The sequence below is a fragment of the Cordyceps javanica genome, chromosome 6 (genome assembly GCF_051103115.1).
Source record: "Cordyceps javanica chromosome 6, complete sequence".
Lineage (NCBI taxonomy): Eukaryota > Fungi > Ascomycota > Sordariomycetes > Hypocreales > Cordycipitaceae > Cordyceps > Cordyceps javanica.
In genome coordinates, this window is record NC_139300.1 from 113,594 (window position 1) to 235,720 (window position 122,127).

Below are 122,127 nucleotides of genomic sequence, written 5' to 3' on the forward strand. Positions count from 1 at the left end.
ATTCCCAATTGGGCAGTGGAGCAATGCATGTCACTGGCTGCTCTGCTGTTGCTGCTCTACTTGCTTTTTGCGGTTGCGCGCTGACGCTCTCGCGCACCACAGTAAGGTAGCCTTGCGCACTGTCAGGTCAGTCTGTCACGGTACGTGTCAAAACGGTCTGCTCGGCTTGCTGGTGCTGGACCGTTTTCTGTACTTAGGTACTCGGACCATTTGTATTCCCCATAACCATTACAGCTTGCTTTGCAGTGTGAAACCAAGCAATGAACGAATCTACATGTAACTAGCCCAATGCAATCCATGCTATGCTAAATACAAAGCCAGCGTCAAGTCTTTTTTTTTTCTCCTTTGTTTGACGGAAACAGCCCCAATTTTTGCGTTATTCTCTCAGTCTATAGGTAAATGATGCATTAAATGGCCGGCATAATATCAGGTCAAAAAAAAACACAGGTATAAAGAAACAAATAGAATAAACAGGGGAGCGTGGAGGCGAGGTGAGGCGAGGTGAAGAGTGAAGAACGTCTAGTTGTCGACAGGTCCTCGCGCAGTGTCCATCTTCCTCAGTACTTCTTGCACGGTGTGAATGAGGTCCTTGCGACTCTGCCGCACATCTTGGTTTCCCTCCGTGTCGACCTCGTCGAGCTTGAGCAGGACATGCTGCAGCACCGTCTCAGACAGGCGCGTGTGTTCGTCGACGCGCTTACGCGGGTCGGCGGGCGGCTTGGCAATGTACTCGCTGCAGACTGGCAGCCATTTTGCGTTGAAGTCGGCGGCAATCTCGTCGATGCGTCTCTGGCCGGCGGCTCCAGGCACGGGTGACGGCGACTTGGCGCCGCCGTTGGAGGCGCTATCGTTGGGGCTGCTGGGCTGGTCGGCGTCGCCGGCGTTGCGCTTCTTGGCCGCTTTGCGTCTCTTGTTCTTCCTCTGGGACTTGGATTCGTTGACGACGACCGTCTCCTCGTCGGAATGGTCGGCGCGGTCGTTCCTGTCGGGCAGGACGGCCATGAGGGTACTGTTGTCTTTCACGCCATAGTCACGCACGGGCGCGAGAGGCTCCTTGAGCTGGCGGCCTCTGTAGATGAATCTGAGGGAGCGCAACTCGCGGTCCGACAAGCTCATTATGAGGCGAGCACGTTCGGCAATGTCACGGACCTGGAGCTTGCCATCGGCGATGGAGTGTCGAGGAAAGTGCAAGGGGTAATTGACGCCGCGGCTCTTGACGAGCAGGACGTCGGCGTCTGCGGCGGCGGGCGAGTGCTGGGGGCGGGCGCTCGCGGAGGAGCCGAGGCCGTGGTCATCGAGGTCTTGGGAGGTGATGTAGGCGTAGTCGTCTTCGGAGACGGTGGGCACACCGCCGGGCTGGGAGCTGTAGGGGCTCCGGGACCAGCCGTAGCGGGACATGGTGACGGGGACGGCGACGAGGGCGGCGGCGGCGGTGTAGACGAGGGACGGGTGGAGGCCGAGGGTGCTGGCAATGTAGTGGTTGGAGGAGTCGAGAGTGGCGGAGAGGGAGTCGAGGGTGCCGGTGATGTAGCTGCCGATGTTGTGCAGGGCACCGGAGGATGCCACGGCAGCGCGGGTAGAATCCACCTTGTCGTCGGGTGGTAAGGTGACCTATGGAAGGACACCTTGCCTGGAGTGGAGGGGTGCTTGTGGACGATGCGACGCGATGCGATGCGAAGCGAAGCGAAGACGGGGGCAAGAGGGATGCGCTGTGGTGTGTGTTGCGTCAAGCTGAGAATGGGACTTTTGCGACGAGCCGGATGGAGGACGGGACGGAGGGGAGAGCCAGCTGGGGTCTTGTCGGTGCCGGAACTGACAGCGTCGTACGACTTGTCGTGATGAGGTAGATGCGCCGCCCCCAGGTTGGCGAAGAGATGGCGCGGGGTTGGGCAGCAGTCGGTCAATGCAGATGGAGGAGATGTACTCTGTATGCCGGGCTGGTTGGCTGGTTGGTTGGCTACCAAGTTGGCCTAGTTGGCTGGAGCCTGGATGTAGGTTGGATCATCAGGGAGGCGCAGGGTAGCATGATTCTTTTTAGCGGGGCACAACGTGGATGCTACCCTGTAGGGGAATATGACTTTGGATCGGGTTGGATAGCCGGACGTGTGACGCATGATGGATCGATAGAAGGGTATCATGGAGTTATTTACGGATGTGATGGTAAGCAGCGCTTCTTTTTCGCCAGTGATGGTAGCTCTTGGACTGGTGCTTGGGCAATGTAACAGGAGCATCGTGTACTACCATCAAGCTCAGTACGCGCATTGCATGTGGGCAGCCAAGGTGCATGTGGGAACCGGAAATTTTCACCAGGTCCATGACAAGCGGTTTCCAACAAGCAAATTAGTCATTGGATTTGCTTTTTCTTTTCTTCTTTTCCTGTTTTGTTTCCCCTTCCTTTGTGGAAACAAATCGAATGAAGCTCTAGCATGACATATCCAACATGACTGACAAATCGCGGCAATCCCCGAGAAAGCTTCACCTAGCTGCGAACTAATTCCGCTTTGGAATCCGGCGGCCCTGGGGCGGCGCTGGAGACGCTCCACAGTGAACGAAGCCAGCAGTACCTACTGGGTTAGTACCTACCTATAATACAGCGGGTTGCCGCCTCTGCGAAACACCAGTCAGGTAACTACCGCCTCAACAAGACTGGCAAGAAATAAATCGACAAAAAAAAAGGAGAAAACAACACAGCAGAAGCCAATACGCGGAAAAAAAAAAAAAAGAGCTGCAATCTGCAATTGCATCATTCAAAAATCCACAGACCTATTTCGTCATTTACATTCGCACACACCCCTCCCCCCCAGGTCCTCGATTTCAAATCAATACCACCCTGCCCGCCAAATTCCCTCCCTCGTCTCCCATTTTGCTGCCAACGACTTGTGACTTGCGCCGCTTCCTGGTTGCATCACCACCACATTGATAAATGCACACCATCAACACCACCACCACCATCGCTGCCACTGCCGCCGCAACAGCCTTGTCATCGTCTCTACGCCGCCCCGCTCTCCCATCACCATCATCAATTGCTGCTGCAACAAGACTAGTAGTCCCTCCTCGCTTCCCCGCCACGACCAGACGACAAAGATTCCATTCGCTCGTCGTCCCCGCCGCGTCCGCCGCGAAGCTACTACTTATTCACTCGACATCCCGCCGTCCATCAACTCTCCCCTCCTCCCCCTCCTCCCAAATGAACCTCAACTTCTTCCGCAACCTCTTTTCGTCTCCCTCTCCGCAATCCGTCGCCATGGCCTCCCAGAAAGCCCAGAAGCTCATTGACGAGAACCCCGTCAGTAAGTCAGGACGACACCCACAAATTACCACTCGCTCGCCGCCACTGCTGCGGCTCATTGCCAGTCATCACCACCACCACCCACGTCATACCCCTCCCTATTCTACTGCGCCGCCCATGCATCTCCCTCCAGCCCCTGCCACTCCTCATCACACTTGAACCCAGATACCCGGTACCTTTTGCTAACCCATTTCCTCCTTCCAGTGGTCTTTTCCAAGTCCTACTGCCCTTACTGCAAGGCCACCAAGAGCCTTCTCAGCTCCCTCGACGCCGATTTCAAGGTGGTCGAGCTCGACGAAGAGGGTAAGCCGTCATGTCCACTGGCAAATACCATCGATTATACTGACTGCTGGTGCAAACAGCCGACGGCAGCGCCGTGCAGGACGCTCTCGAGGAAATCTCGGGCCAGCGCACCGTTCCCAACGTCTACATTGCCAAGAAGCACATTGGCGGCAACTCGGACGTCCAGAGCCTCAGCAGTTCCGGCAAGCTCAAGGCCCTCCTGACCGAGGCCGGCGCTCTCAAGGCGTAAGCGAAGAAAAAACACTCCTCTGAATATTTTCCCCGCCTTGTTTCCTTGTATATCCCCGTTGAAAAAAAAAACAAACACAAGACCTGGTCTGTAAAATCTGGAAACTGATTGGGCCTGGTTTTTTTCTTCCAGCGCAAGACTATAGAGTGACTTTTTACGGCCCTACGTTTAATAAAACACAATACAGCAAACTTGAAGAGACCCTCAAGTTGGCAGTTCTCACTTTCACACTATTGCTAAACTGCGTGTCGTGGTGCCTTTGCTCTGATCTTGGTCGTATCCGTTGCTCGAGTCCCATCACAAGCCATCAGCGACGGCAACGCGTCTCGATGCAACCCTCGTGCGAGCTACATGTAAACCACATGCAAATCAAAGACAAACCGCAAATCTCAATCCAATACAGTCTCAACACGAATAGTATCAAAATATCATTATTTTGCTGCAGAGTGGTTGGTTCACGTGCTACCCGTCGCCACCACGAGCTACTCGTCACCGCGAGCAGTTGTTGCCCATTGCTTCTTTTCATACGTCTTCTTCCTACCCAACTTAATATTACACGAATTGTTACACGCCTCGCACGTATACCATGCACGTGCGTGACACGCGCGTCTCCATCTCCGTCCCCGACCCCGTCTATACCACCTGCGTCGCGACCGTGCCCACGGGCCGCTCCACAAACTCCATGACGCCCTCGACAATGTTCCTGCGCGCCGGCTCCGACGCCACCTTGCTGCCGGCCAAGTAGTTGAGCCACAGCAGGCGGCTGAGCCTCGGGTCGTCGATGGTGCCGAGGAGCTCGCGCTCCGGAGGGGCCGCGGCGCCGCCGGGGCCGCCGGGGCCGCCGCCGCGGGCGTCGTACGTCACCGCCAGCGCGCCGCCCGCGTCGCGGCACAGCAGCATCTCCCTCTTCTTGGGCACCTGGCCGCGGTTGAAGAGGGCCTTGAAGCTTCTCATGGCGGCGCCAAACGCCTCGTCGCCGTAGGCGGCCTTGTCGAGCGAGGAGCGTGCCTGGACGGCGCGCACGAAGCCGTCGCGGAGGTGGTGGAAGTCGGTGTCGCGCACGGGCGCGATGCGAAGCACGCTGCGCAGGCCGCCACCGCCGCCGACGCCGCCGCCGCCGCCGCTACCGCCCTCGTCGCGCAGGAGCGCGTCCCACAGCGCCTCGCCCTCGACCGGGTCCAGCAGCCGCCGCCGCAGCGCGTCCTTTTCCGACGGGATCAGCGTCGTGGCCGCCGGGTTGACGCTCTTGACCAGGCGGTCCTGCAGCCGGGCAATGTCCTGCGTCGCCACGTACAGGCCCACGAGGTAGACGTTGATGCCGATAAAGGTCACGCTGCGCATGCCCAGCCCGACGAGCGTGTACTGCGTGCCCGTCGTCGGGTCGGTGATGACGGACGGCGCGAGGGGGCTCTGCTGCTGCTGCTGCTGCTCCTTGTTGCCGTGCCCGTCGTCGAGCGGCAGGCTGACGTCGAGGGTGCGCGGGAACAGCGGCACCGTGCTGTTGCCCGTCGGCACCACCTCGTTGCCGTCCTCGTCGTGGATGACGATTTTGCGCAGCTCGCCGGCCTCGGTCTTGAACTGCTCCGTCGGGATGTTGGGAGGCGCGTCAAACTTGACGGCGCCCGATGATGATGATGACGACGACGACGACGACTTCTTGCCTTCCTTGGCATTCTTCTCGTCAATGGCCTTTTTCAGCTTCCACGCCGTGTAGATGAAGGAAATGACACCCGCGACGGCGCCCGCGGTGAGAAACGCCATGCGGTTGCGCTCGTAGTCGCGACGCTGCGCATTGAGCCTGTTGAGGTCCAGCTCGTGCGTCAGCTTGGACGATGATGACGCGCGCGACGAGGAGATGGTGCGGCGGCCGGCGGCGGCGGCGGCGCCGAGGGCGGGCTGCTGAGTGGCCCGCCGGAGGGATCGGAGCGTCGCTCGACGCAGCATGGTCTGCGGTTGGGAGGAGGGGCGGTAGCAAGTCTTTTCGTGTGTACGGCAGAGTGAGAGGAAAGATGGCAATTTCAATCAGTCGCAGGAGAGTGCCAACTCTGCCAGCAAATGTAGACGCGCGGATTGCTGGCCTTGACGGGATTGGTGAGGCAAGTTTCTTACCATGTGGTGCGAGATCGACGTCATAAGAGTTGCTTCACGTGACTTTATGGCGGCCTTCAGAGCCAGGCCGCCGACCAGGGAGCTGGGGAAAGGGGTTGAGGTGTTGATTGCTGATGTTTGTAACGGGATATGGATTGGATTGAATTCTGAAGCATGAATTCAATGAGAATAAATTTAAACAGTGAGAAGAGAGGCAGTGCTTGTTTGTGCTGCGGTGCTGCACTAGTCTGAGAGATCCTGCCCGCCCAGACGCTTCAGAGGCTGTGGTTTGTACGGACTCGATGTCAATGATTGGAATCAAGGGCTTGGCGGATTAAACAAGCGTCTCGAGGTGAAGAATAGGAAGTCTTTGATGAGTTATTATCAAAAGTCTTTAATTGCATCATTGGCTTGCCTACCGCGCTGCCTGTCATGGCCTTTCCAAGACCCCCTGCATTGAATTTTTCTGTAAAGTACAGACTCGGATTATTTATAAGATGAATTCAGAGACTCTTATCAATAAAAAGTTGTTTTTTCTTAAATTTTTTTTCGAGTTGATATTTATGATAATCAGGCTATTCCCTATAACGAACATGTTGACTGGTAATAAGCTACAGATCTTGTTACTCGTGCTCAAAACATCTTCCAAAATAATTTAAAGGAATTTGTCTTTAGCGCCGTGGCAGACGTCATACGCAACCATGGTTTTTATCTCTCCGACTTGGTTCGCTGGGATTATTTATCCATCCCAAGCCGTTTTCTTTTTAGCGGCGTCTTGGCCGGGCAATGATGCCGTGGTCTTGGTTTGCTGTGAGCGCTGAGAATAGCCTCATCAGGCTACGGGAGCGGGACCGGTGCTCAGCCTGATTTTACGCTTACACGCGACCAATTGCCAGAATGAAATACAGTCTGGTTGTTAGTATTCTTTGTTTAAATGCATGTTTCGTCCCCAGAGAGTCCTTTGGCCATTTTTTTTCTGCATCTCAGCTCTCATTTGTTGATATTAAAAAGAAAATCAGGAAGAAACAAAGGCCTGTCTAGACAATTACACACAGACACACACACACACATGCACGACTACCAGCAATGAACAGCACATCCACCAATACCAACATGACCGGCATGGTCAAGGCCCCCGGCAACGACAGCCTCGGCGGCGGCTGCCTCGTGGACGCCCGGCTGCCGCGCGTCGAGGACCTCGTCCCCGACGGCCGCGACGTCTTCCTCGCCGGGCTCGACGCCGACGGGGCGTACAACGAGACGGCCTGGGCCCGGTGCTGCGCGCGCGGCGAGGTCTTTCTCGCCGGCTCCTGCTACCCGTACTGCGACATACCGGCCGACACGCTCCGAGGCGGCGGGGGCGGCAGCGGCGGGGGCGGCACGGACAAGGACAAGGACAGATCCAAGGACGACAAGGACCGCGTCGCCAGGGACATGAAGTCGTGCATCGGCAACATTCGCGTCTCGACCGTCTTTCTCGCCAACCACACATCGACGGCGGCGGCGACGGCGGCGGCGCAGTTGCCGACCGCGGGGCTGCCAAAGCTGTTGACGATTGGGATGGTGTTGGCGTACATGATGATGTGAAGTTACATTCTTTCGGTCAGATATTCTTTTCGGATAGCAAAAAAGCGAGGTAGCGGGCGTTGTACCCTTTCCCCCCTTTCTTCCAGGGGTCGTCACTGCATGGGGCTTGTCTTGTTACCAGTACTTTCGTCTCGCACCCAGTATGCAAGCCGTGTTGCATGGATGTGTGTGTATGTGATGTGTGTCTGTCGTGATGCGCTCCAATGATCCATCAGCGCTAATAACAAGACGGTCCTCCGGACATTTCCCCGCAAAAAAGTCTCTCAACTGCGGTTCACTAAACAGCAAGGCCCTGCCAGTATTCATACAACTCCGAGAATGAGTGTGGGGAATGAACTCGTCCCCCCCCGGACTGCTCTTGCGGTCGTCATTTGTTATTTGTTGGGAGCTCTGCAGCGGCATTATCGAGGCTGTCTAGAGTCTGAAGCAGAGCAGCTAGGATCAGGCGCAAAAGACGTGCGAATTTCATTTCTATTCTTCTGTTCTCTTTTCTTCTTGAAAAAAAAAATTGTATTTATTTGGTCACACTACTCCATATAATTATACCGATTGACCGTCCTGGCTCGAAAAGCGTAGTTGGAGCATTCATAGACAACGTCTCAACGAAACCATTGACAACTATTCTGACATGCATCCCCTTGCGATTCTCAGTTGCTTGACCATTCTACAACAGCTTTTTTCTTTCTTTTACAATGAGATGAATAATGGATACACGGTTGGCCCCATCCCCGCTCATCCTTGCTACTCCTTGCCTATCCTCATTGCCTCAGTGTAAACTCCACCAATGGCAGAATCCGAGCACAATACGGCCGAAAAAGCCACCGGCCGGCATACTAAAAAACCTGGCGGCAATTCCAAAACCTTTTTTCCCCACGCGGGGAAAAACCCGTGCGAGGAGGCGGAGGAGGATGGGGTCGGCAGAGGAGCTCCGATTAAAAAGTTGGAGTCCATCAAGTCGGTCCGGGATACCACCCACCACCAGCAGCTAACCAGGTAGACTAGCTGCAGCATGGTCGCATCATGAGCGTAGACTAACCGTCCAAGTCAAGTAGTAGGTAGGTCGCCAACCGGTGCAGAGTGATGATCGGACGAGGTTAAATATCTGCTGCAGCCCATATACCATTTCACAGAGACCTTGTTTTGTCTTTCATCCTCCTCTGCCTCTAGTCTCCTTTGGGGTGGTGAATCTAAGCCTCCCAATCGTACTGAGAGGACCTTTACTTGAACCAATACCACCACGATGCGCCCTCCATCTCTTTCCCACGGCCTCGTCGCTAGTCTAGGCCTTGTGGCGGCGGGCCTCTCTCCGGCCGTTTTGGCCGATACATCCAAAGTTCAAAGTATGTAGATTGGCCCTCTTTTTTTCGGGATAGCCAATATCTTTTTCTTTTTGTTCTTTTTGTTGTTGTTGTTGTTCTTCTTCTTCTAAATGGCAAACTGACCTTGATATCCAGCTATTGCCGTTGACGGCACCTCTTTCGCGCTCAACGGCCAGGGCGTGTCGTATCGGTTCCACGTCGACAACACGACGGGCGACCTCATCGGCGACCACTTTGGCGGCCTCGTCCCAGAAAACGGGCTGACGCAGCCCATCGGCCCCATCCAGGGCTGGGTCACGCTCGTCGGGCGCCAGCGGCGCGAGTTTCCCGACACGGGCCGGGGCGACTTCCGCGCGCCGGCGTACCAGATCCGGCAGGCGTCCGGAGGGGAGCAGGGCACCGCGACGACGGTGAGCGAGCTGCGGTACCGGTCGCACGAGATCATCGAGGGCGGCAAGCCCGCGCTCGGGGGCCTGCCGTCGACGTTTAGCGGCGACGCGGGAGACGTGTCGACGGTCGTGGTGCACATGTACGACGACCACAGCGCCGTCGCGGTGGACCTCGTGTACAGCATCTTTCCCGAGCACGATGCCGTGGTGCGCAGCGTCAACGTGACCAACAAGGGAAACGCCACCGTCACGCTCACCAAGCTGTCGAGCTTCAGCGTCGACCTGCCGTACGGCGACTACGACCTGGTCCATCTCAACGGGGACTGGTACCGCGAGGCTCACAAGGTGCGCCGCCGGGTGGAATACGGCTCGCAGGGGTATGGACGCACAACGCACACCGCACACCGCACATGACACGACGAGAACCACGGTCCACTGACGTGTAGCTATACAGATTCGCCAGCAACGCCGGCTACTCGTCTGCCCAGCACAACCCCTTCATGGCCCTCGTCGACCCGAGCACCACCGAGTCGCAGGGCCAGGCCTGGGGCTTCTCGCTCGTCTACACGGGCACGCACTCGTTCGAGGTCGAAAAGGGCTCCGAGGGCCTGACGCGGGCCCTGGTGGGCGTCAACCCGCTGTCCTTTGCCTGGCCGCTGGCGCCCGGCGAGACGTTCACGTCGCCCGAGGTCGTCGCCGTCTACTCGGACCAGGGACTGGGGGCCATGTCGCGCAAGTTCCACCGCCTCTACCGCAAGCACCTGATGAAGAGCAAGTTCGCGACCGAGACGCGGCCGGCGCTGCTCAACAGCTGGGAGGGCCTGTACTTTGACTACAACGAGACCACGATTGCGCGGCTGGCCCGGCAGACGGCCGAGCTGGGCGTCCGCATGTTCGTGCTCGACGACGGCTGGTTCGGCGACAGGTACCCGCGCGTGTCGGACGATGCCGGCCTGGGCGACTGGGTGCCGAACCCGGCGCGGTTCCCGTCGGGGTTCGACGAGCTCGTCAGCAACATCACGCGCCTCAAGTCGGGCAACTCGTCGCAGGACCTCAAGTTTGGTCTGTGGTTCGAGCCCGAGATGGTCAACCCCAATTCGACGCTGTACGCGGACCATCCGGACTGGGCCCTGCACGCCGGCAACTACCTGCGCACGCTGACGCGCAACCAGCTGGTGCTCAACCTGGCGCTTCCCGAGGTGCAGGACTACATTGTCGATGCCGTGTCCAGGATTCTCAAAAACGCCCCCATCAGTTACGTCAAGTGGGACAACAACCGCGGCATCCACGAGACGCCCCATCCGTATACCAATCACCAGTACATGCTAGGCGTTTACAAAGTGTACGACAGGCTGACGACTGCGTTTCCCGACGTCATCTGGGAAGGGTGCGCCTCGGGCGGCGCTCGCTTCGACCCGGGCATCCTCCAGTACTTCCCGCAGGTATGGACCTCTGACGACACGGACGCGGTAGAGCGCATCACGATCCAGACGGGCACATCCCTGGTATACCCGCCGTCCGCCATGGCCGCGCACGTTGCGGCGGTGCCCAACGGGCTCACGAAGCGGTCGACGTCGCTGACCTTCCGCGCGCACGTTGCCATGATGGCGGGCTCCTTCGGGTTCGAGCTGGACCCGGCGCACCTGGACGACGACGACCGCAGGATGATCCCGGACATTGTGGCGCTGCAGGAGAAGATCAACCCCATCGTCGTGCAGGGCGACATGTGGCGGCTCAACCTGCCCGACGAGTCCAACTGGCCGGCGACGCTCTTCATCTCCCAAGACGGCAAGCAGGCGGTGCTCTTTTACTTTCAGCTCAAGGCGCACTACAACGACCTGTTCCCGACGGTCAAGCTGCAAGGGCTGGACCCGCAGGGGAGCTACCGGGTGGATGGCAACATGACGCTGTCGGGGTCGACGCTGATGCGGTTCGGGCTGCAGTATACGTTTGACGGCGACTACCAGAGTCGGGTGGTCATGTTGGAGAAGCAGTAGGTGAGTTGATTTTGTGCCATGTCCTCATCCGGCTAGGCACAACAACAATGATATTCATATTCCAATGCAAGATTCGCTGCTAGAGTCACCAGATTTTGGCGATGCCGTCCCGTTTGCATAGCTGCCGACTGAACTTTGGAAAGAAGCGTGATACGGCGAGCGAGTGTAGTTGCATCAGCAGGATTATCATCGACGCGTTTCGGCAGTCGCTCTGGACTTGTTCTAGATTTGCCGGAGTTTCCGGTAGCTCAGCTTATTATCGGAGGGCCTTAGTGCTGTGCGGAACAACTCCTTTTACTCGTTGGCAATCCAATGTGTGCTGAGAACAAGCAAAGCCAGCACGCAATGTAGCCATAACTTGAACGTCTTTTGGATATCTTGACAAGCCTGCAAATGAAATAAAAAGAAGCCCATGAGTAAAACATGTATTCACCTTGCTACTGAGCCCCCCGTTCTCCTCGAGCGATTTGGGGAGTTTAGTCGTTCATGATAAAGGCGGGCAGCCAGCCAGCCAGTGGCGACATTGGCTGCTTTTAAAATGCGTCATGGGGCGAAAAAGGTACACCATGATGTTCCAGAATCTTCTTTCCATCTTTTCAGGAAGCAAAATTACTTACTGCGTCTGAAGAGGCAAGGGGCCGTAGACCTTGGCGCGCGGTGACAAGCCTAGAACCACAAATTAGACTGTCGTGGTCCAGATTATGCTTCGCCAACTCTGAAAACTTGCTTTATTTTTAGTATAGCATCATGAATGCAAATACAACAACACCTGCCTGTTCTTACAGCCTGGTGCTTTATTTAGGCTGAGCAGCCCAAAGCAATCCAATGGCCGTCCTTGACCCTTTATCAAAGACGCCCAAGTGTAGAACGCCGAAACCGCTTCGGTCAGCATCGACAGCCAGCACGAATAGAACATCGACTCATGGCCCTCGAGGCTATTCGAATACTGATGCTCCCTTTAACTTGGCTTATCCGCGTCTGGCTCGTCCGCGTCTGGTTCTATGTGGCTCTTGTCAACTGCCACGTGGTGTCGCCCTCGTGAAGTGCGAATAAAATGTCGCGTTGCTTGTAGTGTAGTCATGTCGTATAATCCGTAGTAAAAGATTTTTAACTTTTACAATATAAGATTAAATAAAGGCTATTTGTGGTATTTTACTCATGATTACCAGTAGATTAAAAAGCAAAGTACCTTGTTCGTTGGGCAAAAAAGCATGAATCACGTGGCCCAATGCGACTGTCGTGAACGATCAGTCAGATCAGACTCACCAGGACGAGGCACGAGGCGGCGACACAAGATCAGGGCTGCCAGGATCGGGACCAAAAAAAAAAGAAAAAAGGAAAAGAAGATTTGTGTCTCCTGGGCAAATTCAGGGATAAATGCCATTATTTTGTTTTCTTTCAGGCAACGTGGGCATGTCATGTCACCACATCTAAAAATAAAATTACGCTGGAGAGCACTGAATAGGTACCTCGCAATGACATGCAAGTCTCAGGCGGGTAGAGAAATGGTCAGCGCATCATTAGCGGGCAGTAGCGCCCTCCGACCGCCTGAGTACCTTCTGGCCGAGGCCTTAGCTACCAAAGGAGCAGACAGTCTAACTACAGTGGGGTGTAGGTACATGGCTACCAAATTCGCTACCTGACATCTGGGTTGCTGGGATCGTCGCCCGCCCGCTGCTTGCACTCACACCCGGCATCTACTAAGGTACTCAGTAGGTACTTACTCAGTAATCCGTCCCGAGCCAGTAACTCGTTGCCCTGCTTCCCTGCTGACTGCCCAAAACATCACCACCACACAAACACTCAACACACACATCATACATGGCCGGCCCGGTGCTACACGGGCTGCTTCCATCTTTTGCTTCCGACCGCTCGACTCTATAATCGCCTCTATTCCCTCATTTCTCGCATGCCTCAACCTCGCCCGCTCTCCCGATCCTGATCCGACTCTGTTACTGCCCAACCCGTGGGGCTCTTCTCTCCAAACCACCCCCCCCTCTCTCCAAACCGACCGTCTCTCGCCCAGTTGATCCCTAGTCGAACCCGGCCGTGGACCCTCATCGCTGTTTCATCGTCGACTGCCCACCCGACGTCGTCCTTCTCCTACCTCACTTCTGTCGGGGCGCCACGCCCGTCTGACGCCCGAACTGCAATCATCCCTTCGCCTCGAGTTCCCCTTTGCTCCCTCCGTCTTGCCCGCTTGCCCCGGAGCGCCTTCCCTCGTCGGTTCCGCTGGTCTAGCCGCCTGCTTCCGTCGCCGTCGCCGTCGCCATCATGCGTCCTGCCGTGGCACCGCCCCTCGAAACCGAGGCGTCCCGTTCGGCCGCCGCCTCGGATCAAGACGACTCTCGTTCATCATCCAGCGACTCGCCCGCTCCAGCCGACAACGAGGAGTCGGACTTTTTCCTCGGCGCCAACGACTCCCAGTCGTCCATCGGCGTCGTCAACTTCCAAGACATGCATGTCGAGGACCGCTGCTGGCCCCCCATCAGTCGCCTGCCCAACGAGATTCTCATAGCCATCTTCGCCAAGCTCGGCACACCCTCTGACCTCCGCAACTGCATGCTCGTCTCCAAGCGCTGGACCCGAAACGCCGTCGATCTGCTCTGGCACCGCCCTGCTTGCACCAGCTGGAAGAGCCACCAGAACATCTGCCAGACCCTCGAGTCTCCCAAGCCCTTCTTCAACTACCGCGACTTCATCAAGCGCCTCAACCTCGCCGCCCTCGCCGATAGGATAAGCGACGGTAGTGTCACCTCACTCTACGTCTGCACCAGGATCGAGCGCCTCACCCTCACCAACTGCCGCGGTCTCACCGATGCCGGCATCATTGGTCTCGTCGAGAACAACACCAACCTGCTTGCCCTCGACGTCTCAAACGACAAGAACATCACCGACCAGTCCATCTACACCATCGCCGAGCACTGCAAGCGCCTACAAGGCCTCAACATTTCCGGATGCGACAACGTCTCCAATGAGAGCATGGAGGTGCTCGCCAAAAGCTGCAAATACATCAAACGAGTATGCATCAAATCTCTCCACTCCACTCCTCTCCCCCCCACCCCTCGCCGTCGTTGCTAACTAGTCTTGCAGCTCAAACTCAACGACTGCACCCAGATTCGAGACGCTGCCGTCCTCGCTTTTGCCGAAAACTGCCCTAATATTCTCGAAATCGACCTCAACCAGTGCGGTCATGTCGGCAACGGCGCCGTCACTGCCCTCATGGCCCAGGGAACATGTCTGCGTGAATTACGCCTCGCCTTCTGCTCCCTGGTTGACGACTATGCCTTTTTGGCTCTCCCACCTACCCAGATGTTTGACCATTTGCGCATCCTGGACCTTACTTGCTGTACGCGACTGACCGACATTGGCGTCAAAAAGATCATCGACGTCGCTCCCCGTTTGCGAAATCTCGTCTTAGCCAAGTGCCGTCTTATCACCGATAGCTCGCTCAGCTACATCGCCAAGCTCGGCAAGAATCTCCACTACCTTCACCTCGGCCACTGCGCCAACATCACAGACGAAGGTGTCAAAACCCTCGTCACCCACTGCAACCGCATACGTTACATTGATCTCGGTTGCTGCACCAACCTTACGGATGAGTCGGTGAAGCGTCTTGCCGTTCTGCCCAAGTTGAAGCGAATCGGCCTCGTAAAGTGCAACTCGATAACAGACGAATCAATCTACACCCTGGCTGAGATCGCCACTCGTCCTCGCGTCAGGCGCGACGCTAATGGTCTATTTATTGGCGGGGAGTATTACAGCTCGAACCTGGAGCGCATCCATCTGAGCTATTGCGTCAACCTCACACTCAAGGCATGTAATTTTGTCACCTCGCCATCCAGCTTATCCTAACAAGATGCAGAGCATCCTCAAACTGCTAAACTCTTGCCCACGCCTATCGCACCTGAGTTTGACGGGCGTGCCCGCCTTCCAAGGAGACGAGTTCTTACCATTTTGCAGAGAAGCGCCGCCTGGTACGTCTTGCAGTCTTTGGCCACACGTGTTGTGCTGACATGATTAGAATTCACCAACCACCAACGTAACGTCTTCTGTGTCTTCTCCGGCAACCAAGTTTCAAGATTTCGCGACCATCTTAACACTGCACCCCAGTTTGAAGACTTGCGCGAGAGCCTTTTGCCTCGTCGCCCTCACCCCCGCACTCGCCAGGTATCCAACCAAATCCACCCCGTTACGGCAAGCGCATTACCGGCGACCTTTGAGGAGACTTACGACGATGAGATGGGCGATGACAATGATGATTTTGAGGGTATTTATCCCAACGATATGGCACAGAATGCCCAGCCGAACAATGGCTTTGTCGGCACTGGCTTCCAAGGTACCTTGCCCTCGATGGCTCACAGCTTGCCTACCTTGCCAGGCATAGACACGCTGCCTTGGGACCTGCCCAACGCATTAGCCGTGGACGGCACCGGATTCCATCCTGGTAGCTTTGCTGCACAACAGCACGCACAAGGGCACCAACCCCAGCAGCAAGGTAGCCTCGCTTCTCATCAATACACGCCAGGGTACCAAAACCAGCAAATGCCGCTGCCGACGCTGGCCTCGCTGATAGGAACTCAAGGGGCATATGGGCATGCCCCAATGAGCGCCTTTGGCGTCTCCCAAGCCAGCATGGCCGGCCCGGCGTCCACCGCTCCTGGGCAGGCCAGCACAGCCAGCGCAGCCAGCGCTACTGGGGCTAGCACAGCACAGATGCATCATGATACAGATGCTGATGAGCGAGAAAATATGACTGGTTAGATACTATAGCGCGCTCTCAGAGGCACCGACATCAGGCCCTTGCGACGCAGTAGATCCTCTCTGCAGCCTCATTCGGTTGAAGCGGTACAGGCAATGGCCAAGCAAACGCATCTGGCCAGGACCCCCAGAGCGGCCTTCAATTTTACGCTGCTGTGGCACTGGCTGCTTTTTCACTTCGCTGTTGGCTGCGTCACGCTATCACTCAGGGTATGTTTTTTGAACGGCGACAGCATGGGTTTGACGCGTAATGTTTCAATACGGCATCCTTACGACACCCGGAATACGGAGTTTTCATCTTATTTTCTCAAGGCAGACGGCTATGCATGACAGCGCAATGACAGCGTTACAAGGGACGTTTTGGAATTTGCATTTTTCTTTTCATTTTTTTTCTCACGTCGATTGAGCCTTGACGAAGTAAAGGGTCGCGGCTGATGTGGTCAAGGAAAAGCTGGTTCGTGGCAGGCCCTGATGATCCAGCTTTTCGGTCCATAACATGCTTTTCAGTCAGGACTGCATGACAGCCATTCTTATAGAGGCAATTGTATGGGAAAGGGGCAGCGCAAAGGAACACTGACGATATTGTAACCCACGGAATGAATACGTTTTACCTACAAACAGTATCCTGATAATGATCATGCCAGCCCTGTTTTTGTGACTTGACGAATGTTGTCTAGCTGCCATGTGTCTTGATTTGCTGCCGTGATTTCAGGGCGACCGACGGAGAACGCAGTCACGAGTACTGCTTTTCGTGTTGATAAGCTCGAGTATGAACAATATCGCCAGGAGCTGGTAAGCTAGACCAGCAGGTCCGCGTTGCATGCAGGCTCTTGAACATGACACTATAGCAGTGCGTGTCTCTTGTCTGATGTGGAAGCAATTTGAATACAAGCCTACGGATATGTCTCTCTCTCTCTCTCTCTCTCTCTCTCCCCGTGTGTCTTTCACTCTCACACACAGTGGCAAAGCCAAAGGCAAAATGGTATCTTCTATTAGTTCAATACATTGCGCATATTTTAAAGGAGAAAAAAAAAAGACAGAAGTGGTATTGCCGCGGCAGCAACGACCGCCCCCCTCAGACCACCGTCGCCACCTTTTCCGTGCTGCTCGACGCGGACCCGTCGCTCGCGAGGCCCAAGTCATTGAAGTTGCGCTTGAGCTCGACGTAGTCGTAGGCGAACTCGCCGAGCTGCGCGTCGTCGATGCCGACGTCCTCGTCGGCGGCGCTGACGCGCAGCGACAGGCCGGGCACGAGGTTCATGAGGAAGAGGATGACGCAGGACAGGCCAAAGGACCAGCCAAAGGCGGCGCAGGTGCCCGCCAGCTGGTTGCCGAGCTGCACCCAGTTGCCCTCGATCCAGCCGATGGCGGCGTGCTCGGTGCCGTCGAGGTTGGCAATGTACGAACTACGCCGGTGGCAGTTAGTTTTACGTGTCGGCGATGGATGGACGGAAAGCACATGGCACAGAAGCAGCCAGTTGAAAAGGAAGAAGGGGGAGGCGATTGATGAAATGGAAACTTACGCTCCAAAGATGCCCGTGAGAAGGTTGCCGACGATGCCGCCGACGCCGTGCACGGCGAAAATGTCCAGCGCGTCGTCGATGCCAATCAGAAACTTGAGCTTGGTGGCAAAGTTGCAGCAGACGGCGCCGACGACGCCAATCACGACGGCGGCCCACGTCGGCACGAAGCCCGCGGCCGGCGTGATGGCCACGAGGCCCGAGATGGCGCCGGAGCAGAAGCCGATGGTGCTCCACTTGCGCTCGAGGCGGTAGTCGAGCAGGACCCAGGTGACGCCGCCGCACGAGGCGGCCAGGTGCGAGACGTAGCAGGCCATGACGGCGCGGATGTTCATGGCGAGGGCGGACCCGCCGTTGAACCCGAACCAGCCGACCCAGAGGAAGACGGTGCCGAGGAGGACGTTGGTGACGCTGTGCGGGCGGTACGGCAGGCCCTGCGTGTGCGTGTAGCCGGCGCGCTTGCCGAGCATGAGGCTGTAGGCGAGCGCGCACGCGCCCGACGCGACGTGGACGGGGCCGCCGCCGGCAAAGTCGTACGAGGGCAGCGTCATGAGCCAGCCCTTTGCGTTCCACGTCCAGTACGCGATCGGGTCGTACACCACGGTCGACCAGACGAACATGAAGACGATAGCGGGGAGCATGCGACCGCGATCAGCAACGGCGCCGATGGCAAGGGCAGGTCTGCAAAAAAGAACTGTCAGCTTTCTCTCTCGGTCGCTCAAAAGGAAGCAGACGACGGAAGATTGCCGGGGGGGAACGCACGTTATGGCGGCAAACATGCCCTGGTAGAGGCAAAAGAGAATGTCGGGCGTCGCGTCGCCGCCGTTGGGCTGGGCGAGCGTCTTCATCAGGCCAAACTGCGACAGGTCGCCCAGGAAGGCGTTGCCGGTGCGGGAAAAGGTCAGCGAGTAGCCCCAGAAGAACCACTGGAAGCCAATGACGGCGACGGACAGCATGGACAGGAGGACGAGCTGCAGGGCCGACTTGCGCCGCGCGAGGCCGCTGTAGAAGAAGCCGACACCGGGAATCATGAGCAGCACCAGGACGGCGGAGATGACGATGAATGTCATGTGGCCGGTCTACAATCGTTAGGGCGTTACATGGAAAGGAGCGCTTGGGGGGGGGGGGGGGGAGGGGGGAGGAGGCAACATACGTCGTAGAAGACGTTGAGGTCCTGGACGTGACTAGAGTAGCCCGCATCGGCGGTCCCAGTCGTGCCGTTGTACTCGACAGTTGCGGTCATGGTGGCAATGAGCAGTCCACTACCTGTATTACTCGAGGGTTGTTTTGCGGATGAGAGAGTGACAAGGGCACAGGAAGCGGGGGAGCGGCAACAGATATATGATTTGATCTGGGATGGAATTCTGGGGGTACAGCGCATTACGCCAAGCACGCAACAACGAACATCATGTGCCGGATTCTCTAATACGTGCAAGAGTCCGCTCCTGGACAAGGAGTGATTACAGTCCGGCCTTTGCGCTATTGAATCTGTGCATATACATACAAAATCGATAACGACAAGCCTCACCTCGTCGTGGCGATAAGCAGCTGAAGAAGACGAGGCGTGCATGGCGCGCCGAGATAACGGAACGGCTGGAGCAGCGAAGCATGGGACACTGGGAGCCTCTTGGCAGGACAAAAAAAAAGGGGGAATAGCGTCCAGCTTGCTTATCAGCGTGTTGGTTTGCCGGGAGGGATCGGAAGCTGTGCGAGTGGCTGCCAAGCGTCCAACGAGCTTGGTCACTCGAACAAAGCCATTTCACTGCGCACATTGCGATATGGCATCAAGTTCCGAGTCGAGCCTGCTTGCATTCCACCCAAAAACATGATATTGCATCATGTCCGCCGCTTGGTTAACGCCGGCATCGTTGCGTTCAAGTTGCCCTTTTTTTGAATACTTGGAGTCTGATGGTGGCACCGAGAATAATAAGCTTCGAGCCTTGGCTGCGACATTTGCGACGGCCCGCGCGCGCACCCTTTGAACAGCCTCATCCCTCAGCCCAGTCACACATAGCTTATCTGAACTTGTGAATAACGAGAGAGTGATAGACACGCGCTACCAAAAAGACTGATAAAGAGTGCAAAACGATGGCGGGTGGAGCTTATCTCTTGGCTGGCCCGAACAGGGCTCACCAAAGCCTCGTCCTCGCCCTGGGTGGGACGCCACTTCAACACCAGAAACGCCACCAACGAGATAACGGAGTAGCGCTATCCATTGGCCGTACGCTTGAACGTGTTTCTTCCGAGGCAGCGATAGTTATTTTCCCAAGTCGTTATTTGTGTACAGAGAGGTTTGGAGAAAATCGGTTGCATGCACTGCCGTTGTCCGATGTCGCTCAGAATCCGGTGCTGCACCACAACCCGCTGCTCCCTGAGTACTCCGTATAGTGGCATTCGTTCCCGCCTTGCTCCGTTCCTAATGCGCTTGGGAATGATTCGGCCGCACTTGCCATCACTCCACCTGACCTTTCCACTCTGCTTCCAGCTCTTCCAGTAATGTCTTGACTTCCCACGGCACCTCCTCCTCCAGGACCCTCTGCTTGGCCGCAGAAATGGGATCCAGCACGTACCTGGCCACCGTTTCCGGGTCGCGCGCCTGGGGCCGATCGATGCCCACGGCGATCCTGACGAGGGGCGACTGCGGGTACTTGTCCTCGCGCAGGGCCTTCTTGACGCTCTTGATGCCGTTGTGGCCGCGCGGGCTGCGCTCCCACGGGACCAGCGCTGCCCGGCCCAGCGTCTTCTCCAGCTCGTCGTGCAGGATAACGAGGCTGAGGGACGCCGCATCGTGCTGCTTGAGCATTTCCTGCCACGCCTTGGCGACAAAGGGCCCGCTGACGTTCATGAACGTGGGCGACTGGACAAGAGTGTATTTAGGCCCCTGAGAGACGAGGCACGACAGCTTGCCGACTTTGCCGTTTTGGATGCCGGACTGGCGCAGGGTCTTGGTGAGTCCGCGCAGGGCAAAGTGGCCGGCCGAGTGTAGGCTAGAGTACTCGGGGAGGGGGTTGCCGAGGCTCACAACAAGGAACTTGGGATTGAACTTGGACATGCTGGACGATTCATTGACAATCGTCCTGTTTCCTTGCCGCCGACTGAGCGTGTCTCAAGCTCAGGCGTAGTCTAGTAAGAGTTCCAATAACGGGCCACCTCGGTTGTGCGTCACGATAGCACTGGCACTGGCCTCAACGCACTCCCCAACTCGATTGGCGCCCAAAAGTAGAATTTCTTTTGCCGATGAAATAAGCTCTCCTCTCATGTTGTATAAGGACAAACAAATCGTGTTACCTCACGCGGCGCGAACTGGCGCGGAGTCACGTGCACCGCGGCACCCAGTGACTGTGGCAGTGGCTCAGCTCTCTGACGTCGATGAGCCCCATTAAGGCTGCCAATTGTGGCTGCGCAACAATCAGTCGTAAACCTTGGTTAGGCATTCTCCTTCTTCCGCCATATCTCAACTTGTTGCGATTTTTTCCAACCGCACATCCTCGCCAAGACATACCATCCATACACCACGAACGAACAAGCTTCGCAAGTCTCGGCACAATGTCGTGGGCGGGTACGCGATATCTGCCGGGGTCAGCGAGATGAGGGGCTAATGGGCAGCAGGATTCAAGAAGAATGTCAACCGCGCGACGACGCAGGTGATGATGAAGACGGGTACGCCGAAAAATCGCCTTTGAAAGTGTATTTCTAATGAAGCGTAGGCCATGTTGAGAAAACAAATGATCGCGATTACGAGGTGGAAGAGAGGTGCGACTACGAAGCACGCCCCGCCTAGATACGTCGGCTAACTCGAGTAGACGCTTCAAAACCATGGAGGCCGCCTCGTTAAGACTACAGAAAGAATCCAAGGGTTATCTAGATTCGTTGAGAGGTATGTAACTTGTCTTTGAACCGCATGGAGATACTAACAAAGCCAGCCATGACGGCATCGCAAATGCGAATTGCCGAGACAATCGACGCCTTTTACGGCGACTCCGGAGCGAGCGACGGCGTCAGCCGCAGTTACAAGCAAGCCGTCGAGGACCTCGACGCCGAAACCATCAAAGCCCTCGACGGCCCATATCAGACGACCGTACTAGAGCCCATCTCGCGGTTCTGCGCGTATTTCCCCGACGTGAACGAGTGCATCAAGAAGCGCGCGCACAAGCTTCTGGACTACGACGCGCTGCGCGCCAAGGTCAAGCGGCTGGTCGACAAGCCCGACAAGGACGCGACCAAGCTGCCGCGGACCGAAAAGGAACTCGACATGGCCAAGCAGCTGTACGAGCAGCTCAACGAGCAGCTGAGCACGGAGCTGCCGCAGCTGATTGAGCTGCGCGTGCCGTACCTGGACCCGAGCTTTGAGGCGCTCGTCAAGATTCAGCTGCGCTTCTGCGCCGAGGCGTACTCGCGCATGGCGCAAGTCCAGCAGTATCTGGATGCCGACACGCGCGATCTGTACGCCGACGGCCAGCTGGATGCGAGGGTCGAGGAAGTGCTCAACGAGATCCGGGAGCTGAGCATAAGCGGGACGGTGTAATGAAATATCAAAAAACGATAGGGTAGCCTGGGGAGCCATGCATTATGATTTGCGGCGTACGAATGATTTATTGGTTTTTTTTTATATAGACGATAAACCTGCTGAGCCGATGAAGGTTAATGAACGCAAGGTCTAAACATGCACGTTTCCTGCCAGCAAGGTTGGATGAAAAGATTTCAAACAGGTGGCGATGAGCGTTCCTTGAATGAGGATTTGTATTTATAAATATCACAGTGCGCCATTCGCCATTTTTCCCAATGCAAAAGTCTCCCCACCGACTTGGGCTCCGGCCAGCCAACGTTTCCACCAATGTGTGCTTTTGTCGATGCAAGTCCTCGACAATATGCATGTCTCCCCCGCCATCTAATGCCCCGGGGCCACCGCTTGCCTCCCGAACAGCTCATTCATCGTCAGGGGCCTTCCGATGGCCTGCATGGCCGGGCCGGCCTCTTGGCGGTCGTCGTCGACGACGGGCCCCGCCGGGCGGACGACGCCCCAGCACTGCTGGATCATGGCGGCGTTGACGTGCCTCGTCTCCTCGCGGTCGTTGTGCATCCAGATGCCGAGGACGCGCTCCTCTTCCCCCCCCTCCCCGTCCTCCTCCCCCCGGGCGGCGGCGGCGCCGTCGACGACGCGCAGGATGACGAGCTCGCCGGCAATCTCAATGTGGCTGATGCGGGCGAGGTCGACAATGACGTTGCCGAGGCCGCGGCGGTTGAGGACAAAGACGCAGGCGCGCGGCGTGCTGGCGGGGTCGCCGGGCAGCGGGGCCTGGGTGCAGACGAAGAGGGTGCCCTCGACGCCCGACTTGACCCACGACTCGGCGGCGCCGTCAAAGGTGTAGACGACGGCGTTGGCGGCGATGCTGAGGATGCTGAAGATGGACGGCACGTAGCGCCGGAGCACCGAGAGGTTGATGTCGGTGTTGGTGCGCTGCGGCGGCGGCGGCGCGTACGCCTGCCGGGCGCCGCCGCCGGCCGCGAGCGCCGCGTCGGACTCGTAGTCGGACACGGCGGGGATGAGGTTGGAGGACTGGCGCTTGTGGCCGCGAGCCTTGCGCGGTGTCGGGCGGCTCATGATGTGTTTTGTTTGTGGTGGTATGCGATGGGAGTTCGGAGGAGGAAAGCAGAGGGAGGGAGGTGGGCTTGTGGAGGCCACGCAGCCTTTGGAGAGATGATGATGCCGACAATGACAAGTCTGTCGGCAATGTCGGCACAGATTGGCGCTCGGAAGAGTTCTGTCGTGGCACGAATGTTTGTCGTTGCAGTGCGGAGGGTCAATGCGCCCAAGTAAGATTGAAGCCTGATCTGGCAGCTGAACCGCTTTGGCTGGTGGAGCTTGGATGCGCGCCTGATCAAGGGTGGTTGGTGGGTGACGCATTTGCGCCTCCGCTGGGTACCTCTTGCTGGGTCATTATATCACAGCGCATCAGCACTCAGCAGCTTAGAGTATCACGCTCAAATTCTACCGGAGAAATTAGACCAAAATTTTCTTATCAGATGTTTTTATGAGATTTATCAAAGAACCTTATCAATAGCCATGTATAATATTAGCCACCCACTCACGCGCTACACCCACTTCTATGCTACCTTATCCTAGTAGATAATACTCTTTTTCAGCACCGAGATAGCCTTCAAAATCAACATGTCACGCTGACCTCGCATAACTCTACAGGTAGGAGTTTATTAATATGGGCAGGCACATGGAGATATATAGAAGTGTATAGCGCACTATAAATCCCACCTAATAATGTAGCTATACTACTACCTATATAGAGGTACTGCATAGGTATGTAGCTCACCTGCTTAGAATATAATTGTAAACTAATTATTCAATTATCAGTGAATAAGGAATCGCCGATATTTTACAACAGGCTATATACAGAAAAAAAGAATCTTGGTTCTTGATGCAAGAGTTTCACTTTCAGTCAGAGATAGTCCCAGACCGACCCGAAAACACGAGTTATATCACAAAGCATTCTACCACCACTTGATACTTTGCATACAAGCGATTCATATAGATAAAGCCCGAGATAACGAAATCCCGATTAAATTCCACGCTACCAGCCCTCAGTGTCTGGCCATTGCCACGTCCTTCGTCCACTTCGCCTCGGTTCTGCAGCATCAACCACCCGGTGCGCACTCAATTAGCACATCCTCGGCCCGTGCCGCACTGCCAGCCCTGCTTTCCTGAAGTTGAGCCATCTCCCTTCCATTCTGATAACACAGGGCCACCAGCCTTCGGCGCGCGCTGGCCGGCATCGTCTGCAGAACCACGCGCAGCGTGATGGGCTCGCCGGCCGAACGATGCACCTGCGCAAAGACCATTTTGCGCATCAACACGAAAAAGCACATCGACCCAGGAAACAGATCCGCAACAGTCGCCAGCGAGCCCACACACTGGACCTTGGTAGCAAAGGCGCGCAGCCGACTCAGCCCAGCAGCCGGCGCCCAGCCGCTGTGGCAGGCGCTCGGGTTGCCTCCGACCGCCTGCAGGCAGTGCGGCGCAATATACGCATACGTCGAGATGCGCGTCGACTCGCACAGAATCTCGGCCCACGCATTGGCGCCGCCGCTGCAGAGGATGGCGCTGTAAGCCAGGCGGTCCCCGGCGCTGGGCCACGCCACACGGAGCTTCATGTCGCTCTTCATGCCGGAGTGAAAGAGGGAGTCATACATCTCCTTCACCTTGTCTCTGAAAAAGGACAGATCCGGTGCCTCGAGACTCACATCGCCGTCACCCCTGAGAAGTTCCACAATGCGCGCGTCGAGCAAGCGCTGCCACGCCAATGCATCGGCTTCGGAACGGACCGACGAGGGTCCAAACGCGGGCAGCAGGTCGGCCACCATGTCCCGGAAACGAACGCGCCGGCAAATCCCCGTACAGTAGCTGACCTGCACCGCGGAACGGTAGTCGACCAAAGACATGACATCATCTTGTGCCGTGCCCTTTTCGACCTCTTTGTGAGATATCCCGGCGTTATGCTTGATGGACGCCTGCGCGGCCACACGGAAAATCCCTCCGATGCTTAGGGAAAGATTGTCAAAGACGAATTTGGAACTTTTCCCCTGAGTTCCTAGTGTTTGTAGACTTGCGTGCTCCCGAAGATCTTCATAACTGGACTGACAGTCATCATTGATGCGTACTGCGCCAATGAGCAACTTTCTTGTAGGGTCCATTGCGTTTCGTGAAACGTTTTCGAGGTCAGCAGTCTTGCTCCAGTGGTATTTTTTCCTATTTTCGTCTTCTGTGTAAAGTATACCGCCCCCGATCCGCATTGCAAAAGGCCATTGATCACTGGATGCGTAGAGCAGCTCTGCTGGACCCCATGTGTCGACGACATCTTCCACATCCGCATAAACGTCATATCTTGGCGAAGATGCGTCACCGACATCTAATGATTCGTTCAAGACTTGAAAACATATAGCTGGCTCACCCAGCATATCACCAATGCAGGTCAATGGCCTTGTCGTCATGCGAATCACACTTGCATCAGGCGTACCAGCACCACACAGTACAACCTGTCGAAGTGGCTTCGCTAGAAATGATGGAAGCAAATCGCCTTTGTGCGCCTGGGTATACGACAAGAACGCCAGGGAGAGAAATTGCGCAGCGAGCGAGCAGAAATGAAGACATTCCATTTTGCCCACGTGAGTTTCACTGTCGTCTAATCGCCCCAACTGACTACCCAAAAGCGGCTGCAGAGTTTGACGCAGCGGACTGTCTTCGCGAAACCACATGGAAGACTGCTCACTTTCCCAATGGTATGATGACCTAATTCGCTTCGATGCTCGAAGATGTATCAAGACACCCTCCAATTGTTCAAGAAGTTGCAATACGACAGGTATTTGGATTCGAAATACCTCGGTAGTTGGCAGGTCATCAACCAACTGTATACACAACACTGTATATGAATCGCAGCAGAGGCCAAGATGCTGCGCTTCTGCGACTGCCATACACAATCCTCCTAGGGCTTTGACAATGCGCCATAGAATTTCCTCCTCGCTGGTGGCCTCTGGGGAGTACAAGCTCGCGAAAGAAACACGGGCTACAGCGTCTTCTCCTCCTTCAAAGGCAACAAGCCCATTACAAGTTTCTTCGCTTTCCGAAACTGGCAAAAGGCCAGCAAGACCACAGAGTCTATGCAGCTTGGCAATTATCGCAACGTCGAAGGAAGTGGGCAAGTTGTTAATAGCAACTGACTTGATTGACGAGAAGGCTTGACGCTTCACCCAGAGTAGATGATGAACACATGAAGTACAGTGCTCATGAAGAAGGAGATTTGTTCTCGGCGGCAATTTACTGAACTTCATTTCGCCGTAGGACACCCATGGCGCGGAGTGATGTTCTTGTAGCAAAAGTTTTGTAACGTCCTTATCACTCACGCGCAGCTCTCGTAGCTCCTTGACCCAGGAATACTTTTCACTTGATAGTAAAGCGAATTCTTCCTCAGTGAAGCTTTGAGTGTCTGAACTGTGTTTTGTCGCCAAGGCTTTTCGGGCCTGCGGTGACAGGCCGCTAATTCGCTTAACGATTTTGGCGCTGGTATCGGACGAGAGAAGCTGCTCGACGAGACGATCCATGATTGCGTCTCCTTTCCTCAGCACAGTATCCTTGAGAAACTCTTCGTTATGTTCCCTGAACGAATTATCCAAGTCGGCTGCCAAGTCTGTGGCTATCCTATCACTGAGCGTGGCCGAAAAGGTCGGAAGCCGAAGCAGCCAGTAGAGCCATCCGAGGATGGCAGGCGCAAATAACCAACTTGCAGGCATCACTGCAGTCCTCGCACCGAGCAACTCGTACAGGAGAAGTATCAAATGATTGATTATGATTGACCTTACTAGATTGCCCAAAACGACTCGGCTACCTGTGCCAGTTTGCCGCGACATGGGCCCACGGATGAGCTGCGGAGCGTGCGGTAAGGCCAGCGACTCGGTAGTTGGCTGGGACAGACATTCCTCAAGAAACGCCTTTGCTCGCCCATAGTCTTTCTCTCCGCTCTTTGGAACAAGCCGCAAAATGTCATTCACTATCTCGCTGTCTTCCAACGAGCTCACATCCACAAGCTGCTCTGTCGTCAATGGGGTCTCCCCTGATGAGCGCAGCCGCTCCCGTGCATGAGAGCACAGCCGTGCCCGTTTCGAAGGCAACAGTAGCTCAAGCTCCAAGAAGTGAGCCGCCACGTCGGCTTTCCCTCGGCTGTACAACGCGTCAAAGTGGTGTTGGACTATTCTTTCCACAACTACTGTGTGAGCAGAGTCGAGAAACCGTCCCACGGGCACCTGCTGCTGGTTCGCATCACGCTGGCGCATAAACGCACGGAGGCGAGCCCAAAAGGCCACGGAAATGCTGCACGGATAAGACCCAATTTTACGCATCGTGACGGACCCGTCGGCATTACGAGTTCCCTCAACCTCTACCAGGTCAAGACATCTGCGAACGCCAAGGTGCAGAAAGTGCTCAGCAACTTCGCTTTTCACGTCCTCAATGAATTTTTGCTTGTGTTTGTCGAGATAATCGGCGATTTCCGCGCGTTCCAGCTCTGCCTGGCTGAATAATATGCTTTTAGAAGCTGCCGTCGCCAGCAGAGCATTGTACTTACATCGTGAGTGACGTCGCTGCGAGGTCCGGGCCACCGGCCCGGTGCAATATTCTAGTCATATTTTACAGATAGAATTCTTGATGATTCCCAATATTGTGGCGATGTTGAATTTGGTAAACTTCTGGTCTTTTGCGCGGGGTAGCATAGTTAATATATGGCTCGGCCAGAGGTAACGTGATTATATGCAAGACCCGCGCTTCACCTGTGGTTGGGCTGGCGCTTTCAGTCAGTCATGAAGAAGGGGTTGCATTTCGACCTAGCCTTTTTCGAACAAATGTCGAGACTTGGTCTTTCCAGCCAAGTTTAAAGTCTTGATCTATAGGTACGGGACGGACGTTTGAACATGGAGAGGATCTTGATGAAGTGACTTGTTGCTGTCGCCTTGTGCTTCTCAGGCTGCACCTGCCATACCAATCCTTTTTTTTTTTGAACAGAAAGACATACCTGCGTTGCTGCTGCTGGCGCTTGGGCTCTTCAGCACATTCTGTTTGCTCAGCTCATCACAAGCTATGGGTAGAACAGCCCGATTTATAGGTACTGAGCACCTATACGATGTTGCCGCACTCGCCTCCAAAGCACTGGCGATTCCGTTTGCCATGCAAGTTTTGACACCCCTTGATTCTTGAATGCAATGAAAGTATGAATCCCACTCTAATTACTCGAACAATGAGACGGTCGTTACTTGCCGTCTTAATTGTGCATCACATTGAAGCTGCGAGCAAGAGGCTCCTATTGGGATAAGCCTTGTTTATTGCGTGGAAAGAGAGCGCGACGCAGCTGAGCGGTATTGTAAAATTCACAGCTCGTCACGTGGGAAGAAGTTATCAAGAGCGATATCGTAGCAGAGGGCCACTGAAGAAGACTCTCCTGCTCAGTGATCAGTAGTTTTCTATTATCACGCCTCGGCGATACCACTGCGATACTCACAGACAATTCTCAACTATTGTGACCATCTTCCCTTGACCGTCTTTGTGCCAGACGCGTTGTTTGACAGGTATGAAGGGCTGGCAATCCCTATTAGAGACCAAAAAGGCCATAATAGATGTCGTCGACTAATGTAGCGCCAGCAGCACCCATCAAACCAGTGACTTACTCTCGCAAACAAAGCCACCAAGTTACAACTTGCAAAACAGTCCAACAAGTAATCATACTCATCTTCTTTATCAAGTTTCCTCTTCTCCAAAGTATGTGTTGACGGTGATAGTGGCGCCAGGAGACCCAAGAGATGATGGTAAGAGTACCATCTGAGTACTGCCAATGGGCACCGGGACTGACCGACCAGCATCGCAAGTAGACGCGGTGGAAGCAATTCCAGATGGATTCGACATAATCAAGAACTTTCCTCCCCGTAACGGGCTGCAGCAGCATCGGCTAGCCGCAAGCACACAATTCACTTGCAGTCGATGCGGGCAACTGAAGAAATCGAAACTTGTTGCGAGGAAGATGGGCAGGTGGAACCAGCTTTACTGCAATGGATGCTATGGATTTATACTATCTACTGCACCCTCGAGCAGTCAAGTTAATCCTACCTAGATAGCTAGGTCTGCTCTTATGGCGCACAAGTGCTCGTTCTACCTCGTGGCCTGTATGAATGCCGTCAAAGGTCCATCATCTGAGCAGGGCTAAATGGTTTGATTTGTCTTCTTTCAAAATACAGCAAGTAATAGGCTAGAAGTCTGCAAACTCCCCACACCACACATTGGCGATGTTAGAATGGATCTACAGAGGGACTTTCCGACCCGTTGAAAAGGTACATATGCCACAACCACTTTCTCGTGCAGATCTAGTGAGGCAACCCGTTATCTCGTATGGAATCAAAGGTAATTTATAGTTCAATAATCACCAATATCGTCTTGGATATTGATGAACTGGAATGTAGACATGTGCCACGCCCCCACCACTTACTTTCTGTTGTGGGTGCTTAGCACGTCCGCGCATCAAAGGTCCACGCACATCATACTTGCATGTAAAACACACTATAGTCCTCAGTGTTTATTTAGCCATGGCTTTTGCTATTATGGATTTTTCTAAATTTTAAAGAAGAGGGCTCTTTAATAGTTGCATCTACCATTGGCAACAACGTTGACTACCTACCTCTACGGCGCTATAGGTGAGCAACACGATATAAAACATGGTGTATAAAGAAGATATTTTTCTACATGGTAAACAAAGATTAACCGTCTTAGATTAAAGGTGTCATGCCAAAACTTTAATATATATAAATTCTTCGTCACTCGTCTGTGTCAGTATTAATTTCTTTAGGGTAGCGCTGTACCAACTGTCCATTTTGACTATACCCACTGTAGATGAATGAGGGGCCTTGTGAGTACTGAAGCCACACCAAATGCGGGCTGTCACGTCACTGTGGGGGGAGGGACACTTACCCAGGCACCACCACTGCCGAGCACCATGCTTCTTTCAACAAGCGCGCGTGCTACCTGATTTAACTTTGGCCAGTTTAAATAACCGCAGCATCATTGATCTGCTCATATCCTTATACAACTACACTGTACTTGCCACGCTCAGAGCCCCGTCATGATATAGCACGTCAGGCAACGCTCCATCGACCTCGATTTCCGCCGCCGCCGCCGATCGCAGCGCTCCTCCTGCAGCCACCGCACGATGCAGACGGCGCGCGACAGCTCCGTCCGCTCGGAGCCTCCCGAGGGCGGCGACGGGCCCCTCTCTACGCCGCAGTCTCTCGCGCACGCGCTCACCCGCCGACGATCCGAGTACATGGGCCAGCGCAAGCTGCGAGTCAAGATTGGCTCCTGGAACACGGCCGGCTGCCCTGGCACCGACAAGGACATCGGCAGCTGGTTCTTTGACGAAAGCCTCGCCAAGGACCTCTCCAAGCTGCGAGTGTCCTCCGAAGCCGGCGGACCGAAACATGACGATGCCATCATCGACCTCTACGTCCTCGGCCTCCAAGAGGTTGTCGACCTGAACACGACAAAGGAATACGTGAACCGCGTATACGCCGAGACTAACAACCAGATTGCAAAGTGGCGGTCCGCCGTGGAGGCTGCCATACCCGCGGGGTACGAATTCGTTTCCGCCGAGCAAATGGTTGGGCTGTTGACACTCGTCTACGCTTCGAGCCCTGTTGCCAGGCACATTTCCAACGTGAGCACCCAGCAAATCGGCACCGGTCTCCTGGGATATTTTGGAAATAAAGGCGCAGTGGCGACTCGGATCGTCGTTGGCGAAACTACGCGCATGGTCTTTGTCAACTCGCACCTGGCTAGTGGTGCAGGTTCGAGCTACCTTGATCGCCGCTGCTGGGACGTGGCGCAGATCGCCTCAAAGATGCAATTTGACCCGGTAGTGAATAATGGCGTTGTCGAAGATTTTAGTGATCGCTTTGGCGATGAAGATTTTACATTTTGGTTTGGCGACTTGAATTTCCGGCTCGGGAGCCTCCCTGGCGACGACATCCGAAGGATCCTGACGCTGCATACGCGTGGCGAATATGACCTCGGCAGCAGCAGGCCGCCAGAACCCCTTGATGGCGAGCCTGTCATTATCATGAAGGACGAGGAAAGCGACGAGGAAACAGCGACGGCTTCGTCCGCCACCCACAGCAGACAGCAAAGCTTTGATTCGGAAACATCGTTGCCCGACCCAGACGAGTTTCCTGAGGATCCCAGCCAGGATCCGGCCTCGCTGCAGGCAACACTAGATTCCTTACTGCCACACGATCAACTGCGCCAAGTGGTTGCTCGACGAAAAGCTTTTCACGATGGATGGAAAGAGGGCCCAATCACTTTTCTGCCAACATACAAATACGACGTCGGCAGCGTGGCGCTATTTGACTCGAGTGAAAAGCAACGAGCTCCCAGCTGGTGTGATCGCATACTGTACCGGACCCGAGAGTACAAGCAAGAATTTGAAAAGAAAGTCCTAGAGGAAGAAGCCTCCAAGAAAAAAGACGAAGAGATGAAGTCGCGCGGAATTGACGCAGACGAGGACGTGCTATTTAGCTATGACCCAGACGAGGACGGAGAGGAGCAGGAGCAAGAATTATCTACCGATACAGGCTATCGATATGACGAATATGACGAGAACGATGACCAGACGGAGCCCCAAAGCACAGGTGCCGACCGGGTTCAGCTGGAATTATACACTTCATATCAGCGAGTGCTTTCTTCCGACCACAAACCATTGTCATCCATTTTTACACTCACCTGCAACTGCGTGATTCCGGAAGAAAAGGCCAAGGTCCACGCCGAGGTTGCGCGCCAGCTTGATCGCGCAGAGAATGAGGGACGTCCTGTCGTTACTCTTGTTCTCGAAGGAGATGCCGCACAAGACGCCAACATTGTGGACATGGGGGGCCTCAGCTTTCTTGCCAAAAAGAGCAACTCCATCACCATTGCCAACACGGGCGGGGTACCAGCAAGCTTTTCTTTTATGGACAGACCGGCTGTGGATAACTCAGACGATGGCATCCAGTCACACGGCTGGCTCACAACATCCTTTGTCAAGTCGGACGCGAGCGCCGAGGCCGTTGGGCCAACCGTCATGCTCGAACCAGGGGAGACTGTAACGGCGATGCTGGACGGGCAGGTCTCGTCGATGCCATTCCTACGAGCTCTCAACGACGGGCATGCGTCGCTTGAAGAAGTGCTTGTTCTGCGGGTCGATAACGGGAGAGACCATTTCATCACGGTACGCGGCCAGTGGCTGCCAAGCTGTTTTGGGAGGTCGATTGACGAACTCATTCGCGTGCCCGAGGGCGGCATACGCAAATTTCTGGACGATGCGAATATTCATGGCGCCATACCCTACGACTCTGATGTCCATTGTTCGGCACCGCGGGAGCTGTTTAAGCTGACAGAGTCTATCCAGACACTGGCCGAGCGCTGCGCCGCCGACGCCAGCATGCTGGAGGACATGTCGCTACCCGGCGACGCTGGCTGGCCCTTTGAGGCCGGAGCATGTACACTGAGCAGCGACGAAAAGCAGGCGATGCAGTCGTGCGTCATTGCCGCGCTGGACACGGACGGCTCCATCGCCGGAGTGCTCCCTGTGGAGCTCCCGTCGTCTCACAAGCTCGAGCTCGTATCCTCGGTGCTGCTCCTGTTCCTGGCGTCCCTGACCGACGGCCTCGTCACCGCGCAGATGTGCGCGAGACTGTCGACCACGATACCGTCGCCGGCGGCGCTCCCGCAGAGCGCCTGGCCCGACACCAAGGTCAAGATGCTCGACGTGCTGTCCGCGGCGCCCAACCACAACATTGCCTTTGTCTTCCTGACGTCGACGCTGGCGCGGGTGGCGCGCGAGCTCATGCCCGCCACGGCCGAGTCCCGCGCCGAGGGCCTGCAGCGGCGGCTGAGCTTCCGCAAGGGCGGCGAGGCGGACGGGGCAGCCAAGCGGCGACGGGCGCGCGACCGACGCTACGCGGAGCTGCTAGCACCGTTGGCGTTTCGGAGCGGCAGCGGCGGGGCCGAGGCGGCGCGGGACAAGTCGGCGCGGGACAGAGAGCGCGCAATGCTGGAGCTGTTTTTGAGCCTAGAGATGCAGGACTAGGAGGGCCGCAGGGAGAGACAACGACGGCGGCAGCAGCGGAGGCAGCGGCGGACGAGGCTGGCGCGGAGGGCGAGGATGGTGTGGCGACGAGAGTGAGGGATGATGAGGCTTGGTATCATGGCGTTGACGGTGCCGATGGCGTACAGGAACAAGGTTACAAATGGGGTCCCTGATGCTACATGTATTTTTCTTTGCCGATACGATTCGTACGATTTAAATCTTTTATCATTATCTTGCTCTCTTGTCTCAACCTCTCCCACATCGCCACTGATCTTGTGTCGAGGTTGCCTCGTCTTTTGCCCAGAGCGTAGAAAAAAAGGAAGAAGGAAAAAAATCGCCAAAAAGTCTCATGGCCGGTGCGAAATTGTGATTGGTTGAAGCTTCTTTCTGTTAAACTTTTGGAGTAAGTATTTTTTTTGGCCGCTGCCAAATGCTCGCTCGGCGCGCGCGCCTTGAATTTAGAGTTTTGGTCGCATCAAACAGGCACACGCGACCGTTTGCTGTCAAGGCCAAACTCTAACTAACATGCCCCCCCCTTGGTAACTCAAGCTCTCACCTCGTATCGTCTCGAAACACTGAACCCACAACGAGAGTGAAGGAAGAAAAAAAAAGAACAAAATAAAATAAAATAAGAGAGAGACTCTCAAACAAACAAGCCCCTGGAGATGGGAAAAAAGGGCCATGATTACCAATGCCGAGTACGTCGTGTTTGCTGACTCGTCGAGTGGTCTGCAGAATAAACTAGGCACTAACTAGGATATGTCGTTGGAAACTTGGCATCAAAAAAAAGGGCGTCTTGGCCAACCGGCATAATGGGGGACCTATATGCCGGCTTGTATTGTAGGGCTTGGCGGGTTATCATGCAGCCAGGGGGCCTATATTCTAGAATGAGCTTATCTGTCAAGACTGAAGTAGAAGAAGAGGCTGATGTTCAGGAACAAATCCCTTTTTACCCTTTTTTTTTATATCTTGTTATTTTGTTTTGGTCTTTTCTTGAACCGTAGAGGGACATTGGAAAGTCGTTGTGAGTTGGGAGAGGCGGTAGGCGGGCAGAACATGGCTTCGAAACAGCGGCATCGCCAGGGGAATCCTGTAACCAACCTAAACCCTGCTGATGAGGAATTGACGGCTTCTTTCCGAGATGTGCCAAGATGCGCTTTTTCCCCTTCTTTCTGCATAGAAATCAATTTATTTATTTTTTTTTGGCGAAATTCGAGAGTGGCTGTGCTGTAGAAAACCGAACGAAACGCAAAAATAAAATGAATAAATCAATAAATCTTACCAAAGGCGTAGTACAAGGGGGAACAATTGATACACGGATTCATTATTCGTTCTATGCGTCTTGACACACACACACACCCCTTATTAGGCTGTGGTTTTCGAATACTGGGTGGAAGAAAAAGGTCCATGGACGTGGTTCCTGGCCTATTGGATGCAGCCCGAGGCCGGCTGTGTGTTTCCGGAGCAGAGCAGGCCCTCTGTAATCGCACAGGGCAGTTTTCCTTGAGTTTTTTTTGTGTGCGTTTTGACTCGAGCTTCTCTGATCAAACACACGTTTCCCCCAATGAGCCTCCTACTGTCATCATGTCGAGTTCCACGAGACCGCCGCCCCCCTTATTTTGCCACCAGTTTTGTACAAATTTACGGTATACAGAGGAGGGAGAGAGAGAGAGAGAGAGAGAGGTGTGGCGGTACGGAAATCTCAGTGAGTAGGGGGGCGGATCTGCCACGTCGAGGCTAGACCGCGTGGAGGCATCACGAGAAAGACAGGTGATGGGCTGGGTCAGTCGGTGAGCCAAGGTGGGCTGGCCGACGACATGCAGAGGAGGGTGTGATATTTGGACAGGCATGACGCTTCTCGCTGTGTATATTAGCCAGCAGGGGTGAGAGAGAGAGAAAAACATGTGAATAAAGTTTCGCGAGGCATTCAGGAACGGGGAAGGAAGTGTCGTTCAGGAATCATACCGAAGCACAGAGGAGTCTATGGGGCCCTCGGCAGACGGACAATAGTGCCTATTGCGGTCGAACCTACAATTTTCCTCCCAAGATGCATCACTCTGTGACACTGGACAAGATGCTGCGGAGAGAGAGAGAAGAAGAGAGCTGAAGCGTGCCTGTGTGTGTGTTGCTCAATGGTTACGTATAGTTAGTGGAAGGGGGGGATCGGACAAGGCGGGCGCTATTAGATGTGCCCATGTCTCGGAAAACCACAGGCAGCAAGTGGGAGTGGCACGGGGACCAAAGCGCAGAGCTCCATTTTCGAAAAAAAAAAGACGTGAGGAAGAAGCAAGTCTTGGACCGGCCATGCATGATGAAATAGAGATTGAATGATGCGATGACCGGGATGGTAAGCCTTGTGGGTATTGCGTCGCAATATTTCAGGAACGAGCATATATAATAATAGCAGGATATGAATTGTTGGGACATGCCAGCAGCTATGATGGCGGGTTCTGTCATAATGCAAGTGGAGAGAGAGAGAGAGAGAGAGAGAGAGAGAGAAGCTGGGTATACGTGGCAGCATGATGCTTGTTTTCTTCTCGTATGCAACAAAGAACAAGATGGAGTGCTACTCGCAGTCACAAAGTCAGCTCGGTCTACTTGAATCGCATACCAGCAACGATTCATGTCTAAGAATGATGGCACATGTATGGTGGTGTCTATCTGTAGACTGGGAGTAGTCTATGCTGATTTTGAGAGACTGTCACGACTGTCCATGTAAAGTTGTTTTGCAAGGACTGTGGGTAATGGGTAGAGAGAATTCCACTAGAATTAGCCAAGACTTGTCTATAGCAGAGCAGCGGGGGTTCAAGGGTTTGTACTGGTATTGCACTTTTGCATCAGCGTCATGACCCAGGGGCTTGTCTCAGTCAAGGGAGCACTTGCAACACTTTCTTTTTTCCTTTTTCTGGGGGGGTCAAGAGAAACAGGGCCACGCTAGGTTCAGCTGGACATGGACAATGGCCAAGCTGGCAGGAATGTAGACTTGTTCTTGATAGTACACATGAAACAAAAGAAGATGTGAAAGGAGGAAATTGGAAAAGAAGGGAAAAGAGGGCAAGATGAAATAGGAAAAAACAAAAAACGAAGAAAAAAAAAACGAAGAAAAAACAAAAACAAAAAAAGGTCAGTCTTTCAAATGTTTTTTCTTTAAAAAAGTAAACTCATGGCCTGCTACGACTTTTTAATTTCAAAGTGCCGATAACGTCAATGTCGACAGCGACGTGTTAGACATCTTGAGACTTGAGACAAGTTGGTGGGTGGTCAAGGTCAGCGGCGAGGGAGGAAGAGCATAGCACAAAGAGATTGGTCAAGTGCCCGCTAGCTACCTCACTAGGGGACTGGTAGGGAACTAATAGGGGACTCTGGGGACCAATAAGGGATCAGCAAGGTGGGAAATACAGATAATGCACAGATAATACTGGAGAGGATCGAGGATCCTGATGGAGCTGCCGGTGAATGGGTGATGGGGTTCGTACTAATAGGAGCGAGCGATGGAGCGCTAAAAAGCAACTGGACAAAAAGATGGGATTCGGGATGGAGATTTTGGGGGGGGGGGGAAAGGGTCAGGAGACGAGCCACCAACCGATGGTGGACTATAACTAGATGACTTTTCTGGTGTTTTCTTCTTTTTCTTTCTTTTTTCGCCACGAGCTATTCCCGTTCGCTCAATGGCCAGTGAGGGAGGCGAGGGATCGTGTGGTGCGACAGGCCGGTGCCATGGCGATGCAGTAGTGTCGGTGCAAGAGGTCAAGGCTGGTTAGGCCGGGCCAGGCCAGGCCAGGGAACAGGATGATGAGAGATGGTGGTGGTGGTGGTGGTGGTGGTGGTGACGATGATGAACAGGGCTTGGCTGTCAGCACTTGCGGCCAACTACTGGGAGGTGACGTTGCAGGAAATAAGGATGCAAGCAAAAGGCGGGCAAGCATAGTTGAAAAAGAGAGGGTGACTGGGAGGCAGGCGATGGTATTGTTATATTTTTGTAGAATAATTGTACATTTGACAGGACACTTGGAAGGATACGTATCGATATGGATCGATATTTGCAGATATTTGCAGTGGTTGCAGTGGTTGCAGAGTAATTGCCAGAATAATTGTCAGATATTTGGTAGCATAAATGTAGAATCATGGATTGGACATTTGCATGGGCGTTACAGCGACGAGTGCCGCGGCGAGTGGCAGGGTACAATGACACGTTAAAGTAGCAGCACAGGCAAATAGGCAGACAGGTACCCAGTAGCCGATCCGGGCATGTCCTTGTATGTACAGGCTGACAGGCGGGCGAGACATGTTTTGGGGCCTATTGGAAACATGCGAGACAGCGCTGAAGAAACGGTCGCAAGTTTGGACGGGCAGGACGGGCAAGGCGCGGGCATCCCGGTAGGTTGATCAGGGATGCCGAGGCCAAGGAGCATGCTCTTGTCAGCCACCAACGTCAGGCTGTGTGCTGTTGAAAGGGTGGGAGGGCGGTCATGAGTTTCCGGAAGAGGTGAAATGTGGTGATTCATTTACAGTGTTTGAGTGTGTGCATTAGTTGGCAAAGGTAGTGCTGGTAGTGAGGAGTGAGTGCATAGAGTCGTGTACTTGGTAGTGGGCTCGTGATGCACCCGTGTCCAGCAAAACGGGTGATTTTTTTTTATTCCTTTCTTTTTTTCGGGGCTGCTTCTCTTTGTAATATGATTTGATTTGGCAAACGGCCCCCCCCCTCCCTAGTAAAAAAACGTACTCCACAACTCGGTAGCGTGGGCTGACAATTATGGAGTCGCAAAAATTCCCCATTCATCCACTCACATTTCTCTGTTACTTTGGTAGTGGGGCGAGGGGGTGTGGGGAGGGGGGGGGGGGCGGACGACAGCCATTTTTTGTTTGAAGAAGAAGAGGAAGAAGAAAAGGAACCGAGAGGGGAAGGCTGAGAGGGAGAGGAGGAGAAGAAAAGATGCAGTTTTCTGAGCTTGGTAAAAAAAACAACAAAAAAAAAGAAAGCCGGTTTACTTGGAAAAAAGGCGGGAGGGTGACAGGTGGACAAGGGCCAAGGATGGAAAAGAAGAAGGGGGGAAAGGAGATTTTTTTTTCTTAAAAAAAAAGGCACGAGTTATTCCATACCTTGGCGACTTGGCTGCTTGGCTTTTGCCTGCTTGGCTGGCTGGCTGGCAAGCTGGCTGCTTCGGAAGGAAACCGGGGGATTTTTTGTTTTCCACTTTTTCTCTACGCCTTTTGTCCTTTTTCGTACAAGACCCAGATAATAAGCTAAACTCAATTGTCTCTTCTTTTTTTCTTCTTCTCCTTCTTTATCCCTCCTACCGCGTTTCCCATTTATGCTGGGCTGACAGTTCTTTTCCCCCCCAGTCACCCCCGTACTCAACTATTTTTGGGGCTTTGATTCTTTTTTCCTTTTCTTTCCGCTTCTACCAGTACTACTTACTTGCAGTTGGCGTAATTGTTGTTTTTTTCTTCCTTTTTTTTTCTAGAGCAACCTTTGTTTCCTAGTTATTGTACTTTATATCATTCTTGGTCGTGTTCACTTGTACTTGCTGTGCAATCGATATTGTATATTCACTCACATGTGCTATATATCCTGTCCTGCGTTCAATGGGTACTTTATGCGCCCATGCTTGATGCTTATGCCTGATGCCTCCATCTTTCTTTCGATACTTGCCATCTGGTCATGCCGCTTGTCTCGTGTGAGCCCCGTCGAACCATTCATCCTCCATGCCAACCATTTCCAAAACAAATTACCCGTGGCTACCGGTTTTCTTCTTCTCTTCTTTTTCTCTTCTTCTTCTCTTCTTTTTCTCTTCTTCTTCTTCCTCTTCTCCTTCTTCGTCTCCACCCCCTTTCATCACTGCCTCGTATCACTCTTTTACGACACATGCTTGTCCACCGCAGCCTCTGATCGCGTAGGCGACGCCGAACCAGGGGGCCACCCCCATGCTTGCCCCCTCTTTCCCCCCGGGGGGAGGGGCCAATCAGTACCAGTCAGCCAGTATGTCAACTAAAGCCAATATACTAGCTCATTGTCAAATGGTGCGTGATCCGTAATCTGTCCGTACCCAGTACTCGTTACTCGTTACTTGGCACGAGTGTCTGCCTTTTATTTCATTCGATGTATATGTGCTCTATACTATGTATATTATTTTCAAAAAAATCGAAATCAATCAATATTAAAAACCAAAAACAAAACCAACGCAGCCCCTGGTTCCCTGCTACCCGCTACCCGCTAACCGACGCCCTACTGGCTGCCACTGCTGCCCTGCCACTGCTGCCCTGCCTCGCATCAGAGAGTCATTAACCTGGTCGCCTTTGTTATGCATCCCATCATGGCATTTTCTATCTGTACTCCGTATAGAGTAACCCGTAGACTAACTAATACATATTTCCGACATTTCCTTGCCTCGTCGCAAGTCGTTCGTCATGTCCACGCAAATCATTCACTCACACACTCTCTCCTGAATTGTCTGCACCGCGCCACCTTTTCCTCTCTCTCCACACCTCAAGCCCAGCTTAGCCCGGCCAGAAAATAAGCGACCCAGTCCTTTTCTGTTCTTCTCTCTCTCTTCCCCTCCATCCATCTCTCCATCTCTCCATCTCTGCACTCTCTCTACACTCTCACACCTTTCTCCCCCCCCCCGCGTTTTTGGCCCAAAAAAACAGACATAGGCCCGAATAAAATCTGCAGAGCCACCCGCACTTGGTGTCCTCTTCTCCTCTCCAACAACCACCAAAGCCACCGAACCACCAACCACCAACCATTAACCCGGCCAAACCCAGCCAAACCCGCCCACCCGTCAATCCGCCAAAAAAACTTCCCCGTCTTCTTCTTCTCCCCGCAACCCCGGATAAACGCCTCAACGACCGACGGCCGCACTTGCTTCTCTCTCTCTCTCCTCTACCTCTTGCTTGATCCCTCACCAAACCCGCCATTATCCTGTCGTCCCAAATCTCATCCACGCCCGTCCGTTTTGCCTCGCTCCTCGCCCGCCACCCACCAACGAGGCTTGGCCCGCCTCACTTGGACTCACCTCACCTCACCTTGCCTCACACTCTTACCACCGCTCAGCCTCTTGCGGTACAAGGAAAAAAAAACACTTGCCCTTGACCGGCAAAATTGAACTCGTCTCCTTCACACCCACAACCACTACCACCACCACAACCACCACCACCACCAGAATCATGTCCTCACAGGCCGTCAAAAGAGCCTGCGATGCCTGTCATCGTCGCAAAGTAAAGTGCGACGGCATCAACCCTTGCCGCAACTGCTCCTCCGCCCAGCTCTCGTGCACCTACAACGCCATCCCTCAGAAAAAGGGCCCCAAGGGCTCCCGCGCAAAGGTCATCTCGGAGCTCCGCGAGACGCAGCGCCTCACCTCCCTCTCCGCCAAGGTTCAGAACCGCATGAACGGCATCGCCTGCCCCCAGCCCGCCAACCTCCTCGCCCCGACCCCCGGCATGGTCACCTCGGACCTCGTCAAGGACTGCGCCGCCTTCTTCTTCGACAACATGTACCCCCAGGCCCCCATCCTCGACCGCCGCCAGCTCGACCAGCAGATCCTCTACATGGAGCAGAACCGCGACGCCTACTGCCTCGTCACCGCCATGTGCGCCTTCGTCATGCTCCAACCCGGCATGTCCATGCCCCCGGGCGACCCCTACAACCTCGACATGGTCCCCGGTGCAAACATCATCTCCTCCCAGCTCCTCCTCGACGAGGCCCACAGAGTACGCAAGGGCTACGACCACCTCGACTCCGTCACCCTCAACGTCCTCGCCACAAACTTCTTCTTCTTCGCCTGCTATTACGCCCACGAGATGCACGACAAGGCCTGGTTCTACCTCCGCGAGGCCACCACCCTCATGGCCATGACCGCCATGGACGCCGACGACCACTACCTCCACTTTGACGCCCCCGAGTCCGCCCGCCGCCGCCGCCTCTACTGGCTCCTCTACGCCCACGAGCGCGCCTACGCCCTCACCCGCGCCCGTCCCCTCACCCTCAAGCCCACCCTCACCCTGCCCACCCTCGCCGACGACCCGACCGACCCTCTGGCCCATCACCTCCACCCTTTCATCCTACTCGCCAACCTCTACCGCCCCCTCGACGACGCCCTCGTCGCCGTCTGGACAAAGACCGCCGCCCACCTCTCCCCCCAGTACCTCGCCGGCCTGCAGAAGCAGCAAAACGACCTGCACCAGAGCTACGCCTGCCAGGACCCCAACTTTGCCGACCTCCGCACCAACCAGCAGTGGCTCAAAAACACCGTCTGGCAGCTCACCAGCGGCGGCTCCACCGGCACCCCCGGCGGCACCGGCAGCACCGCCAAGGACAACAATAACAACAACAACACCTTTTACAACGGCGACGTGGCCCGCAACCTGCTGCTCAGCCTAGCCTCGGGCTTTCCCAACCAGGGCGTCGACGTCGTCGGCACGGGCCTCATCGAGAAGCTCCTGGAAATCACCTTTTCCCTCACCGAGTTCCTCTCGGTCCAGCCCGCCTCGCGCGACCCCTTTGCCGTCGGGCCCCGCGAGCACCTCGACCAGATCCTGGCCTCGGTCGCCCTCGCCCGCGCCGGCGAGCACCGCTTCCTGCCGCTGCTCATGAGCAGGCTGTCCGACGTCCTGCCCCGCGCCGTCAGCCCCGTCCTGCAAAACGCCCCCGAAAACGTAAACATGGCCGCCGTCGACATCTTTGACGGCTTCGGCAACGCCGGCATGGCCCAGCCCCCGGCCCCGCCTCCCATGCCCCTCATGGACACGTCCGACTATGGCGAGAGCAAGTACGCCCTCGACCTGGCCGCCAGCCGTACCCCCGACTCCAACTCGCAGCAGCAGCAGCAGCACCACCATAACCATCACCACCAGCAGCACCACCACCACTCCCAGCACCATCCCAGCCACGCAACCCCCGGCCCCGGCTCCGGCTCCGACATGAGCGGCGGCTCCTTTGTTGCCTCGCCCGACATGATGTCGCCCGCCGGCATCGACTACTCGCACGCCGCCAACAGCCTGACCATCAACACCTTTGGCGTCAACCCCATGCAGGACATGGTCGTCAGCCCCTCCTCGGTCGGACCCTCCCCCGCCCACCAGCACATGCATGTCCGCCAGGGCATGCCTATGAACGGAATCGGACTACCTCGTCAGGGCGGCGGCGGCTTCATGCAGGCCGGCGACTATCAGTCCATACCCGCCGACCTCGACTTTAACACGCTGAGGTGATGGGAACACGACCCACACAACGACGACGAGATGTGCTCTCGGCCTCGAACAGCTACGTTGCCTGTCCTGTACTGTACCAATATCACTACCTTTTTTTTTCCCCACACACAGAGTCGGCAACACTGTGGCGTTTTATTTCTTCTTCTTTTTTCCTTTTTACAAGAGTTTGGACTATTGCAACAACTTGGAGTTTTTTCTCTTTTTCTTATATTCTTTTTTTTTCTAGCGGAGCGTGCCTGATTTGAGTTGCCAAGACATGAACATCTTTCTTTTTTTTTTTTCGTCTCTTCTTCTTTCTAGTTGCATCATTTTTTTTCTCTTCTCTTGGTACATGTTGCATATTTTCTTTTTCTTCTTCATTCAAGCACCGCCGTTAGCTTTGTCCACTGTAAATCCACATCTTTTGTCCAAAGCAAAGGCGATGGACACACACACACACACACGGACGGACACATACTTGGATAGACGACGGATGGCGAAAGGCGAAAGGCGAAAGGCGGGAACAAAAGGAGACGAGCATAGTTGGTAGATGATTCAAGACTGTTTTATTTTACATTATGATTATTGTCATTCTTATCATTATTATTATTATTCTTTGTTGATTTTTCTTCCTCGTGATTTCTCACTTGATGACTTGGATTTTGACATGACCAGACACTTTGCCATACTGCGACGAGTACGTTTCGCCAGCCTCTTACAATCTTCGCTGTCATGAATCATTTTATTTTCAATCATGCTCAAAAAGCTTGTCATTACGTCTGCATCATCATTACAACCCCAGTCCCTTGCTATATACAGCATCCTGCACAATCCACATTCAATCCAGTATTTCCTGCTTTTTCCCAGCAGGTTTTGGTATATCCAACGCACATTTCGCCTCTCTCTCTCTCTCTCACACACACACACCCTACCTCACCTCTTGCCCATCACCGCCGCCACCGCCAGCGTCTCGATCCGCCCCGCGTACAGGCTCATCATGTGCGCTACCGGATCGCCCCAAATCACACCCCGCAGCGCCGCCTCGTCGCACGTCACCGCCATCACGCCCTCGGCCAGGCGATCCTCGATTGTGCGCTCCTGGTCGCCGGACCCGGACCCGGACCCAGACCCGGAGCCCGGCGTCGCCATCGGGTCGCCGCTGCGCAGCACCACCACGCGGCCCGCGAGGCTCAGCGTGCACGCCGGCACCGGCCAGTGCACCTGCTTGTACCGTCGTCTTGGCAGCTTCGGTGGATTGTCATTCTTGTTGTTGCGCCCATCATCATCATCGTCATCATCGTGGTCGTCGTCGTCTTCTTCGCTCTCGGGCCGCCGCCGCCGCCGCCGCCGTCGCCTCCGCCACTGATCGGGGCTACGGCGCGGCGGCAGCGGCGGCGGCGGCGGCAGCTCCTCTCTCTCCGGGGCCGGCTTGGTCAGCAGGTCCAGCAGGCTCTTGACGTATGCCTTGTCGGCGCGCGCGACGGGGTCGCCCTCGTTGACAAAGGCGAGGAACAGGCACTTGCGCAGCCGGCGCGCGACGTCGCCGCCTCCGCCTCCACCACCGCCCGGTGCCGGCTTCTGCAGCGGCAGCAGGCTCACGGGCGGGGCGCCAAATGTGACGCAGTGGATGCGCTTGAAGCAGCCCGTCAGCACGTTGAGCTCGCTGCCGGTGCCCGGCGCCGTCGCCAGCATGTGCATGTACAGCAGCGCGGCGATGGCGCCGCCCGCCGAGTGGCCCGTGATGAGCAGGCTGTAGGAGGACGGGGCGGCGCGGCCGCGGCCGTCTCCGCCACCACCACCACCACCACCCCCGCCCCCCTCGTCCCTCTCGAGCAGCCGGCGCAGGCGCGCCGCCACGGGCCGCACCATGTTGCGCGCGACGGCCAGGAACCCCGCGTGGCACAGGTTGCCCGGGTCGTCGAGGAAGCCGTCCGGCGGGGAGGGGGCCGTCGACAGGTTGACGGCCCAGTCCATGAAGGAGGCGGTGCCGCGGACGGCCAGGACAATGGCCGAGGTGTGGTCCATGGGCACCGTCTTGATGCACATGGCCCGCGTGCCGGCGCGCCAGTCCGACGCCGAGTAGTACGTCGTCGTCGCTGCCGCGGCCGCGGCCGTTGACGCCTCCGCCTCGTCTTCCTCCCACGCGTCGGGCGAGGCATACACCCGCGACGAGTACTCCGCCGCGAGACACAGCAGCGGCCACGTCGGCATGTACAGCGCCAGTGGCGGCAGGTCCAGCGGGAGCTTCGAGTTGGCGTACATCTCCACCTTGGCGAAGCGGCTGCTGCTGCTCTTGCCCCTCTTGCTCTTGTATCCCGGGCCGTACAGCAGGTCGCGGTCCGACGTCTCTGGCCCAGGACCAGGCTCCGGCTCCGGCTCGTCCCCGCGGCTGAGCAAGAGTCCGGCTTCGGCGGCTGACACGGCCTCGCGATCGATGCGCGTCATGACATCGTCCAGTCGCGCCGAGACGTCGTCGTAGACGTCCCGAACGGCGCCGTCGGCGAGGTTCATGACCGAGTCGGCCCAGCGGCGGCCGTTGCCTAGGCGGACTGCATCCGATGGCGGCGGCGGGGAATGCTGCGGCCACGGCTGCTGGTGCTGGTGCTGGTGCTGCTGACGCTGATGCTGGTGCTGCTGGTGCTGCTGGTGCTGCTGATGCTGCTGATGCTGCTTGCCTTGCCACTGTGGGCAATGTTGGTGCTCACCCTGCCATCGCGGGGGGTGATGGTATGACGGCAGGACAGGCTGGGAGTAGCTTGCTTGGTGATTGCTGCAAGGACGATGGGGATAGGGCCGCGGGTACGCCTGCTGCTGGGGATAGGGCCGTGGATACGCCTGCTGGTGCGCCGCGGAGTAGTGCTGCAGTTGCTGTTGAGGCTGCGGTGGTGGTAGTGATGATGAGTGGTGCTGAGGTCGTGGTGGTGCCGGTCGGTGCGACGATGGCGCAGGCAAGGTGGCGATTGTGGTGTAGGCGGTTGGCGGGTCGAAAAAGTTGCACGACGGCGACGAGTCCTCCTTTTTCTTCTTGCCGCTGCTGAACCAGCCCATTGCGAAGTCTATAGGCCTAGCAGCAAATCTGGGACACGACTATTGATGTTGTGCGAGGGTTTGGGGGGGGGGGGAAAGGAATGCGCTGGCCCAAGGCTGACGGACACTGAAAAAGAGCCCACACATGACATCCGATCGGCTGGGGGAAGCATGTGGCTTGGCGTTCCTGACCACTCAATAAAGATTACGCCTCGAAATGGGGGCTTGTAAAATCCCGAATGTTTTAGTGGAAATGGGTGGTTTTTATTCCAATTTATTTTTAGAATGTTGCATTGATATATGACAACGACATGGGTTTGTCCATCATCTTGGCGTACTTGGCATAGCGGCCCACTGAACAAGGTTGACAGGAGGTAGAAATCGTTGCTTATTCGGAAGCCTATGGATGACCTGTGATGAGATGGTGATTGTGCAAAAAAAGGAGTGAAGCATCAAGACAATCATCTCTCCGAGACGGCAGCCTGGAGGTCCAAAGAACGGAAAGCTTCCGCAGCCAGCCCCCCCCTGGTTGCTTGCCCGCTACCCGAGATCTTGCCAAGGCGGAAGAGGACCTGCATAGGCTTTTGCCAGCGCGTCGAATGCGATGGTAACCGGGTGGCTGAATGTTGAACAGGCTGATGACGGAAGCAGGTCGGGCTGGAGTGCTCGAATGAGCACACTCGGACGGGATGCTAGGGGTTTGTTCATGGCAGGGCTGTCTTTGGTTTACGCTATGCTTGAGAGCTCAAAAGGTATACAGATGCACATGTAAAAGTTGCAAAAGTCAGGCTCTCATGTCTAGTAGCCGCTTCAAGTCTGTTTGAATCGTCGTCACATGGACAAATAATGAAAAAAAAACATCTACTATGAAAAGCCCTTTGTGTGCTGGTTCTGGCCATTCTAGTACAATATGCGCACATCTTCTCCTGTGCGCGACACCCCCGAAACGCCCGCCACCGCCACTTTAAATAACGCACAGAATAGATTGAAATAAAAGTGTAAATCAACAGCAGAGAATGAGCAACCCCAACGACTAGTTCTAGTACCTTGTAAGAGGGGGGCTCTCTTTGCTCGCAGGGTACGAAAACTTGGTCTCGACAAAGACCTTTTGCATGCCGTCCTGCTTCTTGTCAAAGACGTGATAGACCTTGTCGAGATCCTCTAGGCGCACGCGGTGCGAGACCATCTGCATGGGGTCCAGGGTGCCCTTTTCGATGGACTGGAGCAGGTCCTTCCAGTACAGGTGGACGGGCGCCTGGCCGTTGCCGATGAGGCGGATCCCGCGCTGCATGAGTGATCCAATGTTGAAGTGGTTCGTCTACTTTTTGATTAGTTTTTTTTCTTTTCTTTCTTTTCCCGGCACATTGCCATTGAGAGCACCAAAGAAACTCACATATCCGGCGTAGATGCCAGTGACGCCGCAGCGACCAAAGGACCGGACGCTCTCAATCATCTCGTTGACGAGCTCGCTCGTGTCCGTCTCCAGCCCGGCCGCCATCTCGAGCCAGTGCAGCCAGCCCTTGGAGTACTCCCCGGCCGCGCACTCGAGCGCCACGTCCGGGCCGCGGCCGTCGCCGCACAGCTCCTTGAGCCTGGCCACGACCGTGTTCTTCTTGCCGGCGAGGAGCCCGCCCGACGACAGCTTCTTGTAGTCGACCACCTCGAGCTTGTCGGCGGGGAACTTGGTCCGGATCAGCGACAGGCGCGGCTCCGTGTCGACAAAGACGACCTTTTTTGCCCCCTTTTCCAGAGCGAACACGCCGGCCATTTGGCCGATGGGGCCGGCGCCAAAGATGGCGACGTCGTCGTCCTTTTCCACGCCCGTGTCGACGACGCAATGGTACGAGGTGGCCAGCACGTCCGACAAGAACAATGCTGGTATCCGGTTTCAGCGTCAGCCAAAGATGCGAGTCTGCCGTTGGACCGGCTTCGGGATATGATGATGCCTACCTTTCTCGTCGGGAACATTCTCAGGAATCTCGAGCAGATTCACGTCCCCCATCGGCACGCGCACGTATTCGGCCTGCCCCCCCGCGAAGCCGCCCGTAAAGTGCGCGTACCCAAACATGCCCGCCGTCTGGCCGCCGTACATTGCCTTCTCGAGCGTGTTGGCGTTTGTCCTGGCGCACTGCGACGACAGCCTGCGCTCGCAGAACCAGCAGTCGCCGCACGCAATCTGGAACGAGGCCACGTAGCGCCTGCCCACCTCGACGTTGTGCACGCCGCGTCCCACCACGGCGGCCTCGCCGCAAAACTCGTGCCCGAGTATGTCGCCCTTCTTCATCTCGATGATGGCCCCGTGCAGCAGGTGCAGGTCCGAGCCGCAGACGGTGCTGCCCGTCACCTTGAGGATGACGTCGCGGTCCTCGACAAGCTTGGGCTTGGGGACGTCGACTTACACGAGAGAGAGCGGGCAAAACTGAGGTTAGCCCAAAAAAACATCTGGGGGGGAGTTTTTTTTTCTCGGACTTGTCATGGCTTACGTATTTCCACATGATTCTTTCCCATCCAGACCAGGGCTTTCATCGAATCGTCCTCGCGGCCAGAGGATGGGAACGTCGACACATCCTGCTGGGTAATGGCACTGTTGTCGTGACCCGCAATCTTCTCCGCAATGTTTGCTGCCTGAGCGAGGGCCATTTCGAGGTGTATTGATGGATAGAGTTGGCAGATTGAATATCAACCTTGGAAAAAATTGACAAGAGTAACGAGCCGTAGTTTTCAATCCGGAGCGACCAGCCCGGTTTTTATTCTTTCGCCACGGGCTGCCAGCTACGACACTGCTTGTGCCCTGACGAGATCATGACGCTTCCTACAGTACATGACGCTTACTGGTACATGACGTGTAATCAACAGCACCCAACTAACAGCGACTACTGGCAGTTGGACTAGAAACGCATCCCACATTTTTCACCGGCTAATGATGGGTCGTGCAATCTTGGATCCCAGTCCCACACCTTTGCCGTCGCAAATCGGAATGGCCAGTTTTAAGCCGATGAGTGGCACTGGTCTCTATTGGCGGGCGAAAACTCGAGTGTCTAGTAATAAGTATGTTTAAAAGGCTGTATTCCGGTCAATGATTGTGTTTAAACTTGTTTAAACTTGAAGAATCCGAGTGGCGACAATCGGGTTCATTCTAGAAACCAGGCCCATTATCGCGCTACCCTGTCCCCTTGGAGATCAACTTTCTACAGTAGACAAAAGCTTCATATATATAAATCTAAATCTTTCTTTCCGGTGCTCTAGACGCCAGATAATCTCCGATCTAGCATAAAAATCCGTGTAGAAGAGAGCTATACCGACACTTCATTCGATCCTACCAGAGCGACCGAAGGAAGCGTGGCCGAGATGGAATTTAGCTTGCCAACTATCCCATCTATTGCATCCTCATCCGCGTCTTGTCCTAGATATTTCGCAGACAGCTTTGGCCAAGTGCTGATAATGTCATCCAGCTCGCCCTCCTCGATGAGGAACCAAAACTTCTTCGCCGAAAGGTATCCAGCTCGAAGGATCGTGTAGAGCCGTAACTTGTCGACCGGCCTGCGCATCTGCAGCGCTTTGCGGATGTCGGCCGAGAATCTCTCCAGAACGCCGGCCAACTGCTCCTGGCGGATGCCTTCCAGGACGCCCAGAGGCCCGGGATGCCTCGCCGTCGCAGGGTTGGAATGATGGCCGAATTCGCCCAGCAGCTCGTCTAGCGATAGCGGCTCTTCACAAAAGGCGAAAAAAAGTGCCCTGGCATAGAAGCCTTCCTCAAGAGTCCACAGACGCTGCTTCCACGCAGAGTCTCGGATCTTGTCTAGAGCGTCGTGGACCGGCGCGACGCTTTCCGTCAGCAGCGACGGATCTACAACCAGGACCGCACCGGCCTGTCTGAATATCCTCCACAGGTTGGCCTCGGCGGCTTTTCGCGACGCTCTTTCCGTCGGGAGCGCGAGCGTATCGATCCAAAACGGCGCGGTTTCGCCGAGGCCGGACAGTCCGGCGACTCGGTCTACGTGACGCTGGAGGAGAGCCAGCTGGCAGTGTGGCAGGGCATTCGTGCGGTCATTGCCGAGGCCGCTCTTCCTGACATGACTTATCGCGATGAACTCTGTCCTAGACTCTGAGCGTGGAGGAGGAGGCGTCGCCTCGAGCGGTATTTCGATGCGCGTCAGCGTCGCTGGCTCGGTATCGGACCTGTAACTGAATACCGCAATGGCTTTACTCGAGTCGCTCTCGCTCTCGTGGGGATTTGAAACAGTTACTAGATGACAGCTGCACGTCGGGGTCGCATGCTGCGGCGCAAGGCAGTGGCTGCTCTTGCGCGGGTCTTTGGGATGAGGCGCTTCCGCGGAACTGTGAGCGATGCCGTCGCCTGGTGCAGAATTATGATCCATCTGATGCGGTATGGCAAGGCGCGCATCACAGCAACCGCTGATGCACAATGGACCGTTTTGAGACGATTTTTTGATTACCCTTGTAGGTATTGCATCTTGGCGCCACACGTAACGTGACTCAATCCGGCCAGCTTAGGAAAAGGGCGGTTTATTGAACGAACCATCCATTGCTGCCTGCTTCCTGCGACGTGGCCGTCAGGCTCGCTCGTTCGGAAGACAGCGTGCGCCACTATATATACATGTATATATATGACTACGGCTGAGTAGTGGAACAGAGACAAAAGCTACCAATGGCAACGAGACAACATTGATACGCATCAACCCTCCCAATATTCTCAGGAACAGAATCAAGACAAACAGCAATTTAAATAAACAGATAGAGAAGATGAGATAAGAAATCATTTCTATTACGGAGTATTAAAGAAGAACAAGAAAATAAAAGAAATACCCATGACTAAAAAGAAGATGTATGAATTTTGAAAGAAAGTGTACTAGAATATCGAGTGTACACTGTAACATGTGTGTCGGTTATTTTTCCTTCGACGTCTCTCCTAGAAGCAAAATAATTCTAGAGGCTTTGCCGTTGATTCCGATTTAGACGATTCTTTCTTGTGACGAGCCGGGTTGTATCCCTGTCGCAGCTGTCCGATTTCGTATTCGCCTCTGAAAATTATCCTTTAGCTGGGCGTTCTTCGTCCCTCAGATGTCGTGGGCTGAACCTGGAACGCTTGTTTCGCCTGCAGCGGTGCTGGAGATACATATTTCAACTGCGATTTGTGTTCGCGTTGCCACTGTTCTTCCTCTCGCCGTCGTTCTCGTTCTCTCTTGATTTCAAGAAATCCATTCTTCTGCCAAGCCTTCCAGCGAACCTCGATCAATAGCTCAGCGCGTTCTTCCCGAGACATTTGAAAGTACTGCCTTTTTTCCCTGAAGTCCTCCTTTGCTTTCTTTAGAGATTGCTTTTCCTCCGCGCTGAGCTGTTCTTCAAATGTCAGCATGCTGTCGTCCCAAAGTTTCCGATCTCTTATGCGTTCTGGACCTGTAAAGAATTCGCTGCGAAGCATGTACCCAGCTCCTGGAATAAGCTTTTCGAGGTCTATCAGAGCCTGCATGGCCTTATCATTTTGGACAGTCCATTCTGCAGACGCCGGCTCCAGGGGTATTCCGTGGTCCTCGGGCCTGCGAACACTGCTTCCCACGTACGCGGCGTATGCCATTCCGACGGCACCAACTGCGGCCAGGTTCCAGTTATCGGCAGTAGAGCCACCTATCACGAGCAGCAGCAGAACCCATAAGAACGAGAGGACTACCGTCCAAATACGATTCGCACGGGTGGGCCGGTAGCTGGCCTCGGCCATAGAGTCCAGATGTGGAAGATGGGATTTGCACTGATTAGCGCGTCCCGAGTCGAACGTATCGGGGAGGATAACGATGGCAATATTATGTCCATTGCCCTTTGTTAGGGCGAATATGTCCTTGCATTGTAGCGTCGAACCATGGGCGCCATACTTTTGATCTCTGCTCGACTGCAAGCCCGCAGTCAACAATGACAAGATGTTTCCGGCTACCGTGATCAACAAAACGTAAAAGTTTGGCTCTTTTCGATGCGGGGTTGGCATCATTGGTACCGCGGCAATGACCAGCTGCGTGAGAAGGGCGGCAGAGAATAGCAACCACTGTTGACGGCGCATCTTTGGCCTTACCCTCGGCTCGTCTGGCATCTTTGTCTCGTCTATCTGATAGGTTGCGATAAACAGCCCTGGCCTGTCTGTCGTGTCGGCGCTCGCAATCCTTCCGCGGGGATCGATGGATTGTTCAAGATCCCGCAGAAGCCGCGCGAGGACCCATGACTGCAAGGAGCGCCTATCGCCCGACCGAAGGTTGACCAAGACGCCGGGATAGTCTGGCGGGGCGAACGAGCCGTTGCGGGCAATGGCATTCGTCAGGAGAGTGAAGACGTACGATACCCATCCGTAGCTGAAAACGACGGGCACGAAGGAATCGTAACAGCCGGCCAGCTGCGCGACCGATTTCTGTACAACGTCCCCTCCCACCAGTAGTAAGATTGTAGTGATTTCTGCAGGATTCTGGAACTGCTTCAATAGCAAACCGGCAGTAAACTTGGCCGAGTAGCCGTTCGGGAAGGCGCCGTTCTCGAGAGCCCGTTTGTAGGAAAGTCGCGCGCTGGATAAGATGGTCGGCTCGAGGTACAGGTCTGTGACCCTCCAGGCCAGGGCGATGAGCACTCCTGCTACGCAAGTCGCTCGAAGCCACCGGAGAACAGCCATCGCCTTTGTCAGAGGTCGTAGAAGAGGGGATACGTTTTTATTGTGCTCCGCACTGATCAGAAACGATTTCAGTCAAGATGCTTCAACAAAAATAGATTGAAAGAGCCAACTCGAATAAAAAAGAGAAGAAAACTCCGATGATAGCAGTACTAGTAGTACTAGTAATAAAACACGCCGGAACCTCACCCTTCCAGAACTTACGTTGGAGTGCAACTCTATATGTATCGTAAGGATAGACGACTAGTTGACTTCCACACTATCGCTGCGATCCTGACGGGAGCGGGAGGCTGGCAGATCCCCCACGGATCCCCGTCAGGGGCTGCGGGACTCAGATGGTGGCTTTTCTATGCCAATAAAGTTGCTATGCTTGTCTTTTTTGGCATCTGGCTACTAGAAACAACGTAGGCGGGTGAAATGGCAGCGAATGAGAGCATCAAGCCACAGAGCCTTGTGTCTCACTTGGGCGCGTAGAAACGGTATAATGCTGCTCCGAAGCCATGGAACCCGACATCCTCGGGCGGGGTGAAAATCATGTAGTAGTTGCAGGGAAAGCTGAAATGTTTTCATCTGGGCAAGGCCTTGGTCAATGGCTATAAGTGTGCAGACTTTTCAGGTCATAGCACGTCGTGCAAGGGCCCTTCGAGTGTCATACGTACTTGGTTGTCGATTTATGAAGAGGGCTCTCGCCAACTGCTCAGCGATGAAGAAAGACCGCTTTGGTTTGGAAATGTACCCTTGACTACGAAGGCACATTTACTGTACTGGGAGGGTACTCGTCATACCTCGTATCCCAACCTTGAACTCTTCTTTCAAGCCAGCGTGCGAAGTTACAGACGCAACAATATACAAAGATGTGGAAAATTGATTACTGAAAATAATATATGAAATGCTAACAATACCATGAAACAAATAACAAGCTACCCAAAACAGAAAATGTAACATATTCCCCGTTTTCCATTTTTCTTTGCCCTTTCAACCAATTTCTAGTCACTCTTTTCAGTGCTGCTCATCTCAACCAACTCCGACAGGTGCTTTGCAAAGATGCGCGCGATATCCTTCAGCCCAGCTACGTCGCGCAACTTGGCATGACCGCCGATGCCAACAGCCACGTTGCCAGTGTCTGGGCTGATGCCCACATCTGCATATATCGCTTCGGTTGTAACTAGAGTCGTATCGAGTCCGTCCACGGCACTCTCCACAGACAAGGGCTCCACGGAAGCATAATCGGACGGCACACCCAGAGACCAAGGCTGCAGGATTGCATCGCTCTGCGACGTTTCGGAAGACTTGAGCAGGATTTCGTCGTTCCAGAGGATGTTGAGGTGAGTGTTGAAAAGACGCGAGCCGGCGGTGCTTTGCGTAGTCGCCGCCGCCGCCGCCGCCCAGCCCATCACATCCCGCAGACGGCTTTGCTCGTAGCCCGATCGAGAAAGCAGACGCTCTTGCATCTCCTGCAACTTTTCGCGCGCGCCGCCCGCTCCGCCTGATTTTGGCTGTGTGAGTACGTCCTCGGGCACGGAAATCGGCAGCATGTTGACAGTTGGACTGGCCAGCCGATCCATGCCATTCACCTCGGCCGATCTCCCGGCTGTGTAGTATCCAAATACTGGCGATGCAGTGGCACTGGTAATCTCCGATAGCATTCGTCCAAAGGCGACGATAATAAGGCAGTGCACGGTTACTCCGAATGTTCGAGCGGCAGACTCGAGTGCCAGTTTGCTGGTCTCGCCGCAATCGAAAAGAGCAAATGGCCGCCTTTGACGTGGTGCGTCCTCCTTGACGGCGGTCAGCGGCTCTACCACGGTAGGTTCACAACCTTGAAGAGCTTTCGTCCAGAATTGTTGTTCGTTCTTGGCTTGCAGATCCCTGTAGGTGAACTCGACAAATTTGGAAAACGACAAGGGCGCAGGCAACTCGTCTCGTGTATTGCCACGATAGAGATGTGTTAGCTCGTCAATGATGATGCCGACGCTCCAGGCATCGTAGACAGTGTGATGCAGCTTCATCAGAAGTGCATCACCACGGGACCCTCCACGAATAAGATAGAGGTGGACTGGAGGGTCGTACAACGACGACGGGCTCCGGTAGAGTCTTGAAATCTCCGACTTGACAAAGGTTTCCAAGTCCATGGATTCTGGCACCTGGAGCACCGTAAAGGCTCCCGTTTCCTGCACAGCGCTCGGCTTCAAAATGACCTGAACAGCTGTTGTGGACTGGACTTGAGCAAAGCAAGTTCGCAGTGAATCATTCGCTTGCATGAGGGACAGCCAAGCGCTCCGTAGACGATCTGCATCTAGCTCGCCCCTCGTTTTAAACACCCAAGTAGGCTCATACAATGTCTTTCCGGACTTCAGCCAGAGCGCCAGATGGAATTCTTGGCCAGCCAAGACAGGCAAGACGTCTTGTACGTCTTCGGGTCTCTTTCCCAGCTTGGAAAGGGCCTGCTCTCTGACCTCCGGGCCGACCAACGGAGCTTTGGCATCGGCATCCTTTGGCAAGTCCCGAGACGAGTCCTGCTTGGCTGCTTTGGCAAGGGCCACTTCGCAAAGCTTGCCCAGCTTGGCGTTGCGCAAAATGTCCATAGTTGTCAACGGAATTTGGGCCCTTCTGCACTGGCCAGCCACGCGAATGGCCACGATGGAGTCGACGCCGAGGGAATAAATGCTGGTTTGTGCGTCCATCTTCTCTGCCGAATTGTCTGTTGTTTCGGATAAGATTCTGACTAGAGATTCGAGGTAGCGTTCGGTTGCTTCCGAGTCATACGAAGCGGCCACTGCCGTTCCATTTGTGGTCGCTTGTCCCGGTGTCGGCAATTTGGCCAGCAGGCTGGGTGAAGCAATTGCGCGTTCCTCTGGGCGCTTTTCGATGCTCTGGTAACTGTCCACAAGTAATTGCACTACATGATCTGTGACCTCCTCTGAGTACTTGGAGTAGACCTGAAGCTGGAGACTATCGTCTCTTGTTTGGTGTACTTCAACGACCAGATCGTACTGAGAGGGTGGAAGGGCCTGCTTCTCTTGTTCTGACTGCTCAAGTAGTGTGGGCCATGTGGACTCCTCTGCATCTTCTCCTTTCCTGAAAACGAAAAGAACTTCAAAGAGCTGGTCATTGCTAGCATCGGTCTGCCTCCATAGCTGTTGGATATCGGATAGCGAAGCATGGAGATGATCTAGGGCATCATTCTGGAGCGCTTGCAGGTCGCGTAGAAGACCGCCGTTACTGAGCGAGTCTTCCGTCAAGCGAATCCGCAGGGGAACTGTGTTTAGCATCGGTCCCGCCACCTCATCCGCGCCGGGCAAGACAAACCTTGCGGCGTGAACTTGACCCAGGACTACATCCCTGGAGTTGGTGTGTGCGCAGATGGCTTTGCCAACAGCCAGTTGGCAGGCAGTTTGAACAGTCACCCCATCATCGGCACACCGTTGCTCTAGTAGAGACACGTTATTCGTCAACTGGGCAGTGCGAGAAATGACCGTGGCAGTACTACTGCTTGGCTCGGAAGCTGCCACGCCGTGGTAGCCCGCCAGGCTGTCGACCCAGAATGTTGCCGATTTCGACGCTGCAGTATGTATCGCGGTCGCGAACTCGTAAAAGGGCTTACGATCGGGCACGCTAGAGCCATGTAGGAGAGCCCAGAGGTCTTTGAAGATGAAGCCGATTGAAATACCGTCGTACGTCGCGTGGTGCAAAGAGACGACAAGGGCAGTCTGTTGCGGGCCATGAATCAAGGTCGCGCTAACGGGGGGTTTCTCGAATGATGCAATGTTTATAAATCTGGTTCGCGAGGCCAGGTCATCAATGGCTGCCTGTACAGACCCTGCAACTTCGAGCTCCGTCCAACTGGGAGTTGGGTTCTGATGCACTGCGCCGACAAGTTGGGAGCGTGGCGCGCTGGTCTCGTGGAAAGAAGTTCTCAGGATGTCGTGTTTTGAGACCAAATCACACCAGGCAGCCTTTGCCTTGGCCTTGCTTACTCCTTGTGGTAGCCCGACCACGTGGTGAAGCGAGTATAAGGACGCGTCCATCATAACCGTGGCTGTGACCATGCCTGCCTGGAGTGGCGTCAATGGGTATACGGCGATGACATCCTCGAGTAACTCTGATTTGGTGCCAGAAATCATGTCTTTAGACCAGTCTTGATGGGATGAGGACGTTGCAGACTTGTCTGCTACCTCCTTGTGGGCAAGGTCAGGGTTTTTGCTACCAATGTGTAGCGCGAGCTTGGCGATACTTGGGTTTCGGAGTACGTCAGCTCCGGAGACCTGGAACCCGTTCTGGCGCAGCATCTTTGAGAATCGAATGGTCGTAATGGAATCAATGTCGTACTTGATCAAGGGTGCGGTCCTGCTGATCTCGACAGGGGGACAATTCGAGAACTCGGCAACAATGTCTCGAAGCTGCTCCTCTATTGGCAACCACTGGTGACTGTCTTCCGGCTGTGTCTTGATGCCATTTGGCGAAACGTTTTCCGATACGTCGATAGCCTTGTCTTGGCCATGCAAGAGGTCAGATACGACGCTCTGCATTTCGTCAAGCAAATCATCCAATTCTTCGGTGGTAGCAAACATTGTCGAACTTGCCCTGAGCGTCAAACTGTCCGTAGCTGAGTTCGCCTCGCACTCAAGTGCAAGCTCAAAATCGAGGAACATCTCGCCTTCAACTTGCTGGAGAATTGTCGGCTCCTCGTCAGCTGTCTTTGCCGGAGACTCGTTCCTGGTAAAGGAAAACAAGCTGGAGAACAATGGGCCGGAAATTCCCAGCCAACGTTGCAAAGATCGCAAGGGCGTATACTGGTACTCCATGGATCCATATAGCTTGTCTTGGGATGTCTTGACCAATGCAGATAGAGTCTTTCCATCTGCTCCCAAGCAAAGCCGTTGGGGAATCGTCGAAATACAAGGTGCGGCCATTGACTCGATTCCCTCCACTTCAACTGATCGCCCAGAAAGAACTATTCCAAAGACCAAGTCGTCACGTTTTAGCTTTTGCGATAGCACGTAGCCGAATACGCCCTGATTCACGGCTGATAGGGTTGTGTTGCGTTCGGAGCACATGCCCTCCAGATTGGCGAGGCTTGTGCTAAAGGTCTTTGTCGCACTTCTCCTGGCATGTGAAGTCGTCGCATCCATACTATGACTATAGCCCTTGAACATATTTGTCCAGTGCTCCCTGACGTCACCATTAAGTTGCTGGGCGGCGATGTGCTTCAACAGTGGTAGAATAGGCCGTCTCTCTGGCAATTCCTGGCCCTTATAGGAGGTTTCGAAGTCTTGGAAAATCATTTTGATAGAAACCATGTCGTAAAGCGCATGATGGATCGATAGCATGAAAAGAGGTGACTTGTCTGTGGATTTGGCATCATTACAGACAGTTGTGGTGAATCTCAGTGGCGGTAGCCTGTCGATTTTGGATGCTATGTCGTTCGCTAATTCCTTTTTCAAAGAATTTAGCTGGGCCTCTGTCATATTGTGAGGTTCCGAAATATGTCGCCAATCAGGCGTGTAGTGCTCGTCTTCCAGAACAAGCTGGACGATGTCATTTCCCAACCTCATGAAGCAAGTTCGTAACAATTCATGCTTCTTGACTACTGCAGTCCATGCAGCCTTGACGCCTTCCAGCGATACCCCCGATCCCAGTTCAAATACCATGTGAGATATGTATTCCTTCTCGACTTCAGACTCATGTGTCATTGTATGTGCCACGAGGACTTCTTGTAGCGGCATGCAGGGCCGGACTGACTCAACGTGTGAGATGCCCTGAATCGATAGGAGCTTCTTGGCTCGTCTTTCAAGGTCCTCAAACTGCTCATCTATGGCCTGGGGATTACCAGATGCACCAGTCTGAGCAGGCTTGGCCTCGTAGCTCATGCGACAAAGGCTCTCAAGGCTCGGATTCTGCAACAGTCGAGCCACAGGTATGTTGTATCCTAGTCGTCTCAAAGTGAAGGAAAGTTTGACGGAGGAAACGCTGTCGAATCCAAGCTGGAACAGTGTGGTTTCTGGACCGATAGGACGGCCCTCGTCCGGTGCAATGACGCTTTCCACGACTGACAACAGGTTCTTCTCAGCCAAAGTCAAATCTCTCGATGACACCTTCGTCTCAGTCTCTGAGGCCGATGGTGTCTCCCCGAACAGCTCCTGAAGTGGAATCGTACGGAACAGATTCTCCAACGCTTTTGCATCTGTTTTTGCCGAAGTATCTCTGAGGGGGATCGTTGTCACTGGAATGATAAAGTCGGGTACCATGTACGCGGGGAGAGTCTGAGCGCAGGCTTCTTGCAGACTATTTTGCTGACTCTCTTTAATCCATCGAAGCTTCTCGTTTTTGGAACTGCCATGAGGTGCCAGGAAAGATACCAAAAACTGTTTCGAAGTCCCGGGATGCTTGAGAAGAAGTGTGGCGACCTCACTCTCCGTTGAAGATAGAGAGCGCACGACCTCGGACACTTCGCCGAGCTCCAACCTCTGGCCGCGGACCTTGACTTGTTCATCCTTGCGCCCGAGGAAAAGAATCGAGTTGTCCGCATCCATTCGCACAATGTCGCCCGTTCTATACATCTTCTTGCCATTGATCACGCAGAAACCTTTGGCGTCGGGTCGGTTCAAGTATCCGTTGGCCACCAGGCTGCCTTCGAAAACAAGCTCGCCCGCTACGCCCTTTTTGACGTGTGTATCTGATTCAGGGACTAGGACATGGGCAACGCTATCGCCCAAAGGATGCCCAATGCATTGCATGTTCGAGTCTGGCCAAATGCGCGCTGCGCTGCACCCGACAGTGACTTCTGTTGGTCCGTAGGCGTTGACCAAGGCTATGCGATCCGACGATGACCAGATTTGTTGCGTTTTCGAAGTCATCTTTTCTCCTCCGACAGCGAGGTATACAAGGTCAGAAACGTCTTCGGGGAGCAGGCCAGTTTGATCCAAAAGTGATGGCACAATTCCCACATGGGTAACTCGAAGTTCCTTCAATGTTCGCGGAAGGTCGTCGAGCATCGACAACCGTTCGCCTGTCACGGCACAGAGACCGAATCGCCAAGCTAGAAACATCTCGCCGATATGGACGTCAAACGCCCTGCTAGCAAGATTCAGGAACTTACCACTGCCTCCAAGTTTCAGAGTTTTGGGGCACACAGTACCGATGAACTCCCCCCAAGCACTGGCGAAGGAGCTCAGGTTTTGTCTACTTACTTGAACACCCTTGGGGACACCCGTGGACCCCGAAGTATAGAGTATGTAAGCATCCTGATCTGCTGGTGAGACATTCTGAATGTTTGCGGTGTCTCTAGTAGCCAGATCACCCAGAAAAGATGCGTCGTTTACATCAAGTAGGAGCGTGTCTGCTGGTAGGTCCACTCCGTCAAAAGTGCCCTCACATACGAACGCCAGAGCGGCTTTGCTGTCTTTGAGGAGGAACGCCTTTCGATCCGAGGGGAGTGACATTTCTATCGGAACATATGTGCATCCGGACTTCAGAATACCAATGATGACCGCGAACGCGATCAGAGAACGGTCCAAAGAGACACCGACAGCTCGCCCAGGAACATTGAAGCTCAAGATCAGATTTGCGACTTGGTTTGCGACTTGGTTAAAATGTTTGTAGGTCCAATTTTCTGTCAGAATACCACCATCTTCCATAAATTCTGTGGCAACTTCGACCGCTGTCCAATCCGGATGCTCTTCGGCCCATTTCTCGACATAGGATGTTGGCCTGACCTTGGGGGGGTATTTCTCCTGCACGTCTGAAGCGTAAACTGATAAAAGATTTGAAGGAAACTGTTCAGTAAGCTCAGAAAGCGTCGTTTCCGGCGCGCTTGTCTCGAAGGCGACTGCCAATGCGTCGAGGTGCTGTAGGAAGAGCCCTTGCAAGCTGGGAGTCATCATTGTCTCGTCGACAGATAAAGATAGAGTGATCGTGTCGTCTGCGTTCTCGAATACGTTGAGGGCAAACCCGTGGTCCACGACAGGGTCCAGAACATCCTTGATTTCTTCCCAAGGCGCTTTGTTGTCTCCATTGTTTTGGTTATGGGGGTGCAGGACGAATATAGCTGGGTACAGGGCCTCTTTTTGGCCTTTACCTAGAGTCTTTCGCACCTGAGTAGACTCGGGCGGCCCATGTCGAATGCCCTGCATAATCAGATTCTGCTGTATGAGAATTAAATCCTTCACGCTGCCGACAGGCCTGAATGGCACTGGGTATGTTGCCGATAGTGGTGCCATGGCATCCACGAGTCGTGAATTCAGGAGCCTCTCAGAGCGTACTTCTCCGAACAGTACGCTCTCAGACTCGCAGTAATCAGATAGCATACATCCAAAAGCGACACGGAAGAGTGGACTTAGGGAGGTCGCGCCTAGTTTCTGTGCTGACCGAGCGAGCCTGGAAGTCGGATGAGTCGCCTTCATCTCAATGGTTCGATGCCGAATTTGCGGGGGAGACGCTTCCGAGTTATCGACATCAGAGTCCTCGAAATCTTGCGATTTTGCAAGGGGGCTTAGACACGCGTGCCAAAAGCTTCTAGCAGCCACCTCATCAGTCCGAAGCATCAGCCTGCTAAATGCTTCCGAGACCTGACAGCGCTTTTCGGAGACTTGGCCCAGGGCGTATGCGCTCGAGATGTCGCTTATTAGATGGTGCATCATATCTCCGTCATACAAAGAATGATGGATAGTCAAGACCATCACCTTGCAACTCTGTTGCTCGAGAATATCCACCTGCCAAGAGGGCGAAGAAAGGATTTTGGCGTGTTGTGCAGCTGCAAATGCATCACGAATCGCTTGAATTGATTGTGTTAGATCATCATACTTGGCAGCTGATTCGACCCAGTTGATTGCAGCTTCTTCCTCCACTATCTGGAGAAACATTGGCGATGAATGCTTCGCTTGTGCCTGGCTTTGCTGCTCAACAAGTGCTGTAGGAAGAATGCTCAATCTTAAAATATCGTTGGACTTGCAGACGTCTTCCCAGGCTTTGCGGAGGCGTGCTGTGTCAATATCGGAGGAGAGAGTCCACGCAAAGCTACCCCAGTAGGCTGTCGGACTTCTGAGTGTCTCAATCAGCATTCCATCCTGGGAAACAGTCGTTGGTAGTGTATAGAATTGACTGGGAGCCTTGGCCAGGTGCTTCGAAACGAGTGGCCTCCAGACCTCCAAATGCGCACTGAAAAATGACTTCCAGTCTATGTCAGGTTGTTCGTCGCCAGACAAATGAGCTACCAAGTCATCAATAGTTGCGCTCTCTAGTACCTGAACTGCAGATACGTTGTGCCCGGCATTCTTCAATTTTGAGCTCAGTCTAATAGCGCCGATCGAGTCAACACCGATTTCGGCAAGCGTGGTCGTTTTGGTAAGAGAAGACGGGGTAATCTTGGCAACGGTCCGGATAATGTCGAATACGGCCTGGTGCTGGTTGTACCATTCGGGATCCATCTCAACATCTGTCTGCGATGTAGGTTCTGCGGACCACTCTGTGGCGAGGATAGCAGATAATTGCTTGCGGTTGACTTTGGCGGATTGATTACGAGGCAATGTCTTTAGAGGTATGAAAACATCCGGGATCATGTGTAGTGGGAGGTTGGTTCTGGCATGCGCCTTGACAGCTTGCGCTATGTTCTGGGCATCTTCGGTGACCAGTATGTAAGACTCGTCACCTTGTGAAGAGTCTTGCTGCCCGCAGTCAATAAAGCAAATAAGAGCGTCTCCTGTCGATCCGGGAAGTTGAGAAAGTACGACCTCAGCATGCACCACAGATTCGTGGCCCGCCGAGCAGACAGTCGAGATTTCTCCCATCTCGACGCGCATGCCCCGAATCTTGACCAAGTCATCTTTTCTTCCAACAAAGTCAAAGGTGCCATCAAGAAGTTGCCGAACATAATCTCCCGTATGATACACGCGGCACTTCATGTAGTCGTTCCATCTGAACTTGTCGTTGCCGTCTGCACTGTCCCAGTATCCTGGCGACAGCTGCACGCCCGACAGAACCAGCTCTCCAAGACCGTGCTTCATCACTGGATATCCATCCACCATGACAAATGCATCGACAGCTGGCAGTGCCGTTCCAATGTTTGCGCTCCGAGAATTGTGATGCAGATTGTTGATAGTGGCATTAATCGCCGTCTCTGCCGGCCCGTAGACATTGCAGAGAGACATGCGCGCCACCCACCTGTCGGCGAGGGCCTGGGGCAGTTTTTCGCCTCCCATCGTTACCACTCGCAGAGTTCTCAGGTCTTCTGGATTTAATGTACTTGCGAAGGTGGGTGTCATTGATGCATGAGTGGCTCCAACAGTATTGGCTAAAGCAGTGAACGAGCCTAGAAGAATCTCTCGCGAAGCAGACACAAGTGTTCCGCCGAGCTTCCAGGCTGCAAACAAGTCTCGTACAAATACATCGAACGTATAATTTGCAAACTGAAGATATCGAATGTCGGTGCCAGTCAGGTCTATGTTAGTATTGACGCGATCGATGAATGAGTCGATAGAGACACTGGCGGCCTTGTGTGAAATCGGAACTCCCTTGGGTGTACCCGTCGTGCCACTTGTGAAGATGACATACGCAATGTCTGACTCGGCTATCGGAGCTCCGCCTGAAACTGCAGAAGCCAAAGTCTCAGACGATTGCCCGTCGACATGTTTGCTGTTTTCGATCAGCTCCGCAATGTTGACCAGCTCGCAGGAGTCCTGGAGGGTACCGGCCAGCTGAGAGGTGGTTTTTTCGCTTGTCAAAACAATCTCGGTATTTGCCTTTTCGATGAGTAAACGCTGGCGCACAGTAGGATAGCTTGGATCGATGGGACACCATGAAGCGCCGGCCTTTAAGACACCCAATATGGCAATGTACAACTCTGGGCACTTCTCCATACAGATAGGAACAACGCATTTTCTGCCCTCTTCCTTCAAGCGACCCAGCAGAAACATTGCAACAATGTCAGACCTTTTCTCAAGTTCGGCGTACGTAAGTTGCACCTGAGGGCTGTCCGGATTCAAGTCGTTGTAAAAGAGGAGAGCAATCGCCGACGGCGATTTGCGGGCATTTTCGGCGACACACTCGTGCAGTAGCTGCCTTCCAAGATGTTCGTTGTTCTTTCTTTGTGGAGTAAGATCAATCTCATGCTGTGGGTGGCCAATGGTAGGGTCTAGGAAGATTTTTTCGGGGTTTGAGATGATGTTTTCTGTGACTTTCGCAAGATCCTGTAGCATAGAGCGAGCAGTGGCATCATCCAGCAGTGCGTACTGATAAGTTGCTCTGAATTCCAGCACACCAGAGGAGTGGGGATAGACCTCGATCATAACGGCTTGATCGTTTTGCATGCCTGGATGCTCGACTTTGTCGTACAAGGCTGCGCCTTTTCCAGTGTTGAGGTACATTTGGAGAGCAAGGGTCGTATCATATCGCGCTCCAGTAATGGGTGTGTGAAGGTACGAGAGGCCGGTAGCGTTCTGTTTGGTTCCTTCCAAGAGCACATCAATGTTTCTCTTCTTATTGTCGTCGCCCAGGGCAATCCGGACAGGATGCACGGTGAGAACTGGGGCAGAACAATTGGCTAGCTCGTCGGTGAACCGGTCCGAAACAACGTTACCAAATGCGACATCGCGTTCGCCTGTATATGTGAGGAGCACATAAGCCCAAGCTGCTTGAAAGACTGACAAGGGGGAAGCTTGCAAAGCCGCAGCTTGACGTGTCACAGTATCTAATAACAAGTCGGAGACGAAACTGAATCCGCCACAGCCGAGCTCGTCGCTCCCAGGAATCGTGCTTCGTAGCGATGGGAAGGCTGGTGAAGTAAGCCCGTCCAGATATGATCGCCAATAATCGGCCGCTTCCTTTCTATCATGAGAGAAATGTCGCGCTACAGCAGTGGTGATGCCAGTCCTTTCTATTGTCGGATGCTCGAGGTATTCTCTCTCCACGTCCTCCCACAGAACGGCTTCTGAGCCGCCATCGAAGATGGAGTGCAAAATGCTGAAGAGGACGATTGTTCGAGTTGGAGTCTGAATGACTGATAGGCGCCGAGGGGGTTCTTGTAGCGTAATGGCATTATTAGCATCTTCTTGAGCCTTTGTAATGGCATCTTGTACGTTGTTGTCGTTGTCCACAGTGTACGTGTACGGTTTAACCATAGCTGAAGCGTGGTCGCTTGCTAGAATGCATTGTGCAAATGGTGTTACATCATCATCGGCGGGAACAAAGACCGCTCGCATGATGTCGTAGCGCGATAAGACACGAACCCAAGAAGTAATAACATTCTCGGCGCTCAAGTCTGGCCGCACATGAAAAATTGTGTGCTGAATGTAGGCTTTCAGGCCGGGGATTGATGAGGCTCCATCCACATCAGCAGTGAGAAGGTAGGAAGCTAACGTCACGGCCTGAGATGTGGTTGCTGGTAGAATAGACTCGACATGTTGAGATTCAAGTCCCAAAGACTTGAGACACTGAGCCTTGTGTCTCGCCTCAAAGTCCTGAACGAGCTCTTCAACAATGTTGGAGTGATCTAATACTGTCGTGGGCTGTTCTAGTCTTTTCTCAGCCTTGGCATTGAGCTCACCGAGATTTCGGGATGTGAGTATGTCTGTGACTTGTAGTCCTTCGATGCCAGATTCTCGGAAGATTTGAAGAAGCCGTACGGAGCGTAGACTATCGATACCCAGCGACATGAGGGTAGCGCCAGCTACGATGCCGTCTTTTCCCAGCACAGAAACTCTTGAGACAGCGTCAATCACAACACTTGACAAGGGAGCGGCACCACTCTCCGCAATGGGTTCTTGCAAAGAATCATCAACAAGGAGTCTCAATCCCGACTCCTCTGGCGATGCGCAGAGTCTGTCGAGGGTCTTTCGATCCGTCTTATCGCTGGTTAGACGAGGTAGCCTACTCATGGTATAGTAACGTGATGGGCGCATATGGGGCTGCAAAGCATGCTGTGCTCTGTCTTTGCAACGTGCAAGTATGTCCCTGTCCTCCTGGGTACCATCAGGGCAGACAATGGCCACCAACTGCACCTGCTTCTGATCAGGGCCTCCGGTTTTCAGTGCCACTACGGCTACCTCGCTGATGAGTGGGTTTTTCAAGCCATTCTCGATCTCCCCAAGCTCAACTCGCCTGCCTAGAATCTTGACCTGGCCTGAGGATAGGCGCCCCAGGTATTCGACCTGCGGCGTACCATCCGGGCCCATGATGACTCTCCCCTTGTCGCCTGATCGATAGAGTTTGCCGAAAGGTTCAATATCCACAAAAGCGGCGGCTGTCTTTTCTGGACTCTTGAGATAGCCTATACTTAGATGCGGCCCGCCGATAGCAATCTCGCCTGCAAATCCCATGGGCACAGCTCTCGTTGCATCCGCCAAGTCGAGAATAACTACCGAGCATGTTGGTAGTGGTGGGCCGATGAGAGACACTCGGTACTTGGTTGACACATTTGGATCCATGGTGCAGAATATTGTGGTCTCAGTAGGGCCATAGCCGTTTACTGAATAAGTGGCCTGGCCTGATGTTGCGCGATCACCATCATAGGCAAAATTGGAGGCAATGTCTTCCCTCAGCATTTCACCACCGGTCCACACGGCGCGAAGCTGGGGGACTCTCTCGGGCCTCAGTAGCGAAGCCAGACTAGGTGTTGTCAGGGTGACGTTCGCGCCCAATTCCTCAATGACGGACTCTGCATCAGTCAACATCATGGTTCTATCGCACGAACACAAAGTACCGCCGACAGACAATGTTACAAAAATCTCCGTTACAGACATATCAAACGCCGGGGCCACCATCTGGAACCAACGAATATTGGACGGCCCAGATATGAATGAGTGCGGTGCAACCGCAATCTGAGCCGCGACCGCGCTAATTGCCGCATAATGGGTAATCTGTACGCCTTTTGGTTTTCCTGTCGAGCCGCTTGTGAATAGGATGTAGGCAACATCGCTATCGTATACCTCCACGGACGGCGCAGCATGTTGTATTGTGTCTTGGCAGCTTGAGTCAGTAATTGTCGCCACGTCAATGAAAGTAAATCCAGCGCAGTTTTCCAACGAGTTCTGGAATCTTTCCAAGGTCACAGCGGATCCGAGCACCAATTTAGAGCCGGTCACATCAGTCATATGCTGTAACAGCTCGGGAGGGCAGTCGGTGGGAACCGGGGCTACCACGCAGCGTGCTTTTAGAATGCCTAGCCAGGCAATATATAATTCTGCCGATGTGTCCAAAGCGACTATGATGGTTCTCCCATACTGGTCCGCATCAGCGCCGACCTTTTGCAGGATTTTTTGGGCCAGGATGGAAGACAGGTGATCCAGCTCTCTGTAGGTGAATTGAGTCCGCCCAGCGGGGCCCAAGAAGTCGACGGCTACCTTGTCAGGGTGCTCTCTCACCCTCGCCGAGAACGCGGTCTGAAGCAAATATGATTTGGATTGAGATAGTGAGCTTGATAGTCCAAGCTGACTCTCAAAGTCAGGGGGTGTCATCAATGGAGGGTGGTTGATGACAGATGTGCCCATGAAGGGCGAGGATTGCGTGTTTGCACTGCATACAAGTGCGGGGTTCTCGGGCCATTCCATCATTGATAGAAATGAAGAGGAGATGGCCTCCAAGAATGGTTCAGGCACGAGATCGAGAGAAAGGCGGAGTGAGTAGTTGGATTCGCTGGCAACGACAACAAAAGGCTTGCCAGCAAAGTATTGTGAGCCAGTGTCCTGGCCATCTTGAAGAAGAGCAATGCCAAAATCCGATTGACTCTCTTGTGAGGATGTAGTCAAGGCCAACTCGTTGGCCACGCGTGTGACTTCTATGCAGCCAGATTCCGGGAAGGCCTCGGTGTTGGGGGCGATGAAGTCGAAGGAGACTTCATCGTCACCAACAAGTCCCAATACGAAAGCGGCGAAAAGACGTAGTCTCTGATCCGCGGTCTGTAGTCGCGGATCCAGGCTTCCGCGGATTGTGTGGTAGGAAGTCTCATCGCCTCTGCTAGACCGTTCCCGCTCCGAGTGGCGGAACGGGTGCAAAGCAGCGAAGCGAGTGATGTTGGGCTGATGCATAGCTGTATGCCGACCTTTTGATTGAGGCTATCGAGGAGTTTTGGTGCTACGCTTCGGGCGGATACTGCCAAGTTACTGCAGAGATCTCGGGGCCTCTCTCTATTCATAATATCTATCAAGATCCCGCCCACTCGAAGGCTTCTCCCCAAAGACGAGCTAAAACAGCCTTGCTTTTGCCTCGCGTGCTGCGGCACATTGCCTCATTGCTCAATCTGGGTGGAGGCATGTCTGCCGTTAAGCAGGGTAGTAATGGCCAGTATGGGTACCGCGTCGCCAAGAGCCTAGGGTGTGAAGAATTTTCAGGAGCCAATGATCGGCACTTGCCTTGCCAAAGACGGGACAACATGTTTTTTCTTGATGCTTGGTTATCAGATCCATTTGCCGAAGGCACCTCCATTAGGAGCACAGCTACGGATAGACTTGCCCCGCCTGAAAATCTACGAAAAGAAAAGCCCTCAGCTCAGCTTGGCAGAAAGGTGGGCGTGTGGACCTGGTAACTGGTTAGTTACGGACCAGTCTCATCAGCTGATGCGTTCTTTATCAGATGTGGAATTATCAGATTCGTTTTCAATCCCCGACCAGGCCAGGACAGGACAACCGGGGCTCTCAGGCCGGCCCACTGGTGACTGTCTTCCCGGGTGCTTAAGCTTTATTTTAACTTGAAATGCCGCACTGTGTTTAATGAAGAGTCCACCCCGGCTCGAATTAGCTAGACGGAGCGGAGAAGGGAGGATGAAAATAAAAAGAAAATTGGGTGCGTGCAATCCTTGCTAGAAACACTATATCAACGAGTCACTCACTGGTCTCGGGGTGACAGCTTCGGAAATCCGACCTACTTGCTGGTTTACCGTCAGCATTGCTTGAGAAAAAAAAGAAAAGGTCCTTCAGGGTGCTGATCCTTCATTAGCATAGACCTGCCCAACGACCCGTCAGTTGCTTGTCAACTTCAGCATCGCCGCATCTCTATCCAAAATGTCGGCCAAGACGGGCAGCGCAGAGGAGCCGGTGGTTGCCAAAAAGGTATGTCGGCAAGCCAATGGCCCCGATGTCTGAGCGAGCGCGTGTCCTCGAAAAGTCACCAAACATGAGGCTGACCTAGATTCCCCTGCAGCGATCGCAGTCGGCGTTCAGCTACCTGCGACTGCTGGTTGCCGTCAACCCGAAATTCCTAGATTATGTTCTGCTCGGCCTTGGTGTTTTGGCGTCCATTGCATCCGGAGCCCCGTTTCCCATCATGTCCATGATATTCGGTCAGCTGGTCGATCAGCTCAACAGCGCCTCCTGCGCCAACAGCGCGCAGCAGCCCGTCAACTCCCAGGAGAGCGCAATCGCCGACAAGGTCCTCCTGACCGTCTACATCGCCATTGCCAACTTCATCCTCATCTACGTCGCCACGGGCTGCTGGACAATCTTTGGCGAGCGCCTCGTGCGGCGACTTCGGTACGCGTACCTGCAGTCCCTGCTGCGCCAGGAGGTGGCCTTTTTCGAGACCTGCCCCGCGGGCGAGGTGGCAGCCCGCCTCGACGGCGATCTTACGACCATCCAAGGCGGCGTGTCGGAAAAGGTGGGCATCGTCATCACAAGTATCTCGTACTTTGTCACCGCCTACATCGTGGCCTTTACGCTGGACGCGCCTCTCACGGGCATGCTGGCCAGTGTCGTGCCGGCGTTTCTGCTCATGGCCTTTTTCGGCGGACGCTTCACCAAAAAGTACACCGGCCAGGTCAACAAGACGCTGGAGCCGGCGATTGCGTTGGCGTCCGAGTCCATTGCCAACATGAAGCTGATCAAAGCCTTCCGCGCCAGCGACAGAATCCAGCGCATCTTTGAGACACAGCTGGCTGTGACCAAGAAACCTGCCGTGGGCAAACTACTGACAGCTGCAATCCAAGTAGGCCTGCTCTACTTCATCGCCTTCTCTGCGAATGCCCTGGCGATTTCTCAGGGTGGAAGACAGGTCGCTGATACCATTGAGAGGGGATCCGGTGTGACCCTGGGAGCGGTATACACTGTCATGATGAGTCTCATTGATGGTAAGTCCAGATTGTATACTTGAAAAAAAAAATATCGTCGTCTAATTCCATCATTTGAACAGCATCCTACATCATCAGCCAAGTTGCACCTTTCGCAACCATCTTCGCCTCGGCTTCAAATGCTGCCGAGAAAATTATCCACACGATCCATCGCGAACCTGAAATTGACTCGTCCTCATCCGCGGAGGGCCTCGTTCCTGGCAAAATCCAAGGCGAGGTTGAGTTCCGCAACGTCGAGTTTACCTACCCGAGCCGTCCCGATGCAAAAGTACACGACAACTTCAACCTGACTATACCCGCCGGCAAGATGACTGGCATCGTCGGAGGCTCGGGCTGCGGCAAGTCTACCATTGCGGCCCTGATCCAGCGCTTCTACGATGTCAAGCAAGGAGAGGTGCTCATTGACGGTCACGACGTTCGCGATCTGCAGCTACGATGGCTTCGTAGCCACATTGGTTACGTTGAGCAAGAGGTCGTTTTGTTTGATCGGTCCATCATGGAAAATATTGCGCACGGATTGATAGGCTCCTCCGACCCCGAGCACGAATCATTGAACCGGTTGATCGTCGAAGGCGATGTTGCGTCGCTCGCAGACGAGGCCGTCAAGGGCGGTGATCTGGATGCGCTGACAGCACACTCCCCGCAGCTGCGTGAGCTACTGTCCATGATCCGCGTCGCCGCTACCCGGGCTGGACTAGATAATTTCCTTGCCGAGTTACCTCATGGCATCGCTACGAACGTCGGCGCCGGCGGCGGTCAGCTTAGCGGTGGGCAGAAACAGCGTGTTGCGCTTGCTCGAGCGCTGATTCTGATGCCTTCTATTCTGATTCTGGATGAGGCTACGGCGGCCCTGGACTCGAGCACCGAGGCTCAAATCATGGACTCCATTCACAGTCTGCCGGGGGAGAGGACCATCATTTGCGTCGCACATCGTTTGAGCACCGTAAGACGGGCTGACAACATTGTCGTGCTCGGACCTGGAGGCGTGATACTGGATTCCGGAGACTACACGACGCTCATCAACTCTGGCGGTGCATTCGCTGCCATGGTCCAGTCTCAAGCCATGGTCAACACCGACGAAAGCAAAACAAGCCCGGAAGCCATCGAGCCTGCTCAATCCGAAAAGATGCAACCAGAGTCACTCACTGTCAGCGACATGGAAAAGGACAAGAGCGTAGCAAAAGACATTGGCGTGCAGCCGGCCTCCGACGACAAAGACAAGGTCGCAGAGCCCGTTGCAAAGATGGGGACCTTTTCCGTCTTCTTCCAAATCATGAAGATTGACCGGACGCGACACCGCGTCGCCGCGCTTGTCGGTCTCTGCGCTTCCATCGTTGTCGGCGGTGCTCATGCCGGCGAGGCCGTCATTTTCGGTAACGCGGTGGAAAACCTGTCCTACTGCCGCGCACCGTCCAAGGTTCGCAATGGTGCCGCGTTATTCGGACTGCTGTTCTTCGTGCTCGCCATTGCCGAGTTCATCGCCAACGCCACCTCCGCAGCATGTTTCGGCTACGTCTCCGACCGGCTCGTGAACAACATCCGCCGTTTCACCCTGCGGGCTCTGCTGCACCGCGACCTCGAATGGCACGAGAGCGAGGGCCGAACCCACGGCTCGCTGATCGGCTACTTCACCGCCGACGCCACGGCCATGAGCGGGCTGACGGGCACAATTCTGGGTGTTTCGGTCTCGGTGCTCGTGACCTTGCTGGGTGGTATCATTCTAGGAAACGTGGTCGCGTGGAAGATTTCGCTGGTCCTGACAGCCTGCGTTCCACTCATCTTTGCCTCTGGTTTCCTTCGGTTACGTCTCCAGGCGCGGTTCGCGGCCCGCCATGCCAAAGCCTTTCGCAACTCCGTGTCCACCGCGACCGAGTCGGTCACGCAGATCAAGACTGTCTCTGCCCTGTCTCTCCAGGAAGAGGTTCTGCACACCTTTCAGCGATCGCTGCGCGGCCCCTACAAAGCCACCCTCCAGTCCATCGCGTTCGGCAACTTGTGGCTCGCTGGAGCGTTCAGCATCGGCAGCTTGGTCAAGGCCTTGGCTTTCTGGTGGGGTGGGCGCCTCATTGCTCAGGGCGACATCTCGCAGACCGCCTTCTTCATCAGCATGGTGTCGCTTCTGTCTGCTGCGCAGACGAGTGGGCAGCTCTTCAGTCTCAGCCCGGATGTCACTAAAGCGGTTGTAGCTGCCCGGCGCGTGTTCGGTCTCATCTGTCCCGATGGCAAGGTTGATCATTTGAAGGCTCAGCAGCGGCCGCTAGCTGACTGCGAGAAAAGCCTGGCGCCGCACGCCGGTCCTAGCGGCCCCGGTGTGGGTGTAGCCGTCAAGCTGGACAGTGTTTCCTTCTCCTACCCAAAAAGCCAGCATAATTTGATTGTGCGAGACTTGTCTCTGGACATCCCGGCGGGATCATTCGTGGCCCTTGTAGGCACTAGTGGAGCCGGAAAATCGACTATCCTCTCCTTGATAGGAGGATTATACAAGTCTACAAAAGGCAAGGTGACGTTGGACGGTTACGACATTGGCAGGCGTCAGCAGGCGTCGTCTGGTGAGGATGGTACATATCAGTACGAAGATGATGGCCAGAACCCCCTGCCTATCTGGGACGACATGGCTCTTGTTCCTCAAAACCCTACTCTGTTCTCGGGCACTCTCACCTTCAACATCAACATCGGCAGTCGTAGCGGACAGGATGCAACGGCGGCCGAGATTGAGAGGGCCGCGCGCATGGCCAATATCCACGACACGGTCGACGGCCTCCCCAACAAGTACGAAACCCTCTGTGGTCCATCGGGCTCGCAGGTCTTCTCCGGCGGTCAGAAGCAAAGACTATGCATCGCCCGCGCGCTCATCCGCAACCCGCGGCTCTTGCTGCTAGACGAGCCGAGCAGCGCCATGGACACGGAGAGCGAGCGACTCTTTGAACAGACTCTCGAGGAGGTCATGCAGCCCGACGACCAAGGCAGAAGACGCGTCACGGTTGTTACGATTGCCCATAGGCTACGAACAATCATGAAGGCGGACAAGATATTCGTCATCGAGCACGGGCAGATTCTCGACGCCGGGACACACAGTGAGCTCCTAGGGCGTTGCGAAAAGTATCGCCAGGATGTTATGCATCAAACATTGAATTAAGAATTAAAAGCGATACAATACAGACAGGTTCGGATTTAAAAAAAATAGTATATTGGTAGAGTAATATAGAGTAGTAATTCACGTCAGATTGACACCATTCGATTTCAATCCTCATCACGCTGTCGCCCAAAATCGTCCTGCTCCTTCTGCCTAGTTCTATTCGCGCTAAAATTAGAACCGCCAAAAGACGACATTTTTCTTCAGTTTTCTCTTGCCGACGATCAAGCCGACCAATTGGTGCCGTCATGGTCCAAGGATAGGCAGGCGTGTGGCGAACCAGTCGCCTACAGGTACCTCAAAATGCGCTGGACAACAAGGACATTCATTCAATCATTGACCGCCAAAGAGTACCGAAAACGGCTAATGCTGGTGGGGTCGGATTAAGGTGCGGACGGACGTAAACCCCTCGAGCCGGAGACGATGCAGGCCAAGTTCCGGAGGCTGAAAACCGCCGCGCACTTGTTGCTCGTTATGCTTGGATGCTTCTACTGGTAGCCAGGGTGAAGGGTTTGACAGGGTAAAACTATAATCAAAAATAGCAAGTGGACCCGAAAACTTTTCAAGAACAACCGCCCCCCTGTTGGAAATTCTCGGCCGCCCGGATGGCTTCTCGGGACGGAGGAGCTCATCAGTCTACGTATTCGCCCCCGAGCCAGCCTTTGTCCCAGGATCAGATTAGATAAGATCATCTGATAATAAATGACCACAATGCCATACTGATTTCGAGCCTCACCTCCCTTGCTTGAGGCTTTTTTTTTTTTTTCTTTTCGTTCAACTCCACTCTCTCCCCCTGAGCTGTTCAGCTTACGTTCTAATCTGGGACTTGTTGCCGGTAGTTGCACAAAGTGGATGATGTGCTACTGTGGGTTCGTGACCGCATGGGTGGCTTGAGGCGGGCAGATGAGGCTTTTGCCACCGGTGATTGGGGTCCCCATTGTTGTGACTTGTGAGGGCTAAGCTTTTCCACAAATTTTCCACCTTGGAGAAACAGGAAACAGGTGCGGATGCTCCAACTGTTTTGGCCACACTAGCGCCACTATCAGCATCCTCAAGGCCGTTGCTGTAATCACCTTCTTCCTCGCCCCATGTTTTGCGGTTAAGCCGTGTCTTGAACCTGCCCTGAAACATCCCTGGAGCCAGACTCTAGGGAAGTCTATCGACTATGGGAGAGCCTTGCGCAGAGAGTCTTTTGAGTGTGGCGGAAATCTACAAGAGTGGGTGGCGTTGATCTTTTGCGTCTGCCGAGTACGATGTGATCAATAAATCGACCTCGGAGAAGAATACAGGCAGTTGCTCCGGCTTAGTATTTAGTTATTGCCTTACCAAGCGTGAGCCGATTCCCCACCCAGTCAATGGAATTAGTCGGTGAAGAGCCTGGAAGACGAGCCGAAGAGAGCCTAGACCCATGTGGAAAGCAATATGTAATATTCATTTGAAGGACCGTTGCTCTGCCTATGATGTATCTTGTGATGGGCATGGATACTTCGCACCTCAAATATGGATATTGGGGGTTTTTACTTCTGTCTTGTATTTCATGCCTTGGAAGGGCGTGGGGAAAAGTTTGACATGTGTGCTAGCACTTCCACAATACGAGATGATGCTCCTGTCTAAAATAACCGAAAGCCCGGCAAAAAAATGTGTCATCTGGCGCCATCGATATTGAGCCGTTGGACAACTCAATATCATCTCTTACGTAGAGGGCAACAGCCATCACCTGCCTGGTAACCGAAATCATACCTTTGCTCACAGATTGAAAACCAGTGTCAGATTTCAAAATCTATCCCAGCCTAATGCGCCCTCGTGAGAATAGATACTTGTGTGTTTGTTTCATCCGACAGACTGGTGTGGATAAAAGAGAGGCGAACTTCCTCACCTTCACCATATTTCACGCCGCTACAGCGGCGCTATCACAAATGAATCATACAAAGTCGCATTAGCTATAGCAAGTCTCTCAAGCCATCCTTGGCCCAAGTTTATGTCTTATAGTCCGATGTCAGTCGGCACAACTGTACAAGTCGACAGGGGTACAGGGTAGCTCCGTAGTCCCTTGCCGCGAGTTCTTGTTCCCTCCATTCTTTACCCGAATGAGTTGGAATTTTCCGAAATTTTAAAAAGCCTCTGCATGAAAAATTCAAAAGTTCTTAATGATTATATTGATACGAGCGAAAAGTGTGGAAGTGGCTCCAGAAGCCGACCCAAACTTTCCGCAAAACCACGCTCGGGAGCATTGCGCTTACAACCAGGGCACCTACTTCCCAAGAGATAATAACAAAGATATTACAACACGCGCCTACGGCCCTAAGTAAGGGTCTAAATACATTGAATACCCGGAACGTAATAGTGAAATCATCAAAAGAACCATAAGCTATGCGCTCGGTTTCCACCATTCGACATCAGTACGTCTCAATGTATTTGTCCCACAGTGAACTTCCCCTCCGCGAACATGATGGGACATGTAATCATCTATGAAAACCACGTTGATACCGGCGTCAGCATACACTTTACGGATTTCTCGTTCAAAAACGTCGGCACCGTCCACTCGAGGGCCGAACGGCTTTGGGGCGATGTAATGGCGGTCTAGTACGAGGCCGTTGAGTGCTAGAGGAAAGAGGCTCTGAAGCTGGCGCTCGCCAGGGATCGTGGGATGAAGACGTGCCGGAGTCCCGTCTGGGTTGGTAGGCCAGTCATATGTTGCATCTTGCCAAAGGGCAGGTACGCGCACGACGTCTGCATCGCTGATGGGCAACTCCTCCAAGAGCAACCTGACGTTGCGATCGAGAAACTCTTGCGCATAGGCATTCGTTTTGGCGAATCCTTCGTCTGAAAGCAGCATCTCAACCGTCTTGTTACGCAACTCGGGGTGCGCGAATATGGCCTTCTCGTCATTGGTCATGTCCCCCGGGTAAGTGAGGAACGGTGACGAGCCATGTCCAATCCTCTTGATTTGCGCCAAGATGCGCATCGCAGAACGCGTGTCGGGCACGGCCATCCTGAACCCCAGTGTGTTATTGCATGGCAAGAACTGCACGAGCTCGTCAATGTGACCGGCAGCAAGCCATCCCGTCTCCAGATAAAGCGGCGTCTGCTCTCTCTGCGCCTCCAGGAACTTGATCATTGACAAGGCTGGGTATTTGTCAAAGTGCTTGCCCAGAAGTACCCTTCCATTCTTGAAGGGCACGCCTGAGCGAGAAGTGTATGGCGGGACTGTCTCGATATTACCACCAGAGTTAATCTCCTCCCAGCCAAAGCCTGACCCCGGACCCGGCTGCCAGCCGCCCACCCCGGATCCCCGCAGCTGCTCAAATACCCGGCGGCCATTGGGTCGGGCCGACTGTGCCGATCGTAGCAATACTCTGATGGAAATGGGGCCTTTCGGACTGGGCATACTAGCAAAGGCCGGTTCCATGAAGTCTTGCGCCCAGACCTCGTCGCTGTCATTCAAGACAAGCAGGGAAAGCTCGGATGAGAGGCCACCAATGACCTCTTTGAGGGTATTCACGAATTGTGATTGCCACAGTGACACCCCTTCCTTTGTCTGCAATGTAACGACCGAATCTGGGGTTTGCAGATGATGATGCAAGAGAACGGGAGCTTGTCTCATAGCAACCACGTCACTGCCACTTCGAACTCCATCCTCAACCTCGAACACTATGTTGACCTGTCCATCCCACGTAGCCTCGTCGGTAACCAGGTGCCTGCCATCAACGGCAAGGGTCAACCCCGCACCCAAGGCTGTGCTGTTGAAGCGTAGCTCAGACTTGACAGGTGACCAGTCAGACGACGTGCCAGTGTTGCCGTGGCCCCAGAACAAGCGGACATGCTCGCAGGCTCGGGCTGGCTGAAGAAAAATCCTGGCAGTGGCGTTCTCCGACAGGCCAGTGACGGGTAACGTCTTGACCGGGGCCGCCAGAGTGCTGTTCATCAGTACCTCACCCGCAGCATCATTGCAGTGGGCGAGTTCCCGACTGCTCAGCGGTGTTCCCAGTGCGTCTCGTGTACGGCAACGGTGCAGCTCGTCACCGATATTGGGGAGGAATATCGCGCCGCGGTTCGAGGTCCATCTGTGCTTTTGGTGAGAGTCAGAGTCATTGATATTACCGTCTCGGTTTGTGTCGGCGAGAATAGAGACAGCAATGTTCGAATCAACGACGGGGTTTATGACCTGCTGCGTGGACCTGAAGACTGCACCAGCCACGTTTGAGACAGCAATGGTGCCAGTCAGATGTATAAGAATTGAAATACGCATTTTCCACAATGATTTTCGAGGGTTTATGGTATACCCAAGGCTAGGAATATTGGATTTTCTGCGCGCAAGACATTCACCCTTTTATAATGATCCCTCCAAATATCCCGTTGTCTAATACACCGAGAAACCATGTCGCACTGCAGGCTGAGCACAACGGTCACGGCGTCCTGGTTTGTCCATTTGACCTCAGCATTCCTGCGGCTGAGATACCGAGGCAGATACTGTCTGCCGCGATTCTTATTTAGGGGAAAAGACTGCAGCATTTACGTCTTGTGGCGCAGCGCAATCAGGTCCCACTCGAGACGATTTATACTTGACTAGAGTGGTGATGACACTACATTGATAAGCCATGTGGCTAGCACGGGAAGCTTTGCGATCAAGCGAGATATGGCTGAGATTTCTCCTGTTTTTCTTTCATCGCTTGGCGACAACTTTCGAGTCGCGAGGCGCGGGAGTCGTTTTGTTGCCTGCTTTCGCTCATTCTCCGCACCACCACACACACCAACGGTGAGCTGACTGACGTCGGGCAGCTGTCTCAAGCCGCACACAGCCAAGGTCTTGCTCAAAAGTAATGGCTGAAAGTGCGAAGAAGCTGAGATAGATTCCCTGCCAAGGACCCCCGGAACTCGCCATGATTCAGCTCTCCACAGGTCATGTTTGTGAGACTAGATGAATGACTACGCACCAGTTGAATGTGGGAATGCAGGGATGGGAACACGACCGTCTCACATACAGACAAGGCAGTGTGCCAGTGCGCTGGTGTTTGTGATGCTACAGTGGCAGCGGGAGAATACCCCCATGATTTACCGGACGCGATTTGCGACGCAAAGAAGCTCAGGAACTTGTGTAGTCCGCACGATCAGTACAACGACGGACGCTCCAATGACGGACAATAAGAGTGACAGGGCACTAACATGGCGCCGCCAACGTACGTGACTGGTCTTATTCATATTGGCACTAACTAGTCTATCCGTAATATGTATACTCTATTCGGTTACTATACTATCGAGCTCTTCGTAAATTTTCTGCTTTACTTGTTCGTCAGCCCAGCACATGTCCACCGCATTCCGGGCCAGCTGCACCATCTCCGTCTTACTCAACCCCCCGTAACGGTATGCCTTCTCCATGTTACCGTCGATCCACACATCGTGCATGTACACCGGGTCGTCGCTGTTGATGCAAAACCGGACGCCCTGGTCGAGAAGCTGTCTCAGTTTGGGGAACAGCACCTCGGTCGCCGTTCGCCTGTGATAGGCGTGCGGGCACAGCGTCAGGCCGACCCCCCTGTCCGCCAGTCCTGCCACCAGCTCCGGCCTGTCCAGCACGTCCAGGCCGTGATCGATGCGCTCGACCCCGACGTCAAAGATGGCCTGGCGGATGTGCTCGTGGGTATCCTTTTGCCCAAAGTCGCAGTGCGTGGTAGTGTGCAGGCCGTCCCTCTTTGCTCTGGCGAAGCCGCCGGCAAACAGGTTCGGCGGCCGCTCGTAGGCGTTGCTCGCCAGGCCGACCGCGTGGAAGAGGCCCTTGCCGCCCGGCCGCCTCGCCCACGGCAGGGCCAGCTCGTAGGCCGCCTCTCCGTCCTCGACGGGCTCATCGCGGATGAAGCAGAATATCCAATTGCTGCGCACGCCGTACTGCGCCGCCGCATCTCGTTGCGCCCGCAGATAGCCATTCAGCACGTGCTCAGCCGGCACTCCACGACGGGTGTGTGCCTGAATGTCGAAAAATGGCTCCGCGTAGCGTACGTTCATCTCTTTGCATCGCTTTAGGTAGTCCATCGCGAGCTCATAAAAGTCATCTTCCGTCATCAATACTTCGCACCCAGCAAAGTAGGCCTCGAGAAATGTTGGTACGTCCTTGCGGCCACCCATCTCGGGCCGATGGTTATAAGTGACCAGGTAGGACTCCAACAGTTCATCGTATGTTTTGTACTCTTTGTCTTTGAAGCGAAGCGGGATGTTGTTGCGCTTCGCCAGCTTCCATCGTAGCGCGGGCTGCAGAGTGCCTTCAATGTGAATGTGCAGCTCGACCTTGGGTAGGCCCGCGATAAAGGGCGATATCTGCAGACCGTTCATTTTTTTTTACCAAAGTAGAAAAATATCGAGGAAGAAAGGGGCACACACAGCTGAACACCGGAGCTTGATTACAGGAACGGAACCCTCCGCCACTGTACATATTTTATTGCCGTCACCGGCCTGTGGTTGTAAATCCCATATTGCCCTCCCCGCCGCCATTGCCTGTTTCCCATTCCACTTCTGGAAGATGGTGGACTTCCAGTGACAATCTAATCCCCTCCAGTCCCCCAACTCGGGTACAACTCGCGTGCTAAACTCCATTCGTGTTGCGCCCTCCGCGCTGTTATCAGTAGCCTAGCTATAGATTTTCGGTGGGGGTGGCGCTCTTTGGCCGACGGGTTTGTCGACCGGCACCGGCCCTTTGGAACCTCTAGCACGATAAAGACTCGTTCCTCCATGTCGCAAGAGGGAGAGCGGCAGTCGCTGCTTCATCCTCAAGAGACAATGACTAGACCGTCGAACGTCACTGCCGATGAGAGAAGTCGGGATGATGCGGCTCTCTCGCGTCGCGTTCTGCGCAAGATTGACCGCGCCATTATTCCGTTGCTCTTTGTCACATATATGCTCAACTTCATGGACAAGGTGATTCTTTCGAGTGCAGCTGTGTTTGGTCTCAAGAAAGATACAGTAGGTACTTTAGGATTCTGTTCGGGGAGCATTGATTCTAACTTTTCAGGACCTCCACGGCCAGCAGTATAGCTGGGTCGCCAGCATCTTCTACTTTGGCTATCTTGTCTGGGAGTATCCTACTACGCTTCTCATCGCTCGCTTGCCTGTCGGCAAGTATTTGACCGCCAATACAGCATTCTGGGGTGTGACTGTCGCCGTGACGGCCGCATGCACCAACTTTGGTGGTCTCATGGCTGTCCGCTTCCTGCTGGGCGTTGCCGAGGCCACGATAACCCCTGGCTTCATGTTTCTCACGTCAACCTGGTATACGCGCGATGAAATGCCCACGCGAGTTGGTATCTGGTTTGCAGGTAACTCAGTTGGCGGCTTGGTCTCTAGCCTGCTTGCTTTTGGCGTCGGTCACATCGAGGACCACATTCACCCATGGCGTTGGATGTACATAATCCTTGGTGTAGCCACGTTTCTCTGGACGATTCCCATGTTTTTCTTCCTTCCCGATAACATCTCGAAAGCAAGGTTCCTTACGGCAGAAGAACGCGACGTTGCGAGACGTCGCACCGTCGTCGCTGGAACAGGTAGTACCGAAGGCACCCGCTTCTCGTGGGAGCAGGTCCGCGAGTGTCTCATTGACCCCAAGACGTGGCTCATCGTTTGCATTGCAATCATTGGCCAGATCCCCAACAGTGGCACGCAAAACTTTTCCAACATCATCATAAAATCGTTCAATTTCACCAGTCTGCAGTCCACTCTCATCAACATTCCGTACTCCCTTCTGACGGCGGCCATCATTGCCGGAACAGGTTGGCTGGCCGGTCGTTATCGAAAGCTGAACTGCATTCTTATTATTGTGGTGGTTCTTCCTTGTGTTGTTGGCGCGGCTGTCATCTACTGCCGCAAGCACATCCCATCGCATGGCGTGCAGCTTTTCGCCTACTTTCTTCTGTCTCCTGGTCCTGCATCCATGCCACTGAACATGGCGCTGGTGCAGTCCAACTTCAAAGGCGTAACCAAGAAGATGACCATAACAGCGCTACTCTTCATTGCATACTGCGCTGGAAATATCGCTGGACCGCAATTCTTTCGAGATGCCGAGGCCCCAACGTACAACACGGCATTCAAAACCATCATGATCTGCTATTCCTTGGTCATTTTCTTAGCCATTGTCCTACGTGTGTATCTACAGTGGTTCAACGCGTTGAGGTCAAAGACGGAGGGAATACAAGGCAGCGCGGCGACGGCAGGCGCCGTCACAGATGCCAAAGCGGGCGATTCCAATGATGCAGCGCCGGTCGAGCTCCGACCGGAGGCGTTCGAGGACACTACAGACTGGAAAACCTTTGGATTTCGGTATCGATTGTAAAGCTTGACGACGGGAAAGAGTATACAGTCTTAATGCAAGTACACCAGATCGAGTTGGATTGTTCATACCAACGTAGGGAAAGCACGACACCGTAACCCGTTGGTTCAGATGCTTTGCCACACGTTCTACTATCTTGTGATACATTCATTCTTTGTGCCAGATCCTGAGAATTTATCACAGAGTCATCACGATCGGAGTCATACTTATTTGGAAGCCAGTAGCCTGCCAGCCTGCAAGTACACGACTTCTTATTGACGGATGTCTAGCGCAATCCTGTTCGTTGAGTATCCGGCCTTTTTTGGCAGAATGCACGAAAATGGGCTGATGTATCCAACCGAGGTCACGTATGGAGCAGTAAAGCCGGAGTTGGGAAGACATGCAGGCATAATTACCTGGAACCCGCACCGTCACCACGCAATCATTTGAAAGGCTTCGGCTCGTCCGTGGGGAGAGGAAGGTGATGCAGCATCCGCAATCGTACTGTCCGCCTCGCACCAGGCGATGCAAGACAGCGGGCTTGTGAAACATTCTCCTGGTATATTGGTGGCATCATGCTGCGTTACAGTATGTTGATCTCCAACAGTGTAGCACGCCTCTGGTAAGGCGCGAAACACAGCGCTCTCATTGGCGACAGAGCGTGGAAAGGGGCGTGACGGTCTACAGCCAGCGAGCCCGATCGGCGTCTACCATCTCAAGTCGCACAGATTGTAAAAAGATTTATTAACACATTTGAGCATCCACGATGAAGGCTGCGGGAGGTTATTTCGCTGCATTTTACTTACTCTCATCACGCAGAAAAACAATACTTCCTCAGAAATTACTCTCCAAGAATGGCTTCAACAATGGTCAAATGCAGCACCTGCGGAGCTATATACAACACGGAGGCCAAATGTCCTTTCATTCGGTCCGATGGCACGCACGCCGAAATGTAAGTTTCCAAGCGAACAAAGCGAACAAAGACAATAACTAAGCCTGTCCACAGCTAAAGCATTCGAGAATATCGTGCCGAGGCTGTTAAATGGCCAACCGTATAGCCATGTTCAATCAACGCCGGTGATCAAAATGGAGGCATAGCCCAAATAGACTTATCAAAGAAAATTTATTCATTCTGCTCGTTCTCGTACATGATTTTCAACAAGTGTTCTTCATCATTGACCTCTCCATTAAGCGCAGCCGATGGACCAGGACGGCGCAAGAACATGCCTTCAAACTCCTCGGGGAAAAACTAGCATAGTCCCAATCAATAATGGCATTGACTTTCAGTGTCTCTAGGTTAATAATGATATTATGCGCGGACAGATCGTTGTAGCAGAAAACCAAATCTCTAATCTCTCTTGGCTTCAGTGTCCACTATACACGAACGGGGTGCTTGAGTAGTCGATATGGCGGAATGACCTATGTAGGTAGTCAAATGGGCAAAGGTTAAGTGGCCCAGAAAGAAGCTTACGAGTCTAGAAGGCCCTCCCTACATATCAGATCGAAGGCTTCGTAGGGTTGCAACGTGGCTCTCCAACTCTACTTCGACAATCTTACGCTTCTCCAGTCCAAGATCCGCCAGTTAGACACCATCAATATATTCCATAATTAGGTAGATAGCCCCGTCATCCTCGAAGCACGCATGTAATTTCGGTCTAGGAATATTCGTTTTCTTAATGTAAATTGCAAGGTAGTAGCTTCATTTAATAGACGTTCGTTGCCAAGGCGAGGCATGTATAATAAGCCTAGGAAAGGGTTATACTACTATTCGTGCGGGCGGAGGCTACGTTTAACAAACGAGCTATCGATATGGCAGTACTTTCGCTCTGCTGCAATACCGATATAGTCTTTTTCGCGTCGAGCATTGAGCATAGAACTTGGGACCGGGGACATTGCGCCAGAGTTTGAACTTGTTCCTGTTGATAGCGAACGACAAATACAGAAGAGGGACAAGACGCCTTTCGTCTTCTTTACTGTAGATGGAGTGGGCACGATGAACTGTGCATGATTACTGTTGGATTGGCCAAAATTATTCATCGTGACAAAGACCCATAGAATACAATTTGGGGACGCGGAATGGTAATGATTGTGACTTGAGCGCATTCGCATTCGGGGTAGCCTAGTCTCGGGCGCGCCATTGTGCTCAGTTTCGATATAGGGGAGGCGAGTTCAAACCTGACAAAAAGTTTCCTGAATATTGTAGCAAGCTGCACATGACGTTATCTAATCTCCAGTAACCAATCTAGAATAATACCAGCACTTCGTAGGTCTGCACTGCTTGAAATTTTCATCGCGCAAGGCCTTGGAAATTGGGCGCCATGTATCCTGCTGCTTATGTTGCGAATCCCAGTGTAACTTTGACGACATGAAAAGCTTTAAAGGCAAGAGTTTGAGGTAGTTTCGAGTACAATGCAAGTTCCGTTGAAGAATTCGAATTTCACAGTCCAATCGAGGCAACTAGTGTTGCGGATGTGGATGTGTGAGATTCAGCCATGGCGTCGCATTTAGTGCCGTAAGCGGGAGCTGAGGCCATCGCGGCGCCCGCCAGACTAGCTGCTCTCCCTGGATTTTCCCGTCCAATACGGCATCATAGATTCTCTTGGCGCCGACACACTCTCAAGTTTGGACGAGACCGCAGCGCTTCCTCTTTGGGCTCGGAGGTGATGGGGACACGGCGTATTTGCACGGAGAGATGGTACGCGAAAGGGCCATGTACTATACTGAGCGATACGTTGCATCATGTTGGTGCTCTTGGAAGATGGCCAGCATTCACGGCTAGCGTCAGGGCGAATGGTGTTGATCAGCCTGTGAGGGGTGGGCACACAATGGCTCGTCCATGAGCTTCATTTGTTAAAAAATCACTACACGATGAAGAGCAGTGAGTATCTCTCATACTGGCACTCTTGTGCTGGCAAAGTGTTTTGGCCGTGCTAGTGGTGCAATTGCCGTCTTGGCGAGAGATGAAGTGCCTGTGACAGCAAGAAATCGTCCTGATCAAACAGAGGTTTGGCAGGGTTAATAAAAGCCGCTAAACATTATGATCGGCCCTTGCTTGCGAAACGATTGTTCTCACACGAATCAATTATTTCCCCGCAATCTATTCCTGCAATCTGCTGCAGCTACTATCCTCAAAACTCACCTACCCAAGTTGGTTCATTAGCCAAATGAATTAGGCGCATTCCCAATTTGGCAGCTCCCCCCCCCATGGATGGAACGTTGAATCCCTCCACTAGTCAACAGATCCTGTGACTAATTAAGGCGTGTGTGCAGGGAGCTCATGCCAGCATAGAAGATGTGTTCCTGGTACACGTCCACGGAGTAATTGACCCTAAATGGGACCCCGTGGGGGCGTGGCCACCTCCTGTCAGCACTGATACCGAAGCTTGGCGAGAAGCTAAGTTGGTTAGTATCCCATTTTGGTAAGTCGCTCAATCTGTCATTGGTGGCACTCCAAGCGTAGGGCTTGCGCTGTACCGTCGGCGAACCACTCTACAGTGCGGACAATGGTTGTCGGTGTTGGCGAGAATGGTCTCGATGCCCCTGCCGTCAGCAGAGTCGCATTTTCTCCGGGCCTTTTGTGGTTCTCGACAGTAGCATCATATATCGGTAGCCGGAAAGAGCAGCCATGTAAGTCGAGCTCTGCCAGTGGAGTGCTGAATACTACCTTGGGCTTCGCACGAGTCTTTGATGAAGAGACCGGAGGGTGATCCTGGACGAGAAGCGTGGGATTACAAGGTAACGTTCGGAAGAATTACACGGAGATCAATTTGAGGCAAAAGTTATTTAAAGCCCTGATAGTTCCCCTTCAAACCCCGAATTTGTGCCTCACCAGTCTCACAGCAAGTACTGAGAACTACATCGACTCTCCTTCAACCCCCTTTACCCTTGTACATATTATTCAGAGCTCTGTGAGCCTCATACACTTCTTTTCTTATTCATATTCAAGTATACTCAAGTACATTACACCATCATGTATGCCAAGCTTGGTGTCACCGTCACTGCTCTCGCAGCCGCCGTCTCGGCCGCCCCCTCCACCCTCGTCGCGCGCTACGGCGACTCCTACACTTTCTACCAGGGCGACGGCTCTACCGCACGCGGCTGGCCCGCGCAGAGCGCCTGGGGCTCGTTCGACCAGCTCTGGAGCTCCAACGTGCCGCTGATGCAGAAGTCGTGCGGCTGGAACGGCTGGGGCGCCGACAACTCGGCCGCCGAGATCAGCAACATCAAGAACGCCATCAACCAGGTGTCGGGCGAGTCCGGCGTGGACAAGCGCTTCATCCTCGCCGTCATGATGCAGGAGAGCAAGGGCTGCGTCCGGGTGCCGACCACCGACAACGGCGTCCGCAACCCGGGCCTGATGCAGTCGCACAACGGCTCCGGCAGCTGCGCCGGCCAGAACCCCTGCCCGGCCAGCCAGATCACCCAGATGATCCGCGACGGCGCCAGCGGCACGTCCTCCGGCGACGGCCTCAAGCAGACCCTTGCCAAGGCGCAGAGGGACACCGGCGACAACGGCAGCCGCAAGTTTTATGCGGGCGCCCGCATCTACAATAGCGGTTCCGCCGACTACAGCAATCTCAACAACGGTCTTGGAAGCACTCCTTGCTACGCCACCGATGTTGCCAACCGTCTTACCGGCTGGACTCTCGCCGCATCTCAGTGCCGCGCCTAAAGTTTGAAGCCAGTCGGGCATAAGACGGGTTGTCTCATTTCCCGTCAAATTGTACATGCTGTATTAAAGTCAAAATGGGGCTTTTGACGGTATATAGTCCATCTTTGAACAATATCAGTGCTCTTTCGAGATTCGGCTTCCCTTCTCAAGTTTTCGAGTGATACTCTGCAGTGAATAAAGAAGATAGATCATATTCTGAGCTAATCAAGCCTGTTTGTTGTATTCAGAAGTAATGATTACGGCGTGTAATCTAGTAGTTAGTTTAAGGCCCCCGCTCCCAGAAGCAAACGAAGGCACTGTTATAGACCAATCGGTAGAGATCCATCATATCAACAATAGATTTAACATATTATAGACATTTCGGTTATCGCATGAATTGTTCCCCAGGTGCTAGCGTTGCACGCTCGGGGTCTTGCGTGAGCTGTGTCATTGGCCTATGCATATGAGTAACGCAGGCAATAAAACTGGAATTATCGTTCATTGAGCATACGCATGACCATTACAGGCTAGCTAAGCCTTTCCAATTCTTTACCTCCAGTCATTGTTCCAACCAGCTTGTTCGACAACAAAGGCGAGTGCAAGCTCCGAGAAGCGCGCCATATGCTGCAGTACGTTAGCAACCAGTGAACATTTTTACAAAAGACATCCACATACATCCAGAGAGAATCGGCCAGTTTCGTCATTGACATCCATAGTGTCATGGACACCGTGGACGTAGGGATCAAATTCCCCACCGATGGGGTTACCTTCGGAGGCAAAGGCGGAAGGAAAGCCGGCCTTGGTGAAGGACATGTAATCCGAACCAGCGCCCCTATAGCAGTCAGTCAAGCTTGAAAATATATACTGTACTGATGTCTACATACTCTTGCAGCTGGTAGACGGCCGAGTTTATGTTGCTATACTCTTGCGCCAAACCAAGGACCCATTTCGTTAAAGCCTTATCAGCAGAGGTTTCGATGATGCCGATAGACTCGGTAGCATTCTTAGCAATGAAAGCCGTCATATCCTAAGTTCTGTTAGCAAGCATGCATGTCCTTTTTCTATTCCGATACGTACAAATTCCAGCATCGCCCCAATTGTTACGCCAGATTCCTTTTTGTACTTGGCAATAGCCTGGCTGCCGAGAAGACCACCTTCTTCGGCGGCATACCAGTGAAACTCCACAGGCCCATTTCGAGGGATGTAGCCGTTATGAGCAAGAACGCGGAAGGCCTCCAGAATACTGGCGGTTCCTGAACAATCGTCATCGGCGCCAGGGGCCGGCAGCAATGGGAAGAGATAGTTCATGGAATCCTGGTGGGCGCCGAGGATAGTGACGGGCGAAGAGAAGTTTGCTACCTTGGGTTCGAACCGAGCAATGATGGATGGCTGTGGGAATGAGTGGGGGAATACATCGAGCGAGATGTGCGTGTGAAATGGAGCCTCTTTGATGATCTACAAGACTGGTTAGCTAGCGGAGCAAGTGGTTTGTCGCAGGGTCGTACTTCTGCGATATGATCACGAAGCCAGAGTGCGCTCTGTTCGCCAGTGACGCTTCCGAAGTAGCGAGTATAGAAACTTGTCATGTGCTTCAGCACACTCTCCATCTTGCTTTTGGAGACTTGAGAAAAAAGAGGCTTGACTAGTCTCTGTTGCGAAAGCTTGGGGAGATCTAGCGGGATCAGCAGCAAGTTCGGTAAGAAGAAGAAGAAGAAGAAAAAAAACCGCCGAAAAAAGCGAGTATCGGATATTACTGACGAGCTTTTCCAGACAGAGAAGACACCGCATTCTGCTGGTAGAATTGTTCGTAGTCGGTGATGTCGGCAAACTTGCGGCCCTTGCGGCGGAGTCTCATCTTGTCACCCTCGGTCATCCATTGCGGCTCCTTCTCGCCTGCAACGTGCAAAAGGCGCTTCTCGTTGAGCTTGTCGGCCTCTTCGGGGTGAAGCGCAATGTAGGCGTCGACCGGGTCCTTGTGCTCTTTCAGTGCAGCGAGGATGGCCGGATCAACCTTGTGGTGCGCATTGGCGTTGTGAGAGAAGACAATTTGGCTGTCTTGAGAGGCGGCGCCGAGGCCAGCGAGGCCGAGAGTCAGGAGAAGAAGCACGCTTTTGCGCGTGGAGGGGGACATGATGAGAAAATCGGCGTGCAGAGCGGTTCCGGATGAATACGGGAGGTTGTTTGATGAAGGAGAGAGAGGGTTGTCTCAGCCTTGGATGCTATTTACTTAGTCAGTAGGCGCTGGGACGGCGGGTACCCAACCGGTGGTCGCCATGGCGCCATACTTACTCTGACGCGCTGGAGGATTGCGGGTGACGTACCCTTGAGTAGGCAACACATAACAATGGTACTTTTGCGAGGCTGTCATGTCGAATATTAAATATTTGTTTCCTGAAAAGAGGGCCTTGCAGTTGTGAGGAGTTTATAATGTGTTGGGTTCACATGAATGTTATTATTAAATTAGGATCTGTACAAGTCTGGGTATTATTGGCTGCCTCCAGTCAATACTCGGAAGTATTGACTGAGCACAAAGGAAATGGGCTGAAGACGCCTAATATGTAATGACGACCATCTTGTTCAGATAAACGAGATCCATGTCCTGTATCAGATTCCTCGCCACCCACTTTCCAGCATCCTCGCGTGAAATCGTGTAGCCAATAGCCTTGGACTCGAAGCCCGTCTTGGGGTCCTCAATACCCACGCGAATCGCCCTTTCCGACTCGCCGTTGGTGAGCAGACTGGCACGAATGACTGTAAACTTTTCGCCGCTAGCGACCAGTTTCTCTTCCATCTTAATCTTGTCAGCGTGCGGGCCCTTCAGACTCATGTACAGCGGCACCATGAGCAGCGGAAGGTCGCGGCCGAACTTGGACACGCCAGTGCTACTGCAGGCGACAATGTGCGGCGCGCCAGCAACTCCTTGCTCGCGGAGGGACGAAATCGCAGCAATTATGGTATCCATGCCGATTTCGCAGACTTGGGGCTGGTCAATGCCCATCTTGGACGTGGAGAATTTACCACCAATCGTAGTGATGATTTCGTCAACAAAGGTTCCGTCTGGCGCGACAATAAGCTTGGCAACACTGCTTTGGTCGTGCGCGTTGCCCTCCACGATCTTCAAGTTGGCGCACTTTAGATTGTCCAATTTCTTGGGCTCGCGGCAGAGGGCGGCGCATTGATGCCCAGCTTTGAGAGAATGCTTGAGGGCGCCAAGGCCAACACCAGTGGACGCGCCAAGGAAAGCAATGTGTCGAGAAGGCATTGTGAGTCTATGCAGATAATGGTGGATAAAAAGGTCGAATAAAGCTCTGGCTTGATTTTTCAGGTGTATGGCTGAAAGATGGATATCTTTGGAACCGTTGGAATATTGAAATCTTGCAGTGTGAGTGGTTTGAACTGTTGAGTCTGATGGACCAAAAGAAAGCTCCTTCAGCGAGGAATTCGACAAAATTTATATCATTAAAGCTCGCTCCCATCTCGCCCTACAGCTGCCGACAACCGACCGACAAGCACCACTCGATTTGAAACAGGCAGCCTAGTGATCCGCCACACTGGTATAGCCTCGCGCACTTCTCGCTCATTTGCATGGCGTAAGCCTTTGTCGAGCCTAGCTAGCTCAACCCGCTCCGGCCGACCAGTGCCTGCCCTCTGGTTGGCTCTGGTCGTCAGCACTTTGCCAGAGGCGGCGGGTCGATCTATCACAAGCTTTGTTGCGCAGCTTTCTATTTTCCTTTCCGCGGTATCGTTGACATCCTCCCAAAGAGTCAGTTGATGGAAGGCCGATGATTTCGGCCGGGGAAAAACCGAGATCTCACTGCCGTGCGGTGTTCTCTTAGACGCATCCTTTCAGCATGACTGTGCCGGTGTCTGGGGAGAAAAGCCCGGAATCGACAGGCCCCACAGGTCCCCCGACCATCGCGTCCGAGAGAGACGCGAGAACTGACCGAGCTGCTGCCGGCGCCAGCTCAACGAAGCCACGCAGCTGCGTAACCTGTCGCTCCCGAAAAGTACGCTGCGATAAGAAGACGCCATGCTCCAACTGTCGCAGGGCCCAAATTCCGTGCGTCCTTCCCTCGGACGACAGGCCTCCGCGATGGGCGAGGCGACTAGATCGTCTGGCTCAAGCCAGCACGGCAGCGACCGCACCTACTGCCGCCGAATCTAGCCAAGTGATGAGCCGACTACAAAATCTGGAAAATCTGGTAAAAAACCTCAGCGCCGAATTGCATCAGGCGCGGCTGCCGGGAGATGCCAGAGCTCACGCATCATCACCATCATCGTCGGCGCAGGTCTGGCAGGCTGCATCACCGACGTCGACCGGCTCCAACTCGCAATCACAAAGACAACCAGGGCGACTCATACCTGGAAACTCTGGCCAGAGCCAGTATATCGCAAGTGGCTTCTGGTCGCAGATCAGCGATGAAGTACATTTTACGCTGAATGATCTGCCACTACCAGTAACGCTAACCACACTCTAGCTGGACTCCCTCAAGATTGAGACGGAGCGGCTCGTCGATGGAGGCTCTGATACTTCTGATGACGATATATCTTCGCCAGCGACGAACCACTCTACCCTTGAACTGGATCGCACGCCTGCGCAGCGTCACGCATTCCTGTTTGGGAGTAACCTGCGCCCACAAGCTAGCGCTGCGGACTGTCATCCGCTCCCATCTCAAGTCCCGTTTCTCATCGATATATTTGCCACGAATGTGAATATGATTGCACAGGTTGCTCATATCCCAACTGTTCGGAAGCTCATTCGAGAGGTACCCGGAGGGGACCTATCCGCTCTGAGTCCCGCCGACGCAGCACTCATGTTTGCCATTTATTATGCCGCTGTCACATCTATGGAAGAGACCGAGGTATGCACTAAATACCGGGCCGCAATCATCGTACATGCTTTTCTGACGCAGCTGGTGTAGGTTAGCCTCAATTTTGGGATAACAAAAGCGAAACTCAATTTGAAGTTTCGCGTCGGCTTTGAGCAAGCGATGGCCAGCGCCGACTTTCTCAACAACCCGACTCTCGTTCTGGTCCAGGCTATGGTGATATTTCTGTTTCTGGCCCGTCGTCATGATAGCCCGAGATTTATTTGGATGATGACTGGCATTGCAATTCGGATGGCGCAGGCTATCGGTCTTCATCGTGATGGCAGCCATTTCCCTAATCTATCACCTTACGAGGTCGAAATCCGCCGAAGAGTCTGGTGGGCTCTTTGCATGGTTGATGCTCGTGCATCGGGCGATCAAGGAACAGATCTTACCATTCTGCAAGACGCATTCGACACCCGTCTGCCGCTCAACATTAATGACAACGACATCAGCGTCGACACAAAAGTTATGCCAGAAGAACGAGAAGGCATTACAGACATGACAATCACACAAGTGTCTTGCGGTTTAGTAGACGTAGAAAGGAAACTGATTGCAAAACAAAAGGAGGGCGCCACATCGCCGGATCCGTCGAGCGCAGTGTTTGACGAATTATTTGCGCGGCTGGATCACAGCTACCTGCGACACTCCAATCCAAACGGCGACATCACATACTGGGTGGGTGTTACGATTGCACGGCTGGTTGCTGCAAAGATGACGCTTGTATTGTACTTGCCGGCAATCATGTCCGCGCCACAACAAGTTGCGTCCAGCCAGCAGGGCGACAAGCTACTCGTCGCTGCCATTGAGGTGGCCGAATACAATCACGCGCTGAATTCCGAAGATCGATGCAAACATTGGCGGTGGGTGTTCCAGACATACACCCACACTTACGCGATTGTTTATATGCTCCTCTCTGCGACACAGAGGCCGTGGTCCCCGCTCTTGGAGCGCGCTTGGCTCGCCCTGCAAAGCCCGTGGCTTATACCTGCTCACTACAAGACCGATAAAAAGGTCAACATTTGGGTTCCGATCAGGAAACTTACCGTCAAGGCCCGACGGCACCGTGACGCCGAATTCGGGAGGTTGCGCCGGGACCCAGCTGCTGTGCAACGGCTCGAAGAAGCATACCGGCGTGCGATGCAGCCAGCCAGCCCTGGGCCGTTTCCTGGACAGGATAGCATCGAATGCGTTCGCTCGCGCTGGTTGGGTATACTGGCCATGCCGCCGGAGTCAGTCAGCACGAATGAGTTACCAGCTGCGGCCGTTGGGATGAGTGGCTATGCCCCAAACTCTGAAGGTTCAACTATGACCGCATTTCAAGAGGCTGCTGGCGCTCCTCTTGATCGCCAGAATCCTTCGGGCAACATTCGCGGTCACCAGATGAGCGTCCCTTCGGGTACAGCTCCATCGGTAGGCTCCACGGGCCTGGGATTTGAGCCTTGGCTATGTGCCGAAAGTGAGCCATTATCTGGTGTTTTCACGGAGATGGGTGTGGGCGATTTGGACGTACTCGAAATGGATCTAGACGTTGATATTGACTGGTCCAGCTTGCTTGCTACGGCCGAGCTGGACTAACCCACAGCAACGGAATGAGGCATTTGTACCACTTGAAGAAGCGGATAAGATCAATAAATATCTATAGGTCAACAAAGCTTTAATGACTATTACACGAGCCTTGAATCTATTTTGTGCACGCTTGACACATTCAGTCCAGCCGCCGAGCTCAACTGTGGTACCGGCCGGAGAATGGTTGTTCCGGCGCTTTCATGCTGCTAAAAGTTGGCCACCCGACGATTGGAGTTGCCTCTGCCTCCCTCTCGCATTCTTGAAGACCGACTTGCTAAAGGCCGAAAAAAATGTCGTGGAGAAATCAAGGTATCACGGGATCGAATAACATCCCTCTTGGCAGCCGCCGGAGATTTGGCGGCGATGGCGATGGTGAAAGCGATGCGACGCCTGACCGCGACCTGAAGCGTGGCCGCGACCCTGAACCGCGGACGGCTGAACCAAGCGGCCCTCGTCAGCGCAAGAAGCGCAACCGCTGGGGAGATGCGTCGGAGAACAAGGCTGCCGGCCTGATCAACCTCCCTACTGCGATTACGTCTGCCATGACTAGTGAACAGCTCGAGGCCTATACTCTTCACCTCCGCATAGAGGAAATCAGCCAGAAGCTCCGTATCGACGATGTCGTCCCCGCGGATGGTGATAGGTATGTTTTCTCCGAGGCCAACTCCCAGAAACGCGAATTCTAACGCTACTATCGCAGATCCCCGTCACCGCCGCCTCAGTACGACAACCATGGCCGTCGTGTCAACACTCGCGAATACCGTTACCGCAAGCGACTCGAGGACGAACGCCATAAACTGATCGAAAAGGCCATGAAGACCATTCCTAACTATCACCCACCACAGGATTATCGTAGACCTACCAAGACGCAGGAAAAGGTCTACGTTCCTGTCAACGACTACCCAGAGATTAACTTCAGTATGATTGCTAACCCTTCAACCCTAACCAAGACGATGCGTCGTCTCCCCCCTCCAATCCCCTGCTTGAAGTTTGACCCGCCCAGGCCGCCGGACCAGGCTTGGAACGTGAGATCCTTCGTCGAAACGGGCCTACTCTTGACATTGATACCTCTTGTGGCTTGACCATGATACTAACACGTAGCTCTCCTCATCAAGTTGGTCTGCTTATTGGCCCTCGTGGCAACACTTTGAAGAAGATGGAGACTGAGTCGGGCGCGAAAATTGCTATTCGCGGCAAAGGTTCCGTCAAGGAAGGCAAGGGCCGATCTGACGCTGCTCACTCTAGCAACCAGGAAGAAGACCTCCACTGCCTGGTTATGGCTGATAATGAGGAAAAGATCAACAAGGCCAAGCAACTCATTCACAATGTCATTGAGACGGTATGTGCATCTACTTTTGCCCTCGCTGTGCACGATTTACTGATAATACTACCAGGCTGCTTCTACGCCGGAAAACCAGAACGAGCTGAAGCGTAATCAGCTTCGAGAGCTTGCCGCGCTCAACGGTACTCTACGAGACGACGAAAACCAGGCCTGCCAGAACTGTGGTAAGATTGGCCATCGTAAATATGACTGCCCCGAGAAGCAAAACTACACGGCCAGCATCATCTGCAGAGTCTGTGGTAATGCGGGCCACATGGCTCGCGATTGTCCTGATAGGCAAAGAGGCGCGAGTTGGCGTAACGATGGTGGCCGCCCCGCTGGTAGAGTCGGCGCTGGTGACGGTATCGACCGCGAGTACGAGGTAAGCTTCCTACGTCTTCGCCGGCTGAGTCTCATACACGTGTACTAACTGAGTACAGCAACTTATGCAAGAACTTGGCGGTGGTTCTGGTCCCCCTGCCCGTATCGAAGCCGGTCCTGGTGGCGGCGAAGAGACTGATGCCAAACCATGGCAGAGAGGCGCAACCGGAGGTCCTGCACCATGGAGATCGCGTCGTGATGATAGAGACTCTGGTAACGGGCCATCGGGCGGCCCGGCTCCTTGGGCTCGCGATCGCAACCGTGGACAGGATAATCAGGGTGATGGCTGGTATGATGGAGGCCGTGGAGGCTCGGGCGGCGCTCCTCCCTGGCAGCAATCGCAGCCTGCTGGCGCATACGGCCAGCCAGACGCCGCAGCTTACGGAGGCTACGGCGGATACGCCGGGTACGGCGGTGGCGGCTACGGAGCTGCGCCGGGCATGGCACCTCCCGGAATGCCGCAAACCGAAGCCGGTCTCGATGCGCCGCCTGGCCTGGCTGGACTCAGTTCATTGATTCAGCAGTACTCTGGCGGCGCACCTCCTCCCCCGCCTCCGCCTCCCGGCGAGGGACCACCTCCGCCTCCTGGGCCTCCGCCTCCTGGGCCACCGGCCGACCAGCCCCCTCCGCCCCCGCCTCCCGCGTGAAGGGAGTGAAGAATGCCGCAACATAACCGAATCGAGATTGATGATGACTCGGCGATTTGGAGGCAGACTAACTACGGTCACTGCAGCTTTCCAATCGAGCAAGGGTTTGAAACGCCCTCGGTTTGCTTGGCAGCAATCGCTGCCGGAAAAGCTATTATTGCTAACAGCAGGACGAACGCAATCCACCGAACCACTGTGTAATTTTAGTCTTAGAGTCCATTTCATAGTTGCCATTTTGAGCCGTATAATAAAAGCAAGTGGGTTGAGATTTTGCCACGAAGCGCCGAGTGACGACAATAGTTTCCTTGGTAATGAAGGACCTGAGCGGTTTCACGATTTGGCACTGCCAACGGAAGCTGTAGGGGGGAGTGTACTTACCCACACCCACTGTACCTACCCCGCAGAGCCTTTCAAACCCTCTGTGGGTTCGCCGGTGGTGGAGCGAGAGTGGTCGCTGCCGTGCTGTTGCTTCCGGTATAGCTAGCTAGCGGGCAGCTCAGACAGCTCCGCAATCAGCCAAGACCGACAATTCCGTTCGCAAGCTCGGAGCGTCTCTTCGCCTTCCACGACACACCACTCTCAGATCGCCATGACTCTCGCGAATCACTAGAAACTCATAGGCCGCCTAGCTACCTTACTCTCCCTCAACTACGGCACTTCCTACCAGGGATCCCTGCAGGTGTCATGGCCAGCTACAACCCGGTCGCGTTTCGGCCGTGGCCCGTCTTCTTCTGGACCACGGTGACGTACCTTGCCATCCTCGTCCCGCTTCTCTACGTTCACGAGACCGTCCCTACGATTCCCAAGGAGACAGCGTTGCCGGCGGGCGTGAACCTGACGGACGCTTGGGTTGACCTCCAGCGTATCACGGCGCACTACCATCCCTACAACAGCCACGCCAACGACGAGGTCCGCGAATATCTCGCGCGGCGCGCGAAGCAGATCCTGGACCACAACAAGACTCCCTACACCATTGACCGGTCTGGTGGTCGAGTGTGGCGCGCCGATTCACGCGCCGCTACAGATGCGCGCACCAACGCCGGCAGAGCACCTGGCGTGACGCTTTTTGACGACAACATCTCCAACGCGACGTTTATTACAGAAAGTACGGTCAAGGGCCGGAATGCCGGTTCTCAGTCTGGACAGTACTTTGAGGGAACAAACTTCTACGCCTACATCCATGGCAAGGAGGACCCCGAAGGCGAATGGTGGAACTCCGAGGACGCTGCCGAGACTTTCCGAGGCAAAGGAGGTGTTCTCGTCAACTGCCACTATGATTCGTGAGTAGCGATGAGGGCCGTTGTGTGCGAAATGGCTAACGCGAAACTAGTGTCGCGACGGCGTACGGTGCTACTGACGATGGCATGGCTTGCATCACACTCCTCCAGCTGCTGAGCCATTATTCCACCGAGGGCAATCAGCCAAAAAATGGCATTGTTTTGCTGTTCAACAATGGCGAGGAGGACGGCCTACTGGGGGCCATCGCCTTTGGCTATAGTTCGCTGCGCCAGTTTTGCCACACTTTCGTCAACCTCGAGGGTGCTGGAGCGGGCGGCCGTGCTATGCTGTTCCGTACAACAGATCTGGAAGTTGCCAAGGCATACGGATCTACACCGCATCCTTTTGGTTCCGTCATTGCCGCAGACGCTTTTGAAACGGGCATAATTCACAGCGGTACCGATTATCAAATCTTTGTAGATCACTATGGTCAGCGCGGCATGGATATCGCCTTCTATGAACCCCGCTCGCGCTATCACACAGAAGACGACGACACCCGCCACGCATCGGTGAGCAGCATTTGGCACATGCTCTCCGCCGCTCTTTCGTCCACAAAGTCGCTCTCTGAAACCACCGGCACGCTGTTCCATGGCGATCGCTCGGATGGCAGGAGTGATCTCGTGCAGAATGGTAGCCCGACGCGCGGCGTTTGGTTCGACTTCTTCGGCAGCGCTTGGGCCACTCTGGCGCTTAGAGGCCTCTTTGCCTGGACCTTGACGCTTCTTATATCCACGCCCCTCATTCTGTTTGTCGTGACTGTACTTCTAATCAAGCAGGACAAGTACTACTTCTTTGCCAGTAGTACCCAGGTGGATTCGGGTGTGAGCGATGATCTTCTCGCACTAAATGGCTGGCGTGGACTGTTCCGGTTCCCTTTCGCCCTGATCTTCGCTTGTGTCCTCACCTTTGGCTCAATCAGACTTGTGGGAAAGGTCAACCCGCTCATCATGTACAGCAGCAGCTACGCCATGTGAGTCTGCAGCGATTAGTATCTCCTTTTTTTTTTGCCATCAAAGCTAACAAATTACAGTTGGGCCATGTCCATTTCAATCTTTTACTCTTCGTTCTGGCTCATTATGCGGGGGTCTAGCTACGTCCGCCCCAGCGCCCTGCACCGTGGTTACTCCCTCATGTGGATCTTCGTGATAACCTGGGCCTTTCAGATTTTCGTTGCTGTCTGCGAGGACCGCTTGCATGTCGGAGCCTTTTACTTTGCAGCATTTTTCCACACTGGCGTCTTCTTGGCGCTGTTAATATCATTGCTGGAGCTCTTCGCCCTCCCGTCCAAATCGGCCTTTGCTAGGCAGGTGCAGGACGCAGACCCCCCGAGCCACCGCGTCCCAAATCACGAAGAAGAAGGAGAGGAAGCAAGCGAGGTGGAAGAGGCAACGGAAAATACCCCTCTTCGAAACGAGGAAGAGGGGGAAGGCTATGGCGGAGCTGACACTGAAGACCAGACCACTTTTGCAACAACTTATAGAAGAAGATCTGCTCCTGGTGATGAAAACATTAGCAAGCCAGCACCCGTCCATGCGCCATATGCTAACGAGCAATCATGGTCCAGTCGTCTGCCAAGCTGGACTTGGTTCATTCAGCTGCTCCTCCTTGCTCCCATTCACCTGATTATAACGGGCAATACGGCTCTTGTTCAGACTTCCTCCTTGGCCCAAACAAGTGTTGATGGTAGCGATAAGCTCTTGCCTCTCTTGGCCGTTGGCTCCCTTACAGTTATTCTGTTGCTCCCACTGACCCCTTTCGTCCATCGTGTCAATCACCAACTGCCGACCTTCCTATTCTTGGCCTTCATCGGCACCCTCATCTACAACCTCTCTGCTTTCCCCTTCTCCTCGAACTATCGGTTCAAGTACTTCTTCCAGCAGACAATTGACGTGGACTTGAAGACAAACCAAGTTTCCATCTACGGTGTCCCAGAGTACACCCGCGGCATCATTGAAGCACTGCCCGGAGCAGCTGGGCAGAGCATAAAATGCGAGGCTACTGATACCCGTGTCGGTCTCTGCGTCTATGATGGAAGTGCACAGCCCCCTGATCTGGCACCCGGTTTTGAGATCAGGGACCTGGTGACAATCACGGCTTCCAAGTCTTCCGACAGCAAGTCTGTCAATCTACAAGTCGATGCCATCGATACGAGAACGTGCACCATCAGCTTCTCGTCTCCCGTCGCCAGCTTCTCCGTGGAAAATGCTGCGCCGATCGAGAAGCGACCATCCACTGGCGTTACGGACGTACGACTTTGGCGACGCAAGTGGGAGGGCCCGTGGAATGTGACACTGCAACTTGGCGGCAGCCGCAGCGTCGGAAGCCATTCCGAAAAGGGATTGGAGGAGGAGGGGGCATTCGCTAGCGAAGAGCTTAAGATGAGAGCAGACGCCTTTGAAATCACAGCGAGCTGCAGCTGGAGCGATGCCAACGTGGCTACCACCATCCCTGCTTTTACGGAATTCAAGCGGTATGCGCCACGGTGGGCGGTGTTGTCCAAGTCAAGCGTCGGCCTCGTCGAGGTGAAGAAGAGAGTCAAGGTTTAAAAGCTTGCGTGCGACAGAAGAAGGTGACTTCCTATACGGGTGTGTTGAGCCGTCCACTTCATGTATCGACCCTAATGACCTGATATCTGTACTGTTATCCATAGTCCTGACACATTAGTATTCTTTTTATGGCATGAATCTCGATTCTCTTTTTTTTTTCGCACTGTCTACTTGTGCATGTTTCTATACTCATGCCCGCAATCACCAAGACTGGCGAAGATGGCATCCATCTTTTCACCGTTTTCGCCCAGCGCGGCAGCGTTGATCAGTGCCATGTCCTGACCAGTCAGCTCCCAACCGAACGTGGCGAGGTTATCGGCACCACGCGCCGAGACGCCGAGCCGCGTGCCGACCAGGACGGCGCCGACGGTCGGCTGCTGCAGGACCCAGCGGGTCGCGACGTTGGCGATGCCGACGCCGCCGCCGCGCCTCCGGGCCACGGCGTCGAGCACGCCGAGGAGGGCCTGGAAGTCCGCCCAGGTGCCCCACGCGCGGAGCGTGTCGAGATACTTGCGCTGCGAGGGCGTGAGGGGCGTCTGCGCGCCGTAGCCGTCGGGCGGCGCGGGGTGGTCCAGCCACGCGTCGGCGAGGAAGCCGCCGCACAGGGAGCCGTACGTGAGGAGCCGCAGCCCGTACGTGGCGCAGACGCGCACCATGCGCCTGAGCGGGCGGGAGTCGAGGACGGAGAACTGCACCTGGTTGGACACGAGGCCGACGGAGCCCGTCTTGGCGAGGAGGTACTCGCACGCCTCGGCGGTGTGCTCCGAGTCAAAGTTGCAGAGCCCGATGGAGGTGACGAGCTCGGGGTGAGACCTGGTCGCGTTGACCAGCTCGACGAGTATATCCAGGTACTCCTTCTTCTCGTACTATTTTTTCGGAAGAAAAAAAAACGGTTAGGCAAGCTTGCTCATACCACGCGGTACTTGGTTTGGGCAGTCAACTCACATCGTACCAGTGAAACTGCAGCAGGTCAGCGCGGCCGCCGAGCCGCCGGCACCGCTCCCGGACCTGGCCCAGCACCCACTCCGTCGTCACGGGCCGCCCGATGTCGCGGAACACGCACCACTTGGTCGCCATGTACGTCGCGTCCGCGACGCCGTCCGGGAGCCGCGCGCGAAAGTCCCCGCACACCAGCTCCGCGTCGCCGTAGTGGTCCGACATGTCGAACGCGGTGAGCCCGGACCCGACGAGCGCCACGAGCGCCCGCTCCTGCTGCTCGGCGCTCGAGGCGCCCCATTCCGGCGAGGCCATCTGCCACAGGCCGTTGAAGAGGCGGGGGACCTCGCGCTCGCCTACCTTGACCGTCTCCACCCTCGAGGTCGTCGGAGGTCTGACGTCGAGAGTCCCCGGAGCGCTCAGCCCGGCAAGTGGCTTGCCGGGCAGGAGAAGAGCGGCCGTGTCCCGGACCTGTCTCGTGCAGCGCCGGAAGGGGTACCCAAGTCCCGCCGCCTCGCAGTATTGTTGGCACCTGGAGAGAACCGCGAAAAGGCTGTCCAGGGCAGCGTCGAGATCGGCAGCCGAGGGGGGCGCTTCTTTGATGGCCTGCATGGCTTGCACGATGTCGCCGTCGACGCGCTGCAGGGTCTCGTCGAGTGGCGAGCCAGGGGCCCAGCGTGCCTTGGCATCCGGTATGGCCCCGATGAAATGGCACATGCTGCAAATTTCAACAATCAGGGCCGTTCTTGCACCTTTTTCATAAATCTGCAAAGCTGAGAAAACGTACCTGGGCATTGCTTGCGCAAACAGCTTGGCGGAAAACGTGCACCGGATGAGCGCAAGGTAATCAGCGCAGGCCGGAACTACAACGTCGGCGGAGGGGAGCAGCTCTCTCGGCTCGGGCGAGCCCGGAGGAAAGTCTCGTAGCCGTTGCCGCACGCTCTCCCGGAAGATGGCCTGGATCTCGGGACCGGTTGAGAGGAGTGACCGTACGACGGAGCGGAGATGCTGGGGCGGGACTGATACGCGTCCAGTCAGCCACGCTCCCCGACGGGCTCATGTATACTTACGATTGCCGATAATGGCATCATCCATCATGTTTCTGTTGCAATTTATCAGTGTGTTATTCTTTACAGGGCCCTTTTTACTCACATGTGACCCATCTTGGTTGTCTGCTCGCTTGTGAGGCGGATCTTGGACAAGGTTGTTGGAGGCACGATGCGGGGTTCGCTCCGAAGCCAGCGGACACTTCACTTATCGGCTTTAGAGCGAAGAAAATTACCCCTTCATTTAGGATGTTTATGGGTATCTGACTGCACTCTGTTTACTTATGGAAATATTGTTGAAGGGACCCATGTAGTCCATCAATTGCAGCGGCACCCCTTCCTTTCTCAATATCGCATACGTCATGCCCAGGTAGAAAAACAGATACGGCAACACGTGAGTCGAAACAAACGTGTGCACGCATCCATGCACCGTGCCGTAGGTGTTTGTCTCCATGGTAAACGTCTCGTTTGCCTTGGCATTGACCACATTCTCATCCGCCGTGTCCACGAGCTCCTCGGTCGCGGCGATGCGCACGCGCATATCCTCAAACGTGGAGAGCGCCGAGTCGTCCGACGGCCAGGCCGCGGACAGGTCCTGTCCGGTGGTGCGGCTGACCAGGGTGCGGACAATGTTGCAGACGTACTGGACCTGCGTCGTCAGAGGGCTCATGTTGTCGTAGAGCCGCGCAGCGGGCAAGGTGTCCGCGTCCGAGGTCGCCTGGGCCTTACGGAGGAGTGCGGTCAGGGCCTCGAGGGCGGCTTTGGCGACAGGGTAGGATGAGCCGTAGAGGCTGATGGGCGGATTAGACATGACCGCGAGATGGGGTGTTGTTTCTTCAGAACGTTGGATGTACTACAATGTATCAACAGAAAGGCTTTTATAGTTGAGCTGGGCTTATATAGCTGGCGCGTTGGCTGAGGCTCATTATGTGTGTGTGGAGTTTAGCTGATGGATGTGCTCATGGTCGCGACCATGAACCACTGGCTTCTCAAGAAGTAGTCCTAGGGGCGCTCATAAGCCAATGAGAAAGACGCAGTAGCAGTGAGCCCCTATTGTTGTTTCAACGGTACGTGATCGTTTTTAAAGCTTTTTGAAGGCTTAGAATAAACACGTTTCTTGACTAGTAAGCCAATTGGCGAGACATCTCGCTCCATTCAGCTTTGCTGATCGCAGCACCTTGGATAGAACGACATAGTCGATCGTGGCGTTTTTCCAGTTTTCTTTTTTGCTGCAAACAAGAATCTTTGTATCAAAAAAATACAAAGCATGGTTTGAATGTGTATCGCGACTAGGACTGCAAGAAGCGTATCGCCAACAAGGCGCAGCGGGAGCACGACTTACACAAAGAGACTCGGCTGGGAAACTTTGGAAGCCGTTTTCCAGGGCAGAACCGTAGCTTAGAACGAGTCACGTTCTTGTAGGATTATATTGAAGTGTCTTGAGCGAGATCCGTCTTTCACACTGGTGCTGCAAGGCTGCCTTGCTAGTGCTGCTTGGGTATCTTTACTGGATTGCGCGGCACAATCTGGGGTGATGACGCATTTTCGTTGCCGTACAGTGTTCTAAATACAAAGTGCACAAATCAAATTCTCATCTTCATGAAGTTGACTAGATCCTAACTAATATGCCAAATATTACATTCAATCCTGGAGGGATCACGCTGTGAGATGCTCAATGGTGCCTGCTAAGTGCTTGGGAGTTGGAGATGCATTCTAGTCATCCATCTGCTTGCTTGCTTGCTTGGAGTCGCCATGGTGGGTAATTTCTCCGCAGCGAAATCCCCTGGCCTGCACGGCAGCTGCACCCAGTCCGTATTGCGACTCTGAGATGGCTCCGCCCTTGTGAAGATCCTGGAGAGCGCAGACCACGAACATCCGACAGTTGAACTTTTCTTTATATTTCCTGTGCCACATCGAAAACCGCGGACGGAAAAAGGCCAGCAGCTCTCCGGCTGTCGCTATGAGTCTCAATCGTCCGAGGGGAATTGTCTTCGCCTGCGGATCCGCCTTGTATGGATTCCTGTCCGTCCACTGAGCAGTGTGCTGCTTGTTCTCTTTGGTATACCGGCATTGGAATGAAATGAAAAGGCCGTCATCGCCGCCGCGTTTGAACACTAGGCACGGATGGCGGTAACATCTCGGATCTGTCAGTTCAGGTTTTACCCAAAGCACTGTTACCCACCATTCGGCTCTGTAGTTCGGGTTCAAGTACAACGCAACATTTTCAACTACTTGGCTGCTGGTGAGATCTGCCATGGTTGGGAGACCGCTCTCGTTTCTTTTTCTGGGGCGTTGGTTGTTGAGATGGCTGTGCCGAGCTGATGGCGTGTTGTGCTGCAATTCGAAGATTGATCGGAAAACACTGGCAGGCCTGGCTTGTTATATCCATAAATTTAAGCAAGTGTAATGCAACCCCTAGTCAAACTTCTTTGTCTTTACTCCGTATCCACTGTACCGAGTGATGAGGATCCTATCCTGCAGTGAGTCACTTTATGGGAGTGGCTGTGCCACCGCTTAGTAGCCAACTTGAAAGAAGCTATGTTTTCAAGAGGCACCACTGAAGAGGCTCTATCAAGATTGCAGCTCTTGTCTTGTACACCCGGTCTTTGTACATTCGAGAGTGCTGGATCACCAATGAGTCATGTGTACTCTTTTATGTGTCTCAATACCCCAAACAGCAGCGCTCCGTGTACAAGTCGAGATATCGACTTACAATATTAGTTGCAAAGCGTCTGAAGCTGGCCTTATTTTCTTGATGTGTAATTTTACCCAGACACACAGTCAGGTCTCTCTATGTGCTTGAAGAAGACATTATGAGCGACTTAAGACTTAGAATCATCAAAGTCTACGGTTAATTAAGCACTGCGGCTGCCGGCTGCTGGCTGCATGGGTACACTGGGTCAACATCTTAATTGTAGAAGCAAAAGCAAAGAAGACAACACAAGAGTGATGAATTCTGCGGGTTGTCCTAAAAGCTATGTGGGAGTGTTCAAATTCTAAGCAGCAGAAGAAATCTGTCCCAGCCTATGTCATGCTCGGCCCATCATAATCCTACGTGCTGTACATCTTCCGAGCTCGGCGTAGAATATCGTGCGCGGTGCACCACTGCGAATGGGTTATGATACTCTGGACATTGAGTTTGAGCAGAGCCTCACTAACCCACTTTCCGCTGATGCACTGGTTTTGTGCAGCGAAAAAAGGCATACGCACCTCGGCGAGTACCTCGAGCAGCTCTTCCTGACTGAAACCCCCTTCCAGCTCGCAGAGCTGATACTCTCCCTTGACAAATGCACGATTAAATGGGTCATCCGCATCAACTGACCAGTCTTTGAAACATTTGGATCGGTACTCAGTTCCTATCAGGTCGGCACAGACTTTGAAAACTGTCAGACCCTGGTTTTTGCTGAACAACAGGCTGTAGTGTGAGGCCGCGTCCGAATCAAGTTTGAACCATGTTAGACTGAGCTTCCATTTTGCAAATGTGCAATTTGGCGCCGGCATTTTGCAGTAACTCGGTCTTGTCTTGTTGCTGTTGTTGTGACGACCCAATTCAATCTCTTGCAGATTTGGGCAATTTTATGTTGCTGTTGTTGTGACAAGCCGATTCAGTCCTTTGCAGATTTGGGCAATTATATATGTTCTCAGCACGTGGCTACACCGCAACGCACAGAAACCCCTTAACTGCTCTTCGAAAGCATCTGGAGCACAGAGACAACAATATTCTTCAGCGGCAGTCAATAAAGACAAAGCCAGTGACAAAGGGCGTTGCGTACGTACTACAACCCCCATGTATAACCATAGACAAGTATAGCAGCTAGCTAGTGTGGAGAATCCGGGTTTGAAAATGGGCGACGGCGGATATCGCGACGGCGTTGCGTGTGCGCTATACATTCTTTCACTAGCACAGAGCCGGCCGGCAACCTTGTCTGGCAGAGCAGTTGGATTTTGTACAAAGCCGTCACCTTTGCAGTGACAGGTTTCAAGAGATGAATGAGCGTCACACCAAAGATGACAGCTTCGAGCTGTACGATCTCAGGGTGGAGGTCGTCTGTCCCCCTGGCGCGCGCATCCTTTGCGGGGCAAAGACTGGTGATTATTTTACCTTGAAAGGCGAGCTTCTGTCGCTACCTCCAGGCCAATCGATCAGTATATACAGTCTCGGTAAGTCCGCTTCGCCCTTCTTTGTCCTTGTTTCTTCGTCTTTGGTTCGTTTCGTTTCGGTACAGAGCCCCTGACTACCCGTGTTAGCGTCGGTGCTCCCGCTTCTACCCGCCAAGCAGCGGGTTACGCACAAGAACGATTGGATGTCGACAGATGCGCTCGTTGCCTGTCCCGATCCTTCCTGTCCGAGTAAGCTCCGGATCACGAGAACTGGCATACGAAGATTCAACCACGCAGAGACGACTGCAGTCGGTCTTGAGGGCAACTAAGGGAGGGGCATGGCCTGTATCTGACCAGGTGTCGGCGGCGCCATATCGTTGCCGTGTCTTATTAGCAACAGCCCGAATGTTTCGGAAAGTTCAAATCGCGGTGTGAGCAGAGAAAGCCATGCGTGAGTGTTGTTTTATAGCTCTTATCAAATTAACCCCAAATTTCACGACTCCTCTTGCCATGCCTTCTCATCACTCCGGACCTTTCTACGCCTCGGCAAGGTGCCGCCCCACATCTTCTCGCGTCACTGACTTTCAACAAACGAATTTCCATCTCGACACACTCGTTTCTCGTCAGATACCTCTAGCGGTCCATGACTGGTCATCATCATGAAGGCCAATCTATCATTCCCGTCATCGAGGCAGCCCATCTCCAAAAACCGTAGCCTCATTTACTTCATCCCCGGGAACCCTGGTGTCGTCGAGTTCTACACCGATTTTCTCCGATCTCTGCGAGCATTGCTTGACAAGACAGAGAGCGACACGGCCTATGACATCTACGGTCGCAACCTTCTTGGCTTTCACGATGGCGACCACGAACCCTTCAGCGGCCAGAACCTGCCTTATGACCTAGACGCGCAGGTCGAGGGCATGTGGGCGGATATTGCCTCACGGCGCTACGGAGACAGCAACGACACGCCGTACGACTCCGTCATCCTCGTCGGCCACTCCATCGGTGCTTACGTCGTCGTGGAGACATTTCACCGGCAGGCGACGAACCCCAAAGCCGGTCTCAACCTGCAGCATGGGTTGCTGCTCTTCCCTACCATCAGCTACATTGCACGCTCACCCAGTGGCCTCAAGATCACGGCTCTGCAACAAAAGTGGTATCTTCCCGGTGTGGAGGAGAATCTTCATCACATTGCCAGGGCGCTTCTCTTCTTCCTGCCTCAGCCTGCGCTGCAGTGGATATGGGCCGGTTATCTTGGCTTCAGCTCTGCGGCGGCGGCAACACTGGCCGAGTGGCTCAAAAGTCGGGATGGCGTGTGGCAGGCCATTCATCTCGGCCGCTCGGAACTCAGACAGGTAGGCAAAGACAAGTGGGATGACAATTTCTGGGATGCCATCGCTGCGACTGGAACTGGTGGTGTGGCGCCAAAGTTTTTCTTCTTTTACGGCAAGCATGATCACTGGGTTGATAATAGCCTGCGCGACGAGTTCATCTCACGTCACCACGCTCGCAAAGACTCGCCCGGTCGTCCATCAATAGAAGTGGACACAGGAGACATTTCTCATGCGTTTTGTACAAAGGAAGGCAAGTGCAAAGGCTTCCACAGCATTCGAGATCACATGAGCTAACTTGGACAGACACGAGTCTCCAAGTCGCGGAAAAGGTCCACGCTTGGATTCAAACTATTGAATCCGGTCAGAGATCAAATTAAAGTTCACTAATTCGTGCTTCCCTCTCTCTCGACTTGTGATTCATGACGCTAGCCAAGAGACGTTGCGGAAATACGGAGACAACATAGCCGACAGCCGCTCGAGACTCACTTTTGAGATCCACGTCCCATCACACGATACAGATGAGTCACAGTATTCTTCCTGCGGGGCTATTTACTATATTGGCTTAATTACTTGCCTCATCGTGGCTATGTAAGATTTAGCATGCTTGGCGGCGCGCGGAGAGTTTGATGGCGTCCGGGGCAGGTCAAACTCTACATGAAAACCGACAAAGTCTGCCGCCAAATTTTTATTATATAAAGAGAGATTGGCAAATTTTTCCATTCAAAAAAGAAGCTCTAATTTTGACAAGATTGAATACATTCGTCCAGTCGTCACTGTTCATCGACATTCCGCTGTAAGTGAAGAAATCTCCTCGGCAACATGCCCGGCGAAACATTCTCTGTAGAAACCGATCGCTCCGGACACGGAGTGCAGTGGCCTTGGAGCCCGCACACTCGATTCCCGCAGCTGGATGAGAGCTTCTGCCGCAGCCTCTACAAGAAGAAGACGCCGCTGGTCAAGGGAGCCGCCAAACTGTACGAAGCAACACTGGATGAAGCCGGTTTCTGGAGTGGTTTCACCAGCTGGCAACACGCGCTTTTCTACTCTTTGCCTATTGACACTTTACGTCGCTTGATGGCTTATCCAGAGATTATCAGGTCTCTTGGTGACAATGCCAAGGATTTCGGTCTTCTTTGTAAGTTGAGCGACATCAGCTTCCAGAATATGTAGCCAGTCGATTAACGATTCGAGCCTATCAGTCGTTCACGGATCGAACTTGCTACGCTTTGACGATATATCAAGTCCCGCAGTAACGTATCCGTCGATGTCGAACAACCAGTTTCACACGCTCATGCAGTCCATTTACACGCGAGATCTCGGAATGTGCGTCGTCATGGACAAGCCAGGTCCGGTTGATTACGTGCGTATTCTACCCGCCGAGGTCGGAAATCTGAGCTCGGGAGTATTCAAGTCCATCTTTCACGTGGCAGATCGCTTCTTTGACAAGACCTTTCGCTCCTACCTCCGCATAGCACTCGACCTCCTCTGTCGCGCGCGAGAGCAGCCCTGGAACATCATTACGCTTAGCCAGGAGGTTCGTCAACTTTTTCACCGGGGCCTGGTAGGGTTCAAGCCGTTGGGCGTCATCACTGAATGGGACGGCGACCGCATCATGTATTATGCCACGTTTTCGTTTCACTGGCTCGGCCGAAATCAAATCAAGATGAACGAGAGTGTGGAGCCGGACGACACCCTCCTGACCCAGATGCTCTCTCGATGCGAGGATCCAGAGCAGAACCAGAACGACAGCCCTAGTTGCCGCGTCCACGACAAGAAGGTCATCGACATTCCATTCCAAAATCCGTGCGACGCGCACATGATGCTCACGATGATGGCTGTTCGCTGGGCAGCTGGTGTGTTTTGGTGCCTCGCAGGAGCCGGCGGTGTCGGTCCTGGTGATGATGGTATTCACGACGATGGTGAATTTTCTCAGCCAGTGATATGGCGGGTGTAATACCGTCTACATGGGTCCGGTTGCGGGATTGGGTGATGTACAGGTATACACTTTGGTTCTAGACGATAGAAGAAAACAGATATTCAGCTTTTATGATAGATCTAAAAAGACTTTTTAAAAAAAAAAGCCCCATGACAGTGTGGTAGAGAACTCCTGTTACATGTGCGCAGCCAATTTCGGCTGCCGGCACGGGAGAATTCACAAGGACTTGGGATAGCTACCATTACTACTAGATTACAAGAATCAACCATCTCCTCGTGACTTTTGACCACATACTGTGCAGATTAAAGTGCCTGTAAACTCGCGATCCTGTTGACTATGGACATAGTTGGAGAACAGAGGCTCGTCAGTATTGACGTGCTGCTAGTCACCTCTAGCCTCCAGCTGGGCGATTCTGCTCTCAGCTCAGTTTCTTCTACGCGCGTGACCAAAAGTGATGGACTAAAATCCTGTCCTAGTAGAAAAGATTTTCTTGGCTATCAAATTAAGTAAACTTTAATTTCTCTTGAGAAATTTTATTGTGCTTGATAAGGAATTTTTGATAAGACTTGGATGTTTATCTTGTTAGGACTCTCACAAAATTGATTATAATTATACTTGGAGATTATGAAGATACTCAAACTTTTAACTAGGAGAATAGGAGTTTATATTAAGATATGTAATAGTAATATTTTATAAATAGAAATAAAAATTAAAAATTAAAGTATATTCTTATAGATTATATAGTACTTATGTTTAAATATTCTTTCCTTTTAGAAATACATACTTATCAAGGCTCATATTATTTTATATGTAGGGGTTCTTGTTGAGTATATTTATATTTAGAACATATTCTATTTACTCAAAGTTTGTCCGAGTTTCTTCAGGATAGTCGTCTCCTTTTCCATCGTCACTTTCCGGAAACCTCTGTGCGTAGACCGCGCTTCATTGATCCATTATTCGATCGATTGTGCTGGGGAGCGTGTCAGCGTGAGTATTGCTACGGGCACAGCGCCATATCTCTAAGTACACAGCAGCACGTGATGAGGTACTTTGTTTTACTAGGGAACTATATGAAAAGATAAGTACCTCAAAATACGCTTTAGACGAACTTTTCTCTATACTACCACTACCACTAGCCTACTACTACTCTCGCCTACTCTCGCCGCCGCCGCCGCCGCCGCCACTAGCGTTAAGAGGCTTCCATAGGCTTAGCAGCGGCAGCGGCGGCGGCGGCAGAGGCGGCGGCGGCGGAGAGAGTAAGGAAGCCTTACTCGCTAATTCGCGTAAAGGGATATTGATAAAGGAGGAAAAAGGAGGCTATTAGTAATACTTAATTACTGCTAAAGAAGTACTTCTATTTAGGTAGAGCTTATATAGAATCTAGAGGTACTAGGCTAGTATAGTAGTCATGTGCTACTGTATACCTAGAGAAATCGCGCTGTGCCCGTAGCAATACTCGTCAGCGTAGCATCATGACCAGCGTGGGCATAAATGTAGCAACAAGGAACGGTGACGTTGCGTAACCGTGTGCAGTTTCTCGTTAAAAAGAACGAGCCAATTTTGATTTGTTTAGTGACGTTGGCTTGAAACCAGTCGGTCTATTTTCAGTCGAGCAGCGTAGTCGAGCAGCGTAGGTTCAGACCAAATGAACAACAGCACTACTCAAAATGTGTCGGTCCATGGATTGGAAGAGAATGCTCATGCGCTCCTCGGATGACCATTAAATGGGGTATGGAACGAGGCCTTTGATATGGTCCTGAGCCGGAATCAGTCGTCCGAGTAAATGCTGACTTCGACGGCCACAGCATGGGTAGAGAAAAACTCTTAATCATAGTCCTATTCATAGTCCTCTTCATATTCTAAACCTCCATCAAGAACTTTACAGCATCTGCTCCGGAAAGAAAAAAGAAAGCGGCACCTCATGGCTTATAGAAGAGGAAGACGTCCGAGTTCCCGCAGATTTGCACACTATCCCATCTCCTGGTCGCCTGGTTCATCCTTAATGTCCTGTAGGTACCAGGCAGTACGACAAAGGACGGAGTGTTTGCAGAACTACTTGCAAGATTCCAAATTCCACCGTGAGGGCGGAATCGATGATAAAATGGGCAACTATCGATCACTCCAACCCCTGTCAGTGCAATGCAATTTTGCATAGAGACATTTAACCTTTTTTTATTATTTTTGTTTCTTTGCGCATTCGAGATTGATACCTCCAGGTGTCCACTCCACGTTAAACACGGCACGTGGCGTCTGGTACTGGACGGAATCTGGAAGAGCAAATGAGGCATCTAGGGTAGTTTGGTCTCGAACTGGTGGAAATTCTATGATAACCCCCCTTACGTCATGATACTCAGAACGGCCCCAGACTCGCCCGGCGGTGTTTGTACTATTCGTCGGTGCATCACAGCAGGCTAGCTTCAGTTGTTTGCAATCTAAGCCCGTCGCTGCTCAACCACGAGCAGTGCTCTGAGCCAAGAAGCGTTTGCAATGCCACGGATAGCATATAGCATAGCATAATGACCCTGTGATGGATTTGGACCCATGGGCCGCTGCTCCGAACTATGCAGTACGTTCAAATAGCGCAGCCCTGAGATTGAGCACGCCGTTTTGGTACCAACCCAGATGAGCGGCACCTTGGTGGCTAGGAAGCCGTCTTAGTCAGAATACAATCACAAGGACAAGGCTAAACGGCCAGTTCTTTGAACAGTTGTTCTAGTCAGACATTACTATTATCCAGACTTAACTGGTATTCTAAGTTTTGTAAATTACATCTACCCTCTTACGAGAGCATTTGTCCCAATCCAAAACCTGTCATTTTCAAGAGCTTCAGCGTTCATTTGGTCCAAACGTCCACGTTGACCTCGCACGAATAATCCGTAGCGACAGTACAGACGCCCGCCTCTACAACATCATGCCTCACGAGCACACTTCCACACCAGGAAGGGCACGCTTACAGAGCGAGGGCAGCAAGAGCAATGGCGGCGACACCGGCGGAGAGACCGGCGGCACCACCGGTAACGGGGACGCTGGTGGGGACGGTCTGGTTGCCAGAGTGAGTCTGCGAAGCCAGGGTGGTGGTGGTGTCGCAGGGGATGCTCGTCCACGAGGTGCTCTTGGAGGCGGGGGTGGTGGTGGCGGCGGGAGCAGAGGTAGCCGGGGCGGAGCTGGAAGCGGGAGCAGAGGCCGAGCTGGCGGGCGCCGAGCCGGTGGAGGCCGGGGCGGAGCTGGAAGCGGGAGCAGAGCCCTGGGCGGCGCAGAGAGCCTTGGCGGCGGGGAGGACCTTGCCTGTCGAAGGTTTGTTAGCACGAACGATTTTCCATCGTCAAGTCGGCCGGCCCCGAATCGAGATGGCCGAAGGGGGGAGGGAGGGAACGGGGGGGGGGCAAAGAGCCTTACCGAGGGCAACGTCCTGACCGCAGGCCTTGAGGACGCAAGGCGTGGCGGCAATGGTGAGGTCGTTCAGGTGAGGGCAGATGCAGCTGTAGTCGGTGGTCGAGCAGCTGGTGCTGGCCTTGACGGCATCATCGAGGCAGGGGGTGGCGCACGAGGGGATGTCGTCGCGGGTCTGGGCGGCAGCCAGGGCGAAGAGAGCGGCAGCGACGGCGTACTTCATTTTGACGGGATGTTTTTTTTTTTGGAAGAGGATTGTGTTAATGATACAGAGGGAAGCGAGTGTACAAGTTTGGGATAAAGAGCTGGAGGAAGAGAGAGGGCGGTATGTCGAGGATTTGGGGAGGGACAAGGGCCCAGCTTTATGTAGACGGCTTGCTCACGCGGACAATCGAGCCATCGAGCGTCTCCCCAGTCGTTTCCCCTCTCCTCTCCTCTCCCCGGGGGGGTACGGAGCGAGGGGTACGGAGCGAGAGCCATGTTCATTTTTGCAATTCGACATGGACAGAGACTGCGGGGAGTGATGATGAAGAGGCGTGAGCGGCTGAAGGGGTGTAAGTCCTGTCGGTTCCACCGACGACGGCCGAAGCCGGTCGTGTACATTAGCCTAGCGAGCGGGGACTTTTACAGCGATGTCTTACTTGCCACTGTCCCGCCAGGTAAGGCAATTGGTTTGACTTGGAGGACTTGGGGCAAATGATAGAACAAGGGGGGGGGGGGGAGTTCATCTCGTCTCGTTGAGCTAACGCCTCTAGCCCCGGTCCAACAGCCCAGAGCTGGCTTGGCCGGGCTATCGGTCCCCACTGGCACCGCGGCCGTCCGAAAATGGATGGTCATGAACTTTTCTGCTGACGGCTACCCCGGCGGGGAATCGCGGGCAGAAGATCCCAGCTTGGCAAAGCTGCTCAAGAGTCCGAGTACAGGATAGCATTCAGAAATAGTCTTGTCATTGGCAGAACAGCCCCCAATCAGCAGTCACGGACCATGGCAGAAACTGGAAGGGTTTGATATGCAAAGTCGGGGCCGCGACTCGACGGCAGGCGACGCGTCGGGGCTTTGGAGTGACTGGCCTCAAGGTGTTTATCTTCCCTGTTACTACTTTTTCACAGGTGATTTAGTTTTGCTAGGCGTAGGTTTTCGCGGACGATGATGGAAAATCGACGTGCCAGATGACTTATCATTGGCTTTCTACTGCTTGACAAGAAGAATTTGGTGCGGACACGAGCGAGGAGGATCTAGTTTGATTTCACCTCTCCTATGCAGAAAGGAGAAGAAAATACCAACTTACTTACTCGATAAGCCCATGACTGTTGCCCACATGCGGTTTCAACCTGGGTTCGCTACTGGTAGTCCGACTCAAAAGCTGCCAGCTTAGCTCGCTTACTCTGGTCTGCCCATGAACGGCTCGCCCCCCCGCCTTGGGCTTTTTGTCCCTGGCGATCTTTTGTTTTTTCCTTCTTCATTTTTGAAATTGAGGACCACCACCCGATCCACAAGGGGAAGAATCCACAGCGCGGCTAGTGCCTCGTTGCTGGCTGGCCAGGCCGGGGTAAAGTTGAAAGTTTTCCATGACAGAGTATAGCATGTAGCCCATCTTGTCTTTCCCCGTTCCGTTTCTGACAGGCATCTTCCTAAGTTGGTCATGGTACCAATAAGCTCCGAGGCAAGAAATCTTCACCTTTCACGTTTTTGCAGATCAGCGGACAAGTTATAACGGAGGGGGGGGGGAGGGGTTATGTGATTGGGCGGTGATGGAGCGTTGAGAGAAAATGGACATGATATAGACAGAGCACGGGCACGGAAGAACCAAAGGCTGTGGGAATGGCTCTTGGACACGCAACAGCCCCTCCCTGGTCGACGTCAAACGACAATGATCAATGATCTGTAGAGTCGGAAATTGAGGCCAGGATTGGTTAGTTTTTGAGCCTTCAAGCGCCACGAGAAAAGCCAGCCAGAAAGCAGCACTACTAGTGGTAGTTAGTCACAAGTCCGATGCAGATCTGACTCGATGGCAAGGCAGGATGCAGGTACGAGAAACCAGTTTTTATTAGTCGTTGGTTATCACATGCCAATGAGATCCTCTGTCACGTATTCGTGCATACTAGTTGCAGCTTGCAAAAGTATCCAAAAGTATTCCCCCCCTTCTTTCTTTTTGCCCTCCCGCCAGCAGAGGGCCAAGAGTGAGTGAGTGGGCGACCAACTTTGCCATCATGTCATCGATTGACAAGACAGCTCGCGCGGTATGGGGTTAGTTACCATCTTTTGGCCTCTCCGCTTGCTGTCAACATCAACCCTACCCGCCCTCCCCCCGGGGAAGAATCGCCCATGATTACTGTGGCTCCCCCTTTCGACCTGGGCGGGGGCAAAAGGAGCACGCGGGCAGCGCCGCCGTCGCCGGTTCAGGCAGAAGAGATATATAAGTACATCCCAGTTTTTACTAGTAGACGCCCACAATGCGGAGTAGCAATATGATAGTTGCGGGCAACATCCGCCCGAGGTGTAAAAGAGAAACCACATACACAACCCATTGCCCCCCCGGGCCTGTCTACTTATGGGGAAGACCTGTATACTCTTTGCAGATTACTATATCTGAGCCAAGTTATTACCTGTATACGTTATCTCTGACCCGGCTATTGAAAAAGAAAGCAGGTATGGGGATTGTCAAAGCTTCCAGGATGAAGTAGCCTTTTACCCCCTTTTTAATTTCTGTTCTATCCCGTCTGGCCAGTTCCTGCTCTCTGCCCATCCGTGTGAGCCCAATTTCTCTCAATTCCGCAAAGTTGACCCTGCAAGAGCATAGTGGCCAGCATCACTCTCGTACGACCGCCCACGGGCTCCTCCCCTTCAGTGAGGCTCTGCGCAAGCCTGCAGGAGATCTTCACGCCACCGCTTTTGAACAAGTTCCAATGTAACCCAGTATCACGTTCCCCCTTTACCCCCAAAAGCTTCCCGCTGTCCCTGTCAACGCGACTGCGGTTTATAACCCCCCCCCTCCACTCTCCTCCCTAAGCCAACGTCCAACCTTGCGCAGGTACAACGCCGGACAAAATATGACTACTCCGTACAACCCCTAGTAATAAGCCGGAGGAGGGGCTACTATTAGTGACCTATAGCTTCGGCGGTGTGGTGGGACTTTTGGACCCGCGTCTCCCCTTTCCGCCGTTGGTAAATTATTAGTTCGTCAGTACAGAGTAGTGATGGTCTCTTTTGTTTTGAATGCTTTGTTTGTTCTGGAACGACTGATTCTTCACGGACCCGGACCGCGAAACGCGGCGCGCCAACCTGCCTGGGGGAGTGGCAGCCTTTTCATCCCCCCCCGTAGTTTTCAAAGCAATCGTCTCCCTCTGCACTCATCCGTACTGAGCTGATTTTTTTTTTCTTTTTTTCTTTTTGGCTGTTATAACTCATTTTATTGACAAGGTCCTTGCCTAATTATTTCTCCCCTTCTCTCTACCAATATCCCGCCCGTTTTTTCGGGGCGGGATCCATCCATTACTATCAACAGTGAGGGGCGGGCGACGGGCAGTCAGGAGATATTGAAAGGGGGGGGGGGGGCTAGGCTAAGTACATGTTAATCCTACGCGGCATAATGACTGTGCAAAAATCATACGCGGGACTAGTAATCATCGTAGGGCAGAGGGGAGGGGGTTTCTGCTCCCACTCGGCGACTCTGTCGTCTAAGTGGTCTGCAACACTTTCGTCTGCAACAGCGAGGTTATCGTGGGGCATTGGCCGAGAGCCCTCAAAACCTCGGAGAATTGACAGGCTACATACATACATACATACGGCTTAATTGTGCACCTTGAAAGACCTGCAGCCCCACTGATGACCTTGAAAAACAGACGTCATGACTACCAGATGACGGGACGCATCTGCCATCTTCATCATGTAACCCTCAATGTCGAATCAATTCACACAGCAAACGGCACCTACACGCCCGAACGAGCCGCAAGACATGATTCTACTACATTCGACAGGTTCCGAGGGCTAAATATGGTATACGCGGCACGATAAAAGCATAGGACGATTGTCAATTGTTTTTGTATTTCAAGTTGGTATAACTATTTTGGCGTGAAATTCATTTCGTTACTTTACAGGCGAGGCTTGCTGGCAACCTGAACGTCGAAGCGGTCAAGGTTCATGACCTTGTCCCAAGCGGCGACAAAGTCCTTAACAAACTTCTGAGCATTGTCGGGCTGGGCATAAACCTCGCCGAGAGCACGGAGCTCAGCGTGCGAGCCAAAGATGAGGTCGACACGGGTGGCGGTCCACTTCTGCTGGCCCGACTTGCGGTCGCTGCCCTTGTAGACACCAGACTCGGGCTGGATAGGCTCCCAGACAGTGTTCATGTCAAGGAGGTTGGTGAAGAAGTCGCTGCTCAGGGTACCAGGGCGCGACGTGAGTACACCGTTCGAGGAGCCGTCATAGTTGACATTGATGGTGCGGAGACCGCCAATGAGGACAGCAAGCTCAGGAGGCGTCAAGGTCAGCAGCTGAGCGCGGTCAACCAGCCAGTGCTCCAGGCGGTTGATGGCACCGCGACCGGCGTAGTTGCGGAAGCCGTCAGCAATAGGCTCGAGGTTGCCGTTGGACTCGACGTCTGTCTGCTCAGCGGTGGCGTCCATGCGACCGGGGGTGAAGGGGACGGTCACGTCGACACCAGCACCCTTGGCGGCCTGCTCGACACCAGCGGCACCGGCGAGGACGATGAGATCGGCAATCGAGACACGCTTGCCGTTGCTCTGGGAGTCGTTGAACTTCTTCTGAATCGTCTCGAGCTGGCCGAGAACCTCGGAGAGCTGGGCGGGGTTGTTGACCTCCCAGTCCTTCTGGGGGGCGAGACGAATGCGAGAACCGTTGGCGCCGCCACGCTTGTCGCTGCCGCGGAAGGTCGAGGCAGAGGCCCAGGCAGTGGAGACGAGCTTGGAGGTGCTAAGGCCAGTGTCGAGGATGGCCTTCTTGAGAGCGGCAATGTCGTTGTTGTCGACAACGGGGTGGTTGAGAGCAGGGATGGGATCCTGCCAGAGGAGGTCCTCAGAGGGAACCTCGGGGCCGAGGTAGAGAGCCTTGGGGCCGAGATCGCGGTGCAGGAGCTTGAACCAGGCACGGGCAAAGGCGTCGGCAAACTGGTCAGGGTTCTCGAGGAAGCGGCGAGAAATCTTCTCGTAGGCAGGGTCAACACGGAGCGACAAGTCAGTCGTCAACATCTTGGGGAGATGCTTCTTGCTGGAATCAAAGGCATCCGGGATGACGGGCTCGGCGTCCTTGGCAACCCACTGAGGAGCGCCAGCAGGACTCTTGGTGAGCTCCCACTCGTGCTTGAAGAGGTACTCAAAGAACTGGTTGCTCCACTTGGTGGGTGTCCTGGTCCAGGTTACCTCAAGGCCAGAGGTGATGGCATCAGGTCCCTTGCCAGAGTTGTGCGAGTTCTTCCATCCGAAGCCCTGGGCCTCAATATCGGCGCCAGCAGGCTCAGCACCAACGTTGCTGTCGGGAGCAGCACCGTGGGTCTTGCCAAAGGTGTGGCCACCAGCAATCAGAGCAACCGTCTCCTCATCGTTCATGGCCATGCGACCAAAGGTGGTGCGGATGTCGTGGGCAGCCACGGCGGGGTCCTCGACACCGGGGTTAACGTAGATGAGACCTGCAAATTGTTAGCCCAAGGGAAGCTAAACATGAAAGCGTAGTATAGCAGAGGGCTGCTTCAAGGGACTTACCCATAATCTGGGCACCCAGAGGCTTCTCAAGGCTCTCAGGGTCACGCTTGCCAGAAGAGTCCTTGCTGTAACGGTGGCTGTCGGTCATCCACTCGGGCTCGGAGCCCCAGTAGACGGCCTCGTCAGACTCCCAGGTGTCGACACGGCCACCGGCAAAGCCGAAGGTCTTGAAGCCCATGGACTCGAGGGCGACGTTGCCAGCAAGGACGAGCAAATCAGCCCAGCTAATCTTGTTGCCGTACTTTTGCTTGATGGGCCAGAGAAGACGACGGGCCTTGTCCAGGTTACCGTTGTCGGGCCAGCTGCGAGTGACGTCAGTGACTGGAGCTGGCAGAATTCGATGGCGTTGTGGGGGTTTGCCTTACCTGTTGAGGGGAGCGAAACGCTGCTGTCCCTCGCCGCCACCACCGCGACCGTCAAAGACACGGTAGGTACCGGCAGCGTGCCAGCTCATACGGATGAAGAGGCCACCATAGTGACCGAAGTCGGCAGGCCACCAATCCTGCGAGTCGGTCATGAGGTTGGTGAGGTCCTTCTTGAGAGCATTGTAGTCGAGGGACTTGAAGGCAGCAGCATAGTCAAAGTCGGGGCCGTAGGGGTTGCTGGAGGGGTTGTGCTGGCGGAGGATGTTGAGCTTGACGGCATTGGGCCACCTGGGGAGAGAAAAGACAGCGTTAGCAGGTGTGCGTTTGCAGTCGAGACGGGAAGCCAACAGGCCATTGCGTGGCTGCGAGCAGGATTACACGAGGGCGATGCGAGAACTTTCTGCTGCATAGATGCCGTCTTGTCGTCTTGCAAACGTCGGTGATGATGAGTGCAAGCGAGCAGCAGAGGGAAAAGGGCTTACCAGTCGGGGTTCTTTCTGCCAGTGTCGGCAGTGTGCACGACAGGGCACTTGCCAGTGCTTTCTTGGGTCATTTTCTTGCGAGGACTTTGATCGTCTGTAGAAATATCTCTCTTGTGGGAGACGGCAACCTTGAAATCGGAGGACATGGGAGAAGGGAGAGGGAGGGGAAAGGACGTGGGATGGGTGGCTATTTGGGGAGAAATACTAGTCGAGAGGCGAGGAGGAGGAGGAGGGGGGGGGCGGCGTCGGCGGCGAGAAGGAGGAGGAAGCTTGTAGGAAGCTTGGCCGAGTTGGACGGGGGAGCGGGGCAAAAGAGGATGAGGACGGCACTCGGAGCAGCAGGCCGGGTTTCGTGGGTACTTGGTACGTGTAGGCAGATTGGTGTGCAGTTGAGGTACATGGGCAAGTAGAGAGGTAGGAAGCTCTCTGGCAAGTACCGACCGACCTACTTACTCAGTTGGTACCTAAGCAGGCAGTGAGTCCGTAAGGAAGTACTTGACAGTCTGGCGGCAAAAAGCATGTATAAAGTTCAAGTTACAGGTGGTTCCGAGGCCGTTCTCAGGTGGTTCCCCACGCTAAGAGTGCCCTGTAATACTGAGTAAAAGGCTGAGGGCCTGGGTTTTGGAGGGCCATGACGAATGTCCTGCCTCTGATTCGTTGGTGGGGGGAGGGGAGGGATTTCCGAGGAGGGGGGAATCATGAATTAAAAAGGGAAAAAAACAAATACCTGCCACCTTGTTGGCTGCTCCCCCCTCTTTCGAAAACTGTGGTACCCCAGTAACCCAGCAGCAGTAACCCAGTAACGCAGGTGCGTGCCCAGCAAACGCCCCCTCTTTACCTGCAGTTTTCTGTGACCATGCACTATGGTAAGTATGGATGCTTCTCTCATCTTTCCAGTTAATGTAGGTACTGAGTGGAAAAGTTGGGTACCCATCCACTAATCTGTACTGGTACCGCCACCAAGCGCTGGTCTTTCCGACATCTCACCACTTTTTTTTCCATTCACGCTATACCTGGCCCTCACCCGCGGGCACCGTGAATGCTTCCCCAACATCAGCCTCTCTCCTTGCAAAATGAATATTCAATTAGAAATCGTTTGAATTAGAAATCATTTGGAATTTTCTCGCTCAGGTCTCGGTCCTTTTTTTTCCCACTGTATCTCGGTCTCCTTCTCGGTGCTCCGTCTCCGTTGTCGGCCGGCCTCTCTGCATGCAGTCCGTAGTCCCCTTGGTGGCATGTTCACGACAAGTGCCACATCAAACCACAGACCTGCATTTTATAACTGGGTGCCAACTCAAAGTTACTTATGCACCGACGACCCCTCTCGTCGTGAGTGGCGCGAAGAATGAAGCAACCACCGAGGTCCCCGAAAAACCTCATGCAGCAATCCGTCTCATCCCTTGGAAATCGCCTCCGTCGCCGCCACCCCTCCCAACGGGCACCCCGCTCGTTCTGCTCGTCTCGACGACATCATCGTCGCCATCCATCTTTCGGTTTTAGGTCGGACGCGGCCGTTTTGCCCGTCGTCATCGGTGTGCACCGCTCCGTGGAGCCGATCCATTTTCTATGGGTTAGTTACTAGTTCGTCGGCGGGTTCAGGCTTGTGCCTCTCTCTCTCTCTCTCTCTCTTTCTGTCTATGCTTCCAGACTCACGAATCAGGGTTGCTTGTCAATACCTGATCGACCCACTCAACAGCGACATGGTCACGGAACGTTTCGATTCCATCACTGCCCGCGACGGCACACGGACGGTGCTGCCCATGCACGATGCCGGCTCGTCGAGTTGTTCCGTCCAGCCGCCCTTTGCCAGCAAATCACCAGCCAACCAATTGCTGCTCTACTGCAGGGTCAGCAGCTTCTATATATGGCGCAAACTGCCCTGCTGGCTCCAACCCTTACTCTATCTACTGACTATCGGTACAGAGTTTCGCGCCGATCCTCTCTGCGGTACAGCTGTCACACAACTGCGACAGACTAGGTACGCTGCTTAACTGCCAACGAAACGACCCCTCCTTATGGCGGTGGCACAAAACTGCTCGATTATTGCGCCAGCTTACGTGACGCGCATATAATTCTCACCATCGATGTCAATCCAATCCAGTGACAAGAGTCTCTCGGCACAGTCGTGTTCTCTCCCCTGCATTTTCAAAGGGGTTCTTCTTCTTCATGCTACTGCTTTTGCAAGTCATTCCCGGCACCCGACAACAACCAGCCTTGGCCGCGCACCATGACAGTTGCGGGGTAAAGCTGATTTTAGCTTCCTCTGGGGTTTTATAACAACCCGCTTATTACCAAACAGCATCTGTCTGCATGCCGCCTCTGCTCCGCGGACTCCATGCTCATCTGTGCCTATTCGGTAACGTCCAGTACCCACTTCCTAGCACTGCTTAAATTAAAAATACTGCATTTTTATAACTTGTAATTAAACAAAAGAAACATATAATATACTCAAATTATTCAAATTATTATGAGGTTTTAAAAAAAACACCTAGACACTAAAAATCATTTTAAAATTTAAGTTGATAAATAAATAAAATATTATTTTAAAATATTTAATCAAAATTTAATTTTAAACAATTATCAAGGTAATAAATTTGTGTATTCATATCATTTTAAAGTTGATTAATTATCAGTAGGGCTATAATCAGTAATCAACTAGGTAATACATTAATATAAAAAGAGTACTAAGTGCTGCGTGGTGCTGTGAAGTGGGTCCCCAACGTTAGTGGGATATCTTGAGCGTTAATTGTTCGCCCGTTCATTCAGTCCTCTATAGACTTCAATCATCATCATCATCACTAACATATAGCAGTTCGCGTTGAGTTGGAGAATTCATGGCCGAGTTGCCATTCTCACCTCAGTCTACCATAGAATCCGCTCTGCCGTCCGCCCTCCAATCATCTCCACCCTCCTCGCTTGACGACGATTCGAGCGATGAACTGGTTGACATCCAGCCGTCCGAGGTCACCTTTCTCGAGGTTCTCCAAGAAAAATTACAGGAGAGAAATGACAACAACCTTGTCATTACCTATAAAGTCGAATTTCGGAAGAAACTTTGCGTCATGAAAGTGGTAAGTAATAATACACCCACGCGTCACATATGCGCCTCACGGCCTAACACTCTACTTAGTTTAAGAATATCGAACCTCAGGATACCTTTCATATAGAGGCCAGTGCTTATCGACTACTCAAAGAAAAAGGCTTTTGTAAGCGAGGCCTTGTTCCAAAGTTTTATGGAACGCTTGAGTACATAGATACAAAATTATGGCCCGACTTGTCGATCTTTTCACGTCACAAATACCCGCCTAGCGCTATTCTTATTGAATATATACCAAACGCTAGACAGATTGACCTTGGTAACTTTTCGCAAGACAATATCGATGCCCTGTCTGCAATTCTCTTCGAGTTTCATGAAGCTGGCCTCATTCACGGCGACCCAAAACCAAGAAATATGATGGTTGTTCAGGGAACGCCCGATAGAGTTTTCTGGCTGGATTTTGATCATTCGCGGATGATTGATGAGACATGTGAATCCTCTCAGGTACGGCTCAGATTAGAAAGAAAACTGATGACAGGTTTTGCAAAAGCATTGGTATGTTGTCGACCTTCCAACACGCAAATTGGCTTCCACTGACAGAGTTTTTGCTTTAGTCAGAAGATGCAAAAACTGGAAAACTAGATGAGGCGTTTTATTTCTACTGCTAGCCAGTTTATCATCCAAATTGCACAACAATGGGGTTGCAATGTCCAAACCAGCCCAAGCCAAACCAAAGTCTGGTTTTGAGCGTGGTCTTGGTTCAAAGATATCTTGTCTCATGTAAAATAGCAAGCTGATTTTCTGCTGCAGAGTCTAACCATGTCGCTCGAAGATATGGAATGCTACTGTTACATGTGCGCAGCCAAAATTGGCTGCCAGCACGTGATAATCAACAAGTAACTAAGATAGCTACCACTTCTACAAACAATAAGAATAAACTATCTACTCGTTAGTTCTGACTGCATATTATGTAAACTAAAGTGTCTATAGACTAGCGATCCTATCAACTATTAATATAGTCAGAGAACAGAGGCTCGCCAGTATTGGCGTGGTGGTAGTCACTTCCAGCCTTTGCTAGGTCTAATATTAGTAGCTAAATTTAGCTCTATTTATCAATTAATTAAGCTCCTTTTTATATAATATAGAAATTTTTAGTATAATATGATTATATATAAAAAGAGTTCTAGTGTATTTATATATAAGTTATTCAGAACTACTCGTAGACGAGGCATAAACTGCGTTTTATCGACAACTCACCTATAGGCTACCACCATAGCCTTGCGCCTTTGCCCCGGTTGCAACGATCAAACAAAGACAGTCGACACGACAGTCGACACGACAGCACGGACGGGTATTACCCCAAGCCTCATCTACCCCAGGCCTCAGACTCGTGGCGCTCGCACTTGTTTCCACAACAATCCCGAACCTCGACCCCAGTCGGCCAGTCCTTCATTTTTCCGAAGCGGAATGTCCAGTTCCGTACCCTTCAGCCCAGCTCCGCCGTGTCTAGCCATCTTCAAACTCGGGCCACGGAACGTTCCGACTCGCCATCCAGTACTGCATTCGTGCGCTTGTACTATTATTTGCCGTCTACAGCCCTCCGGCCGTGTAGACATCCCCATGGCGCGCATTGGGAAGTCACACCCCAAGTAGATCTAGCAACTCGACGTGAGTGACGCTGCCCTGGCCTAGATCCCATCCGTCAATTGCCGAAACGCTACCAGCCAAACATCTTGAAAACCAATGTAATTTTCTTGCAAAACCCATCTTGAATTGGGCACGTTATGTATCCACACTCGTGTGTGTGTTGGTCGGGATGGTGTCAATAGTAATCCTACCGCCATGGCTGTCACCATGATACTTCTCACGGCTAATTTCCTGCTGTGCATACGGCATAGAGTCGAGCCCGTCTCTCAGCGAGATGTTTTGGTAGTATGTAGACAACAGGTAAATGCATAGCATCTGCTCATTCCATGGCGACACCCGACCAAACCAAGTCATTCCCACCGCCGCAAAACACCCGCC

At 53.6% G+C, this 122,127-nt stretch overlaps 34 protein-coding genes across 34 annotated transcripts; 15 read left to right on the forward strand and 19 right to left on the reverse strand.

The window, feature by feature from the left end:
* Positions 1 to 519: 519 nt before the first annotated feature.
* V2A60_008489 (BAG family molecular chaperone regulator) lies at positions 520 to 2,114 on the reverse strand (the record flags this gene model as incomplete). Its single annotated transcript, XM_083259762.1, has 2 exons — positions 520 to 1,611; positions 2,061 to 2,114. The coding sequence occupies 2 exons, from the start codon at positions 2,112 to 2,114 to the stop codon at positions 520 to 522; spliced, it is 1,146 nt and encodes a 381-aa protein (XP_083115888.1).
* Positions 2,115 to 3,244: 1,130 nt separating this feature from the next.
* V2A60_008490 (thioredoxin-like protein) lies at positions 3,245 to 3,821 on the forward strand (the record flags this gene model as incomplete). Its single annotated transcript, XM_083259763.1, has 3 exons — positions 3,245 to 3,290; positions 3,494 to 3,592; positions 3,652 to 3,821. The coding sequence occupies 3 exons, from the start codon at positions 3,245 to 3,247 to the stop codon at positions 3,819 to 3,821; spliced, it is 315 nt and encodes a 104-aa protein (XP_083115889.1).
* Positions 3,822 to 4,454: 633 nt separating this feature from the next.
* V2A60_008491 (chalcone-flavanone isomerase-domain-containing protein) lies at positions 4,455 to 5,765 on the reverse strand (the record flags this gene model as incomplete). Its single annotated transcript, XM_083259764.1, has 1 exon — positions 4,455 to 5,765. One exon carries the CDS (start codon positions 5,763 to 5,765, stop codon positions 4,455 to 4,457), a length of 1,311 nt encoding a protein of 436 aa, XP_083115890.1.
* Positions 5,766 to 6,995: 1,230 nt separating this feature from the next.
* On the forward strand, positions 6,996 to 7,496 carry V2A60_008492 (uncharacterized protein; the record flags this gene model as incomplete). Its single annotated transcript, XM_083259765.1, has 1 exon — positions 6,996 to 7,496. One exon carries the CDS (start codon positions 6,996 to 6,998, stop codon positions 7,494 to 7,496), a length of 501 nt encoding a protein of 166 aa, XP_083115891.1.
* Positions 7,497 to 8,736: 1,240 nt separating this feature from the next.
* Positions 8,737 to 11,201, forward strand: V2A60_008493 (Melibiase-domain-containing protein; the record flags this gene model as incomplete). The annotated part of the gene is made up of 3 exons (XM_083259766.1): positions 8,737 to 8,836; positions 8,951 to 9,581; positions 9,659 to 11,201. The coding sequence occupies 3 exons, from the start codon at positions 8,737 to 8,739 to the stop codon at positions 11,199 to 11,201; spliced, it is 2,274 nt and encodes a 757-aa protein (XP_083115892.1).
* A 2,274-nt stretch (positions 11,202 to 13,475) lies between these two features.
* Positions 13,476 to 15,965, forward strand: V2A60_008494 (F-box protein; the record flags this gene model as incomplete). Its single annotated transcript, XM_083259767.1, has 4 exons — positions 13,476 to 14,222; positions 14,295 to 15,017; positions 15,067 to 15,178; positions 15,226 to 15,965. 4 exons carry the CDS (start codon positions 13,476 to 13,478, stop codon positions 15,963 to 15,965), a joined length of 2,322 nt encoding a protein of 773 aa, XP_083115893.1.
* Positions 15,966 to 17,037: 1,072 nt separating this feature from the next.
* V2A60_008495 (ammonium permease MEP2) lies at positions 17,038 to 18,725 on the reverse strand (the record flags this gene model as incomplete). Its single annotated transcript, XM_083259768.1, has 4 exons — positions 17,038 to 17,368; positions 17,486 to 18,163; positions 18,245 to 18,561; positions 18,636 to 18,725. The coding sequence occupies 4 exons, from the start codon at positions 18,723 to 18,725 to the stop codon at positions 17,038 to 17,040; spliced, it is 1,416 nt and encodes a 471-aa protein (XP_083115894.1).
* A 1,209-nt stretch (positions 18,726 to 19,934) lies between these two features.
* V2A60_008496 (aminoacyl-tRNA hydrolase) lies at positions 19,935 to 20,534 on the reverse strand (the record flags this gene model as incomplete). The annotated part of the gene is made up of 1 exon (XM_083259769.1): positions 19,935 to 20,534. The coding sequence occupies one exon, from the start codon at positions 20,532 to 20,534 to the stop codon at positions 19,935 to 19,937; it is 600 nt and encodes a 199-aa protein (XP_083115895.1).
* Positions 20,535 to 21,028: 494 nt separating this feature from the next.
* V2A60_008497 (amphiphysin-like protein RVS161) lies at positions 21,029 to 22,007 on the forward strand (the record flags this gene model as incomplete). The annotated part of the gene is made up of 5 exons (XM_083259770.1): positions 21,029 to 21,041; positions 21,092 to 21,142; positions 21,190 to 21,235; positions 21,286 to 21,359; positions 21,406 to 22,007. The coding sequence occupies 5 exons, from the start codon at positions 21,029 to 21,031 to the stop codon at positions 22,005 to 22,007; spliced, it is 786 nt and encodes a 261-aa protein (XP_083115896.1).
* Positions 22,008 to 22,370: 363 nt separating this feature from the next.
* Positions 22,371 to 23,084, reverse strand: V2A60_008498 (Dcp1 family protein; the record flags this gene model as incomplete). Its single annotated transcript, XM_083259771.1, has 1 exon — positions 22,371 to 23,084. The coding sequence occupies one exon, from the start codon at positions 23,082 to 23,084 to the stop codon at positions 22,371 to 22,373; it is 714 nt and encodes a 237-aa protein (XP_083115897.1).
* A 1,046-nt stretch (positions 23,085 to 24,130) lies between these two features.
* V2A60_008499 (uncharacterized protein) lies at positions 24,131 to 27,668 on the reverse strand (the record flags this gene model as incomplete). Its single annotated transcript, XM_083259772.1, has 3 exons — positions 24,131 to 25,419; positions 26,311 to 27,557; positions 27,610 to 27,668. 3 exons carry the CDS (start codon positions 27,666 to 27,668, stop codon positions 24,131 to 24,133), a joined length of 2,595 nt encoding a protein of 864 aa, XP_083115898.1.
* Positions 27,669 to 30,231: 2,563 nt separating this feature from the next.
* Positions 30,232 to 33,141, forward strand: V2A60_008500 (Endonuclease/exonuclease/phosphatase; the record flags this gene model as incomplete). The annotated part of the gene is made up of 1 exon (XM_083259773.1): positions 30,232 to 33,141. One exon carries the CDS (start codon positions 30,232 to 30,234, stop codon positions 33,139 to 33,141), a length of 2,910 nt encoding a protein of 969 aa, XP_083115899.1.
* Positions 33,142 to 40,308: 7,167 nt separating this feature from the next.
* Positions 40,309 to 42,354, forward strand: V2A60_008501 (uncharacterized protein; the record flags this gene model as incomplete). The annotated part of the gene is made up of 1 exon (XM_083259774.1): positions 40,309 to 42,354. One exon carries the CDS (start codon positions 40,309 to 40,311, stop codon positions 42,352 to 42,354), a length of 2,046 nt encoding a protein of 681 aa, XP_083115900.1.
* Positions 42,355 to 43,266: 912 nt separating this feature from the next.
* V2A60_008502 (Alpha/Beta hydrolase protein) lies at positions 43,267 to 45,381 on the reverse strand (the record flags this gene model as incomplete). The annotated part of the gene is made up of 1 exon (XM_083259775.1): positions 43,267 to 45,381. The coding sequence occupies one exon, from the start codon at positions 45,379 to 45,381 to the stop codon at positions 43,267 to 43,269; it is 2,115 nt and encodes a 704-aa protein (XP_083115901.1).
* A 1,018-nt stretch (positions 45,382 to 46,399) lies between these two features.
* On the reverse strand, positions 46,400 to 48,000 carry V2A60_008503 (chaperonin 10-like protein; the record flags this gene model as incomplete). The annotated part of the gene is made up of 4 exons (XM_083259776.1): positions 46,400 to 46,678; positions 46,754 to 47,235; positions 47,311 to 47,754; positions 47,844 to 48,000. The coding sequence occupies 4 exons, from the start codon at positions 47,998 to 48,000 to the stop codon at positions 46,400 to 46,402; spliced, it is 1,362 nt and encodes a 453-aa protein (XP_083115902.1).
* Positions 48,001 to 48,653: 653 nt separating this feature from the next.
* Positions 48,654 to 49,739, reverse strand: V2A60_008504 (uncharacterized protein; the record flags this gene model as incomplete). Its single annotated transcript, XM_083259777.1, has 1 exon — positions 48,654 to 49,739. One exon carries the CDS (start codon positions 49,737 to 49,739, stop codon positions 48,654 to 48,656), a length of 1,086 nt encoding a protein of 361 aa, XP_083115903.1.
* Positions 49,740 to 50,416: 677 nt separating this feature from the next.
* On the reverse strand, positions 50,417 to 52,027 carry V2A60_008505 (uncharacterized protein; the record flags this gene model as incomplete). Its single annotated transcript, XM_083259778.1, has 1 exon — positions 50,417 to 52,027. The coding sequence occupies one exon, from the start codon at positions 52,025 to 52,027 to the stop codon at positions 50,417 to 50,419; it is 1,611 nt and encodes a 536-aa protein (XP_083115904.1).
* Positions 52,028 to 53,010: 983 nt separating this feature from the next.
* Positions 53,011 to 67,041, reverse strand: V2A60_008506 (uncharacterized protein; the record flags this gene model as incomplete). The annotated part of the gene is made up of 2 exons (XM_083259779.1): positions 53,011 to 60,631; positions 60,827 to 67,041. The coding sequence occupies 2 exons, from the start codon at positions 67,039 to 67,041 to the stop codon at positions 53,011 to 53,013; spliced, it is 13,836 nt and encodes a 4,611-aa protein (XP_083115905.1).
* A 972-nt stretch (positions 67,042 to 68,013) lies between these two features.
* Positions 68,014 to 72,210, forward strand: V2A60_008507 (ABC transporter ATP-binding protein; the record flags this gene model as incomplete). Its single annotated transcript, XM_083259780.1, has 3 exons — positions 68,014 to 68,061; positions 68,153 to 69,074; positions 69,137 to 72,210. The coding sequence occupies 3 exons, from the start codon at positions 68,014 to 68,016 to the stop codon at positions 72,208 to 72,210; spliced, it is 4,044 nt and encodes a 1,347-aa protein (XP_083115906.1).
* Positions 72,211 to 74,575: 2,365 nt separating this feature from the next.
* V2A60_008508 (protein-arginine deiminase domain-containing protein) lies at positions 74,576 to 76,456 on the reverse strand (the record flags this gene model as incomplete). The annotated part of the gene is made up of 1 exon (XM_083259781.1): positions 74,576 to 76,456. The coding sequence occupies one exon, from the start codon at positions 76,454 to 76,456 to the stop codon at positions 74,576 to 74,578; it is 1,881 nt and encodes a 626-aa protein (XP_083115907.1).
* Positions 76,457 to 77,442: 986 nt separating this feature from the next.
* On the reverse strand, positions 77,443 to 78,531 carry V2A60_008509 (adenosine deaminase family protein; the record flags this gene model as incomplete). The annotated part of the gene is made up of 1 exon (XM_083259782.1): positions 77,443 to 78,531. The coding sequence occupies one exon, from the start codon at positions 78,529 to 78,531 to the stop codon at positions 77,443 to 77,445; it is 1,089 nt and encodes a 362-aa protein (XP_083115908.1).
* Positions 78,532 to 78,927: 396 nt separating this feature from the next.
* V2A60_008510 (major facilitator superfamily domain-containing protein) lies at positions 78,928 to 80,521 on the forward strand (the record flags this gene model as incomplete). The annotated part of the gene is made up of 2 exons (XM_083259783.1): positions 78,928 to 79,158; positions 79,208 to 80,521. 2 exons carry the CDS (start codon positions 78,928 to 78,930, stop codon positions 80,519 to 80,521), a joined length of 1,545 nt encoding a protein of 514 aa, XP_083115909.1.
* A 3,946-nt stretch (positions 80,522 to 84,467) lies between these two features.
* V2A60_008511 (uncharacterized protein) lies at positions 84,468 to 85,169 on the forward strand (the record flags this gene model as incomplete). Its single annotated transcript, XM_083259784.1, has 1 exon — positions 84,468 to 85,169. The coding sequence occupies one exon, from the start codon at positions 84,468 to 84,470 to the stop codon at positions 85,167 to 85,169; it is 702 nt and encodes a 233-aa protein (XP_083115910.1).
* Positions 85,170 to 85,697: 528 nt separating this feature from the next.
* On the reverse strand, positions 85,698 to 87,279 carry V2A60_008512 (uncharacterized protein; the record flags this gene model as incomplete). Its single annotated transcript, XM_083259785.1, has 6 exons — positions 85,698 to 85,772; positions 85,824 to 85,980; positions 86,033 to 86,175; positions 86,226 to 86,603; positions 86,654 to 86,820; positions 86,907 to 87,279. 6 exons carry the CDS (start codon positions 87,277 to 87,279, stop codon positions 85,698 to 85,700), a joined length of 1,293 nt encoding a protein of 430 aa, XP_083115911.1.
* A 420-nt stretch (positions 87,280 to 87,699) lies between these two features.
* On the reverse strand, positions 87,700 to 88,410 carry V2A60_008513 (NAD(P)-dependent oxidoreductase; the record flags this gene model as incomplete). Its single annotated transcript, XM_083259786.1, has 1 exon — positions 87,700 to 88,410. The coding sequence occupies one exon, from the start codon at positions 88,408 to 88,410 to the stop codon at positions 87,700 to 87,702; it is 711 nt and encodes a 236-aa protein (XP_083115912.1).
* A 589-nt stretch (positions 88,411 to 88,999) lies between these two features.
* On the forward strand, positions 89,000 to 91,594 carry V2A60_008514 (transcription factor domain-containing protein; the record flags this gene model as incomplete). The annotated part of the gene is made up of 3 exons (XM_083259787.1): positions 89,000 to 89,572; positions 89,627 to 90,010; positions 90,071 to 91,594. The coding sequence occupies 3 exons, from the start codon at positions 89,000 to 89,002 to the stop codon at positions 91,592 to 91,594; spliced, it is 2,481 nt and encodes an 826-aa protein (XP_083115913.1).
* Positions 91,595 to 91,875: 281 nt separating this feature from the next.
* V2A60_008515 (uncharacterized protein) lies at positions 91,876 to 93,934 on the forward strand (the record flags this gene model as incomplete). The annotated part of the gene is made up of 5 exons (XM_083259788.1): positions 91,876 to 92,228; positions 92,286 to 92,503; positions 92,701 to 92,924; positions 92,980 to 93,288; positions 93,347 to 93,934. 5 exons carry the CDS (start codon positions 91,876 to 91,878, stop codon positions 93,932 to 93,934), a joined length of 1,692 nt encoding a protein of 563 aa, XP_083115914.1.
* A 684-nt stretch (positions 93,935 to 94,618) lies between these two features.
* V2A60_008516 (M28 family metallopeptidase) lies at positions 94,619 to 97,758 on the forward strand (the record flags this gene model as incomplete). Its single annotated transcript, XM_083259789.1, has 3 exons — positions 94,619 to 95,214; positions 95,265 to 96,182; positions 96,243 to 97,758. 3 exons carry the CDS (start codon positions 94,619 to 94,621, stop codon positions 97,756 to 97,758), a joined length of 3,030 nt encoding a protein of 1,009 aa, XP_083115915.1.
* Positions 97,759 to 97,925: 167 nt separating this feature from the next.
* V2A60_008517 (uncharacterized protein) lies at positions 97,926 to 100,551 on the reverse strand (the record flags this gene model as incomplete). Its single annotated transcript, XM_083259790.1, has 6 exons — positions 97,926 to 98,624; positions 98,704 to 99,412; positions 99,482 to 99,713; positions 99,765 to 99,796; positions 99,847 to 99,942; positions 100,100 to 100,551. The coding sequence occupies 6 exons, from the start codon at positions 100,549 to 100,551 to the stop codon at positions 97,926 to 97,928; spliced, it is 2,220 nt and encodes a 739-aa protein (XP_083115916.1).
* A 2,240-nt stretch (positions 100,552 to 102,791) lies between these two features.
* Positions 102,792 to 103,241, reverse strand: V2A60_008518 (uncharacterized protein; the record flags this gene model as incomplete). The annotated part of the gene is made up of 1 exon (XM_083259791.1): positions 102,792 to 103,241. The coding sequence occupies one exon, from the start codon at positions 103,239 to 103,241 to the stop codon at positions 102,792 to 102,794; it is 450 nt and encodes a 149-aa protein (XP_083115917.1).
* Positions 103,242 to 104,500: 1,259 nt separating this feature from the next.
* Positions 104,501 to 105,469, forward strand: V2A60_008519 (bifunctional triacylglycerol lipase/ester hydrolase; the record flags this gene model as incomplete). Its single annotated transcript, XM_083259792.1, has 1 exon — positions 104,501 to 105,469. The coding sequence occupies one exon, from the start codon at positions 104,501 to 104,503 to the stop codon at positions 105,467 to 105,469; it is 969 nt and encodes a 322-aa protein (XP_083115918.1).
* A 525-nt stretch (positions 105,470 to 105,994) lies between these two features.
* V2A60_008520 (uncharacterized protein) lies at positions 105,995 to 107,129 on the forward strand (the record flags this gene model as incomplete). Its single annotated transcript, XM_083259793.1, has 2 exons — positions 105,995 to 106,310; positions 106,375 to 107,129. 2 exons carry the CDS (start codon positions 105,995 to 105,997, stop codon positions 107,127 to 107,129), a joined length of 1,071 nt encoding a protein of 356 aa, XP_083115919.1.
* A 2,932-nt stretch (positions 107,130 to 110,061) lies between these two features.
* V2A60_008521 (CFEM domain-containing protein) lies at positions 110,062 to 110,724 on the reverse strand (the record flags this gene model as incomplete). Its single annotated transcript, XM_083259794.1, has 2 exons — positions 110,062 to 110,396; positions 110,508 to 110,724. The coding sequence occupies 2 exons, from the start codon at positions 110,722 to 110,724 to the stop codon at positions 110,062 to 110,064; spliced, it is 552 nt and encodes a 183-aa protein (XP_083115920.1).
* A 3,868-nt stretch (positions 110,725 to 114,592) lies between these two features.
* Positions 114,593 to 117,211, reverse strand: V2A60_008522 (uncharacterized protein; the record flags this gene model as incomplete). Its single annotated transcript, XM_083259795.1, has 4 exons — positions 114,593 to 116,145; positions 116,219 to 116,520; positions 116,584 to 116,871; positions 117,066 to 117,211. 4 exons carry the CDS (start codon positions 117,209 to 117,211, stop codon positions 114,593 to 114,595), a joined length of 2,289 nt encoding a protein of 762 aa, XP_083115921.1.
* Between the last annotated feature and the right edge of the window lie 4,916 nt (positions 117,212 to 122,127).